General features: G+C 41.0%; 2 protein-coding genes across 3 annotated transcripts; one reads left to right on the top strand and one right to left on the bottom strand.

Annotated features, from left to right (window-relative positions):
* Nucleotides 1-63,998: 63,998 nt before the first annotated feature.
* On the bottom strand, nt 63,999-73,529 carry AKAP4 (A-kinase anchoring protein 4). The gene is made up of 6 exons (XM_014827165.3): nt 73,398-73,529; nt 71,782-71,877; nt 70,619-70,669; nt 69,976-70,077; nt 64,915-67,053; nt 63,999-64,323 (listed from the first exon to the last, which is right to left on the bottom strand). The coding sequence occupies exons 2-6, from the start codon at nt 71,875-71,877 to the stop codon at nt 64,168-64,170; spliced, it is 2,544 nt and encodes an 847-aa protein (XP_014682651.1). The 5' UTR covers nt 73,398-73,529; the 3' UTR covers nt 63,999-64,167.
* Nucleotides 73,530-94,327: 20,798 nt separating this feature from the next.
* CCNB3 (cyclin B3) lies at nt 94,328-143,596 on the top strand. Of its 2 annotated transcripts, none has more exons than XM_014827166.3 (12): nt 94,328-94,465; nt 98,122-98,253; nt 100,498-100,584; nt 105,723-105,853; nt 109,017-112,107; nt 112,954-113,049; nt 114,318-114,410; nt 132,645-132,782; nt 136,017-136,172; nt 136,968-137,117; nt 140,146-140,276; nt 140,496-143,596. In XM_014827166.3, exons 2-12 carry the CDS (start codon nt 98,158-98,160, stop codon nt 140,566-140,568), a joined length of 4,242 nt encoding a protein of 1,413 aa, XP_014682652.1. In that variant the 5' UTR covers nt 94,328-94,465; nt 98,122-98,157; the 3' UTR covers nt 140,569-143,596. The 2 variants fall into 2 exon arrangements, with proteins under 2 accessions (XP_014682652.1, XP_044619950.1); XM_044764015.2 differs by having other exon boundaries at nt 112,951-113,049.
* Nucleotides 143,597-144,179: the final 583 nt, after the last annotated feature.

The raw sequence follows: 144,179 nt of genomic DNA, 5'->3' as shown, positions 1-144,179 counted from the left end.
CATTTCTAGTATAAGGAGTAAATTGATTTTTGTTTGTTCACCTTGTTTCTTGTGACCTTGTTAAACTCACTTATTAGTTCATGGAGTTTTCTTGTAGATTACTTGGGGTTATTCACGTACAGAATCATGACATCTACAAATAAGGACAGTTTTATTTCTTCCTTTCCAATCTGTGTGCCTTATATTTCTTTTTCTTGCCTGTATCGCTGGCTAAAACTTCTAGTACCATGTTAAGAGAGATGAAAGTTGACTTCTTTGACTTGTTCCTGATCTTAGGTGAAAAGCATTCAGTATTTCATTATTAACTATGATATTAGCTGTAGGTTTTTTGTAGGTGCTCTTTATCAAGTCGAGGAAGTTCTCTCTTTTTTATTTTTGGAGAAGAAGATTGGCCCTCAGCTAACATCTGTTGTCAATCTTCCTCTTTTTGCTTGAGGGAAATTGTAGCTCAGCTAATCTCTGTGCCAATCTTCCTCTATTTTGTATGTGGGACACCTCCACAGCATGGCTTGATTAGCGGTGTGCAGGTCTGAGCCTGGGATCTGAACCTGTAAACCCTGGGCTGCCAAAGTGGAGCACACAAACTTAACCACTATGCCACCCAGTTGGCCCCCAGGAAGTTCTCTTTTATTCTGAGTTTGTTGAGAGTTTTTATCAGGAATGAATGGTAGATTTTGTCAAATGCTTTCTCTGCATCAATTGGTATAATTATGTGATTTCTTTTCCTTAGCCTGTAAATATGTGGATTACATTGAATGATTCTCAAATGTTGAATGAACCTTGTAAACCTGGCATAAACTATGCTTGATTATGGTGTACAATTATTTTCATATATTACTGAATTCTGATTGCTAATGATATGTTAAGGAGTCTTCTGTTTGTTCTGAGGGAAGCTGGTCTGCAGTTTCTTTCTTTTAAAATAATCATCTTTGGTTTTGGCATCAGAGTAATGCTGGTCTCATAAAATGAATTGGGAAGTGTTGCCTTCTCTTCTATTTTCTGCAAGTGGTTGTATAGAATTGACGTTAATTCTTCAATAAGCATTTGGTTAGATTCCCTAGAAAAACCATCTAGGCTTGGAGATTTCTTTTTCCAAAGCTTTTAAAATTACTGATTCAATTTCTTTAATCATTGTAGGACTATTAATTTTATCTATTTTATCTTGGGTGAGTTTTCCAGGAGCTGACCCATTCTGAAGTCTACATTATCTGATGTTAGTATAGCCATGACAGGTTTATTTAGATTGGTGTATCTTTTTCCATACATTTATTTTTAACCTACTTCTATCATTATATTTAAAATGACTTTCTCATAGACATAAAACAGTCTTAAAATAAATGACAAAATAGAAAGTCTCAAACAAAGAAATACAAGGTATAAAGAAAAGTCAATTTGAAATTTTAGAACTCAAAACTACAATAACTCCAAATTTTTAAACTCATCATAATGACTCAATAGCAGCATGCAGACAATAAAAGAAAGAATCAGTGATCTAGAGATCAATAGAAACATTCAGTCAAACCAAAAGAGATCAGACAGATTTTTTTTAAAAAAATGAACGGAGCCTAGAGATCTGTGGAACAATAATAAAAGATCCAACATTAATATCATTCGAGTCCCAAAAGGAGAAGCTAAAGATGGAGTTGAAAAAATATTAGAAGAAATGATGGCTGAATTTTCCCCAATTTTGTCAAAAGTCGTAATCTATAGATTCAAGAAGCTGAAAGAAAACGAAACAGGATAAACCCAAAGAAATTCATGCCCAGACATATCATAATAAGATGCCTGAAAACTAAAGACGAAAGAATCTTAATGGCAATCCCATATAAGAACACAGATTCAAATGACAGTGAAGTTCTCATCAGAAACCATGGAGGCCAAAAGGAAGTGGCATAACATTTTTCATGTGCTGAATAAAAAGGAACTCCAATTCAGAATTCCTTATCTATCAAAAATATTCTTCAGGAATGAAGGTGAAATAGAGACATTTTCAGATAAAGAAAATTAACAAAATTTGTCACCAACAGAAAGAATGACCTTAAGAATGACTTAAAAGAATGACCAAAGGAAGTTCCTCATATGGAAAGAAAATGACAAGGAAAGGAAACTTGAAACATTAAGAATGAAGAAAGACCAATGGAATAGGTAAAGATATATGTAAATATAATAGACTATCCATCTTCTTTTGAGTTTTAAAAATCATACTATTGGAAGCAAAATTATATTGTCTGATGTGGTTCACAATGTATGTAAAGAAAATATTTAGGATAAGTAAATTATAAAATGGGAGCATAAAAGGATGAAAATTGACTTACATTTCACTTGAAATAGTAACATGTCAATACTAGAAGGATGTGATAAGTTACATGTATATACTGTGATCCCTAGAGCAACAAGTAAAAACAAACAAAAATCAAAACAGAAAACTAGACAAAGACACCATTTATATCTGTCATTACAACTTTCCCTCCAATTTCAGACAACCTTCCTTCCACCACTTCACAGTAACTCACAAGATGCAACACTTTGACATTTGCTTCTGCAAGAAAAGTTCAGTTGTTTTCCAGGGTAAGTTACCATATTCATGTATTTCTGAAGATTTAACCTGTGTGAAACTAGACTATCATTTTTTATTTGACTCTAAGTCATATGCCTGTAACCTAGTGGCAAGGGAGGCTGGGAATGCAGATTTCTGGATTCTACTTTGAGAAAATGTGGACTCATAAGGTAGGGGGGTTCCCAAAGAAAGAGGGCTCAAAGTTGTCACAAAATAATAAATGTCCTCTTGACAGACCATATAATCCAACTTCCTGTTTTTTCAGATGAGGAATGACTTTCCTAATGTCACATAGCTGTTTCATTTGTGACAGAGCTGATCCTGGAAGCCACATGTGCCTTTAATGCTCTTTCTACAAACAGGCATTTTTTTCTGTGAGTCCAACTGTGTCACGTGGAATATCTAGACAGGATGTAGTCAGACAAAAAAGAAGCCAATCAGAAGCTGACATTTATTCCTTTATTCTCTTAACATGTATTTATGGAGAACCTGATGTGTGTTAGTCACTTCTAGTGATCCCCAGAGATGACAGTCCCGTGGGGGAAACAGGCAAGTAAGCAGACAATTTAAATATAGTGTTAGAAATTCTGTAACAGGGATGCACAGGTGGTTACGGGAGCATAGAGAAGGATCCTATGCAGTTAAATTCTTGTTAAGGGAGGCTTTATATCAGAAAAAGACTAAATGTCTCATTCCTGGGATTTTAAATGGGTCTTTAACTCAAGGAACTCAAGAGATCCAGAGATTACTCATAGGCATTTTTCATAAACTTAGATCCAAAAAGGTTCTGTGAACTGCCCACAGTTGCACAGCCTCCATTATGCATACCTCGCTGGAAACCATATGGTTGGAAACCTCGAGGGGTCCTCAGTTTCTTTATCTGTAGAGCCAACAATGAAATATCTTCATCAAGGCTCTTCTGGTTGCTAGAAACAAAAACCTAATTGAGCTAGCTTAGTTAAAAGGAGGGCTTATTATAGGATATAGGGAGTTTCATGGAACACAAGGTGAGTAAGTGTAGCCATGTTTCAGGAGGGACTCAAGCTGTGAACTAGAAAGTCATTAGGAATCAAGGTAATTCTGTTTCTTTTGATCATCCTCTCAGTCCATGTGGTCTTTTGTCTCTCCACATCCACTCCAGTCTTCACTTTGCAATCCCAACTTCTCTGCTTTTCCATGAACTTGACTAAATAGAGTTTCCCCACAGCTGTTGGGTTTACAAGTCCTAGGTTTAAGTGGCCAGCAGAGACTGACTAGCATCTCTGAATTCCAATTCCAAATTCTCAGGATGGAATCTGGTTGTCCCATCTTGGATGAGGGATCCCGTTTGGTTCAATCGGTTTGGCCCAGAAGTCAGGGTCACAACATGGCTGCCAGGATCCTATCCCTATGAGGGGGAGGGATCCAGTTACCAGAGAAAGGGGATTGTGGGTGGGGCAGACCCCTCAAAGAAGATAATGTATGAGAAATCATTGAAAAAATATAAATAGTGGATGATCCCAATAATAGCCATCTATTGTTTCTGTCTGTCTACTACCTTTTCTCTCTTTTTTTCTGGTAATAGATTCCATTCTTTGGGCCATACATATGGTGGGCACATGATCCAAGCTGGAACGATCATAGTACCTCATCTCCTAGCCAAGCTCACTATGCTCAGTTCTGCCATTTAGCATCTTTCTGGAGTCATTCTCCCCTTCCGTAATCTGTCCATTCAACCCCTCCCATCCTTTTCATCTTTTCTTTGGGCTTTAGTAGTATTTATATTCTGTCCTGCAAGCCTCAAGGATTTCATATTCTCTGTTGACTTTGAGTCTCATGTCCCTAGTGCTATACACAGGGGAATATCTGGGAGGCATCTGGGTCACCAGGACGGCATGTAAACCTTTCCCAGAAGTCCCCTAGCTGACCTCCTTTTACACTTCCCTGGTCAGAACTGGAGGGGAAGAGTGTTGCTGTAATTGTCATAAACTAATCATGGCTCATCTCCTACTGCTGGCCCACCTCCCTGAAATCAAGAGATCTCAGTTGGACGCTTGATCAATGTCGGGGTTCTGTTAACAAGAAGATAGGAGAATGCCTGCCAAAAGTATTTGCCATAGACAGTGAGCTCACGGAGGATAGGCTTCTTGTGGTTTACTTGGTCTGATCTTGGCTTCCTTCAACTTGCAGGCCATCTCATCCAACCCTTCATTTTCTTCCTCTGTTCTCCTCCTTGTTGCATGGTATGGGGCCACTTTGTGGCTTCTAGCCCATTTCGTAGAAGGAACAGCTCTGGTGAACAGGAAGGGATGTGGCATAGGAAAGATAAATGAAGTATCAAGTCACTTTTTGCATCATCTACCTGCCTTCTTGCAGGCAGCACTAGGTAGGAAATATCCAACATACAGGGCCACATAGCATAGCAGTAGAAGCTGGGCTCCAGAAGCAAATTTCCTGCATTCAAACTCCAGTGTCAATAGTTAATAGTTGTGGTAACTTTGGCCAAGAAACTTAAATTCTCTATGCCTCAGTTTATCAGCTTTAATAAGGGTAATAATACTATGCATGTACCTTATAGGGTTGTTGTGAACATTGAAATGAGATGATAAATATAAAACCCTTAGTACAGTGCTTTCACATAGTAAGTACTCACTAAATATTACCAGTTATTACTGTAACTGATGCAGGGTTGGCAAGCCAAAGAGTCAAAAGAAAGATTTCTTGGACTCTCAAGGTCTGGCAGTAGTGCTCTTTTATTTAGAGAATAGTGTGGAATAGCATGGGGACGGGACCCATGGGCAGTCAGAGCTGCTGCGTGGGGACAGGACCCATGGGCAGTCAGAGCTGCTGCATGGGGACAGGACCCACGGGAAGGAGGAGCTGCTGCTGCCATCACTGCTGCTCCTGCTGCTCTTTTATTTAGAGAATAGTATGGAATAGCATGGGGACAGGACCCATGGGCAGTCAGAGCTGCTGCTGCAAACATGGGTGGAGGGTAAGGCTAAATTTAAGGCATAGGTATGTGAGTTATCTCTTTACAAGACAAAAGAAAGAATATGTTAAAAAGTTGTTAAAATGGTACCAGTACCGGTAGAGTCTGGTTATTGGGTGGTCCTATAACTTTTAGATGAGAGACAAACCGGATTAAGTAAATGGCAGAAGCCACTGCTTAAATATTATCTTCAGCTAAAGACAAAGGAGGATGTTGTCGGGGGCTCAGTTACATGAGGTTGCCAGACAGTAAACAACTTAAGTCCTTGCCTTCCCCATTAAGAGTTTCCAGAGATAAGGCCATCCCGCCTTCCTCCTGGTGCAGAGAGGGAGACACCCCCCACAGATGGAGACTTCCTTCACAAATGCAAATGTCTCTCATCAAAGGACAAGCAAATTCCACTCCTCAGATCCTCCTTCTCATCTGCAGTTTTTAAAATTAACCAGCCTAAAATTCTCATCAGTAACTATTACTCACACTACTAGAAAGGTCTGGAAAGAAAGTGCTTGTGGCTGAATGGCAGATTCAGAAGTTTTCATTTTCTTCCTTACAATGTTCTATATTTTCCAAATATCCTACAATGATAATGTTTAGAATGTAATACAACATATTTCATTAAAAATAAAATCAGGGGCTGGCCCCGTGGCATAGTGGTTAAGTTTGGCGCACTCTGCTTTGGTGGCCTGGGTTCATGGGTTCAGATCCCAGGCATAGACCTACACCACTCATCAGCCACATTGTGGCAGCAACCCACATATAAAATCAAGGAAGATTGGGCCAATGCACAGATGTTAGCTCAGAGCTAATCTTCCTCAGCAAAAGTAAATAAATAAAATAAAATAAATATTCCTACTCTTAAGTAACCATGAAACTCAAGAATGGTCTTAAATGGAGACTTTTGAAACCATCAAAAAGAATACCTGCTACTGGCTCTCAGCATGACTACAGTGTGGACAGTCACTATACCTCTTAGACTCCACTCAAGCAGGAGAAATCCTGGGTTGGTATTTCACAGGATTCCTGGGACAAAGTGATAAAATTATGGATGACAAAATATTTTGCAAAACTGAAAGCACATATGGACGGATAAGATCATGATAATTAGCCTCAGATCCTTGGAGTTTAGCCAGGCCAGAGGGCTGCCAACAACTGAGCTTTCTGAATGGGCAGGACCCGGGCCCAGAGTTATTAGGTTGGAGGCTAGTTAGGTGCTTTGAGTGAGGCTGGGGCTTGGAGAGATGGTAGTACTCAGGGGGGCCTTCCCTGAGGGCATAGAGAAGATAGGAGGAAGGGAACCAGCATTTGTTAGGCACCTGGAATTGTTAGTTATTTTAAATACAATCTCAAGAAACTTAATCCTCTCCCACAATTCTGTGAAGTGGGTTTTTCTGTCCCAAATCAAAGATGTGTGAATTGAGTCTCAGAAAGGCAAAATAATTTGCCCAAGGACCCAGGAGACAAGAGCATGTATTCATGGATTTAAACCCATATCTTTACAATGTTGGGGCCTTTATCTTATATTATACCATCTTCCCTGTGGGTAGAGTGACTATACAGTCTTGGTTTGCCCTGGGCCACTCCCAGTTTATACCTGTATTCATGGTATAATTATGGTAAGCCCCTTTTCCTTTTCAAAAGTGTTCCAGCTTGGACGATACATTATATGGTTACCCTACCAATGGGGAACTGCAATGGGGGACAACCAGGTCACAAGTGTTCACTCTCTCATCCCTCCCTCTTCCTCAAAATGCCGTGTAACTTATATGCTTTCTCCTTCAATCAACAGACTCAGTTCAGCTTTGTGTTCTTGTTAAGAATAACAGCTACCCTTTTTGAATACTCATTTAATCCTTACAACGCTATCATTATTCCCAGTTTAAAGATGAAGAAACAGGTACCGAGGGGTAAATGACTTGCCTAGGGGTCCAAAGCTAGTAAGTGGTAGATGCAGGGCTCCAACACAGGTCTGTTTGACTCCATTGTCCAGGACCCACTGAAGAATCACCACGTGGCCTCCTCATACTGCAGGGCTCAGGATCTATGATAATGTCATACTAGGACACTGCCCAATACTCTGATTTCACTCCCTTTCCTATAGCAGAGACAGGAAAGGTTCATGGTATCCCTGTTCTCTTCCAGATGGTCTCAAAATCTCCCAATTGTCCATATGACAAATGTTTGAGAGATTTCCTATCATTGGAGCGTGGCCTTAAGACTTTGTGCCCAAGTCATCAACCATCTTTTCACTTTTTTACTCTCATATGTCTCTTACCATGGCTTTCTTACATGGTAATCCCGTGAAACAACTATCCTGATATTCATCCCATCTCCTTCCTAAATTAAGCAGGTAGTGGACTTGGGGCTTTGAATAATTTGTCCATTCACAGGAGAGCCCCAGGAAAATACAAGCAGGATTCCTCCCATTGGGGAAGAATTTGGTGAGAGTCAGGCAGAGGGTAAAGGACAAACTCAGAGGCCTGAGTGAAGTTCCAAGAGGGCCCCAATCCCAACAAATTTCTGGAGTATTGGCTGGAAAAACTGAGGCAAAAGACTGGGCCTTTGCAGCAAGTTAATACCCGGGTCCTGGAGAGAACTATAGAAGAAAGAAAGGAAGAAAGAAATGGGAATGGTTACAACTTGGAGGTCTGTCTCAGTTCTACTGGGAAAGACTAGAGTAAGGAGAGGAAGGCGAAGGATGAAAAAAAGCCTTTTTTAGTAGCCTTACATATTTATTTAATACAAATAATCAATAGGAACAGATCCAAACACAAGGGACTTCACAATTCTCAAGCTCAGAAACAGCAAGAACCTACTTCTCCCCTTCCTTCAGCAACAGCAGTTTTGTCCAGCATGTTAGCCTTCTCCACTCCCTTCATACCCGGAAGAAAAGGTAGGTGCTGCTTGTCCTAACACAGGCCAACAGGAAGTGCTCAGTGGAGTCACAGTCTCATAAGCTACTTCCCGAGAATGCAGCTCTCAGCCCCTGGCTATACTCCACCAGCCCTAGGGGTGATGGCATGGAGATGAGAACTGCTCTATGTAGGCAGATGGGATGATGTCAGGCCAAGGATCTTATGGACTAGGTTCTTGAGAGAGAGAAGGAGAAGGGGGTCCAAAAGCCAAGCTCCAGTTGTTTGCCCAGGGTGCTGGCATCTGAGCATCTGGATATCTTTTAGTTCTCATGCTGAGCGTTCACAGCTCAGGAAAAGTGTGTGATCAGTCTGGCTTCTCCCTGACTCCAGGCCATGAGAAGCCCCTAAATAACTGGGTGTCCTATCAGTGTAATCTACAGAGAGGGAGGAGACAGACACAGAGGGCTCTCCCTACTCCTGAACTCAAAGATGCCCAACAGGAGCAGAACATGTAGGCCGTACTTGACCTTGAGTGACCAGAACTTGGTGGCCATACCCTTGAGAAGCAGAATGGGATGGTGGTAATCAGTGCAGCAGTCGATACATTGTATCAGCTGCTGGCCCATCAGGAAGGGCTCCTTGTCCTCAGCTCTGCTATTGAAGCAAAGATAGACCTAGGAGTACACATAGTACTTGCCACCCTGGCTGACTCAAGGTGCCTCTGCATGACAGGTGAGGTTGTAGAGGTAACACAGCAGGTCTCGGGGCTTCCATTTGTGCAGGGGTGATGACTGGGGCAGCTTTTTGGCATGAACCAGAGTTTCTGGAGGGAAAGGAGGAGGAGCATTTGGCTCTTAAGGATGAGGGAGATCATCAGCCTAGAGTTCCGTCAGCTCTTCAGACTCAACTCAACTCTCTATCTCAGCCTTCCAAAGGTCCTAAAGGTTTTTAAGCAGGAGAGCCACTTGTTTAAATTGTAGCAAGAATGAGAGATCTAGGTTTGAGTCTGGGCTTTACCACTCACCAGCTAGGCACCCTTGAGAAAGGGACTTTTAACTTCTCTGGGCCTCAGGTTCCTCAAAATGTAAAACAGAGAAAACAATCTCTACTTTAAGTTGGAGATTACACGACACAATGGAAGAAAAGTGCCTGGGACACTTTGGCACATAGGACACATTCAACAAACAGAAATTATTGCTATTATTACTGAAAGGAAGCCCTAATGAATTAAAGTTTTCAAGCCCCTCTATTACATGGCGCTAACCTGTGTATTCAGCCTTGTCTCCCATTGCTTATCTATTGTGACTTTCAGCTTCAATCATGTGGGATAAATTCCTGTTTGCTCACCATGCCTATGCCTGGTTCCACTTCTGTGCCTTTGATCATGCTCTTCCCCAGCTTGGATTGTCATCCTTCTCCTTTCTGCCTAAGCAAATCCAGCCCATTCTTCACATTCCCACCTGCCCAGGAGGCAGAGCTCCAGGGTACCAGAGTGAAGTGAGCAGAGGTGAGTGAGGAAGGGGTGGTCAGCTGCCCCTCGGATGCACTGGCAGTGTCCATCCTGGCTCTTGCAAGGGGAATGGAAAAACAAGCCTCCATGGTGAAGGGCATGGGACGGAGGTGGGACATTGGTGCAGAAAAACACCATTTGGAATTCCTTTCTGAGAACTCTGTGTCCTTCGATTGGGACAAAGAGGGAAGGGATTGCAAGCCAGTCCAGTTAGTGGGCCCACACCCTCCCAATAAGAATCTAAGTTCTCAGTTGCAAAACTGCGACAGCACCAAGGTCCATAGACCAAGTGCTTCTGCGCCCTGAAGCTGAGGTCAACCAGAGTTGAATTTTCTGGCAATTTACTTTTAAATACTTCAACAAAGAGAATGGGATACATGTGTGTGTATCTGGTTAGTGTTAATCAACATCCTAGTATCTTAATCAGGAATACACACTCCACATGTTAGTTATCATTTGAAGAAGCCCACACTCCAGAGGGCTGTCACAAATAGTTGTTATCTCCAATTGACGCCAGAGACTGTGAAATAGCATAATGAAAATTAGAAGTGATTTTTCATTAGTGAAATGAATGCAATTCAAGACATGTGGACTGACAAGAAATACACAGGCACTCTCACCTTTATATGTATAGGCTGCAAGAATTTAACCAGCCCAGCAGCATAATTCTTGTGGAATGGCGCCTCTAGGCTTGGGATTCCCAACCAGTCCAGTGTTCAGAGACTTACTGCAGGACTTGTCACCTGAATCCTACCACTAAAATATGTCACATGCGAAGTGCTATCAGGTTACCTAAAGGGACCTGAAAATTCAGTGGACTTACAGAAGAAGCTGTATTTTTGTGCCTGCTTGCTCTTTCCCTTACACTCTACATCTGAGCTGTCAGGAAATCCTGATGGTTTGAACTTTAAAATATTTACCCAGAATGCGACCACTTTTCACCATGTCAATTGTTATCATTCTGGTACAAGCCACCATGAGTCACCTTTAACTGGATGATTGCAAGAGTCTGACAACTGGACTTCCTGTTTTTCCCTTGACTCCTTTCAGTCTTTTTTTTTTCTCCATAGAGCAGCCAGAATGTTCCTTTTAAAAATATATGTCAGAGGCCAGCCCTGTGGCCGAGTGGTTAAAGTTCCGCCTGCTTCACTTTGGCGGCCCAGGTTCACGGGTTTGGATCCCAGATATAGACCTACTCTGCTCATCAGACATGCTGTGGAGGCATCCTATGTAAAAAGTAGGTGAAGATTGGCACAGATGTTACCTCAGGGCTAATCTTCTTCAAGCAAAAAAAATAAAAAGAGGAGGATTGGCAACGGATGCTAGCCCAGGGCGAATCTTCCTCACAAAAAAACAAAAACAAAAACACAAAAACATATGTCACGTAAGTCAGATTATACCACTTCTCTGCTCAAAACCCTCCAATGGCTTCCAAACTCATTCAGAAGAAAAGCCAAAGTGCTAGCCATGGATCCTAAGACCCTAGCTGATCTGATGCTCCACCCACTCACCAATCCCTCATTGTTAGTCTTACTTTATCCATTACTATCCTTTTCCTTCATTCACTTCCCTCCAGCCACACTGGCCACCTCACTATTCCTCAAGCATTCCAGATACCAGATATCCTCGCTTCTCAGGTGCTTTACACTTGCTTTTTTCTATGCCTGGAATGTTTGCCCCAAGATAGATGAATGGCTAGTTCCTTCACTTGCTTCAGCTCTTTACCCAAAAGTCATCTTCTCAATAAGGCTTTCCCTAGCCACGCTATCTAGAATTTTAACCCTCCACTCCAGCACTTCTTATTCCCCTACCCTGCTTTATTTCTCTTCTTAAGACTTGCAATAACCCAACATACCATATATCTTACTTATTTGTCTCGTTTCTTGTCTGTCTCCCTTAGGAGGATGTAAGCTCCACAAGTGCAGGGGGTTTTGTCTGCTTTATTTCCCACTACTGTCTTTAATGACTAGAATATGCATGTAGTAGACATTCAATATTTATTTGTTGAATGAATAAATGAATGTTTCTATAAGGTTGCTGTGGCAAATTGAGGATAGTAGCAAATCTTTTGCTACCCTTCTTATTGAGAGGTAGAGTCTAAGTCCCCTTTCCTTGAATCTGGGCTAGACCTGGTGATTTGCTTGGCCAAAAGAACGCAGCAAAAGTGATATTCTGGAACTTTTGAGATTACGTCATAAGAAGACGTGTAGCTTTTGCCTGGCTACTTAAAACACTCACTCTGGAAGCCTTAAGCTGCCATGTAAGAAATTCAACTACCCTGAGGCCTCCGTGCTGCAGAGTTCACATGTGGGCACCTTAGTCAACAGTCTCAGCTCTCCAGTCATCCATAGTAAGGTACCAGACATGTGAGTGAAGCCATCTAGGATCCTCCAGACCAGTCCATCCACCAGCTGAGAGTAACTTCAGTCATGTGGGACAGAAGAATCATCCAGCCAAGCCCTGCCAGAATTCCTGACCCACAAAATTGTGAGATATAACAAAATAGTTGTTGTTTTAAGCCACTAAGTTCTGGGGAAGCTTGTTACACAGACGTAGATAATTAGAACACCCAGGAAATATTGACCCATCTTTCTCACAGGCCCTGCCTGGGTGCCTGGGGAAGCAACTCACCTTTCTGAAAACTCTGCTAGAGAATATTACCAGTCCCTTGAAGGAAAGCAAGACAACTCTGAGAGGACCAGCTTCTGGCTAGCTGTCCCCCTGCCCCCCGCCACATTTCCACATCAGGGTCAGAGGACATGGGATAGAAGGAATGGCACTGAACCTGAAGTGAGTTCACTCACCTGCTGTGCAGCAAGCAAATCTCTGACACTGGGTGTAGTGGAAGAAAGTAGGAATTTTATTATTGCACAGAGCTGAGCAAGGAGAGAGGGCAGCTAATGCTGAAATCCCAGACTCCCCCAAAAGCTAAAAGGAAGGGTTTTTATTTGGGGTTTTAGGTAGGGGAGAGGGAGCATATGGCCTTGCTGGTTAGAGCTTTCCCACCAGCCTGTCTTTGGCCTTGAGACTACTTGCAGAGAGGAGGGAGCCCATGACCTTACTGGTCAGCAGCTTTCCCATCAGCCTGTACCTCCTTGGCAGGGAGGAGAGAACAAATCCAGGTGCTTGTCCTTGGCGGTGTCTGTCTCCATGGAGGATAGTGGATTCTGGAGCCAGGAAGCCAGGGAGTAAGCAGGGAATGAGTGTCTTGGTTTTAACTCCATATATGCTGGGTTTAATGGGTAAACTGATATCAGGGCTGGTATCAATTCTCCCTTATTTTATGTCCATCCCTCAGTCTTAAGGGATTTGGGGTGGTGACAAATCTAGCTACTTCCTGCTGAATCAGGGCATAGGTTGTTCCGTATCATTGAACCAATCTTTTAACAAGGTGGTGATGCAGGTGGGTTCCCAAAGTTAGACCTATATCATGTAAGTCACCAGGTATTTAACAAGAAGGTTTCCAGGTCACTGGACCCATAAGCAAGGTACCAGGCCAATATTTCCAAGTGGCTTTATTCCAGAATGTCAACCTTCGTTCCTCAAAAGCCATCTTGTCATATCCAAGTCTGTATGTTTTTCTCAAATATGTTCCTGTCAAAGCCTTGGTATTATAACCAGTGTTTCCAATTGTGTCCTGTTATAAGAAGAACAGATTCTTATTGGATTTGTGCAAACAACCATATTGCCATAAGAATAAGAATACTTACTCATCGGGAGTTTTTACATTTTGGAGGGTTCAGATAGGGAGAAAAAATGTTTCAATTTTGTTTACAAATTGCTATAAGTCATAGTTCCTTAAGAGAATAGAGAAAAAGGTTTTCTTAAATCTGGAAAAAAACAAAACATCAAAAATCAGCAATATCTTAAGTAAAAAGCCATAAAAATTATAATCATCCCTATCAGTTTATTCTGTCCTGTGTAATTGGTTCTTGATCTTAATCTTCTGTCAGCAATTTGTGAGGTCATTAGTTTCTCTGTTAGAGTTCTGTAATCTCTACCCAGTTCAGTTTTACAATCTGAACGTTTATCAGAACCTGTACTCTAGAGTAAGCACCAGAGTCCTTTCCATGAATTTCTCTGAAGATGAAACACATTTTCAAAAACATCAGAGTAAAACAACTGTCGGTAAATAACAAAACATTTAAAAATGGTAATTGACAAAGACACTTGACCATTCTTGTGACATATAATACTTTGAGATAATAACCAGAATTATGGCTGACGATCAGATCAGAATTTTAGGTAATTTTTAAAATAGTTATATCAATAACATTCATTTACATAATATCATTTAAGAAAGTTTATCATTACCTATTTGACAACGCTTCCCATGTAATTTAACATACCAAACAAGCCTAATTAGTTTAGCATTTTTTCTTATAGAAAGAGAGAAAATTTCTCTGAGAAGTCTCAGTGACCCTCTGAAAATCCCCAGAGAAACTCTCTCTTTTTTTCCAGGTCAGAAGAAAGCTTTTATTTAGGACTTGAACATTTTTTGGGGAAGGGAAGCTTGTCAAAAATATTAAAATCTTTAAAACACTTTTTAGATAGGAAACAAAACTCACTGCAAAACCATGTTCAGGTATCTATTTAAAGTGACAACAGAAACAGTAAGGGGAAACAGAGTTAAAATAGTAGAAAAAAAAAACCTTTTTATAATCTTTTTTATCAAGAGCAGATTAAAAGTTTAGGAAAATTATCCTTTCAAGAAAGAGGAGACCAAGTTTTAATTTTTTACCAGTTTACTTTTGACATATAAATTTATTTTTAATTGGATTTACTTTAATCTTAGCCAACTTGACCATGCACAAAACTCTTTGGGGCTTTACTTTCACAAACCTTTGGTTACTTATCATTTACATTCAGAATTTGTCCCAGTACTTTAGGATGAATTTATCTTTCTTAACTCACGAAACAAAAATATTTTCATTTTTTATACCTTTTTACCGAAAACAAATATTTTACTTTCCTTGTATACAGACGCTTTAGAAATATGTTTTCTCATAGAAAATTTCTCAGCTTACACAAAACATGTTTATCAATAAGCCTAAGCACCTTTTAGTTTCTTTGATATAAGAAATCAAAGGCAGACAAATATACACTTAGTAGTTAACCTTTAATATTTTATCTTATGTGGAAATGACCTAGATACCCAATAAATTGTTATTATTTAACTTAGTAAAGCTATAAAGTTTAAGGTTCCAAAAACATTTTGGAAGCTGCTTTTTAAGTTTGCAGACTATAAACCATAATTATTGTACTTAAAACTCTTACCCAGTTTTAAAAATTGTTTAAATTACTCTTAAAAACTTTATGTGACATTAAAGCAGTTAACTATCATTTTAAATTGTTTTAAGCACATACATCATAAGACATATAATTATTGTTAAAAAGTTTTTCCAAAAACTTTTATCCTTTTACATTTATTTAGTTTACGTGTCTTTAGCAATTATATTTAGATCATCTACAAAAACCTCATGAGACATTAAACAAAATCAGCTATTATATTGAGTTATTAGTTTTGTTGATAAATTTTGTAGCAGACATAACATGAGATTGTTTGACCAGTAAACCCAGGCTGTATAGCTGTATCAAATCCAGTGCTGATAACTCTAAGGGCATATCCATTCTAAATCAAACCAGCAAACTTAGCCTCTTATTTACTCAAGTTCATTTTATATCATGTTAAATAACTTTGTCTTTTAGAAGTTTTGACATATTAATCAAAGACTACATTTCATTATGAGAGATTTGGAATCCTCTCTTTTCTGAAACAGAGGTTTCCCAGAATGGCCATTACAATTCCAAATTATGTCAAAAGTTTACTTGTTTTTACTTGTTTAATTTTAGATCAGGAATTTTAGGGGAGTTGAAGCTCAGCTCAGCTTGCTGGGAAGCTCAGCAAGAGAGTAGACAAAAGCAGCAGATTTGGGTTAGGCTGCTGGCATGTTTAATTATTTAATTATTTTCTCTTAAAGAGGCAGTAAAGTATTTCTGATTTTATAAAAGATTAAAACAGGCTTTCCATTGTTGTAGCTGGCTTTTTCTAATTGCATATGTAAATACACCAGTTTGGGTAAACCGAAACTGTCCCATTTAAGTATATCAATTTTTTTTTTAAAGATTTTATTATTTCCTTTTTCTCCCCAAAGCCCCCCGGTACATAGTTGTATATTCTTCGTTGTGGGTCCTTCTAGTTGTGGCATGTGGGACGCTGCCTCAGCGTGGTCTGACGAGCAGTGCCATGTCCGCGCCCAGGATTCGAGCCAACGAAACACTGGGCCGCCTGCAGCGGAGCGCGCGAACTTAACCACTCGGCCACGGGGCCAGCCCCTAAGTATATCAATTTTTACAAACTTTTATCTTAATGTATCAACTCTTATACTTTTAATTATAACTTACATTAGAATTCCATTAATAAGTTTTAGTATCACAATATTGTGTAGGGGAAGCATTCCCAGTTAGACAGAACATCCATTTCCAAAAAACACTCAGGCAAAGTTGACATAACCTCTTCATGTAACATTAGCTTAAATACTTTAATTTTTTAGTCTTATTAACATTAGCCTAACTGTTGCCCCAAAAAATTGCTGGTCAGGTTTTTCACTCTGATTTCTGCCCCCTGACCTTTTAAATTTTTTTCAAACTGGGGTGAATGGAACAGGTTTGTCTGATGTCCTTTAATGTTGGGAGGCCAATAGGGGGTCCCTTTAGCCCATACAACCTTAAGTGGTGTTTTATCAAAACTTTGTTTTAGTTTTATTTATATCTGTTCCATTTATCCTATTTTCCTTTTTAATAACTAGATAAATATTTCCATCTTGTTGGGATGAGTCCTGTGACTTTTTCCTTTCTGATTTCTCTGTTACCTTAATGTTTTCATTAGCATCTGTAAGACCAAAAGAAGCAGCTGAGACCCCAAGTTTGATTAAGTTCTTGAGACTAGTAATTGTATTTTCCTTTTAATTTGGTCTCTCATAGGTACCAATAAAACAGCTGTCTATGAAGGGAGCTCTCTAAAAAGTTTCCCAACTTAAGGACTCATTGTTTGGCCACTTTTTTTCTCTAGAGTCTAAAGAATACTGTGGCCACATGGTGTTACAAAGGAAATCATCCCTCTTTAGACATTGGCTTATAGCTATAGGTCGATCAGTCAGCCAAAGTTTTCCCCAAGGAGCTCTTAGGTGGAATAGATACGGCAACTCCAATGTTAACACTTTTAAAAGGAAAGACAAACAACAACAAATGCCAAACAAGTGCAGTTTCCCAAAAACCCTCAGCCACAAACAGAAGCCAAAACAAAGACCAAAACCAAAACCAAAACCAAAGTGCTTCCAGCCCCATCTTAGTCTGTGTCCTACACTTGGGGTTCGCCCAGCAAATGAAGATCCACTACACAGATCTTCCCAAATGAGCAAGGACAAGGGACCTCGACTGTGCATACCTGGGGAACTTACCAAAATCTGGCTGGGGCGTCGTGACTTCAAAACAAATGGAGCCCAGAGGGCTGCCAGGTACCCATTATTTCCAGCTGGTCCTGTTGGAAAAGGTTAACACAAAAACAAAAACAAAAACTACCAGCTACTCACGAGAGACGTCTTCCTAAGTCCTAAACCTAGTTTCTTCCACCACCAAAGCAAAAGCACCGTGGGCCAACAATGTCTGGCTAGCAGCCAGTCGGTTGGGGCTGTCCCTGAGACAAGGGGCTTAGGCAGCTGCAGGACAGCTTCCAAGAGAGGCTTTAGCCAGAGGCCAGTGTGCCACAGGTGAGACGTCCACTTGGGACATGGTCCCATCTAGGGTGCCAAATTGATACCGAACCTGAAGTGAGTTCGCTCACCCGCTGTGCAGCAAGCAAATCTCTGACACTGGGTGTAGTGGAAGAAAGTAGGAATTTTATTATTGCACAGAGCTGAGCAAGGAGAGAGGGCAGCTAATGCTGAAATCCCAAACTCCCCCAAAAGCTAAAAGGAAGGGTCTTTATTTGGGGTTTTAGGTAGGGGAGAGGGAGCATATGGCCTTGCTGGTTAGAGCTTTCCCACCAGCCTGTCTTTGGCCTTGAGACTACTTGCAGAGAGGACCTTACTGGTCAGCAGCTTTCCCATCAGCCTGTACCTCCTTGGCAGGGAGGAGAGAACAAATCCAGGTGCTTGTCCTTGGCGGTGTCTGTCTCCATGGAGGATAGTGGATTCTGGAGCCAGGAAGCCAGGGAGTAAGCAGGGAATAAGTGTCTTGGTTTTAACCCCATATATGCTGGGTTTAATGTACAGATACTGATATCAGAGCCGGTATCAGGAGGAGGCTGCCTTCACCAGTCTGCCAACCTTCTCAGGTCACTTGCTCACCGAAGACACATAGTTCTTAATGCTGCTAGCCAGCTTGAGGCACATCTGGTCAGAAGTCAGGGGACTCTGGCAGGCCCTTGAGCAACTATAAGCATTTCAACCCTTCAGGACTTCTAAGTGCTTGGCTCTTTAAGAAAAACATACCAACCCCATGACTTAACCTTCCAGATGGTAGGAAGCTGACCCTGAATTACAACAGTTATCTGTCCCTGACCTTGCCCTAAAGCAGCCTAAAGAGTAAAGAGCTTCCCATGAACTAGTAACACTTTCTAGTCAGGTCCCATTGGCTTTTATAAGTGCTCTAGTGAAAAGATCATCACTTTAGTCCCAGCTCAGCCATTAACCCACCGTGGGAACCCTCTTCAAGGCATTTCATCTCTCTGGGCCTCAGTTTTCTCATATGTAAAATAGAGATGTCTGTCAGCAGTAGCAAACATGTTAGAAGCTCTAGTAGTTTGAGCTTCAAGGGAGTGAAAGAAATAAAGGTATGAAGCAGTGTATAAAATGCTGTGACTTCAGCAAAAGTGCAATGGTAGTCCTAAGTCCCATGTGCTCAGGGTCGACAAGTCCTGGCCTCTTCTTCCAACCCCCTCTCCGTCTTCCCTTATGTTCCTGGTGTAAAGAACAGCTCCCAGGTTGTGTTTGGTTCTGAGACCTTCATTTCATCAACAAATACATATGAAGATGTAAGGCATTAAGTGAAGCCCCAAGATTCAGAATGCCTTATTTCCTATTCTCAAGTACCTCCCCGTAACCACAGCCCTCCACTTCTCATTCCCTTCCACTGCTTACTCTCACCTGCTCTCTCTTTGGTAAGTGGGTCTCACTGGGGGTGGGGGAGGCATATTGCTCCCTAGGGGGCATTTTCGGAAACATGCAGTGGTATTTTTGGTTGTCACAGTGATTGGGGGGTCCCAATGATTGGCAAACACGGTTCGGAGTTGCTAAAGTCCTTCAATGCACATGACAGTTCCCTTTCATATGACTTTTGAATGTCCTGCTGGACATTCATGTAGGTGAAAAGACTTTAAGATTATCTTAGCTTATAACCTAACTCTGTATTATATAAGAACAACAAGTATTTTTATATAGTTTAAATTAAAGCTGAATTCTTCCAAGAATGCAACTATCATATAAATAAAGGGAAGATTGTGCTTTTTTTGTTCAGAATTTTACCAAGAGTTATTCACTATTTGGAAAATCCCATCACTGTGGCAACACCGTTTGTGTTTGAGTGGCTGATACAACATACCTGTATCAGTTGGCATTTTCAGGTGGGGGCAACTGACCTCATTATGTCTTCCAGTATGATTGTGACTGAGTGTTTAGATATTGAAACATATTTTATTAATTAACTCATTTATTTTGCTGAGGAAGATTTGCCCTGAGTTAACATCTGTTGCCTCCCCTTTTGTAATGTGAGCCAGCATCACAGCATGGCCACTGACAGACGAGTGGTATAGGTCTGTGCCTGGGAACTAGACCCGGGCCGCCTAAGTGGAGCACATCAAACTTAACCACGAGGCCACTGGAACTGGCCTGAAATATATTTATTTTATTAAAAAATTATAATCTTTTATGTTCTTCATATTACAGTTAGGACCTTATATTCACATTTTCAAGTTATGTGTATAGGTAGGTTATCCACAAAATCCATTTCAGGGTAATAAAAGGGTGTCACAAAATATTTGTTACAAAAAGTCATTATTGAGTGTGATGGCTGAGAATTACTATCTTAGAGTCTCCTTCCTTTCTAGTCCTCCCTTTTTCATGAGCCTATGTCCTGGCCTCAACCTGTCTGCACTTTACCACTGACACTCTCTACTGTCATGGTTTACAATTCCCTCAAAATTCACATATAGTGTCTGTGTTAGCCAGCATCCAAGATGGCCCCCAATGACCCCTGCCTCCTGGTATTCATACCTTTGTGCAGTTCCCTCCCACACTGAATAAGGTTGACCTGTGTAACCAATAGTACGTTGTGGAAATTATGGTGTACTTTTAAGGCTAAGTCATAAATGATTATAGAGCTTCTGTGTGTCTCTCCCTCTTGGATCACTCTTCCTGGGAGAAGCCTCCTACCATGTGATGAGGACACTTAAGCAGCCCTATGGAGATGAGGAACTGAGGCCTCCTGCAAACAACTGGAATCAACTTGCCAGGCATGTAAGTGAGTTACCCTGGTAACAGATCCTCCAGCCCCAGTCAAGACTTTAGATGATGGGAAGCTCAGCTGAATCTTGACTATGATCTCATGAAAGTCAGAATCACCTAGTTAAGCTATTCTCAGATTCACAACCAGTATAAACTGTGTGAGATAAATATTTATTGTGGTTCTAAGCCACTAAGTTTGGGGATATTTTGCAAGTGGTGACTGACCTTTTTATGCCTTTCCTAGATTGTCAATTTCTCCTGAATAGAATATAAGCTCTTGAGGGCATAAACCTTGTTTGTTTCATCCATTACTGTGTCCCCAGAGTGTAAAACAATGCCTGGCACATTGCAGCTTCCCTGACACATAGCAGCTGCCAAATATTAGTTGAATGAATGAATTAGCTTTGGCAAAAGAGATATAAATACTAAAAAGAGAAATAAAAAACTATCATTATTTGTAAACAATATGATTGTCTAAATAAAAAATCCAAACAATCAACTGAGAAACCATTAGAACCAATAAAAATAATTCAGCAAAGTGGCAAAATACAAGAGCAACATACAAAAAGCATAATGTTTTTATACACCAGCAATAATCAACTAGAAAATGTGATAGATAAAAAAAAATCCCAGTCACAATAACTCCCAGAAATATAAATTAACTAGGAGAAAAAAGCCTAACAATAAATGTATAAAATCTGGATAAAGAAAAATATAAAACTTTACTGATGGACATAAAGAATAGCTGAATGAAATGATAGATATATTATATTTCAGTATGGTAAAACTCAATATTGTAAAGATGTCAAGTGCCGAAAAATTCCTCTAAATTTAATCCCAATCAAAATCCTAATACTTTTCACAGAACTCAACAACGCGATTCCAAAAATCACTTGAAAGAGAAGATGTGCAAGAGCAGCTGAGACAATTTTGAGAAAGAAGAGTGGGAGGAGATGTGCCCTACCAGACATCAAAACACACCACAGAGGCGTAGTAATTAAAATGATGTGGTGATGGAAATAAATTGACAAACAGATCAATGGATCAGAATAAAGGGGCCAATATAGAGCCAAGGATATATGAGAATTCAGTTTTTGACAAAGGAGAAAGGATGAAGTACTCAATAAAATGGTATTAAGGAAACTAGTTATCCATTTAGGAAGAATAAAGTTAGATTTTTACCTCACAACTTTCATAAAGTAAATTTCAGGTAGATTAAAGGCCTGAACATAAAATATAAAATTATTAAAGAAAAATATAGGAGAGTGTTTTAAATTTTGGGGTAGGGTAGGCATAAAACATAAAGATATAGGTAAATAAATTTGACTGTATCAAAAACATAAAACATCTCCAAGAGAAAAATATGAAAACAAAAGCACCTCATAGTGGCAAAGGACCATCAAATTACCTAATATTTGTTATTTTATGAGTTGAATATTAAAATGATTTTGTGTATGTGTATATGTGTGAGGAAGCTGGCCCTGAGCTAACATCGGTTACCAATCTTCCTCTTTTTGCTTGAGGAAGAGCTAACATCAGTGCCCATCTTCCTCTACTTTATATGTGGGACGCCTACCACAGCATGGCTTGACAAGTGGTGCCATGTCCACACCTGGGAGCCGAACCGGCAAACCCCGGGCCACCGAAGCAGAATGTGCAAACTTAACCACTGTGCCACTGGGCTGGCCCCTGAAAATGATTTTTTTTTCTTTTTTTTCTTAAAGATTGGCACCTGAGCTAACAACTGTTGCCAATCTTCTTTTTTTTTTTTCTGCCTTATCTCCTCAAACCCTCCTGTACATAGCTGTATATCCTAGTTGCAGGTCCTTCCAGTTGTGGGATGTGGGATGCCGCCTCAACGTGGCCTGACGAGTGGTGCCATGTCCCCGCCCAGGATCCGAACCCTGGGCCGCTGCAGCGGAACGCGCTAACTTAACCACTCGGCCACGGAGCTGGCCCCCTGAAAATGATTTTTATAGATTTTGTTTTGTTTTGTGCTTTTGGGCAATGAAGAAACAATCTTTGCCTTATGTTTTAAGAGAGTAATGCCTCTTTATTTTGGGGTTATTTGAAAATAGCAATGTCTATTTTCATGGATAGAGAATCTTGTACAACAATTAATAAACAATTGTGGAGACTTTTAGAAGGGTTAATTGAGGAGCTTGGAAAACACTCTCCCCCCAAAAAACAATGATAAAACTGGGAAAAATTATCAAAAACAATCTCTCAGGGACTCTAGAAATGTGACCAAAGGCATATAACAAACCAAGAAGCATTTACTCAAGGCAAACTATGGTGCCTTGGTTAGAACAATGGGAATCTGGCAAATATCACAGCTAATCTGAGGTCTCTATGCAGGTTGGAGGAAGCAACAGACTGACAGATCAACCAGAAATTTAACAGGGAGAGCTGAGGAACAAGACAGGCATAGCTCTGCTTTCACAGATTTCTGGTGGTCTGTAAGGCTGTGTGCTTGCACAAGGCTGCATACGTACTCAGGAGAGACCAGAGAGGGCTCTAGCTATCTATTTATCCCAGGATGAACATGAGGTCTTGCACACAAAGAAAATAAAAGCTCGGGCAGACTTGTAAACTGCCTGAACTTTGAATGTGTTCCTCGAACCACACAGATTGATTGGCAAAGAGTAGAAGTCTTACTGACTAAAAGTGTTTAAGCACAACTTCTGATCAATCATAGGCTGACCATTATGATTTGCTGACTCAGTGGCAACCCTTATGAAGCCAGGCTTAAAAATAAAAACAAGGGGGCCAGCCCCATGGCCCAGTGGTTAAGTTTGTGCGCTCCACTCCAGTGGTCCAGGGTTTCGCCAGTTCAGATCCTGGGCATGGACATGGCACCACTCGTCAGGCCACGCTGAGGCAGCGTCCCACATAGCACAACCAGAGGCACTCACAACTAGAATATACAACTATGTACTGGGGGGCTTTGGGGAGAAGAAGAAGAAAAAAAAGAAGATTGGCAACAGTTGTTAGCTCAGGTGCCAATCTTTAAAAAAATAAAAAAATAAAATAAAAACAAGAAGTAAAACAAAACCTGAGAAGTCATCAGCAACTATACACTACAGGAGAGATAGACTCTACAAAATGAGTCCAAGCAAGTCACTAAACAAATGAGCAAACAAACAGCGATGAAACAGCTGCTGGGGATGTGAATCAGAATCCAGATTTGGTACAATATATTGTCTAAAATATCCAGTATTGAGCAAATTTATGAGACATGTAATGAAACAGGAAAGTGTTAACCGTACACAGGGAAAAAAGCAGGCAACAGAAACTGCCTAGAGGAGGCCCAGATGTTGACTGAGCAAAGACTTCAAAGCAGCTATTTTAAATATGTTCAAAGAACTAGTAGAAATCATGGATAAAGAATTAAAGTATGATGACAATGTCTCATCAAATAGAGACTATCAATGAAGAGGTGGAAATTATATATATATAACATTATATATATATATAAATATCATATTTATATATAATTATATTTGTGTGTATGTATATATATATGAACCAAATGAAAATTCTGGAGCTGAAAAGTACAATACTTAAAATGGAAAGCTGACTAGAGGGGCTCAACAGTAGATTTAAGCTAGAAGAAGAAAGAATCAGTGAACTTGAAAGATTGATAGAGATTATGAAATCTGAAGAACAGAGAAGAGGGCCCCCAATATTCTCACCTCTGGTGTACACTCCTTGTATGATCCTCTTTCTTTGAGTGCAAGCAGAACCTGTGAACATGATGGGATATCACTCCTATAATTAGGTTACTCTATATGGTAAAGATGAAAGAGTTCTGTCACTGTAATTAAGGTCCCTATTTAGTCCCTATTTATTTATTGGGTTACTAAAAATGGAGATTATCCTAGGTGGGCCTGGTCTAATCAGGTGAATCCTTAAAAGAGAGAATCTACTGTTGGCCTTAAGGAAGTAAGCTAGTATGTTGTGAGAAGGCCTATGGAGGGGGATACATGGCAAGATGGCCTGTTAAGGATGGCCTCTAAGAATGGAGAGTAGTCCCTGGCAGATAACTAGCGAGAAAACAGGAATATCAGCCCTATAACGGCAAGGAAGCAAATTCTGCCAACAATCAGTGAGCTCAGAAGAAGACTCTGAGCCTTAGAGGAGATCACAGCCACAACCAATGTTTGATTTCAGCCTGGTGAGACCCTAAGCAGAGACCCAGCTAACCTGTGTCCAGAGTCTTGACCCACAGAAACTGTGAAATGATACGTGAGCGTCGTTTTGACTTGCTAAGCTTGTGGTAATTTGTTATGAAGCAATAGAAAACTAACACAATCTTAAACTTAGGTCTTTTTTTGCCCTTAGTCCACACACTTAACCACTGTGCTATAAAGCAAAGTTCAGAGACTGGCTGTTCATGCGCCACAAAGGGCTACAAACATTTCTCGTTTGGCTCAGAAAGTATTTTAAGACTTTTTAAAATTAGCTGCCAATGTTTAAAAATCAGAAGATTTCACATACAATTTCAAATTTCTGCCTTCCCTTGAAAAGCTGAAAGACATGGCATCATTGGGCCCATACTGCCACCTCCAAGAACCAGCTGGGGTGAAGCGCTCCCTCCTGCCTTGTTTAGACAGGGCCTGAACCCAGTAGTCCAGCACAGACCAGCTCTATCCATTTGGCTTCATTCTCTTAGGTTAGCCACATGACCTCAGTTAGGTATTTGAGTGTGTAAGTTCTGATACACAACTTGAAAGTTGATCATTGGCTGCCTCAGTTTTGTTTCTAGTGTAGTCACTTTTTCCATTTTTCTCCATCTGAAACAGTGCTACAAGAGTTTGGATTATGAATCCTTTAGGAATGAATGCCCAGGTCAGAATTATGTATGCATTATGGATTCAGTTAAGGTTGGTGGAGACTGGGAAACTCATCTTTTCACTAAACTTAATAATAGTGTAAGATTTCAATTTGAAAAAAATACATTCTTTTAGCCTTTGAGGAATATAAGGTGGAAACCAGCAGTATATTTTGTTTTGTTTTTCTTTTCTACTTTGGGACATGAGGGAGAAAACAAAAAGCTTGGGGGCCAGTAGAAAGGAAGGCTTCCTTATGATAGTGCAGTACAAAGAATGAATGGTTGTTAAGTTTTTGAGAATGGCGCAAATTAACACAAAATATAAAACACACTTTGGAAGATGACATAAGTAATGCCATTTGTGGCAACTCATGCTTTTATTTTTCCTTTATTTAAAGATTTCTATTCAGAATCAATACAAATGACTTGCATGAATTTTAACCCATGATCTTTGGACCTAGTTGTAAGTAAGTCTTTCAGAAAAAAAGTATAAGTGTATACGAAATATTTGTATGTGCATGCAATATAGCTAACTTAGAATAGAATTCTAGATGTAGTCAGTTTCAGAACTTGTTTTGAGTTTTAGAATTTGTAAAACGTTGAAAATGTTTCAGTCAATATTAAATATTTTACTATGCTAAAAAGAACTCCTATAAATCAATAAGGGAAAGACCAATATCCTAATGAACATATGAATGAAGGATATGAATAGGAAATTCACAAAGCGGAAAATAAAAAATGACCAAAAGGAATATGAAAAAATGTTCAATCTCAATACTAATCAGTGAAAGTCAAATCAGAACAATGAGATTCCCCATTAGGTTTTCAATAAGATTGCTAATATCAAGTACTGGTGAGGGCAAAGGGAAGCAAATCTCATACATCACTGGTGGGTGTGTAAATTAGAGCCACTCTGAAGTGCAACTTGGCAGGAACTATTAGATTTTCTGAGAATGTATTTATGCATTACATGTGGAAATAAGAACTTTTAAAATAAAGAACCGATTCCTCTGTTTCTTGAAACAGCCCCTCTGGCCACAGTGATAAGTTCAGGAGTTTGATCTTAGCCCTGGCTTAAGTCAATTAGCACCTAATAGTTACTTGCCACAGTAATTGATTCAGGAGTGGGAATATGACATAAACTGGTCATATTTTTTTTGCTGAGAATGCTGGGTGAGACACAGCCTCTTTTCTGGTCATGAAGGAAACATATAGCCTTGGGAGATGCTAATAACTATCTTAGGACCATTAGGTGACAGCTTGCCTGAGAATGGGGCCAACGCTACGGAAGCAATGACTTACCAAGCCTTGTCTGAAGCCAGCCCTACCTCTGGTCCTGTTAGGCACACGAGCCGTTCAAGTTCCTATTTTGTTTAAACCAGTTTGAGTTTTTCGGTTACTTGCAATTGGAAGCATCTTGACTGATAAGTAATCCTTGACCAATCTCAGTTATCAGGGTCTGTGACAGATCCTGTGGATTGACTCATTCAACATTTGTTCTAACTCCCTCATTGTGTGCTTTCCTGTATTTCAGAGGCTGCTGGGGTTCTGGATTTGACTGAGGATCTACTAATCAAAACTAGCTCAACTTGAATTTGGATATGAGTAAGTGGGAAGAGAGGCAGGACTCAAGGCCAAACATTTACTGGTGCGGATCACAACAGAGATGGTACGGTCTGGGAACCAGCTGCTATGGTGGTAGCTCCTCAGTTTGACAGGCAGCTTCCTGATCACAGTAGAAGTAGCACCTACCTAGGTGGCCCAGTTTTATGGTGCAAATTTGGGAGCACTCCTGGAAAACTCTACCTAGATCTTTTTTCTTCACCCCACCACTGATTCTGTAAGCCATTTAAATACCCTGTAATAAATCCCTTTATGCTGAAATTAGCTAGAGAAGATTCTGCTCTTTGTAAATAAGCTCAGATCACATAGGACCCTTCAAACCTTTGCTACTACTCTCAGGGCTGTGAAAACCAGACTAGGTAGCAGAAAGAAGCCAAAAAGCTAAAAATAAAAGTGTGCCTATTTCTAGACATTTGCAGTTATCTCTACCTCTACCACCTGAAGTAGGATTTTTTTTAATGTCCTGTCTAGGGAAGTCCTAAGCTGGTCTGGTATCCTAGGAATAGCCTCTGTGTAGTTCCAGTGTCCCCCTTCTTTTGCTTGTATTTTTACTTCAACCTCCAAGTTGAAGTGGATGGTATAAAAGGCTCCTTGATTGAGGAACACCCATTATACTTACCAGCAAAGAGAATTATTATAGAGGAAGGAGGACTCAGTAGGATGTCTCTGGAATCTTAATATTCTCAAGCATTGATCAGACTCACCAATGTCAGCTCTGTTTGGCTAGAAAAGATGATACCAAACAGTTATTTCCAGGAGCCATCAGTGTAGAAGGCTTAGTAAATGATTCACATAGACCAATTTTCCCCACCAGAGATTCAGCATTTGATTATGCTTTCAGTTTAGGTTTGCTTCTTTGTACTCCAGGCACAGGTCAGGGCATACAGTGGCCAGTCAAGAAATGTATTTTTAAAAAGTGAATTTTATACCAGCTCCACATGCTGGGATGATGGGGTTGCTCAGAAAACAAATGGTGTCAGTTGGACAGCGCCAGCCCAAGGATTTAGCCAACATAGCGTCAACTTCAAAAAGCAAATTCATGGCCAACAGGCACATGAAAAGATGCTCAACATCACTAATCATTAAGGAAATGCAAATCAAAACTACAATGAGATATCACCTTACACCAGTCAGAATGGCTGTAATTACCAAGATCAAAGACAACAAATGTTAGAGAGGATGTGGAAGAAAGAGAACCCTCATACACTGTTGGTGGGAATGCAAGCTGGTGCAGCCACTATGGAAAACAGTATGGAGATTCCTCAAAAAACTAAAAATAGAAATACCATATGACTCAGCTATCCCACTAATGGGCATCTACCCAAACAACTTGAAATCAACAATCCAAAGTAGCATATGCACCCCTATGTTCACTGCAGCACTATTCACAATAGCCAAGACATGGAAACAATCCAAGTGCCCATCGAGTGATGATTGGATAAAGAAGATGTGGTATATATATATACAGTGGAATACTACTCAGCCCTAAAAAAGGCAAAATCATCCCATTTGCAACAATATGGATGGAGCTGGAGGGTATTATGCTAAGCAAAATAAGCCAGACTGAGAAAGACAAACACCATATGATCTCATTCATATGTGGAATATGAACAAACACATGGATAAGGAAAATAGTTCAGTAGTTACCAGGGGAAGGGGGGTAGAGGCTGGGCACAGAGGGTGAAGGGGAGCACCTATGTGGTGACAGACAATAAATAATGTACAACTGAAATTTCACAATGATGCAAACTATTATGAATCTCAATTGAAAAAAAAAGTAAAAAAAAAGAAAAAGAAAATTCACCTCTTACTTTACCCTCAGAATGACTTTATTCGAAAATAGTCAAAAGAATTGCAGTTCAAGATGTGCATGGTATGGTGAACAATAGGCAAATCTGGAAAACAAAGGAGGGTAGCTACTTTCACAGAGAAAAAGGGGGAGTAGGGAGGGGCTGTTCTAAATGAAAGCCCATTGGGGGAAAGTAACAGTTCAAGGCGGCAACGGCTTCTCATTGGCTGAGCTGTGGCATTTTTCATTGGCTGGCTGTTGCCACATGGGGAAAGAAATCTCCCTTAAGCAGTACAGTAGTTTTACTTCCTGTTGAAGAGGCAAATGTATATCTCTTCCTGTTTGGAGTAATTCATGATGTATGATAGGGCATGAGAGCTCCCCCTAGAAGCCTTCCTAACTCCAATTTAGTTAAGGTTTCTTTCATTAATTTCCACATTTCCCCTTTTGATCAAGATCTTTCTCCAAAAGCATCGCTGATCAAGAGTCAGGTTCTCTGTGCATAGTGGTTTTGTGTCTTAGTGCCAGGAAGGACCCTTTCTGGTTGTCATGTCCCCCATTGGAGGGAAAGTGCATAGTGGTTGGAAACCGTTTAGGCCACATTTGAGTGACAAGGAAGGTTAGGAGGGAGAACTCTCAGGCATTTCTGTTTTGTTTTTCTTTTAAAGATTGCCACCTGGGCTAACAATTGCTGCCAATCTTTTTTTTTTTTTTCTGTTTTATCTCACCAACCCCCCCCCCCCCCCCCACCGTGCACAGTTGTATATCTTAGTTGCATGTCCCTCTAGTTGTGGGATGTGGGACGCCGCCTCAACGTGGCCTGACAAGCGGTGCCATGTCCACGCCCAGGATCCGAACCCTGGGCCACCGCAGCGGAGCGCACAAACTTAACCACTCAGCCACAGAGCCGGCCCCCATCTCAGGCATTTCTTATCCAAAGTCCGTAGTTGCCCAAGGTTGTCAGTGTCAGAAATCATTTCAAATTGTTGAGCTAACATCACCTTATTATGTACGTCATGTTTACAAAGGTTTGACAGGCAATAGGTACATAGCTTAACTACAAGTACACAGAGCAGGATTAAGAACAATACAACAGCCTAGTTTGTATGACAGTTCCGAACTGGGAGCCCAGACCTGAAGATAACCAGCTGAATAAATCGAAAGACAATGGACTGTTAAAGAAGTTTGTTGTAGCCAATGTACTTTCTCTCTAATCTTATGTAATTGGGTTTCTACTTCCCCAGAGGCATTGGAGGTGTTGGCCACTGCACAGATACCTCCCTGCTCAGCAAGTAGATAATCGAGGGCTACACAATTATCCAAAATTACCTTGGCCAGTGAGTTAAGTGACTGTTGTTGAGCTGAAATTGTTTTGGCTGTGGAATCGCCCAATTTTTCTAGTGTCAGGCAGAGATTTCTGATCATTTATTCATTGGCACTCACTCCAATCCACTGGAAGAAAGCTCTTCCCATGGAGGCAAACCCAGAGTCATACACACCTCCTGGAAGTTTTCAGTTAAAGCAGTTATTCTGGTTTAATGGAATGGACCAGTGAGAGGCCTCTGTTTGGTTATGTAGAGAAAATAGGAAGGTAAATAAAGCAAAGGCACATTGTCCTTGTATTCTCCTGCTGTCAAGGCAATGAGTTTCTCCAAGCATAAAGGCCATTACTGAAACCTCCTTAGATGAAGACATAACCAGGGGGTGAAAATAAGGCCCCACATAAGTGATATCATCTATAGACTCATTCATCAATATAGAGGTGTCAGCATTATACAACCAAAGCTCACATACTATGTTACATACCAAAAAGTTGACTAAATATATGGGTATATCAAGAAACTTACAGACGGCCTGGGTTACATTGGCCGCCCCACAGAATTTTTCATACAAATACTCAAAATATCTTGTTTTCCCCTCCCAAGTCTGAGTTAAATTAAAACAAGGAACAAGTTTAGGTGGGCTTAGCACCTTGACTCAGTAAAAGGGGCCAGCAGAGCAATTTCAGCATCAGCAATCCCAGTGAAATTACTTGTAGGGTGAACTAAGGGGTCATTACTGTCTTGGACAGACCAAGGTTTCTGAGGCATGTACAGCAATCAGAGGGGATTCCTCCTTTCATGAGGGATTGGGAAATTCGAACAAAGGCATTGCCTTTCCAGGAAAGAGAGGGAGAAACAAGGTAAGAGACAGGAGTAAAGGAGAGGTATACAGGCCTGGTCCAGTCATCTTGGGAAAGCTGTCTGGCTCAGATGTCAGCTGCTTCTTTTTCTAGTCAATCTGATTTGGAGATCCTCGGAATTTGTACAGGACCAGATGTCAGGTGGAGCCTTCTTTGGCTGTGAGTTGTGTACCCAAGGCTCAAGTCCCTGAAGTTTGACTGCCATCTAGGTAGTGAGGAGGGCCTAGTATAGTCCCTCCCAAGAGATTTCAAGGGCAGTAAAATTGGAAACATCAGTCTGGAGTATTGTATCCAGACATTTAAGGAAACTGGAAGAATTTAGGATCCAGTCCAGCTTTCAGGTATAACAAAAGCTTAAAGACAATTAATAGGACTGGAATTTAATATCTACAAAGGTGCGAACATAATTTCTCTCTCTACAATAACCCCCTTTTAAAAATAAAGATAATCATAGTACAACTAACTTGTTTTTATTAAACTTGGCCTGATTATTTATATAAATTCAGTAAGAATAGTGATAGACCCTATAAGCTCTTTTTTAAGATTGCTTTGCTGAAACCTTGTAAGCAGAGCACTAGGCCAATTTTTCAAGCAGTTCCTTAAAGCTGTCTGGTCATTTCTGAGTCTATGTACATCTTTCTTGAATATAACATTCTAGCAAAAGCCTTGGTAACAGCCAATATTTCCAATTGTGTCCTGTTAAAAGGAGAATGGATTTTCATTGAATTTATACAAATATATATATAGTTATGAAAAGAATACTTAATAGTTTCCGAATTCTGGAGGGATCATGTAGAGAGAAGAAGATAAACGTTTCAATCTTTGTTGAAAAGATACACTTTACCAAATTGCTGTAAGTTATAGGATAGCTTAAAAGAGAGGAGAAAAACGGGTCCTTTACATCTGGAAAACAAAACATTAATCAGTTTTCACTTGAGTTCCAGAAACTCCCACCCAGTTCAGTGTTATGATCTTAAAGTTATCAAAACCTGTGTTCCAGAGTACTTGTTAAAGTCTTTCCTGTGAATCTCTGAAAATGACATATATTTGTTTGTAAAAGCATATTTGTAAAACAATATTGAAACATATTTGTAAAAGCATCAAAGTAAAACAATAATTGTCTGTAACTGACAAAAGACCTTTTAAAAAAAGGCAATGGGTAAATACAATTGACAAGAAGATGTGGGCATTTTTGTGACATTCACTTTAGATAGTAACTGGAATTACATTATATTAGGACATATCGGATTTCTAGTAATTTTATATAATTTCTAGAACACTTTTTAGTAACTTCACCTATACAATATAACCTAAAAAGGTTTATTATAGCTTTTTTGACTATGCTTCTCATGTAATTTGACATGCCAAATAAGCCTAATTAATGTAATATCTTTTTATAAGGAGAGGGAGTAAATCTTTTGAGATGTCCAGGTGTTCTCTGGAAAATCCCAAAGTTACATCTAGGTCGAAAAGACATTATTTAGAATTTGAATATTTTGGTAAGCTTGTCAAAAATATCAAAAGGTTTGGACACTTGACCAAGTATGATCACAGATTATTATAAAATAATACTTAGTATCTATTTGACCAAAGTAACAATAACAGGTTTCAAAGGCAAATGCAGAAGATTACATAGTTGTAAGCAAAACTTAACTCCTTCAATACTAAGACTCAGTTTTCTTAAGTAAAGACCTGATAGAAACGACAAAGGAAGCTATTTTGACAAAACACAAAATCTCTGTTTTTTAGGCATACTGCTTAAAGGTAAAGAAGCTTTCACAGTCTATTTCACCAGCAGACCAACAGCCCAGGAAACCTTGTCCTTTCAACAGAAAAGAAAACCAAATTTTAATTTTGCATCATCTTATTTTGCTATTAAAACTCATTTTAATAAATTAATTTCAATCTTAGCCAGCTTGACCACACATGAAATTTCCTTTCCCAAGATTCCTTTCCATAAACCTTCTACAACTTTATTTTTCATTCAGATTTTGTCCCATGTTTTTTTTTTCATTCCAAAATAACCAGCCTCTCTTTAAGATAAAATTACTCTCTTTACCCTAAACAAAATGCATTTCCATTCTTATACCCTCTTTTATCAAAACGCACATCCTACTTTCCTTGCATATAGAGATGTTTTACATTTTGTTTCTAGTCACTTTAGTTACACATATTAGAATTCCTAACCCTTAGAATTCCCAATTCCTGGTAAAAACTAAGAAGTAAACAATTGTGAACTGTATGAGCATTTTGCAGCTTGGCAAACTTAAAATATCTTTTATAAATTTCTAGAAACGTGTCTTTTTTCATTGAAAATTTCTCAGCATAGCATAAAACATGTTCACTAATAGACTCAAATATCTTTAGTTTCTCTGAAATAGGAAGCCAAAAGTAGATAAATTTATATTCAGTAATTAATGTTTTACTATTTTATCTTGTTTGGAAAATGATTTAGGTATTCAAGGACTACTCATTATTTGGTTTAACTTAGTATAAACTTTCATCTTATTTACATTCATTTTTTTTTTTGAGGAAGATTACACCTGAGCTAACTACTGCCAATCCTCCTGTTTTTGCTGAGGAAGAGTGGCCCTGAGCTAACATCCGTGCCCATCTTCCTCTACTTTATATGTGGGACGCCTACTACAGCATGGCTTGCCAAGCAGCGCCATGTCCACACCCAGGATCCGAACTGGCGAACCCGGGGCCACCGGGAAGCGGAACATGCAAACTTAACCACTGCACCACCAGGCCAGCCCTACATTCATTTTAATAACTTGCTTTTAACAATCATGCTTAGATTAGACATTAAATAGCCAACCATCATCTTAAGTCACTTTCTTGCAGACAAATTTTGTAGCAGAGACAGCATGAGCTTACTTAGCTAGTAAACCCAGGCAGAGAAAAAAGTTGCACATTTGCATCACACACAATACTAACAACTCTGAAGACATATCTGTTTTCTCCATTTACACCAACAACCTTAAACCAGCTTTTATTTACTAAAGATTTGTCTAGATCATGTAAACTTGAAAAGCATTTGAGTTAGTTTCTATTATTTAAGAATACAATTTATAAATGCTTAATTTCAAGCCAATTAAATAGAGCTTTTTACAAGTCAATACTAGCAATACCATCTGGAGGTGTAAAAATATCATATCTCTATAATCTACACACATAGACACATAGACAGACATAAACAGAGATCCCGTAGCTTTCATTTAAAAACTTTTAGCCATGTCTCAGGTAGAAAATTCAAAAGAACAGTTGGATCCAAATTGTATTGCTGGGAGATGGACTAAGGTGAGGTTACTTGCTCCCATGGCCAAAGTCTTTTACTAAAGATTTTTATTTGCATGCTGTAAGGATCCTTGTAGAGCTGTTTTGTCTGTTATCATTTGTAGAGCCATTTTGTCTATTATCAAAAGTGTAGGGTCATTGCTATTGAAAATTTTCCTTCTGCTTGTTTATTTGCTCCAGTTAACTTAGAACTGGTAATTAGAGGGTTAGCATTTGAATCCTCAGAGGGTCTGATTTTAGAGGGGCAGCTTTTCACAGAGGGGAAGAGAGGAAGACGGCATCAAGGGCAGAGCCTGGGCACAGATGGATGCCAGAGTGGAGTCTGAGACAAAGGAGTCTGGGAAGACAAGATGGCACCTGAGACAAAGAAGAAGGAGGAGGGGAACATGAGGCTTCAGAAGCCATTTTGTTCTCCCTCAATTTTTTAGTTGTTGCAGCTAATTTAGACATGGTATCTTGCAGTGAGGCAATTTTAGAGCTTTGTGAATACCCAGAAGCCTCCAGGTACCAATGAAAATAGACCTACCATTTTGCTTAATTTTAGAGCTGTGATCTTCCAATTTGGCTTTAAGAAAAGCTAGTTTGGGGAGAGTAAAAGTTCCCCATAACAGCTGTTGCAATCCCAGACTGCTTTGGGTCTGTTTGGCCCACTTAGTTAAAAATGTGGATGTAAAGGGCCCAAAGTTCTTAAACATAAACCTGGCTGAGGTCCCTGAAGGAGGGTTTCCCTCAGAACATTTAGATGACTGGGATCCCATTTCTGAACTTTCCTCAGAAACCCAAGAAAGTTGCTAGAGTCCTATCCCTGATCCCCAAAGGAATCTAAAAACAAAAGAAAGTTGCTGCATTCCCAGCCCTGATTCCAAAAGAAATTGAAAACCAAAGAAAAACACCTGGATTTTTAGCAAGCCTGAGCCTCTAAAGGAACTGTGCTGCCTTTAGAAAACAACCGACTCCTCACCAAGGATGATGTCTTGAGCCTGAGGACAGAGCCTTGAACCGGAAGGACAAAGTTCCTTCTCCAAGAGGTCATAGTCTCTCCCAATCCCAAATAAAGTCTGAAAGCTCAGAACACAAGGAGAGCAGAGCTCAGAATCCAAAAGGAGACTCACCAAACCCAAAGCAGGTGGTAACTCCAGAAGTGACCGGCCCAAAGGGCTCACCTGTTAATTTACCCTCAGAATGAGTTTATTTGGGAATAGCCTAAAGAGTTGTAATTTGTGATGTGCATGCTATAGCAAACCATAGGCAAATCTGGAAAACAAAGGAGGGGAGCTTGCTTTTATAGAGAAAAAGGCGGAGTATGGAGGGCAGTTTTAAAGGAAAGCCCATTGGGAAAAGGTAACAGCACAGGGTAGCAACAACTTCTCATTGGCTGAGCTGCGGCATTTTTCATTGGCTGGGCTGTTGCCAGGTGGGAGGAGAAATCTTCCTTCAGTAGTGAAGTAGTTTTACTTCCTGTTGAAGATGCAGGTGTATGTCTCTTCTTGTTTGAAGTAATGGGGATGTATGATAGGGATAAGAGTTCTCCCTACAGGCCTTCCCAACTCCAATTTAGTTAAGATTTCTTTTATTAATTTCCACAATAGCCAGGCTTATAACACAATTGTAAGAACCAGGCCATGAGGGGGTATGACTTTGATAGCTGGCTCCAATGAAAGCCTATCATTTATTCAACAAACATTTACCAAGTGTCAACCACAAAGTGCTAATGATGCAGAAATGAACAAGGCACCATTCTTCTCACAAGAAGTTCAGTCCAAAGTTGGGAGACACACAGTAAACATGTAATTCCAATTCATTGTGATCAGCACTGGGACTCACAAAGTACAGTGGAAAGTGATGAGGATCAAGGCTGCCCCAGGGAGAGAAGCTCAAGGTGACCTGCCCTACATACTGAACTATATCATCCTTTAGGAAGCATAGGATGTCCTGATTTAATCCAATCTGATTCTTATCTAAAGTTATAGGACCACCCAATAACCAGGCCCCACCTTCACTGATACCATTTTAATGACTTTTGTTTTACATAATCTTTCCTTTGTCTCATAAAGAAATAACTCACGTATTTATGCCTTATAAATTTAGCCCTGCCCTCAACCCATTGCAGCTCTTACTGCCCATGGGTCCTGTCCCCATGCTACTCTGTGCTATTCTCTGAATAAAACAGCACTACTGCCAGACCTTGAGAGTCCAAGAAATCTTTCTTTTGACTCCTTGACTCACCGAGCCCGCATCAGAAAGGACCCATTAACTCTACATGAAAGAGTGATAAAAGGCAAGAGGTTACGTGGGGCTGGGGCCAGAAGGCCTGCCAATGTTGCATCTGGTAATATGATGTCATTCACTTAGGGCAATACCAGGTTATCTAAATAAACAGGTGTCTAGGGAACCAGCAAAGCAGGGGCATCACAAAAATTGAAATCAGTTTTACATTATATATAAAACATGGACAAATCAGAAATTGGTTAGAGTTTTTCCATTTATTTTATAGTTTAGTATCATTTTATCTTGAATTACATATGGGGTGGGAAGTGAGGGACATAAATTTTTCTAAAATACATATATTTTGAAAACTAATACACTAATGTAAAAATGAACATAACATAAATGTACAGCTGAAAGTCATTATAAAATAAACATCATGTGACTACCACCCAGGCAAGAAATAGAACACTGCCAGCAGCATTTCAGAGGCACCACCTTGGGTGGCCAACTGTCTTGGTTTGCCTTGGACTGTTCCAATTTTAGCACTAAAAGTCCTGAATTCCAGGAAACCCCTCAGTGGGATGTGAAAAGTCTGTTTTCAGTGATGAGTGCAGAAGATTGGGGGGAAAGTACAAAACCTGTATGCTGGCCCCCAAAATAGAGGGTGAAAACAACAGTTTCTAGTGTGAAATGGATATGGTGCAGATTATCTGTCTTCTGTAGCTGTTGTGGCTGTTTTTCCCTCTGACTGCTTATATTGACAACCATAGGGGAGGAAGACATTTCCTCTACCTGCTCTGGGTTCTTCTGGCTGGAGAACAAATTAAATTCACATGAGACTGAATAACAGGAGAAAATTGAACAAAGCTTTGTAAGACGTATACATGGGAGAGGCTCAGGCAAACTGAGCAACTTGCCAAAATGGCTGAAGCCACCACCTTAAATATCATCTTCAGCTGAAGACAAAGGAGCATGTTGGGGGTGGGGAGAGTCAGTTATGGGAGATTACTGGAAAAGCACAGTAAACAAGAGTAAGGTTATTATGCAGATTTAAGTCCTTGCCTTCCACATTGATAAGAGTTTTTAGAGATAAGGTCATCCCCCCTTCTTCCTGGTACAGAGAGGGAGACACCTTTACAGATGGAGATTTACTTTACAAATGTAAATGTCTCTTAACAAAGGCTAAGTAAATTCTACTTTTCAGAGTTTCTTTCCTGTCTGCAGGTTTTTTTTTAAAGTAACTAGCCCAAAATAATGCTCATGCCAAAGAGACATATCTTGGGGTGGCCAATTCCGGTCCCCCACACAACCAGGATTTTCAGTTCACAATAATGGACCGTTCATTGTTGCATCACTCTGAATGATGCCACTTGAGTGTGTAACTTAAGAGTTTTGTATCATGAACAGTCTTTGACTTTGCCTATGCATCAACTGTTGTGATATGTATCGAAATAGTGCTAGTTTAACCTTTAACATTGTGAATATTGTCACCATGTGTCTTAGTCTGCTTGGGCTGCCATAACAAAATACCGCAGACTAAGTGGCTTAAACAACAGACATCTATTTTCTCATAGTTCTGGAGGCTGGGAATTCCAAGATCAAGGTGAGGGCAGGTTTGATTTCTTCTGAGGCCCCTGTCTTTGGCTTATAGATTGTTACTTTCTCCCTGTGTCTTCACATGGTCTTTCCTCTGTGTGCAAGCATTCCTTGTGTCTCCCTGTGTGTCCAAATTTCCTCTTCTTATAAAGACACAGGCAAAGAGGATCAGGGCCCACCCTAACAGCCTCATTTTAACTTAATCACCTCTTTAAAGGCCCTATCTTCAAATATAGTCACATTCTTAGACACTGAGGATTGGGGCTTCAACATATGAGTTTTGGAGGGACACAATTTAGCCCATAACACCATGTTTTGTAAGAATGTAGACAATGAAAATGAGAACCATTAACATACCAATGCCAGAATCACAGAGAACGAAGGCTAAATTACTGTACTATTTTAATGACAGATGAAGACTACATACAACTGGATTAGGGAGGTAAATAACCCAAACAGAGCCTACTACACAATACAGAGAAAAGAATTTGGGATTGGGAATGGTGGAGAAGGATATGTGAACACATATAGAGACTGAATCTCACAAGTTCAGGATCAGACTGGCAAATCCTTCTAAATTAATCAAAAGTCTCCCCAAAAGACACCAATGTTCAGTTGAAAATAGCGGCTGCTGAATTAGTTTTGGCATACCATGCAAATGAACATGGATTATCGTGTTATTCCCTTGATGACTGTATGAAACCGGCTAAAGTTACTTTTCCTGATTTAGAGGTTGCAACTGAAATGTCCTATAGGCAAACAAAAGGGGAAATTTTAATAACAGATATGTTGGCCTCTTATAGCCTAGAGCTGATTTTGCCAGACCTTGCCAATGATCACGCTTTCTACAGTGTACCAAGTGATGTGTCTGATCACAGCAAGAAACAAATGTTCCCCTTAGCTATTAGGTACTTTGATTCAAGAAAGAATGGGCGCCGGCCCCATGGCCAAGTGGTTAAGTTCGTGCACTCCACTTCAGTGGCCCAGGGTTTTGCTGGTTTGGATCCTGGGCGTGGACATGGCACCACTCAACGGACCATGCTGAGGCAGCGTCCAACATGCCACAACTAGAAGGACCAACAACTAAAAACATACAACTATGTACCGGGGGACTTTGGGGAGACAAAGGAAAAATAAAATCTTTAAAAAAAAAAGAAAGAATGGAGTTTCACATTGTCTTCTTGACTTCTATGAAGATATTAACGAAACCACAGAAAACATGAAACAATACAAACTAAACTTTGCTCATCTATCTACATATTCAGCAGACAGTGCAAATGTAAATTTTGAAAATTCCATTCAGTCTATAAACTTCTTACTCAAAAAAATGAGATCTTACCTGTTAAATGTCCTGCATACCTTGTACACAATACTGCTTAAAAGGAGTGTGTTTTGCTTACCTGTGGAATTAAAGCTTTCATAATGAAAGTTTTGGATCACTTTCAATTTCTTCAAAACATGCTAAAGCACATAATGAGATTTGTTTCCTTTCTTTATTTAATTTATTTACTTAAGAGCAGCTACTTTCCATAGCAGTTGGGAGTTTTTGGTTTTTTTTTTTTAAAGATTGGCACCTGAGCTGACATCTGTTGCCAATCTTCTTTTATTTCTTCTTTTTCTTATTCTTCTTCTCCCAAAAGCCCCCCCAGTACATGGTTGTATATTCTAGTTGTAGGTCCTTCTGGTTGTGCTATGTGGGACACCGCCTCAATGTGGCCTGATGAGAGGTGCTATGTCCGTGCCCAGGATCTGAACCAGAGAAGCACTGGGCTGCCTAAGTGGAGCGTGTGAACTTAACCACTCGGCCACGGGGCCAGCCCCTGTTTACCTTATAGAAATGGAAGGAGATAGTCTCCTTAGATGTGTGCCTACAGGATGCCTATCATTGGTGCTGGCCATAGGAAAAATACTAAATTGTCAGCCTGTCATAAAATCATAATTTCAAAGTGTAGGACAAGAAGAATGCCCTCTAATTTGGAAATATATTGAGATTATGAGTGGAGAAAAGGATTGTAGTAAAATAGAAATTTATCTGCTCTTTCTCCAAAAGTGTTTGAAGAGGCCACATGAAGCCTAGAAAAGGATGAACTGACTACACCTGAACTATTCGACGTTAAGTGTACACTGCAATAAAAATCCACATGGCAAAAAGTGACTCATTTTTTTGAAAGAAGTCTACTTCAGAACTTTAAAAAATGTTACCAGGAAAGGGCAGCCACATTAAACAGGACTTTCTCAATTTCTTCAATAAAACTGTAATTTATTTGGAATCTAACTTCAATTTCACAAGTTCAAATTACCTCCTGCTTTAGAATCATTTTTCCTAAGAAAGAGAGTTGTAACTTACAACACCTAGTTTGCTTCAGAGTATTTAAAAATGATGGGCATGTTAAGACATGGATAAGGTGAATTTAAAGATGCACAAGACCCGATTGACAAATAGCTGGTTTACCAAAACAAACTTTTCACTCTTTGTGCTCCATAAGTCTTAATTCAGCTTTGACTTAGAGTGTGAGGGCGAAGGGTCAAGTGTGTATTGAAATTTGTCTGGCTGGTAATCTCAGAAGGCGAGTCTATACCTCTCTCTAGGGAGAGTCCTAGTTGTGAGAAGAAAACCAGGAGCTAAGAATCAATACTTGTAGCCTTGGGTTCTGCTACTCTCCATCTGAACTAATCTCTGAACTTTTGTGGACTCCATTTCTATATTAGTCAAAGGCAGATCCCTGCTTCCCTCTGAGAGTAATAGTGAGGGCTCAGGTGTAGAGGACTATGGGGATGGGGTAACAAGGTCACTACTCTTCCTTGCTCTTGATCTGTTCCTCTCTTCCTCCTGAATAATATTTCTTCTGCTTTGGGAATCACTAGATATTTATTCAACAAGTCTGGGGTGAGGTGAGAGATTTTTCACTCCTTAGAAATCAAAGTTCTCATTATACAAGGGCCTAAATGTCTGTGTGTGTTTGCTTGTAAGGGTGGGAGGGATGAGGTGGCTGGAGTTGGTGATTAATGAGGACCTAGTTTCTGTCTTCGGATAGTACTCAGGTTAGCTAATAGGAGAGTAGGTTAGTTTCCTGGGCTCTGACTAGAGGAGGGAAATGAATTTCAACTTCAGAGGAAACCCACAACCCCTTTGGAAGCAGGAGTCACAACGTGGCTCTAAGTCCAATCATGAAGCCCTTCCCTGTTGTTGGCAGTTCTTCCCTCCAAGCTGTTGTACTTTTTTTTTTTTTTAGATTGGCACCTGAGCTAACAACTGTTGCCAATCTTCTTTTTTTCTTTTCCTTTTTATTCTTTCTGCTTTTTCTCCCCAAATCCTCCCAGTACATAGTTGTATATTTTAGTTGTGGGTCCTTCTAGTTGTGGCACGTGGGACGCCGCCTCAACGTGGCCTGATGAGCAGAGCCATGTCCGCGCCTAGGATCTGAACCAGAGAAACACTGGGCTGCCTAAGCGGAGTGCGCGAATTTAACCACTCAGCCACGGGGCCGGCCCTAAAGCTGTTGTACTTTGACTCCGTAGAATACCTTTGATATCCTGCTGCCCAGGAATTGTTCTTTCCTCAGCTCTCTGTTGCAGTCTGTGAAGTGGAGAGGGCACTGGCAGGAAAGTCAGGAGAGTGAGCTTTTCACATGCTCACTCAATCCCCCACTTACCCCCACCCTACCCTTTTCCCTGTCTTGCTAAGAGAGATATCTGCAAAATGGGGCTGATAACACATACCTCACTGGGTTGTTGAGAGGATTAACTGTGAGTATAAATGAAGCGCCCACACACTAGATGCTCAATGCTTATTGGGTCTATGGAATCAACAGTTGCCAGTACCAGGCCCTTGAAAACCAAGACATTTTCCCTCCTTTCCATCCACAATGGAAACAACAGTAAACACTTATTACTTTACTTATTTCAACACATTTTAACCCTCCCAACAAGCTGATGAGTCAGGAACTATTATCTCCATTTATGGGGAACTTGTGATACGGAACTTGAGACAGAGAGGTGAAGTAACTTTCCTAGAGTCACACAACTAGTAAGTGATTCGAACCCAGGAAGTCTGGCTGCAGTGTCTGTTCTCTGAGAGGATCTCAGGCTGAATGCACCTCCTGTTCTCAACCATATCTGCAGAGTTCATTCCCAGGGTGTAGTAGTACATAATGTACTGACTGCCCAGAGACCTCACTTTGCCTGCTGGTCCTTTCTGGGAAAAACAAGCAAGCTTAGCCCCACTCCCACTGCCATCTATCCACTAGACCACAGTTAAGCCAAAGTTTGGAGCCCAAACCTACCCAAATTCACATTTGGGTCATAGGGAGGAAACATCAGAAACCCAGGTCCTTCAGGAGTAAAGTATGGAGGGAGTGAGGTTATGACTGGGGCTAATGAGCCCCAAGAATGCAAAGATTAACTCCTGCTGGTGCCAGACCCTCCCCAGGGGGGCCAGTGGCCACCCTCCAGGGTTCCCAGCTTCCTTCACCTGGGAAACAAACATTGCAAAATAGACAAAGAGGTGGGTGGTGGAGGCAACTTGCAGCACCAAAATGGCTTTGGTTGCTGTGGTGAACCCTAAGGAGTTGCATGACTTTGCTCATCCTCCCTGACAAGGCTTGAGCCGCCTCTTCCCGGCCCTTGGCAATGTCCAGCCTGCAGGCAGATGAGTCTTTGCTGTGGGACCTGTAATACTTCTGGCAGCCAGCCGCCATAGGGGAAGGTAAGGGCACCTTAGCCAGGGAGGGTATGGGGAGGCTAGAGACTGAAAGGTGCCCTGAGGGTTGCCTAGCAACCCTCAGACGACACAGTAGACCTGAGGAGTGTTTGTGCTCTCCTTTGGCCTACTACTCACATGGAAGTAGACGGAAAATGTAGGGTGGTGGGGTGGGGGACTGGTGTCAAAGAGTTTCTCTTTGACCAAACTTTAGTCAAGCTCCTCTCAATTATCTTCTCAACTAGGCCCTGCCTTTGGAGCTTCTGTTTTCCTCTCTGCACTTACCAATTTTGGTAAGAATCCTGCTAAATCCATTTGGCCAGACTCTCCTACCCTTACTATCTGATCACCCTCGACATCTGATCGGATTCTTCATTCTTTACCATCCCCCTGGTGATGTCTGATCACCCTGGGCTGTCTTCAGCAAGAATCCTGTTAGGTCAGTTTAGCCAGAACACTCTCTTACCCTTGATGTTTCCTCTTAGTAATTTTCCATCCATTGACCCCCACCCCCTAACCCTATTCCTTGGCAACAAATTCCCATTTTTCTTGCTGTATTCCAAGTTGAGCCCATTCTCTCTCTCCTACTATAAAACTCTATTATAGCAGTTCCCCTGAATAAAGTCTGCCTTACTGTCTTTAACAAGTGTCATGAATAATTTTTTCTTTAATACTAGCATGATTGTTTCAAGATGAGGAGCAGAAATTACCAAGCACAGAATGAGGCTTTCCTCAGAAAGAACACCATTTGATAAAGTTAGTATATGGTCAGATAATTTTTAACAACTACCTGGAATAACATTGCTAGCCAGCTAGCTGAATATAGCCAGCTTCCCTTGGCCCAGTAACCCCTCCACGGGCTGCCAGATTCCTTGAAAATCCAGAAACCAGGCTGGGTCCTTTGTCCACACGTCTAGCTCTCTATCTTTGAGGCTCTTTCCAGCCTTATTATCATCTTGACTATGAGGTCTGCCTTGTGCACTTTCCTACCAGGCATGGATCTCAGCCAAGTGAGAACTCTTACAATTCAACAATAAAAGATAAATAGCCCAATTAAAACATGGGCAAATAATTTTTTTAAAAGATTGGCACCTGAGCTAACATCTGTTGCCAATCTTCATTTTTTTTCTTCTCCCCAAAGTCCCCCAGTACATAGTTGTATACTCTAGCTCTGAGTGCCTCTGGTTGTGCTATGGGGTAATGCCACCTCAGCATGGCCTGATGAGCGGTGCCATGTTTGGTCCAGGGTCTGAACTGATGAAATCCTGGGCTGCTGAATCGGCGCCTGTGAACTTAATCGCTCAGCCATAGGGCTGGCTCCAGGGCAAAGAATTTGAATATACAATTATTTAAATGAGATAGACGAATGGCCAAAAATCAAATGAAAAGATGCTCAGACATCATTAGTCATCAAGGAAATGCTGCAAATCAAAATCATAATGAGATACTACTTCACATCTACAAGGATGATTAGAACCAAAAAGTCAGATAACAACTGTTGACGTGGAGGATGTGGAGAAATAGGAACCTTCATACACTGCAGGTGGGAACATAAAATGGTGCAGCCACTTTGGAAAATAGCCTAGTGGATCTTCAAATGATTAAACACAGAGTTGTTTATATGACCCAGCAATTCCACTCCTAGGTATATACCCAAAAGAAATGAAAACATATGTCCACACAGAAACTTGTACATGAATATTTATAACAGCATTATCCACAATAGCCAAAGGTGGAAACGACCTAAATATCCGCCAACAAACAAATGGATAAACAAAATGTGGTATCCATGCAATGGAATATTATTCATCTATGAAAAGAAATGAGGTACTGATAAATGCTGTGACATGGATGAACCTTGAAAACTTTATGCCAAGGAAGCCAGTCACAAAAGACCACACACTATATGATTCCATTTATATGAAAGTTCAGAATAGGGAAGTTATGTATAGGGACAGAAAATAAATTAGTAGTTTCTTAGGACTGGGAGGAGGGAAAGAGGGCATAGAGGGATGATAGCTAAATGGTTTCTTCTCGAGGTGATGAAAATGTTCTAAAATTGACTGTGATGGTTACACGTATCTGTGAATATACTAAAAACCATTGAACTGTATGTACCACTTTAAATGGGCAAATTGTATGATATGTGAATTATCAGTAAAGATGCTTTCTTTTTAAAAGAAAGAAGTCAGGGATAAAAGGAATGAGAAATACTTAATTTAATCCAAATAGGAATGAGCAATAGAAGGCCTTTCTTCACCTCCTAGACACACACACACACGCGCGCGCACACACACACACTGTCGTTCCAAGTCACCTGTGGCACCTAGAGCAGGTCCTGGCTTTCATAGTAGGTGCTCAAGAAATATTTGTTGAATTAAGGAATATAGTTTATATCTAAGAATGGATGTATTGGGGATGGACAAAAGCAGTAAGACAATAACTGAAGGCTGTCCACTGTGGGGAAGAACAGCGGCCAGATGGCCTGGGGTGTGAGGAGTGGTCACTACAAGTTCTCTCTGTGCATACACTTTGTCGGCTTGGTAGACAACTACTTCGCTAAAATCCAAACACACTAGTTATTAGCTGCCACACCCTAGACTTGGTCAGCACTTCCCCTCTAGTCAAATCCCTTTTCCTGCCAACTGTTCCATCATATTCTGCTCTTCCCAAGGCCCTCATTTCCCTTTTTCTCTTCCAAAACCACTACCTGGATGACTGCATTACCACTTGTAGTAAAGCAGACCCTACATCAAAAGAGCTGTCTTGTGAGGTGATGAGCTTCATGTCACAAGAGATGCTTGAGCAGAGCACGGAGATCTACCATTGGGATTTTGTAGAGACCATTCATTCCTGTATAAAGTTCCATCGCATAGTGTATAAGCATGGTCAACTCACTTAACATCTCTCATTTTAATTTCCTCATCTGTAAAATGGGTGTATGCATGTACGCACATACCTCTCAAATTTTCTACCAGAACTTAATTCAGATAGTCCCTACTTTAAACAAACCCACAATAAGGGATTCTGGATTTTTAAACCAATAATCTTTCAAACATACAGGAAGGACATGGATTTTAAAAAGGAACACTCTGTAATAAGTAACGTAGTATTGGGTTATAACTTAAAGTATAAAATACATGAGTCCATACTGATATAAACAAATGATTGAACAAAGAAATAAATAGGGGAGAAGGAAAAATCTTCCTTACAGAATGATTCTAAATAATATATGTAGATATGCTCTTCCTTCAGGTGGTGGAGCTTACTCCTTTCCCCCTTGAGTGTGGGCTGGACTTAATACTCACTTATAACCAATATATATATAGAATAGAAATGTAAAAATAGTAACTTTATGGTGAGAAACCTGGCAGACACTACCTTAGGCAGGTGATAAAGGTTCACATCACAGTGATGTCATGTGGATGTCATGTACCCCCCTGATACCATGTGATGAGAAGGGCACTTCACCTCTGTGGTATTCTTCTCCAAAACCTATAACCACAGTGTAGTTATGAGGAAAACAACAGACAAACCCAAACTGAGGGACATTCTACAAAATACCTGGCCAGTACTCTTCAAAACTGTCAAGGTCATGAGAACCAAGGAAAGACTGATAAACTGACAGACAAGAAGAGACTAAGGAGACACGATGACTCAGTGCAATGTGGTAGCCTGGATTGAATCCTGGAACAGAAAAAGAACATTAGTGGAAAAACTGGTGTAACACGAATAGAACCTGTGTTTAGTTTACAGTAATGTACCAATGTTGATTCCTCAATTTTGACAAAAGAATTATGGTTATGTAACATAAGGGGAAACTGGATGAAGGGTATACCTGAATTCCCAGTACTATCTTTGCAACTTCTATGTAAACCTAAAATTATTCCAAAATAAAGAGTTTATTAAAAAAAGAAGGGACTGTCTCAAGACTCCTTTAACAGGATTTAAAGGACCTTAAACCATCCATCCAGGATGTTTGTAGAGAGAGGCATTAGAGCATAATGGTTAAGAGTTGACTGAGTCCCAGCTCCGCTGCTTATTAGTTATGTGACCATGAGTGAGGGACTTCATCCCTCTGTGCCTCAGTTTACTCATCTCTAAAATTAGGATAATAATAGCACCTACCTCATTGGTCATTTGTTATTGAGGTTGGTATCTGTTAATGAGTTAATATTTTAAAGTGCTTAGAACAATGTCTAGCATTAGTAAATGCTAAATAGGTATTTGTTAAATAATGTACAAAGTAATACTGCTATAAAAACTTCTGGATAGGCCCTACCTATGCAGCAGCCCATCATATACCACATCCACTGGATTTATACAACATATCCAAAATATAATTTAGGGCTATTTATGAAACTAGCAACCTGTGAAGTAGCCTTCATAATCTCAAAAAAGGTGATAAGAGAAGCTACTTTAGAATAACAGGCTGTCTTGGGGACCCCAGACGTAGACTGGCAGCTAATTGTAGATAACAGTATGTCAGACGCTGGTGTGCCCAGGCAAGTATTTGTATTCCTTTCTCCACAGATTTTCTTGGATTGCTTTATTTTTCCAATGCTCTCCCCACTTACTCTCTGATTAATTAAGACCTTTCTTTCCTTTAACACCCAACTTAAATTCTATGTCAGCTATGAGGCCTCCTGCGCCTGCTTCAGTCTTTCCTCTGAACTACAACAGTGCTAACTGGTTCCTTTATTTGGCCCGGACAACATGCTGTCTTACATGCATTTCTTTCACTCTTCAGATCATAAGTACCTCAAGGGCAGGCACTGCCCTTGTATCCGTCACAGGACAGCTGCCCCTTTCATGGGAAGTGAGTCAATAATTAGTGTTCAAGACAAAACAGAAAGTCTACTCCTCCTCTCATTCAACAAATACCTATTGAGCCCTGTGCTTGGGGCAAAGGATCTGGAGGATGAAAGAATGGAATCATTATCCTCAGGAAGTCCACAATCTTGGATCGAAACTTTACATACCAAATTCATAATACCATTTGCCCCTGTTGGGGGTAGGGAAAATGGGGCTGGGGAAGCAACAAAGGAGGCTTTGTTTGACCTTCTCAATGATGTTCTTCTATACACAATTTAATTATCTGGAGCAAAAGAAAAGAAAAGGCTCCTGAGGGCATAAAACTGAGGCAAAGGTGGGGGGAGAGGGCAATTCTGATAGGAGAGAGAGAGGAATTTGGAGTGTGGGGAGAGCGGAGGACAGGGCTTGGGAGAGAGGCAGTAAGGGAGAGACAGGAAAGTATGACCCTTCCCCTAGTCTCTCCACCTCTTCAGCAGATTCTACTCCCCACCTCCAAGTTTTTATAAATAAAAGCTTTGATGCAATTGGATTGCTTGTGGGGATCAGAGAAAGCACATATAACACAAAATAGATGTGCCCCCCACCCCTGGGTTCAGGCATAGCAGCTTTGCATCAATGAATACCATCTCTCTATAGGTGCCCAGGCAAGGAACAAGGCATACAGCGCCAACTTTCCAGAGGCTCCCAGTCTAGGGATGAGACAGATGATAAACAAGCAAACAAGGGGCTGGCCCCGTGGCCGAGTGGTTAAGTTCGCGCGCTCCGCTGCAGGCGGCCCAGTGTTTCGTTGGTTCGAATCCTGGGCGCGGACATGGCACTGCTCATCAGACCACGCTGAGGCGGCGTCCCACATGCCACAACTAGAAGAACCCACAACGAAGAATACACAACTATGTACCGGGGGGCTTTGGGGAGAAAAAGGAAAAAATAAAATCTTTAAAAAAAAAAAAATAAATAAACAAACAAAAAACAAAAAAACAAGCAAACAAGTAAATACATAATTGCAGATTGTGATAACTGGTAGGAAGAAGAAATGCCAAGAGAAAGTAACAGGGCAGAGGGCTTGCTTTAGACTTGGCACACAGAGAAGGTCTCTCTCAGGAGGGGATCCTTAAGCTGATACCTAAAGACTAAGAGGCCAGCAGTGCAAAGGCTGAGTGGGAGTTGGGGAGAGTGCTCCAGGGGAGGGGAACAATGAAACAGAGAAAGATAAAGAAGAATAAGAAGAAAGCATGAGGGGTAATAGGTAGTAGGAGCTACTATGTCCATTGAGCCTTAGGGTAAATGACCTGCTCAAGATTATATAGCTACTCAGAGACAAATGAGAGGATTAACGAGCTCCATCCCGAGAGGTAAAATTTAGCAGAAGGCTTCTGGGGCCTCAAAGTAGCATTTAGCAAGAGACCCAGGGACAAAACAACAGGGACAGGGACTCGGAGAACTTTCTAAGATTCTGGAAATTTTATCAATATTCCAGTGTTAGTGATTTTTGTTAATCCTTCTCTGTTTCCCTGAAGGGGCTGACAGCAAAACCTTTTAGTGAAAATCATGATTACTAGATTAATAAAAATTTTCCAGGTACCAGGCCATGGCCTCTTGTCTTTGGGGTCAGCGAAGAAGGGGGATCTGCAGGCTTGGATCCCATACCTCAGTCAGTCTTGGGAAAGCTGAACCTCGAGGCAAAGAGCAAAGGGTGACAGCTCCTGAAGAGGAGAAAAGCAAGCTCAATGCCTGCATTTGTAGAAGAATCCAAAGCAGGAGGGCTAGATGGTTGGATACATAGTGGGGAAGTGAAGGGATGTAGGGGCCTTAACAGTTTATCAGAAGGCTCAGGCAGAGAGGTTATCTTGCTCAAGATCACATAGCAAAGCCAGGAGTGGAAGCCAGGTCTGACAGATTGCACGGCCTGTCTATCAAATCACCTAAGATGATTTTCCCCACAGCTCTTTAATGTTGCTGTTATGTTGTTTTTAGAATGATTTTTTTAAAAGTATGAGTGCGTGTGTGAGAAGAGTGTGAGTGTGTGTTGAGGAGAGACCTAATTAGCATGGATGTGCTTCTGCTCTTTTATTTGCATATTTCCTCCATGTTTACCTATGACTTGGTGGGATTATTAGACGAATACATTTCTTGTGGTGAGGCAACCTAATTCCAGAGAATTCAAGGAAATCCCCAAACCTGAAGAGAGAGGTCTGAAAAATATTGCTAATCCCCTTCTGGCCAGACTCTCTGGACTCTTGGGACAGCTGAGCAGCAGTGGAGAGGAAGTGTCCAATGGTGTCCACAGGCAGCCGCCCTGAGCTGTAAGCTGAGCCTCCATGACTGAGCTTTGATGGGAGTACAAACCTGGAAGGAAGGTCAGACAGTGACAGAGGGAGAGACAGCTGTCTTCCAGTGTTGGAGAGAGACAAGGCAGCTGAATGTTAAAAGAGCAAGGACAGGATAAGAGATCTGGGCAGCTTGCCATCTTTTCTTGAGTTATTCTTTCACTGTGTGGATTCCTTCAATTGAAAGTGCTATCAATTCCAAGCTTTTCAAACACAGTATAGATGTTAAGAGCATGAGCTCTGAAGTCTCTGGTAACCTTGGAAAATCACTTAACCTCTCTGAACCTAGGTTTCTCCATTTGTAAAACAGGGATAATGACAGTACTCACCTCCTAGGATTGCTGATGAGATTAAGTGGTATGGAAAGCAACTGGAACAGAGCCTGGCACACAGTAGGCCACCAGTGCATAGTATATGTTCTTTTCTCACATTGAATGCAAATGTAAATGACTGTTGGATTATCCATGCCACTGTGTACTTCTTTGAGGCCAAATTATAGATCTACTGGCCTGGAAGGAATGCTAGAGATTATCTATTGGTCTTTCTTAATTTGACACACGAGGAACCTAAAATCCAAAGGAGACAAGTGCATTTGAGGAAAAGGAAAAAGCTTGTGCAAAAGCGAAGAAATGAAAGAGAAAGAAAAGGGATTTAGAGTGGCTGCAATGCCAGGTGAATGAGTGTATGTATGCATGTGTTGGAGGGGTGGGGAGAAAGGAGGAAGACTGGAGGTTAGATAAGGCTATAGAAGAAGCAAAGACAAGAATACAACGTGCTTTTGTGTCAAAGTTGGGAGCTTGGACTTTACCTAGACCAGTATCATCCATTAAAAAAATAATGCAAGCCACATACACAATTTTAAATTGTCTAGTGGCCACATTAAACAAAGGAAAAAGAAATAGGTAACATCAACTTTAATATTATATTTTACTTAACTCGATATATCAAAATAGAATCATTTTAACATGTAATCAATATAAACAATTATTAATGAAATATTTTACATTCTTTTTTGAATACAAAGTCATCGAAATCTGGTATGTATTTTACATTTACAACTCATCTCAACTCGAACTAGCCACATGCCAAATGCTCGAGAGCCGCGTGTGACTAGCAGCTAGTGTATTTGTCAGTGCAGGTCTAGGTAATGGGGAGCCATGGAAGGGTTTAAGCAGGGGGGTGCCATGGTCTGATGTGTGCTTCAGAGCAAGAACTCTGGTGATGATGGGAAGGGTAGATTGGGACAGGGGCCACTCAGGATTGCTGTGTATGGTTGTGCAGGTTGTATGGTACAAGGAGCAAGAATGGGGGCTGAAATCCAGTCCACATTCCACTTATCAAGCTAAGCACCCTGGCCCAACACTGCCAGCTCAGAGGAAAGTGAGCCTTTCCCTAACTGGTCAGCCCAGAGGCAGTGCCTGTTTTCTAATTTTCACAAAGATGCTGCATGTGCTAGCAGTAGCCCTGGGGAATACCAGACCAGTGTAGGAGGTACGCACCTCAGTCCACAACTCAGATGGATAAGAAATATCACATCTCTTTACAAATCAGAGTTAATAATTCTATTTTGAGCTCCCAATCCCATAAGTCTAGGGGGAAACTCAACTTTAGTACTTCTTGGGACCCTTCATGCAGAGTTGTGCCTTAGCTCTGGGATTTTATATGCATCAGGACATCGGGTATGGCCCTTTAGTCATCAAGTCATCTGTGCAGGCTGGTTCATGCTGAAATATCCATCGGCCCCTGCGCAAGGCCCTTCAGGTCCAGCAGCACTCTGATGCATTTGTGAAAGAGCTTTGCTTACAGTCTTACCATCCTAGATTCCCACTTCACCACTTCTCTCTGGGACCTTCCCCACACACTACCCAGAAGCCAGGCCAGGCTCTGTCACTCTGGAATACATAGAGCTCTTTCTCTTCTCCCCTTATGTTGGGGGAATCTCTTTTTCAACCTGGGAAAATCCTTCTCCCTTTCAGTTTCTTCCAAGATGTTATTTTCCTTACTGGCAATCTTTTTCCTCCCTCTGGGGCTCAACGGTGTTGTGAACAAAAGCCAGAAAGTGTTATGGGAAATTATGGGAAATGTCAGCTTTCTGCCCTGGTACAAACCTCGTGGTGTCCAAGAGGGCCAGAACCAGCCACCTGCTTGAGGGAAGAAAAGAAAAACAGGAATGTACAGGGAGAAAAAATATATTAATCTCTAAAAATATTATCCAGCTACAGAGCAACAGAACTGTCATATACTACTGGTGGAAGTACAAATTGGTACAACCACTCTGGTAAAGAGTTTATCAGTATCTATTAAAGTTGAACGTAATTATGTTAGAAATATCATCTGTAGGTATATGTCCAGTATAAATGAGTGTTTATGGCCACCAAAAGACATGTATAGGAGCATTCATAGTGGCACTATTCTTTTTATTTTTTTAAGATTTTACTTTTTTCCTTTTTCTCCCCAAAGCCCCCCGGTACATAGTTGTATATTCTTCGTTGTGGGTCCTTCTAGTTGTGGCATGTGGGACACTGCCTCAGTGTGGTCTGATGAGCAGTGCCATGTCCGTGCCCAGGATTCGAACCAACGAAACACTGGACCGCCTGCAGCGGAGTGCACGAACTTAACCACTCGGCCACGGGGCCAGCCCCCATAGTGGCACTATTCTTAATAGGTCCAAACTGGAAACAACCCAAACGTCCATCAACCATAAAATGGACGATTTAACATACAATGGAATATTATGCAACAGGAAGAATAAAACAACCAGCAACAACATAATTGAATCTCACAAACATAATATTAAGCTAAGGAAACTAGGCACAAAAAAATCATACAGTATGATTCTATTTATACATAAAGTTTTTAAAATGGCAGAACCAAGCTGTGGTGTTGAAAAGCAGTATAGTGGTCACCTATAGAGAGAAGGAAATGGGTAGTGTTTGAGAGGGAGCACAAGAGGGGCTTTTGAATTCTGGTGATGTTCTGCTCCTTGATCATGGGCAGGTTCGGTTTGTGATAATTTCTGATAATATATCAAGTTTATAAACTTGTGTGCTTTTCTCTATATATCCAATATAAAGTTTAAAAAGTAGAAAGTTAAAAAAATAGCCAATTATACCAATTAGCTCACTGTAGCAATAATCCAGATGGTAAAGAATAAAGGCCTGAATAATTTAACATAGTGGAAATAGGGAGAAGCAAAGATCAATGAGTGATTGGATGTGGACATCATGGAGAGGGGCGAGTCAGACACGCCCAGGATTCTGGCTTGCACAACTGGGTGAACGATGGTGAGGTTGGTTGAGAAGGGATAACTGGAAGAAGTAAGACCAGTGAATAGGTAAGGAAATCCGATTGGCACATGATGATCTCATGATGTCTATGGAACATTTATGTGGAGAGGCACTAGGGCATGGGATTTAAAAGTGAGGGTTGATTTTTTGATTCTGGGTATGATGGAGTAAACACACCTCTCTTTCTCTCTCACTGAGTTTGACTATAAAACTTGTACAGAATGCATGAGTAACTATTTGAGAACTCTGAAAAGTAAATATCAGCAGGTAGATCAGAGAACATGAGAATTAAAAGTACCACCAAACTGGTGGTAAGTTTAACATCTTTGTTCGTCCAGCATCTCTGAGCATGAACTCAAATTCTGAAAACCGGAAGTGAGCACTGTGGTGCAGACAGAGATCTAGGAGAAAGCCTCTATTCTGGCAGCAGAGGGAAATCCTAAAGCCCAAATCCTAAAGCCCAGAGAGAGTGGAGGAAATAGCCAGGTGCTTTTTTTTCCCCCTCTTTTTTCGTTCCCTCGCGCCTCAGTCACCAGGTCGTCCAACAGTAGAGGTCACAGCAGTGGCAAAGAGCAGCCTGGAACGGAAATTGGCAGCAGCCAAAACTCCTAAGGGGAACCTTCCTCTCTGTTCAATGGACCTGCAGCTCTAAGGGAAAGGGGCCAAAACCCATTGCTTTCTTTTTGTCTCTGTCTCCCCTCTCCTTGTCCCCTTCCACTTGGCCCTAGTCACAGCGCAACCCGGACATGGTTTACTTCTAGCCTAGAGGACCCAAAATGGCAGTCCAGGGAACCAGAAAATACGGGAAAGATAATGGAGAGTGAGGACCTCAGGAAAGCGGCCCGGTAAAACTGTTTATGAACTCTTCGGTTTACCCTAGACCTCTGCGTGCGTTAAACTGATCCCAACTAGCATAACGGAGACTGAGAACTGAACTAAACGGTCCTCCCCGAGGATCCAACTGACTATCTGCGTGCAACTGATCCCAACTAGCATAACGGAGACTGAGAACTGAACTAAACGGTCCTCCCCGAGGATCCAACTGACTGCGTGCGTTAAACTGATCCCAACTAGCATAACGGAGACTGAGAACTGAACTAAACGGTCCTCCCCGAGGATCCAACTGACTGCGTGCGTTAAACTGATCCCAACTAGCATAACGGAGACTGAGAACTGAACTAAACGGTCCTCCCCGAGGATCCAACTGACTGCGTGCGTTAAACTGATCCCAACTAGCATAACGGAGACTGAGAACTGAACTAAACGGTCCTCCCCGAGGATCCAACTGACTGCGTGCGTTAAACTGATCCCAACTAGCATAACGGAGACTGAGAACTGAACTAAACGGTCCTCCCCGAGGATCCAACTGACTATCTGCGTGCGTTAAACTGATCCCAACTAGCATAACGGAGACTGAGAACTGAACTAAACGGTCCTCCCCGAGGATCCAACTGACTGCGTGCGTTAAACTGATCCCAACTAGCATAACGGAGACTGAGAACTGAACTAAACGGTCCTCCCCGAGGATCCAACTGACTACTGGTTGGCAAATACAAGGGAAAAAACAGTTAACTGCAAAACTTAAAGAACCCAAATGACAAACTGACTTTGGGAATGGCCTGCAGAAGGAACGAAACAAAAATAGCAACATTCTCCACTGGTGGTGGGGGCGGGGGCGGGGAGGGGTGTCGGTGGGCGGGGGCGGGGGCGGGGTGCTGCCTCTTAAAGGGATAGCAGGAAGGAAGTTTATTGGAGTGATGGAATTGTTCTGTATCCTGAGTGTGGCGGTGGTTGCATGAGTCTATACATGTGTCAAAATTCATAGAACTGTAAACCAAAAGAAAAAAAGTCAATTTTATTGAATAATAATTTAAAAAATAAAAAAAGACTGAGAGCTCTGGAGCTAGAACTGCCTGGGTTCAAATTCTGGTACCCCTCTTACTAGCTGTGTGACCCTGAGCAAGTTACCACCTCTCTGTACTTCACTTTGCTCACCCATCAAACAGGGACAATCATAATTCCTGCCTCCTGGAGAGTTTGTTGTGGTAAAGGTTAAATTAGGTAATACATGTAATGTACTTAGAACAGTGCCTGACACATAGCATATGTTCAATAAATGTTCGTGTCCCAAAGACAGTTCAAAATAAGCACCTGGGGCGCAGGAGACAGGTGAGAAGACAGAAGAAATCACCGTGGAATCACTGCTGGGTGTATTTGAGTATTTGTAACCATAGGAAGAATAGCTGTTGTGACCTTATATTTTTCAGCCATCCAACCTGCCCAGCCACCACCCTTCCTCACTTCACTCCTGACCTCCTTCTAGTTTTCATGCAGTTCCTAACCCTCCATTTTGGCCTTAGGCCTGCCTTTTAGTTCATTGACTGGTTATGATCTCTCCAAAGTAAAGTACTCTTTAAGCTGTTCCCAGCCTTGGCTATGGATCAAAATCTCTCAGGTATTCTGCAAAACTGCTGGCCTGGGCTCAAAAAATGTCGGTGTCATGAAAGACCAGCAGAAAGGCTGGGGAACTATTCTAGATTACAGAAGACTAAAGGATAACTAAATGCAATATATGAATTTTGGATGGGGTAGGGAGGAATGGCTATAGAGGCCATTATTGGGATATTTAAGAAAAAATGAATATGAATTGTATGTGGAAGAATGTCCTTGTTCCTAGGAGATACACACTGAGGTATTTAGGGTTAAATATCATGATGTTTGCAATTACTTTTCAAATGGTTTAGCAAAATAATTATTATTTTAATAATTATTATATATACAAAATTTTAGTCAGTTGTGTACTAGATGGATAGATAAAGGTAGATGGCAGAGTATTAATAACTGGTGAGACTTCATAAAGGGTATATGGATATTCATTGTACTAATCTTACAATTTTATGTAGGTTTTAATTTTTTCAAAATATAAAGGGGTAATAGAATATCACTTGGAGAAGATTTTTCGAAATACATGTGCCTGTGCTGCAGCCCAAAACTAAGGAATGCAGACTTTCCTTAGGTAGGGCCTGGTAATCTGCAATGTAAAAAGTTCCAGGACCTTCAGTGAAGAAGCACCACTGTGAGAACTTCATCTCAGACCCAGCTCTGCCTCCTCTGGTTCTTTGTTTCCTTCAGGACCCAAACTCTGGCACTAGTTCTCTTTGGCAATGTTTCAGCTGGGCCTTCCTCCAACCCTTTGCAAAGCAGGTGCAGCTAGGGAGTGGGGGTGGTGAGAAGAGCAGTGAGCTGAGGCTAGATCCTGGGGTACTCTAAAATTTGTCACGTGGGCAGAGAAAGGGGATTTTGTTACAGAATGAGAAGGAAGGGCCAGGGAAGTAGGATGGAAACCTCAAGAGTATATTTGAAGGAGGATAGAGATACATGACGAAAGTCATTCTAGGTGTGCTCGGTCTAGAGGTTGCATCAGGATGAGGAGAACCAAGTTACCATGTCAGTTTGAAAGTGGACCATTTGGTGCCAGAAGAGATTTTCCTGGTAAGCCTCTTCTTCCCTTCAGCCGACAGTCTGTACCACAGGGCTGAGTGACAAAGGCACCTGAAATCTCAGACAGGAGAAATTTCTTTTCCAAAAGCAAGGTCTCTAGGAGACAGATGCTATCAGACTCCCAAGAGGCAGTTTAGCAGGTCTGGGTGTTTGCCTTTGCTTCTCCCTCCTGCCAAGTTCTGGGACAGGATTTATAGTTTCTGGGAGCTGTCGTGTGAAACCACTTCAGGGTCAGAGAAAATATACCTATTTGTCATTTGGGCGTGGGGGGAGCACAGGATCTGGAGTCTACTACTCCTAGCATCTGGTGGGAGTGAGAGTGCCAAATACAGGCTGTGAGACAAAGTGCAGCGTCAGGAAAGGAAGGGGAAAACCTACTACTCTCCCCTTCACCAGTTGGCTCCTGGGGATTTCCAGCCAGTCATAAGGGGCACCCTTTACCTCCCCCACCTGCCCCTCAAGAGATGTGTTGGCCCAGATGTGGATAAATCCTCTTAACCTTCAGTAAAGTCCAGTGAGACTGGCATTTTAAAATGAAAAATGAAGGGAAGGAAAGGAACAAAAATAAACAAAGGAAGTAAATAACAGTTGAGCGGCACAACGCTGCCTCCAATCCATCCTTCCCACAGCAGACCGAGCGTGCGTTCCAGAACACAAATCTCACCCTGAAACTGCTGGGCTCAAATGGTTTTTCACTGACCTTAGAAGTGAGTCCAAAATTTTAACTATGATATACAAGGTCCTTCACAATCTGATGGCAGCTGACTTTTCTAGCTTTGTCACCCATTACTTCCCCTTCACACTCTCTACACTCCAGCTATTGTATGTCTCTCCAGTTCTTAAACAGGCCATGCTTTATTCATCTCTGAACTTTTGTACATGTATGAGCACCCCCAGCCACCAGATCAAGCATAGTAGTTAAGAGTACAGACTCCAGAATCAGGTTGCCAAGGCTTAATCCCAGATATTGGCGAGTTTCTGATCCTCTCTGCCTTCATTTCTTCAGTTGCAAAATGGGGCTACCAACAGGCGTGCTGTGAGGACCGGATGAGAGGCCTGGCACAAAGTCAGCACACTATACATGTTAGCTGTTATTCAGCAAACATTGATTGATGGGCTGCCCAGTAGGTGGGAGGCCCTTCATATCCATTTATTCCATGCTACTTATAGTCCACAGGAAAGACAGACATGTAAACAGGACATTATAATACAGTGTGATCAAAGCTAGGATAGAGTTGTGTGAGTCAGAAGGAGCAACTTATGGGTTCCCTCCCTCCCACCCTTCCCTCAGCTGGATTCACCTCAGATGTTACCTCGAATTCAGGTTTTAGCCAGACCCTGAGGCTTGAGGAACATGGGAGAAAGTAACGAATTTCCAACCTAGGGCTGGCATTCCAGCTTTAGACACTGGTATAGCCCTACTGGCTGTTAAAATATCCAAATACTTTCATAGTGATTGGTAAATGCCCTGAGCACCCCAAGTGTCTCATAACTCTTTTCTCCCCCTGCCTCATGCAGTCTGGCTCTCAGGAGCACTAATTGGACACCATCATGGACCGCCCTTATTCCCTACCAGGGAGCACATGTGCCAGCTTGTCTGACATTGTTCTTTCTCTCTGATTGCCTGGCATCCCCCAGCAGTAGTGGCCCTGGGCACTGTGAGCAAATGCAAATTACCAGTTTGTTCTTCTAGGATGCCTTTTGACCATCAATTATGCTTGCACTTGGGGATATTGCCTGCTCCGTGAATCCCAGGAGCTGTCTCTGCTTGCTTATTGAGATGCCTGCTGCTTGGGGCAGCTTTCGGCTCTTCCGGCCCTTGGCCTATGCCTGCAATACCCTTTGGAAATCTCTGCCTATCCACCAGCCAGGATTCCTCCCAGTCAACTATCCACCCCACTCCCAAGGTTCCTGTCACATCTTATATGTGCCTACTTCCTTCTGTCAGTATTACCTGCGCTGTGCCAGGACTCATCCTGACATATGACATTATGGACAAGGTCCTTATATTCTATGAAGCAGTAGTATGAAACTTTGGAGCCAGGACTGTGTTTGAATCCCAACTTTACCACTTCCTAACTATATGAACTTGAGCAAGTTACTCAGCACCCGTGGGCCTCAGTTGCCTCATCTGCAAAATGGGATGATAATAGTACCTGCCTCATAGGGTTGTTGGGAGGATTAAGGACCTAATAGTAGAAAGCATTAGAAGACACATAGTAAAAGCTCAGTAAATGTTAGACTTTATTATTATTATTATTATTTTGCATTGAAGCTTTAATGGGCACATTTAGGCACATTTCAAACATTTTCACCTTGCTTGCCTCTTTGATCTGCATAGCACCTCCAGAGAGGTAGATATGAAAGGTCTTGATTAGCTTTTTGAGGTGAGGAAACTGAAAGTTGGCTATATTGAGTGGCCATGGTTAGTGATGAATTTTCTGTTTCCCCATTTAATGTTATTTTTCCCCACCAGGGAACACTGAAATAGGTGAATCGTTATTCATTAGATAAACATTTATTTAATGGCTACTATGCACAGGCGCTGTGCTGGGCACCAAGATACAGTAGGGAACAAGACAGGTCCCTGTGCTCCTGGAGTTACCATTCTAGTGGGAGGAGACAGTCAATAAGCAAGTAAATAATAATAAAAATGCTATATCCGTGTGATGAAAATAAAACAGGGTGGTGTAATGAAAAGTAACTGTAGGAGATAGGATAGGGAAGGAAGGCTTTCCTGAGGAGGAGACTTTCATGACAAGAAGGAGTTGAGCTGGAAACCTCACTTTGGATTTGTAGCTGGGATCTGGGAGGGAAGTTCTCATAAAGAGGGAGCTTCCCAGGGCCTGTCCTGGGCCACTCCAGACAAGTAGAAGGAGCAGGAGGGAGGGCCACAAGTTAAGGGTGGCTCAGAGCCCGAAATCAGAAAGACTTGCTAAATTGGAGATTTTCTGGAAAGAGGCAGAATAGCAAAGAAACTTGTCAACAGTGGGAGGGGAATTTTTTTTCCTACAGGTATTAAGTTTAAATATATTTTAAGATGAACTTTATTGAGATATAATTTAGATAGAATAATATTCACTAATCAGAAGTGTACAGTTTGATGAGTCTTGAGAAATGTCTACACATATATTAAATGCCTCCCCTATCAAGATACACAGTCAACATTTCATAACTCTAAAATGTTCCCTTAGAACTTTGGTCAGGTATTTTGTGCAATGTCTGTCAGTTTAGGTTTATCTAATAGTTTCTCATGATTAGACTGGGATTATGGATTTTTGGCAAGAATGCCACAGAGGTGATGTGCCCTTCTCTTGACATCACATCAGGAGGTACATGACACCAATATGTCTATACTGATGATAACCCTGATGACATAATTAAGGTGTGACTGATGGGCTTATCCATTGTAAAGTTACTATTTTTCTCTTTGCATTTAATAAATATCTTGGGGGAGATACTTTGAGACTATCCCATAAAGATTTAAATTGGCGTTAGATGAGACCTACATGTTGAATTAGTTATTTTATATAGTTTTATTAGTCAGGAGCATGGTCTATTTTTCTATTTATGTTTTCCTTTATTTTTCTATTCATGTTTTATAGTTTTTTTTTAATAAACACAGATTCTCAATTAATAAGAAGACACTGTGATAGAATGGAAAGAGCATCGTATTTGACGTGAGGCAAACCTGGATTTGAATCCCAACTGTCCCACTTACTGATCTTATGACCTTGAAAAGTTCTTTATACCCGAGCCTCTAATTTCTCATCTGTAAAAACAGCTAATAACAAACCATCTCATGAGGTTTTTGAAAGAATTAAAGTACCTAGTAGTTTCTGGCACTCAGTAAGTGCTCTATAAATGTCATTTCTTGCCTTCCTTAATACCCAAGTGTTAAATATTATTGTCACGATGGTAATTAGACTCTCCTCTTTCTGGCTGGGTGGCTCTGGGGTATAGAAATTCAACAGATTCTCTTAGATTTTACTTCATGTTCTGACACCACAGAGATTTTAGTGCAGGGGAACTGCTGGGCTTTTTACGTGTCTTTGAGTCACTGGAGAGAAAGGAGCTGGAACTGTTTTAGTTGATGGCAAATTCTTACAGCTCATAAGTATCTTCTATACCGTTGCAAAACTCATTCATCACCTCTGGTATTTGGGGATTTGACTTTCATGGATGTACAAATATATCATTTGCAAAAGTGGCATTTTTATTTCTACTTCTATATTTCTACTTTTTACTTCCTTCTCTTCTTTCATTATTGGAACTATTTTAAAGAAGAATTTTAACAGGGGCAATCCTGTGTGGTTCCTGTTTTTAGCCAGAATTAGCCTAATATGAGCTTTTGTTTGGAAAGATGTACTCTTATGTTAAGAGAGAAAATATTGAAACATCCCTCTCCTCATCCCTGATTTTTTTTAAGTTTAAGTGAAATTTCATTTTCTGTTTTTTTTTCCTTGTTCCAAATTTGATTTCCCCTTTCTTAAACTTGTTTGATTGGTGATTTGTTCCCTTCCTAAGTTCTTTAGGTAGGGACTTAATTCACTGTTATTTTTTTGTCCTGATATAGGCTTTCAGGGCAATACATTCTCTAAATGCTGCCTTGGCAATCTCCCATAAAGTGTTACTCCCGTAAAACCAGTCTTACCAATTTTTCCTTTGCCTCACGCTCCATTATGGTTTGGCATGGCACTGTTACTGATCATTTGTAATAGAATCTTTGATATTTTGTTCATCATGGATTTTTTGGTATTAATATTCGGGGTTTTTTCAATAGTGCATTAAAATACTATTTACCTTGGTTACTGAGTTTTTTGGTGCCCCCTTAAATTTTGCCCCTGAGGCAAGTGCCTCTCGCCTCAGCCTAGCCCTGGTCCTGCAGTAATCTGCCGGAGGAGTTCTGCTCACAGCTTTCTTTTGAAATGGAGGCCTAAAGTTCAGAGAGACTAAAACTCTCAGAGACATCAAACCAATTACATCGTCTGCCAGGAGATAATCATGTTTTCCTTCTCCTTCTACTCCTGTCATCCCTTTCCTACTACATATAGGGCTCTAAGCTCAGCAAAAGTCCTTGTCCATTTCCAGCTGCTGGCACTGAGCATGGCCACATTGCTAATAGGATGCCTGGGATCACTTCTTCATTTAGAGAGATGAAAGGCCAGGGTCTCACCCTCCAGGAATAAACCCCAAGGACTGTTGAGCTCCTCCAGATCCTTGTCAGGGCCCTTCGTGGCCCAAAGCATTCCTTTCTCTGCTGGAGTCTGTCAGTTAGCTCTGGCAAAAATCAAGTTTCCTCACCCTGAGCTTACCTCATCCACACAAGTTTCCCTGAGAAATTATGGAAAAGAAACTCTTTCTTAGACTCAAATGTCAGAACTGGAAAGGCTCTTAGAGACCATTTTGCCCCAACCCCTTCATTTAACACAACATATAACTTCCTTTGCTCTATTTCCACATTCCAAGGAATCCCCAAGGCGGCCTCATAATAAAAATCAGGAGCAAGTCAAGAGCCAATTTAATCAAGGAAGTAAACTACTATGGGACCCAGCTGTGCTCAGAGAGGAGTGAGTCATCAGAAATGCAGCCCTGGTCCCAGGATTTGTTTATTAAGGATTTTCTTCAAGGACAAAAAGAAGGATCTGTGGTGGCTCAGCTCCAAAGATTTTCTTGGGGTGGGGTGTGACTGGAAAAGGTTTGATTAGCTTTCCTCTGGGCTGGGAGTTTTAAAGGCCCTGCTTTGAAGAGCCCTGCCTTCTGACTGGTCCAGGCATTGTGGAGAAGTTGGCAAAGTTTGCCTCTGTACCTCTTACCTCCTGCCAAAAGTGCCTCTCTGGGTCCCATACTCAGAGAATCTTGCTTTCAGTTTGGAAATGTATCAAGAACACTTGCAACTGTATTAGGATGGGCTTTGAGAAGTACAACTTCTTTCACATATTTACATTTATAACAAGATTCACCTTGTGCAAAGCATTGTGGCATCCATTCCTCTAACCTCTAAACAGTAAAAGTAATTTTTGGCTACATTTTACAGATAAAGAAACTGGCTCAGAGTCTAGGTGACTTCATAAGGCCATGCAACTAGTAAGAGGCAGAAGTTTTGACTTTTGAGTCCGGAAGAATGCCACATCCTGTGCTTGTTCTACTAAGCCATGGGCACCTCAAAGGTGCTAGGGTACGCCACAGCAAACTAACTAAAAGAGAACCACATGGTTGAAACCACTACCTTGATCTGATTGGCAATGAATTCTAGCATTGTGATTGACTTTTGAGAAGCATATAACAAATCTCAGAACTTAGTGAAAGTCTTAAAGGAGACATTGGGATTCATATACAGCAACCATGAGGAATTTACCATTCTTGGAAAATTTTTGTCTCAGACTGATGGAAGACAAGGAAATATCAATTGAAGGAAATGACTTTTTTTTTTTTTTGAGGAAGATTATCCCCGAGCTAACTGCTGCCAGTCCTCCTCTTTTTGCTGAGGAAGACTGGTCCTGAGCTAACATCCGTGCGCATCTTCCTCTACTTTATATGTGGGACGCCTGCCACAGCATGGCTTGCCAAGCGGTACCATGTCCGCACCTGGGATCCGAATCGCGAACCCCAGGCCACCGAAGCAGAACGTGTGAACTTAACCTCTGTGCCACCTGGCTGGCCCCGCAAATGACTTTTAAGGGAGTTTTATTCACACATGGGGGAGGATCAGATCCCACTGTAGTTCTGGATACTATTTAGCCATGTGCAGTGAACACTAGGGGTGTGTATGTGGCAAGAGGGGGCAATGTCCACGGATAGCATACTTTCTTCAGTTTGTTTTTCCTCTAAGCCAGCCCATCTGAAAACTCTTTTTTTTCTTTTAAAGATTGGCACCTGAGCTAACAACTGTTGCCAATCTTTTTTTTTCTTTTTCTCCCCCAATCCCCCCAGTACATAGTTGTATATTTTAGTTGTGGGTCCTTCTGGTTGTGGCATGTGGGACACCGCCTCAACGTGGCCTGACGAGCGGTGCCATGTTCGCACCCAGGATCCCAACCGGCGAAACCCTGGGCTGCTGCAGCGGAGCGCGCGCACTTAACCACTCAGCCACGGGGCCGGGCCCCTGAAAACTCTTAACAGAGACCAAGAAAGCGGCATCCTTGGGATTAGAAGAGGGATTATCAAGTTAGGTGGGCAATTCTGGGAGAAACAGGGAGGCCACTGGTGGCAAAACTCGAAATAGATTGTGAACTGAGATTATTTGGGCAAATCAGGTTATTTAGGGACCTGGACATGGGTTATATCCCTGTCTCTTGGGTACTCAGCAAAAACCCAGGGTAAGATCTGAACACAAGTCTGACATTGTATCACCAGTCCTTGGAATTGGACAAGTTCCTCTCCTTTGACTCAGATATGTCTGATCAAGAAAACAGTCACATTTTTTTCATTTTTTTATTCATGCTTTTGCCCAGCTCATTGGACACCCTGTATTTGCACAGCCCAACTGCTCAGATGTATTGGGAAACACAGTCGTGTAGCACGCAGTTCACTGGCCTCATGGTAGGGGTGCTCCGGCTGGGAGGGAATGCTGCTGGGGGTAGTAAATTAAGAGGAGTGGAAGGAGTTGTTAGCTCACAGGTTAGTGAGCAGCCAGTCTAGCAGTTGTTTTTTGGCCACGTTTCCCACGGCTTCATCCAGTTGTTGTTCCTTGGCAAACTTCATGACCTCCTGAAGAAGATCTCCCACGCTGTAGCCCTTCTCTGCTGCCTTAGCCGAAACTTCGGGAAGCTGTGGCGAGAGCAGAAATAGCTTGAGTCACATGATGCTTTTAGAGAAGGGACCCAGATGGATAAAGTGAACTACCCCTCACCCACCTTCCTATCCATGATTCTAGGATTAGAGTAAAGCCTGCCGCAGATCCAGGACTGGAGACTGCTGACATGGCTTTCCTTTTTCCTTGACCCTCCTCTAATGACATAGATCAAAATGCCAAAGTTACTTTCTTTTTGAGCTTCAAAAAACAAACTCTGGAATCAATTGTGTTCACTAAGTACTTCTCACCAGGTGCTGGATCCTTCAGTTAGTCTGTGCCGATTACTAGGTCAAGGTTAGGGGTTGCTGTTCTCCTGTCTCCCTAAAAAACTATGAGACTGGAAGTAGGGAGGATTGCCTGGCTCAGGTCCTGAACTGAAAATAGTTTGGTTCAGTATTTTATTTATTTATTTCTCTGGAATTCATCTAATGTAGGAAATGCAGCTGTGGGTTGTGTGTGTGTGTATGTGTGTGTGTGGACTGCTCTTGGGCTCTAAGTACAGTTCTGCCTCACTGTCCCTCCCCATTCCAACCCTCTTTCTTCTTATGTCTTGTGGCATTGCTTACCTTCTCCAGTTGTCCATCATCATCTCCCATGAAGTAGAGCGTAGGGATGTTAAATTGGGAGGCCGCAATCCACTGAAGGACCGCCTGGAGCTGCTTCTGCAAGCTACTTGTTGAGCAATGATTATTGACGATGACTTGGGGCCCAGAAGAGTCTTGATAGTTCTGTGGCATCACACCACTCTGACTACGTCTGGAGCCACTGGCCTGGTAATTGGCGTTGTTCACCGAGGCTGCTTGTTCTTCCAACTCAGCAAGGGCTGCCCCATTGTTGCCGTACTTAGCCATGATAAGGCACAGCTTCATCACCGATTCCACAAGTTGATCTATAAATTGCCGGTTCACTTGCTTCAGCCCACTGGCAAAGTCAAGTTCTTGATTCTCCTGGCATTGTTCTTCCCCTCTGTCAGGCCTCTTGAACATGGAAGTTCCTTTGCTTGTACTGGGCTCAGAATGCTTGTTCTCACCTTCAGATATATCATCACAGTTGAACGAGCTCTCACCAAGCAGTTTCTGGATCAGCGTCAGAACAATGTTTGACATATCCAGCTTCTGGCAGTTCACATGTTGATTCTCCTTTAGAGAGGTGGAGGGTCCAGGAGCTCCACGAGACTCTAGATGTTTCATTGAAAGAGCCTTGGCAGTTTGGCCACTTCCACACTTTTCGTATTGGGCACTCCGAGCTGTGTAGCTTGTGGAAGAACCAGGACAGTCTTCTTCATATAGATCTTTGCCCTTGGCCTGCTGGGTCAAATGGTACTGGATCAGCATAAGAGCGGAGACAATCAAGTCCTTCGCGAGTGAATCTGTGGAAGGGCTGATCTTTTCTCTTTTTTCCTCCCTATTGGCACATGGTTTGCTAGTCATCTTGCCTTGGTTTCCCTGCTTTTGATTCCACATGGTCAGGCTCTCCTTAAGGATGTGTTCACCGACTTTCTCAGCACTGGTCAAGGACTTGCACTGCTCTGGTCTCATTTTGCCCTGGTCCTTCCCCTTCATTTCAGCTTTCATGGCTGAGAATTCGAGACTTTGGTTCTTGCACTTGGGATCTTGGGACCCAGCTTTCAAGGATGCATACGAGACACTCTGTGATTTAGTCTCCTTCTTCTCGCCAAGTAGGGCACCGACCAGGCGCTTCAGCATGGCCTCCATGATATCTGCCGCATTTTGTTTCCCGTGGTTGAAAAGATTTCTCTTGACAGCTGAGACAAAGTCTGAGTCAGTCATCAGGACCCCAGTGATGTTATGTAGGTTCTTCATGCAGGAATCAATCAAATCGGACACAATTTCCTTGGTGTGTTTTAACAACACTCTCTTCAGCACCACACAGGCTGGGATCGGCTTCCCAGAGCTATGCACTTTCAAGGTCTTCATAACGGAGAACATCATGTCAGAAGCCACTTGATTTGCGTAAACCATGAGTCCTTTGCTAATGGAGTCTGCGAATTCCTTGCTATCTCTTTGGAACATCTGTTTGTCTCCGCTCTTGCTCTTGTTGGATAACTCACTATACATAAAGGTTTTCCGCCCGCCATCTCTGCTGTCCTCCCCAGTGCCCCGCATTTCTGCAGAGGTCACTTCTACAGCATCATGGGCCATTTCAGAAGCGATCTTGCTCAAAGCACTGCGGAGGCTGTTCTTCCCTTTGTCCCCAGGAGGTGGATAGATTGAATGATGAAAGCATTTGTTTCTACCTTCCAACTTCTCCTTGATTTCTTTACGGGCCATCTGGATTACCAAAGAAGATAGTCGGTTGATATAGAATGAAAGGTCGTCCACGGAACATTCGCCACCAGGAGAGATAACTGCCCTCTGAGTGTTAGGAGATTTGGGTGAGGGAGTGGAAGGGCTCTGGTTATTGTTGGTGTTTTTGGCTGCTGTCATTTCTAGATGTCGGCTTTGAGGTCCGTTGGTCACATAATCCATGTTCAGCTGATCAGCATAGACTCTGTAGCAGTTCCCAGAGGGTAATTTATGGAATTTACCCTCTGTTTCTCCTACTTTATGCTTACAGCTAGAGGCTGAGGGGCTCAGTGCGTGTTGGAAACCCAAAGCATACTTCTGGAGATCACTGAGAAGCCAGTTGAAGACACATATGTGATCAGAGGGAGTTTGTTTGAAAAGGCACACAGATCCCTCCGTCTAGAAAAAGAAGAACACCTATCCATAAGAGTCTGGGTAGGCTACTTCTTTTCCTTATTTTATTTAGAAGATACATCTTCTAAATAGCACAGATTAGGGATTTGACCTTTAGGATTTTCATGGGAACATAACACACAATTATACCCATTAATACACTTTCAAGCACAAGTGGCAGCAACAAAAGCTCAGAATATATATATTTGTACACTTTACACACGTGTTATCAATATATTTGTCAGTTTTATCTGAGTATTTGTGCTTATCTCAATATGTGTCAAAAATGTGTCAGAGTCTGTTGTGTGTGTATATGCACACCAATATAGCAATTCATGAGTGTGAACATCTCAATAGTTGTGAGAATGTCAGTCTGTATTGTTAGTATGTGAAAATGTGCCTGTGTGTATGTGCATGCATATATGTATGTCAATGCACATGTGTGACTGACTATGTGGAAGCCTGTGTAATAATGTGTTGACATCAATACCCATTGTATATGTCTACTGTACAGGCCAACATGCATGTTAGTGTGTATATTTTATACACATGTGAATGTAAAACTGAGTGTGTATGTCAGTGTGTCTCTGAATATATAAATGAGCAAGTATTGATTTGAGTGATCTGCATATATGTTTATGATATAAATCCAATATCATGTATCATGCAGCTATAAATATATTTATATATGTTAAAGCATAAATTAACATACATACTTATTAATATATTAATGTCTAATTAATGTATAATGTATAATATATTTATAAGTGTGTATGTTAAAATATGAACATGTACAAATAGGTGATTGTATAAAGACTGTGTATGTCAATAGATAGGGTATCAATTTATGCTATATTTATAAGATGCTATGTCACTGCTTGAGAATGTGTGTCAGTGTTGCACACACGCTGACATTTGAGTATGTGTGTGAATACATGAGAGGGGATGTCATTGCATTTATCTCATTGTGTGTATCAATACATACAAACATGAGTTAATGAATATCTGTCACTTTGAGTTTGTATGCGTGTTATCGACATGAGGTATATTTATAAATGTGTATTCCAAAACCTGAGTCTGTATGGTCACTATGTTTTGATTAAGGCTTGTGTGTGTTAACATGTGTGAGATTATGTTTATACATGGTGTGCATGGATTTATATATCCACGTTTATGTGTGTCACATGTGGGCATGTCAATGCATCTGACTCTGTATAACTGTATATCTTTGTATACATGTGTAAGTCATTATTTATGAATAGGTCAATATATATGTTTGTTATATCCATGCTTGTATGTATTTGTCAGTGTCACATGTAGCCAGGCCTGTGTGTGTCATTGCTTGTATAAGTCATTTTGTTTTTAAAGATTGGCACCTGAGCTAACAACTGTTGCCAATCTTTTTTTTCCCCCCTGCTTTTTCTCCCCCTATCCCCCCAGTACGTAGTTGTATATTTCAGTTGTGGGTCCTTCTAGTTGTGGCATGTGGGACACCGCCTCAACATGGCTTGATGAGTGGTGCCATGTCCACACCCAGGATCCAAACCGGTGAAACTCCAGGCCGCTGAAGGCGGAGCGTGCAAACTTAACCACTCAGCCATGGGGCCAGCCCCATAAATCATTTTTTTAACGTATATAAATGTATATATCAATGTGTGTGTCACTTTGTGTAAATTTATATGTGTGTGTACACACACATATTATATATGTATATATAATGTATATGTACATATGTACATATGTGTACATATACATACATACATATACATTGTATATAATATATATGTATATATATCATATATAGAGAGAATATACATGCTTGTGACTGTGTATGCCCATGTCTAGATATGTGTATTTGTGTCGTGCACATCTTCCACATCTTCCACTCAGTGCTAAGTACCATTGCCCTCTTTGCCCCTTCCATTGCTTCATCTCTTCTCTTTTCGCTGAATTCCTGGAAATGTGAGGTCATGATAAAGTCAACTTTTTGCAAATGGGCTTAAGTTACAATCAAGGAGATCTGCATTGTGTGTAGGAAATATGGGCTGCTCTTTAAAAATAAACACAAGGTGTAATTTATCCCTTTCTTAAGACTCCAAAATGGAGTTGGCTACCCCCAACTGAACCCAAAACCCTTTGGAGAATATTTTGTAACTGGTTTTTCCTTCCTCAGAGGCCGCTCTCATCACTCCAAAGGTGTCTGGGGCCAGAAATGATGTTTCTGGTTATAACGTGAGCCTAGGGACACAGAACAAGAAATAGTTGACTCCTTTGTGCTAAAGCTGAATATACTGTTCCAATACCGGCCACTCTAGGCTTATAGGGCTGTGAGGGTGACTTGACATGTGCTCTAATGCCCGCCCCAAACTAGAGGCCTAACAGATATAATTTAGGATATTTACACAAAAGCAAAAAGATTCTGTATGTGACAGTGGTGTGCAAGTCTAATTGCTTCTAACTTTATGCTACCCGACAGCCTGGGTAATCTCTTAGACAACAGGGTGGGGACCAGGCAACCACAGCTCTTGGTCATCGTGGATCCTCTCTGCTCCATATCTTCGTTCTTCATTGTCGAACGCTGGGCAATGTAGGGCACAGAAATCGACTACAAGCCAGCAAAGAACATTGCACAGGATCTTGCTTATAAGCCCATATGTTTGCTAGGATGAGAATAGCAAGATTCTGTTTGAAGTAGGTACCTGAAATCAAGAAAGGCATCCGAGCCTCTGTGATTAGTGCCGTTGTTAGATACCTGGGCATTGAACTTACCGTGACTCTGAACTTAAGCTTGTGTTCTCTAGAATGTCATAATATTCAAATTTATGGGCCTGTTTGACAGTAGTTCTCTTACTATCTCTGTACCAGAGTCCTCAGACTCAGCATTGGGCTCTGAGAATTAGAAACGGTGGACTCAGAGGCTAAGTATACCTTAGACTGGTCTTGCTTTTCAGTATCCTTGATCACAATAATCTCTTTTTCTTCCAGATTCTCCAGGTTTAAGCCACCGTCTGAATTGGAACCACCAGCATCCTATGGAATTAAGGGGTGAGATTCTTATGAACAGTTGCTTTTTGAGACATCCCCAAGCTGCCCCGTAGGCTACTACTTCAAAGCATAAGTGTCATGTCTCTTATTGTCACTTTTCTTTCTGAAGGAGAAGTAGGCTTGTAGTGCTAGCTAATCTCTGAAGAATGAGATAAAGTTCCTCCCATAAATTACTACTCCCCCCACCCCTGGGAGGTATTCACAAAGCCATCAGTCTTAGGAACCATATCCATTAATCATCAACCTTTTGAACAGGGTTTTTTTTTCACTTTTCTGACATGCTATCTTCCATTCTTTCAGCCCTACCAGCAACTTAAACAGAGTTTAAAATGAGATTTCGTATCTAGAGTGACAGTAAATTCTGAACCAGGGATCCTGGGCTCATGAGAATGATGGCTTTCCACCTGAGTCCCCTCCATCTTTCTATCCTCTGCCACAACCTTTCCCTTTCCTCATGCTGTCACTGATAAGCCTTCTCAGCGGTTTCCCACCCATCCCAATTCTGAGAGGAGCAGAGAATACCCACCTTGGAATCTTTATCTTCTGCTGTCAAGGTGGACACATCGACAAAGCATATCTGCATCGAATTAGGGGGGTGAATTTAGAAAAACTCTAGAGAAAAGGCTGTAATTTCCCTTTCTGGGAGAAGATAATAGCACCTACCTTACAGTGTTCTCCTGAGGATTGAGTGAGATAGTACATGTGAAGCTTTTAGCAGAGCGTCTATACATAGCAAGCACTCAATCAACGTTAATATAATGATTATCATTAGGCAGACAGAATCTTTGCATTACTACGTTTCCTAAATGAGGATACCTACCTGTTAGGGAGAGGCTCAAAACACAATGTCTACATTTATTGAGAAGGCTGACACAAACTCAAAAGTGAAATGTATTAGAACTTGATTCTCCTGGCTCCCAGTTTAGAACATTTTCAACTACACTAGTGTTCCCCAAATGTGGTATTTTACTATTGATGCTATAGAAGATTTTAGGTGGTACATGGATAAGCATTTCTGTGTTTAATAGGTGCATTTTTTGTTGTGTATTAGGAAAAATACATATTAGAACATCAAACCTGTGATATTATGGATAATATTGCTTAGGGTGACGGCAATTTTTAAATGTAAGTCAATTTTAAAGACATTGCAGAAATACATATTGAGTAAATAATAGTATAAGTGGCATTGAACATGATAAAAGTGTGAAATACTAGGCAAATCACTTGAAATTTGGGAAACAGCATGAAGTATTTTGCCCTCCTAAGGGAGCCCCACTTTAGTGTAACTTACCGGTAGCTAGGCAACATTATTATGACTTCAGAGGTGTTAGGTAATAGGGCCTGGTAGCTCAGCAACCACCACTCCTCCCTCCCCTCAGGTCCCCGCCCCCCCCCGCCCCGCCCCCCCCCACCCCGCCGCCCCCTCATCCCCCTCCCCCCCACCCCCCCCACGTTCCTCCTCCAAACCCCGCCCCCCTCCCCCAGCTGCTGTACATCACTCCCCATCCTGCCCCTTTGATTTGTCCCATTGTGACGTATAAACCCGCTGGTCCCCCACAGACCTTACTGAGCTTGGTTTCCTGCAGAAGTCACAGTATCACCCTCCGTTAGTCTATCCTGGGCTCTGGGATATCTATACCCATACCCCAATCCTTTCTACTCCTTAGTAGGAATCATTTTATATCATACCACTTTCCGGCTCTGATCTTGCTGTCCCGTTTGGCTGTAGAGATCTACCTTGCACACGTCCCTATGGCTGTGTAACCAGTCAATATGATCAGACATCTGAAAGAGAAAGAAAAGAAATCTGAAAGACTTATGTATGGTTTCTAGAAACTGGCTCAGTTTGGATAAGAATCTCTGGCGGGCTTCCTGAAACCCGTCTTCGTGTTTCATATAGGTTTAGGCTAGGAACTGCTGGGGTGCGCAGTGGCGGAAGGACACTCTGAAGCGTTTGAACTTGATGATCGGGATCATCATCTTTTAGCACAATATAGTCTCCTTTAATTTAGACTTCCCACACCAAGTATTTGGAACCATGGGAGTATCATATTGACTTGGGAGAACACCAGTCAGGAAAAATGGCAGGCTGGGAAGTAAATTTAAAAGGATATCTAGAAACTGTGGGGATTAAATTTAGTGATTTACTTCTACCCAACGGCACTAACTAAATCTCACCTGTCTCCGCTTTTCTTTACTCACTTTTGGGAATCAAGTTCACCTTATCCCCTTTAACTGAATTTTAGCTCAACCACAGGCTTTCTCATTACATTAAAGAAAGTGAAATTAGGTAAATAGCCGTAATACTTACCACGTAGGGCTATTGGAAAAGACTAAGGTCAATACCGGTAGAGTGAATAAATAGTCCTTTTTATTAAAACAACATATACGATTCCAACATGTAGAACAAGTCTCTGAATGTTGAGAAAACTCAGTCTAAAAGCCATTGATATAACCAAGAGACAAATGTCTGAGGGAAGACCAGACCCTGATCCCGTCAGACCAAGTTTAATTTTATTTTTAAAAGGAAACATAATCTCTGCCAACTTCCTTCAACCCCCCTTACCATCTCTGACCCCAGTCCGGAACTAAAGGGAAAGAGGAAATGGCAGAAGGCACTATTTTTTGCTGTGTAAGACACAGTTGTTTTGGTATCTTGGGCTTGAATTTGATTTCTTTTTAAAATTTAGTAAGAGAAACCTGTTTTCGCCAAGTATTAGAGAGTTATTGAATTCCTTTCCCCCAACTTCCTTCGAAATTTAGACCTCTTTAATCTCTAGCTCCCTCCCTCCCCCTCCTTCCCCCTTCTCTTCTCCTCCCTGCCTCCTTCCCTCCCTCCTTTCCTCCTCCTCCCTCTCTCACTTCCTCCCTTCCTCCTTCCCTCCCTTCCTCCCTCTCCCTCTCTCTTCCCTCCCTTTTTTTCTCCCTTCCTCCCTCTCTCATTCCTCCATTCTCCCTCCCACTCTCTCCCTCCCTCTTTCCATGTCTCTCTCTCTCAACATTTTTATAACAGCTATCCTCTGAGGCTATCCTTTCACATGAGAAATAATACTACATCCCTATACTTTACCATTCTCCCAAGATCTTCTTGAGTTCTCCCGGCAAGAATCTCTGCAAATCCCTGAAAAAGATTTAGGAAAAGGCTTCCCACACCCTCAGAAGAGGGAGTTTCTTTTTTTCAAGAGCTAGAGACCACTAGTCTAGAAAAAAAGAGGGGGAGGCACAGAAGTCCCTCATGTGATTTGGATATAGTCTCAGTCAAAATCCTAAAGAACTGTAAAAAAAAAAATATATGAACTTATTACCTTGATGATGAAGTTGTTTTAGACTTTTGGCTGAAAGCGTCCACCCAGAAGGGAGATGTGCCCCTTTAGATGGAACTGGGCTGTGCCAAGTTTTTGGGCACTTGGAGCTGGCTGCCACCCCCGTCAGCTGTTGGACGAGACTGATGGGCCAGGCTTTTCCCTGCTGTCTTTAACCCTGGGGTGTGACAGCAGAGTTTATTGGGTCACAATGCCTGAAACCATAGCAACCTCAGCAAAGGCGTGGCAGGCTGGCACATCAGTAGCCCCTCACGTCAAAAGCACATCAGGCTGTCTGCCGTGTGGCAAACTTTTTCTGTTCTGTCTAGGAGAGTACACATATTTCTTTCACATTTTGTCCAGCTCACAACCCCTTGAGACCTCCTTTCTCTTCCCTCTTCTTCCTAGACTTTCAGAACAATCTAATCATATTAGTTACCAGTTTAGTGGAGGTCTGTAATTTTCATGTACAGAATTACCACCAGCCTTTGTGAATGAAACAGTATTAATTTTCACATCTTAGCTTATTTCTCTTTGGATTTGGCACTTGGGATTCAGAGTTACGTAGCAAGAGATCCTTAGATTTCTGTGTAGAAACAGAGAAATGTATGTCAAAGTCCTTTCTAGGCATCCTGAATAAAATTATGAAAATACAGAGTTGGAGGCTGCCTTAGCAGCTTCTGTGGTTTCACCTCATAATCAAGACACCCCCTTAGCTAGTCAAAACGAAATCAGAAGATGCCCCTACCTTTGTAGTTATCAGAGTAGGCTATTTCGTAGGACCTTGGAATAACTTTTTCTTGTCAATTTGGATGCTGTGATGACCCTTCCAATCTGACCCAAGATGTTGCTTCTTTTCCTCAACCCTCCATACTTTCCTAAAGCCTGACCACCAGTTGGTACCAGAACTTCTACTTGATGGCATTGCTGTTTCTATAGAGAACAGTGACAGCACAAAATTGGGGGCTCCATTTTAGGATTCTGAGTGTCTAAGTGGTCCAGCAAGCTCTAACCTTCATCAGGAGATATAATTAGCCCAGAAAAAAGCCAGTCCTCTTGGGACAGGGTCAGCCTTTCATAGACTCCTCAAGCCATGAAAGATCTTCAGCCCCACTTCTTCTTCATTATGGCCAGTGCTGGCTTGCTGGCTACAGTGTTCTTTAGAGGATTATGCATTACACTTGGAGATGCCTTCAGTTTAGCCCCAGTTTGGAAACATTAGCCCACGACAAAATGGTTCTCACTGTGCCCAGGTTCATCTTGTCTTCTCCTTGTCCTTTCTCCACATGCCTCCACTTTATCCTCATGCATGTGAATAAATGCAGCTGAATTAAAAATCAGTTGAGATGACCCCCTAAATAATAAAGTTTCATATTCTTGGTTCTACCTCCATTCTTCTTTTCCTTGTTACCCCTGAGATTGTTTGTCTTAGCCCTGCTGTACAATTTTGATCTTGTTTGTTCATGGCATCAAAGAGAAAGAGAGCTGGACATTTCTTAAAAGGTGGCAAGACAGATTCTACTCAGGCTACTACAGTAGGGGAGAGAGACTTCAGAAGAATAGAGCTCATCTCCACTGACACAAAAGGCAGGAGGCTTTATAAATGCAGAGGTGTGCTAAAGGAAAAGTGTTGAGGGAAATTTGTGTGTGGGGGGAGGTTGATCAAGGTGATTAGGCTATCTGTATTTACTAACTGTTACTTATCAAAATTAGGCTCCTACCCTTGAATAGAGACTGGGAGAAGAGGGCCCTATCTTTCTTGATGATTATACATTTCAAAGGGATGGCTCCCAAGTCCTTGTGACAGACACTCTTGAGTTGTAGAAGATACATCTCAAAGGGACAGACAAAGGATTTACAATCGCAAGTTTTCTAAAGTAAATGTTCTAAGAAAAGGGAGGTCAGGGGCTTCTACTCAGGTTTTACTTTAGGGAGGCTAGGGTCATCATCCTAGGGACATGCCCTAGAGCTGATAGAAACTATGCTAGTGTTTCTTCAAGTCTCTTAATGTAGGGAGAGGATAAAATTGTTTGTGCTGAAAGTTGCCATTCTTATAGGCCAAGGTTGAGGCCTGGTTGGGAAGAGGTCTCAGAGGAGCCTGACTATGTCAAATCATCATGCTGTGTAACTTAAATATATATAATTTTTACTAAAAAATAAATTTTGGTCAAGGAGGCAGTCTGTCAGTGGTGATAAGCTAAAATCCACAGTACAGAACCTGGTTTTCCTATATCACCCTTTTATCAAGGGAAAATTTAGATGATTAAAGAAAAAGTTAGACCTCCTATATCTGGCTCATATCTGTGGAATAAGAAGCAAAGCAAAGAAATGTTTATTTATTCTCCAAGCACAAGAATGTATATCCCTAAAATTAAAAAACCAAAAAATCCTCTATGTTCTCCCAGCCCAGAAGGGAACAACCATGATCTGGGCCTGGAAAATGTCTTACCAAATCCCCTAAATGACAAAGAGAACTATTACGGATGATTAGAGCCCTGTCCCATGGCACCCCAATCCTGTCATCCTGGAGGCTAACCAGGAGCAAACAAGAGCAACATTTGCATGGGAAACCAATTAACAAAAATGTAAGGAGGCACAGTCATAGGTAATAGTATATCCACTGCCTCTTCTTTCTCTCAAGAGGCTGAGGCTCTCAAACTGGCCTGTACTTGATGTGGGGTCGGTGAGCGGAGGAGTCAAAAGAAAGATTTCTTGGACTCTCAAGATCTGGCAGTAGTGCTCTTTTATTTAGAGAATAGTGTGGAATAGCATGGGGACAGGACCCATGGGCAGTCAGAGCTGCTGCTGCTGGCATGGGGACAGGACCCATGGGCAGTCAGGCTGCTGCATGGGGACAGGGCCCACGGGCAGGAGGAGCCACTGCTGCTGCCCCCACTACTGCTACCAACATGGGTGGAGAGTAAGGCCAAACCTAAGGCACAGGTATGTGAGCCATCTCTCCACAAGACAAAGGAAAGAACATGCAAAAAAGTTAAAATGGTATCAGTGCAGGTGGGGTCTGGCCATTAGGTGGTCCCACAACTTTTAGATAAGAATCAAATCGGATTAAGTAAAGGCCAGAAGCCACCACCCTAAATACTATCTTCAGCTAAAGACAAAGGAGGATGTTGGGGGGGGGGTCAGTTACATGAGGTTGCCAGATAGTAACCAACTTAAGTCCTTGCCTTCCCCATTAAGAGTTTCCAGAGATAATACCATCCTGCCTTCTTCCTGTCACAGAGAGGGAGGCATCTTTACAGACGGAGGTTTCCCTTACAAATGTAAATATTTCCCAACAAAGGGCAAGCAAACTCCGCTCCGGGGAGCCTGCTTCTCATCTACAGTTTTAAAATTAACCAGCCTAAAATCCTCATCATAAACCCGCCCTGAACCCATTTGGCCCTGAAATCTTTTGGGGATATGGACGATGGTCAGTCTTCTGTAACTACTTCCGGCTGTGCAAGGTCGTAGAGCTGTCCCTAAATGGGGCCGTAGGTACAGGTAGGAGGTTCAGCGGACCAGAAGGTTGCGCCTGTGGAGTCCAAGGCTGACAAGGTGTACAGATCCTCTGGAGATGAGAGAATCATTTGATGAGAGGTGGTCCAGGAGATGAAACTTTGTTGACATGCAGAAGATAAACAATGAAATAGACAACAAATTATAATAAGAAATAACCCAATGAATAAGGTTTTGATAGTAGTCCAGAAACCTGGACTGACCAAGAGTTCAACCAATCATTTAGAGATAGGGTAGAGTCAGACATGGGCTTAATTTGGTGGTTCATATCAGAGAGGAAGCCAGAGATATTTTGATGGTAGTCAGGAATATAAACACAACGTTCAGTTTTTATAATGGCACAAGTGCCCCCCTGTGCTGCTGTCAAGACATCCAGTGCCATTCGGTTTTGGATGGCTGCCTTACGCATTTGGGATACTTCTAAATCAAGCAGCAAAAGGCTATGTTGTGTGTCATTTAATGCTTTCATAGTAAATTTGTTTAGAGCTTCCATGTGCCAGATGACACTTTCGATTCCTAACTGGGGAAGGAAAATTGAGGCAACATGGTCATACCAGTGGAAGACAGAGCGTGTCCACCGCTGTTGCAGGTTTGGCAGGTTAGCAGGAGGAGATATAGCAAATGTAGTTCTACCTTGCATCCAGATGAAGCCTAGGGTGCATCGTCCAATCCATCCAGGTGGCAGCCAGGGCCATAAGCTGGAGCCACATAACCACTGAGTGCCATTAGGGGCTAACCAATGTACGCTGGGCCATCTATCTCAGTCAGTCCCAAACCAATCAGTATTTCTTAAGGCTATGGTATGAGAACACATATAACGGGGAATTTTTCCCATAGGTCGGGTGCTATTAGGCCATGTGTCACAGGTGTGATTGGTTTGTTCCCAACATAGAGTGGCCTTTTGACTGAGTTGACCACTAGTAGGAGTGAGCCAAATATATTCGTCCCAAATTTGATATAGTCCATCCTGTGTGTATCGATAAGTTGGGGACTTTACCTTTGGAACTTGTTGTTTATGATCCACCTGTGACAAGGCAAATCTAGTTAGTATTTGGGCAGTAGTATTGAAGGAAAAGGTTTGATTGTGGCTAGGGAACTCCCTGATATCAGAGATGGATGGCCACAAGGAGACATTATGATTAGTAATAGATGAATCTTGTAGAAGAAAAGAGATAGAATCTAATATCCATGAATGCATACTAAGCTTCTACTGAAACATAATTTTTCTCTCTAAAATCACCCTCATTTTTACAAGATAGCCAAATTAAGATTAACTGGTTTGCAAAATAAGTGTAGTTTCAATAAAACTTGGTTCAATTATTTACATAAGTGCAGCAAGTATAGCAATTGATTATACAGGCTCTTTTAAATCTGCTTTGCGGGAATTTTTGAGGAATCTCAGATTGAACTGTAAAGTCCTCTTGAGGCCAGAAAAGCCAAGCCAAGGACTTGCCATCAGATTTTGCCTGCAGTACCTACAGGTTTGGGTGGCCTCCTCTCTTCTTGAGGTCCCCAAAATATTCTGAGGTTCCTTGAACCTGCCAGACAAGCAAGCTTCCTTACTTACCGGGTAAGTTTGCCAGAATCTCTGTAAACAACGTACCAGGCCCATATTTCCAAGTGGCTTTATTACCAGAAAGTCCAATCTTTGTTCCTGAAAGGCAGTATTGTCATATCCGAGCCTGTATGTTTCTCTCAAATATGACATTCCAGTCAAAGCCTTGGTAATATAACCAATGTGTCCTGTTATACGGAGAACAGATTCTTATTGAACTTATGCAAATATTGCCACAACATAACCATACTCACTCACAAAGAGTTTCCAAATTCTGGAGGGATCAGGTAGGGAGAAAAAGATAAATGTTTCAGTTTTGCTCATAAAGGTATAATTTCACCGAATTGCTATAAGTCATAGTTAGCATAAGAGAAAAGATTTCCTTAAATCTGAGAAAACAAAACACATCAAAAACAATATTTCAAAGTCATAAAAAATTATAATCATCCTCATCAGTTCATACAGTCCTGTATAATTGATTATTGAGTTTAATCTTCTGTTAGCAGATCTATGAGCTTAGTTTCTGTTAGAATTCTGTAATTTCTTACCCAGCTCAGTTTTACAATCTGAAAATTTATCAGAAACCTGTAGTTTAGAATCTCATGTCATAATCCTTTCCAGGAATTTCTCTGAAGATGAAACATATTCGCAAAAGCAAAAGGCATCACAGTAAAAACAGCAACTATCTGCAAATGGACAAAAGACTCAAAAGGGCAATTGACAAAGAAACTTGGCTACTTCTGTGACATATAACACTTTAAGATAATAACTGGAGTTATGACTGATAACCAGGACAGATCAAAATGTTAGGAATGCTATATAATTTTAAGACATTTATATCAATAGCATTTACCCACATAATACCACATAAGAAAGTTTATCATCGCTTATTTGACAATGCTTCCCATGTAGTTTAATAGACCAAATAAGCCTAATTAGTTTAGTATCCTTCAAAAGAAACCCTTCTATTCAGGACTTGAATATTTTTGACAAGAAGCTTGTCAAAAATACCAAAAGACTTTAAAACACTTGTTCAAACAAGTGTTTGAACTTACTGTGAGAGAATGCTCAGGTATCCATTCAAAGTGACAACAGAAACAGTCAAGAGCAAACAACAGTCAAAAAATTTTTAGAACAGACCTCTTTCTCTCTGAACATAGGAAATTAACAAAACATAGATTTTCTGTCTTTAAGGTAGAGTTAGAGCAGGCCAAAAGTTCAAGAAAGTTATCCTTTGAGAGAAAACCAAATTTTAATTTCTGCACCAGCTTATTTTTAACATTAAAACTCATTCACTTAATTGGATTTAGTTTAGTCTACTTGACCAGGCATAAAACTCCTTTCAGAATTTCTCCTTCACAAACCTTCTACAACTTTCTTTTTGCCTTCAGAATTTGTCCCAAAGTCTTTCTTTTTTCCTTTCTAGTACATTAGGACAAATTTATCTTTCTTAACCCAACAAAAATACTTCCATTCTTTATACCCTCTTTACTGAAAACATACATTTCAACTTTCCTTGAATACAGAGCTGTTTTCCTTATTAATTTCCAGTAGCTTTAATTAGATATGTTAATTAGAACTTTTAACCCTTAACAGGCCATAGTAAACACTAAAAGGTAAGCAATTACGAATTGTCTTTTATATCAGCATTTTAAACACTTCACAATTTCTAGAAACATGCCACTTCACAATAAAACACAAGGCATGCTTTTTAATAGTCCCAAATGCTTTTAGCATCTTTACAATAAGAAGCCAAAAGTAAATAACTTCAATATGTTTAGCAATAGTGTTTGTGTTCTAGTCAATCCAAAAATGACCCAGATACTCAGATTTTTATCATTTAACTTAACTTGGCAAAACTCTAAAGTTTGAAGTTACCAAAAAGAATTTGGAAGCTGTTTTTCTCCAAGTATACAGACCATAAAAGTTATTGTACCCACTTTTACCTATTTAAACCGTTTGTTTCCAACAATTATGTTCAGATTACCCACGAAAATCTCATGAGACATTAGACAAAACTGGTCATCATTTAAAGCTATTATTTTGCTGTTGAATTTAGCAGACAACGTGAACTTATTTGACTAGTAAACACAGGCTGCATGCCTGCATCATGTGCAAATGCCGACAACTCTGACAACAAGACTATTTTCAATCAAACCAACAAACTTGAACAAGCTTTCATTTACCAAAGATTAATTCACTTCACGTTAACTGTGAAAGACACTGGGTTAATTTCTGCTACATTTAGAATTTATGTAAGCACTTACTTTAAGCCAATTAAACAGAGCTCTTGATTTCTCAGAAACTGGGTTGTAACTCAAATGACATCATAGGTTGATCTACCTGTCTGACTGCATCACAAAGGCACAGAGAAACCCCTCAAATTTTCTCCAAGATGGAGTTTCTGGGGCATAACCCATCCAATTGCAAGTGTTTCCAATTGGTTAGAATGTACCCCAGCAGTGAGTCTCTGGGGATGCTTAGGGCATTCCCCATGGCAGTAAAGCTGGTGTCTGACTGACTGCAGCCTGGAGAAAGGGTTCAGAGGCCGAGTGTGGGTGTTGACATAGTTATAAGATTTAGTCAAGTCCCGCTCAGCCTGGGCACTTTGTCTCCGAGCCAGCACAGTTCAGGCAGGGAAGCAGGAGACAAAGGCCTGGAACTGGCTGGAGGCTGGGGCTCCCAGCGCCAGCGCTGAGAGTTAAGTCCCTGGCAAAAGCGTTTCAAGTTTTCAATTTTACAGACGGTCTAGGTTCTGCTCAGATCCAGCCTGAACTTAACCTCGACTTGGTGACAGCAGAGAAGGTGATGAACAAGACAAAGAAAGGAAAAGAAAAGATCAGACCTCGCCCTCCTGGCCTCTTCCAGAGGGTTATCAAGATAAGAGTCACACAGCAGTTCCCGTGCTGGGGCACACTATCCTAGCACAACAGTTCATAGAATAAATCACAGGTGTCCTACCCTCATAATTGACTCAGTAGGTGACTAAAGTACTCAATGAGTCAACCGTCAAGAGAGGGCACCCCACTTAGGGTTGCTGGGGTGATCAGGCCCAGAAACCCAAAGTTGGGGCTCCCAGGGGTGGAGCCTTTTACTCTATAAAGATTTCTTTGTTTCTCAGTTGCAAAGCTCAAAAGGAGACGAAAATGGCCATTGTAACTCTAAGAGAGATGAAAGAAACGGGTCCATTACCTTGAAAAATCCCCCCTGAACCTAGGGCAGCATTCTGCCATTGTTCCTATTGTGGGGTTCCTATAGCAAGGGGTGATGGGGGCATCCCCCGGCATTGCATCCCTTGTATACCTTCCCTGTTATGCCTGGCAGTAACAGGTGCCTGGTGAATGGTCCCCGAGAGAAAAGGAGAACTTTAAGAGAGATGAAAGAAAAGGAGCCATTACCTTGAAAATCCCCCCATTGGGGTTCCTGTAGCAAAGGATGATGGGGGCATCCCTTGAACATCTTCCCTATTCTGCCTGGCAGTAATAGGTGCCTGGTGAATGGTCCCCAGGATAAAAGGATAGAGAAAAACAGTGAGGAATTTTCCGCCAGTCTGGGGGACATTCTACCCAATCGCATCCTGGAGCCATTCTCCCAAGAAGGGGTACCCATACTCAACCGAAGGTTAGAGTTTGGTACTTTCCCTGAACTGGAGTCCCAATTGGGACTTTCCTGCAGTTCAGAGCATGGTCAGGTGCCATAGGGAGGGATTCCAATCCAGCCTTAGGAAAAGAAACCTTCCACGGGAGTCTTGGAGATTGGCAACCGTCCTAATGACTTAAGTGGTTGACCCGTGCCCAGGTAAAATTTATATATTAGAGATAGAGTCAGGAAGGAATGGATTAATTCATTCTACATCACCCTGAGGCTTAAGGTACTGATTCTCTTCAAGCTGAATGCCATGATTTGCCCCATGGAGTAGCCATGGGCAGCAAACATGGATTCATACAGCCGTCCAAGAAAGTTCCCGATGGAGAAATGAATTTAGATCCATCCTCGAAAAAGAGAAAGGCACAAGGAAAAAGGGCACTTACCAGAACTTGAGCTCACAAGCTGATGAAGCAAGTTTCCCGTACGGGCCACCAGAAATGATGCGGGGTCGGTGAGCAGAGGAGTCGAAAGAAAGATTTCTTGGGCTCTCAAGATCTGGCAGTAGTGCTCTTTTATTTAGAGAATAGTGTGGAATAGCATGGGGACAGGACCCATGGGCAGTCAGAGCTGCTGCTGCTGGCATGGGGACAGGACCCATGGGCAGTCAGGCTGCTGCATGGGGACAGGGCCCACGGGCAGGAGGAGCCACTGCTGCTGCCCCCACTACTGCTACCAACATGGGTGGAGAGTAAGGCCAAACCTAAGGCACAGGTATGTGAGCCATCTCTCCACAAGACAAAGGAAAGAACATGCAAAAAAGTTAAAGTGGTATCACTGCAGGTGGGGTCTGGCCATTGGGTGGTCCCACCACTTTTAGATAGGAATCAAATCAGATTAAGTAAAGGCCAGAAGCCACCACCCTAAATACTATCTTCAGCTAAAGAGAATACTGACTAGAGGCGGGGATAGATGGGGAAGGGACATTCAAAGAGTCAAAAGAAGAAATATGCTACGTTAGTGTGTGAATATGTGTGAAGCACTATGCAATTAGGTTAGCCTTTAAGAGCCAAATATAGAGATGTTAAACACAGAAACTTTGGTCATTGTTTTTTTTTCTAAGCAGCATCATCATCCACTTTGTAACCTTGTTTATCCTACCCAAACATCTTCTCTTTCACACAAACTTGTGAATAATTGTACAAATCAACATTTTAAATACACTTTCAGTTTGCATTTGGTTTGAAAGGGCAGTTAAGATAACAAAAATGGGACCTGTGTAATGCAATTGTTATGAATAATGGCAAAATGAAATTTAAATGAACTGAACTATTGGCCTTCATCAAATCACTGTCTGTCTGTTAGTCCCAATAAGTATCTTCCAGCCTCTGATATAGCCTACCTAATTTAGTTTAAGCAATAACTATGACCATTTAGAAAATGGGCAGTGATACCAATGATTATTGGACATTATTTACTATGGACCAATACATATGAGAATTCCATTTCTTTTTCTTGTGAATTGCTTTCCAGCCAAGAGAATGAACAATATCATTTAGAGCAGCTTTATGCAACCATACTAAAGAGAAAAATTAGATAGCTATTCTGAACATCTCTGCAATGGTGCTGCATAGTTACTTCTGTCAAGTATTTATGTTATGTCTGTATTGTGCATATCTGTCTGTCCTTTCCTGTGAGTGATTGAAGCAGTGGAGGGAGAAAATAAAAGACTTTTAAAAGCTATAAACATTCTCTCTTTTTTTTTTTTATTTCAAAGGGCAGCTGTTGAAGGAAAGTGGACTCAGATATGTTGCAGTTTCCTTTTAGGCAGCGGCTAATTAGGCAGCTAAGGTCTGTTCTATTGCCTTGCTGTAGCAAATGACTTACAGCTATTTTTGAGGAGTGGGCTTAGCTTGGCAGGGGCAGGCTCCGCCCTCTTATAATTATGAAATTCCCCTCTTCTGATTTCCTAGAATATTTGCTTACTGTCTGTATAATTCATCTGACATTTACTAGATGTGGTCTTGCAGGGTTAATTAACTTTTCCTGTTCCTGGGTCACCTACGTTGAAAGCCTGGAGGGCAGGTTCTCTCTCCTTTTCTTTGTATCTGCCACGATACTGGGCACACAGCTGAGCTCAAGAAACAAATGATGGTTTTGGAATTTCAGGCAGGAAATATAATTCAGAAGCCACAGAATCATGGACTCTGTAATAATGACAAAAAACTTGCTTAGCTATTTGAGTGTGCAGCCTTCTGGGATCAATAATTGTCACACTTTAGTGTGCCTCAGAATCACCTAGAGGGCTTATTAAAACAGATAGTTGGGCCCCATCCCAGAGTTTCTAATTCCCTGGGTCTGCAGTGATGTGGGGTCAGTGAGCTGAGGAGTCGAAAGAAAGATTTCTTGGACTCTCAAGATCTGGCAGTAGTGCTCTTTTATTTAGAGACTAGTGTGGAATAGCATGGGGACAGGACCCATGGGCAGTCAGAGCTGCTGCTGGCATGGGGAGCTGCTGCCGCCAGGGCTGCTGCTGCAAACATAAGTGGAGAGTAAGGCTAAATTTAAGGCATAGGTATGTGAGTTATCTCTTTACAAGACAAAGGGAAGAATATGTAAAAAGAGTTGTTAAAATGACATCAGTGCCGGTAGGGTCTGGTTATTGGGTGGTCCTATCACTTTTAGATAAGAATCAAACTGGATTGAGTAAATGGCAGAAGTCACTGCTTAAATATTATCCTCAGCCAAAGACAAAAGAGGATTTTGGGGGAGGGGGTCAGTTACATGAGGTTGCCAGACAGTAACCAACTTAAGTTCTTGCCTTTGGCATTGATTAAGAGTTTCTAGAGATAAGGTCATTTCTCTGCTTCCTGGCACAGAGAGGGAGGCATCTTTACAGATGGAGGTTTCCTTTACAAATGTAAATGTTTCCCAACAAAGGGCAAGCAAACTCGCTCCTGGGAGCCTGCTTCTCATCTACAGTTTTAAAATTAACCAGCCTAAAATCCTCATCATGCAGTGGGGCCCGAAAATTTGCCAGGTACTGTTTTTTGCATGCATTATCTCATTTAATTCTCACACAGCCTTATGAAATGCGTACTATTTTAATCCCAATTTTATTAATGGGGAGCTGGAGCACAGAGAGGCCATTTGTGTGGTGGTATGAATAGATCAGGCGCTAGCCGCTTCCATCATCTTGGTGTGTGTGTGTGGCGGGGGGGGGGGGTATGTGTGTGTGCGAAGTGATTAGGCTGCCTTTTCTTTCTTCTAGGGTCCGAAGACGCGGAAGAGAAATTCTCTGAGAAAAAGAAAAGTATAAAGGATACCTTCTCTGATCTTTTGGCCCCATCTGGTGGTTTGGAGTGTGACTGAACAAAGTGTTGAGCTGTTGTCTCCCCCTGCTGGTGAGAATGGTGGGGTCGGTCCCGCCGCCTCTGAGATCGTTTTTCTGAGGCGGTTTTGTGTGGAGGCGGTTTTGTGTGGAGGCGGTTACCCGGAGGCGGTTAGTACCCTTTCCGTCTGCTCTTCTCCGTGTTTTGTTTTGTTTTATTTCCGTTTCCGACTGGTGGGGAGCTCCTTTCCAATGCGTAGCTTTTGTCCCAATCCATCTATGGCTTGTTAAAGGTTCAACTTATTTTCTAGGTATTAAAAGAGCCTTTGCCTTACACATACAAATATATGAATATATCCTGTGTCAGAGCTGGAGATGTGGCTGAGGGAACTTGTTAATCAGAATTTTTTTTTCCTGTTAAACCAAGAAACTTGTCTCAAACATCTAACAAAAAACATACTTAAACATAGTATTAATTGGTGACAAAACTTTTATCCTTCCTTCCCTCTAGATAGTATCTTTATCAGTGAATTAATGTTTCAAAGAAGGACCATGATGGAGAGGAAGGGGATCTGGAAGCATGAAGCCTTTCAGATTTCCTCCTGGCACTTGTAGGCATCCTCCCCAAAACACACATCCTTAAGGATCCCCTTAGTTTTAGGGACGTTAAAATGGGATGAAGACTGGCCTAGTCTTCAGCTTTGTCCTGTAGTTGCCCCCATGGGGATGTCAGGCTTAGACCTTCTGTGCCTGTTGCTCTCAAATCCAGATGGTAAATGAGGGTATTAAGTTCATGTGGCTGCTAGGATGTCACAGCTGCTTGGAAAATGTGCTTCCACACAGTACAAGATCGCCCAATGCAAAAGCCTATTTTGCCAAGGCATTCCTCAAATTAAAAGGGAAATTGGTGATTCCTCCCTGTTAGGGTCACTCCGCATCCTAAAAGTAGCATATTTGTGTATGTTATATTTATTGATGCATTTCTTTAATAGCCCCATCATAAAGGTGTGCCTAATTTCAAGGAAAGCAGTGACTATCCAACTCTGTATAGAACCGAACAGTGGCTCATGTACTTAGCCACCCAGTAAGTACTCTTGGTGAGATTATGACAATACTGGTTGTGTTGACAAGAATAACATGTTCAACCACATGTGTGCTCTGAAATCCTTAGCAGTTTTATATTCACCTTACTTTGGCGCTTAGCACATTCTGTCTTGTAATTATTTCATTATGAGCTTTATCTTTCCAAATGCGGAAATGCTTGGGGAGAATGACTGTGTTTTACTCATTTACCCTGCAAGGGATATCACTAGGCTCATATATATTAGTAAGTGCTTAAGGATATTTACATAATTGAAAATTAGTGTGTACACCTGAAACTAATATAATATGTCAATTATATCTCAATTTAAAAAAGAAAGAAAGAAAATTAGTGGTAATGGTTGTTCAACTGCTATTCCCAGAGCCATATAGAAAGTGCGTGGCCTCCGCCAAGAACATTGGACTTCCTTGGTCCAAACTGCCTGGCTTACTGCAGTAACTTCCTAACTGGTTCCACTGAGTCTTTTCTTGCCATTCTTCAACAGATTTTTTAAAAAAGAACCAATATATTTTATCAGCCATAGCTAGTTTTTTACAACAGCTTTATTGAAATACAATCCAAATACCATATAAGTCGCCCATTTAAAGTGTACAATTCAGTGATTTTTAGTATATTCATAGAGTTGTGCAACCATCACCACAATCAATTTTAGAACATTTTCATCACTATTAAGAACGCTCATACCCTTTAGCTGTCACAGCCCAACTCCCCCAACCCTATACCTCCCCAGCTTTAGGCAACCACTAATCTTCTTTGTCTCTATAGATTTGCCTATTCTGGACATTTAATATAAGTGGAATCACACAATATGGTCTTTTGTGACTGACTTCTTTCACTTAGCATAACTTTTCCCAGTAGAGAGTTGTGACAACATGTGTAAAATGTTGTTTATGAGGGAAGCTGATTAGAGACTCAGTGCCAAGCCTTTTTATTGGGGGCTGGTCAGGCAGGCACCCTCTGCCTAGCACATACCAAAACTCTGAAGTCTCAGGAGGAAAGCTGGTGTCACCATAAACCATGTTGTTTGCACAGTCAAGGTATAGTGAGCTACTCTTATTAGTTAGGGTGGTGGTCAGGTGGTCCAACTCCCCAAATCCAACTTCTGCAGATCCTAGCCAAGGGCCAACATTGTCAGTAGGATTTTCAAATAATAGCATTCTCAGGCATGCTATGCTAACTCTTTTCTACACAGATTTTGATAGGGATTGCATTGACTCTGTAGGTCAATTTGAGGAGGATTGCCATCTTAACAATATTAAGTATTTCAATTGATGAACATGGGATGTCTTTACATTTATTTAGGTCTAATTTCTCTCAGTGATGTTTTGTGGCTTTCAGTGTACGTCTTTACCTCATTTGTTAAATTTATTTCTAAGTATTTTATTCTTTTTGATGCCATTGTAAGTGGAATTGTTTTCCTTTTTCCTTTTTTTTGTGAGGAAGATTGGCCCTGAGCTAATGCCTGTTGCCAGTCTTCCTCTGTTTTTCTGTGTGTGAGCTGCCGCTATAGCATGGCCACTGATAAGTAGTGTAGGTCCGCACCCAGACTTGAACCCGGGCTGCCGAAGCTGAGCACACCGAAATTAATCACTAGGCCGCTGGGGCTGGCCTGGTGTTAATTATTCTTTAAATGTTTTGTTTATTTCTCCAGTGAAATCATCTGGATCTGGAGAGTTCTTTTTTTTTATTTTAAAATTACAAATTGAATTTCTTTAAAAGTATGGAGCTACTCAATATTTAATTGATGTATTTTATATTGAGTGTATTGTGGAAGTTTGTAATTTCCAAGGAATTTGTCCATTTCAACTAAATTGGCAAATTTATGTGTGGAGAGCTCATAGTATTCCCTTAATATCCTTTGGATGTCAGTAGGGTCTGTAGTGATGTCCTTTGTTTCATTTCTGATATTATTAATTTGTCTTTCTTCTTTGTCAGTCTTGCTAGAGGTTTGTCAATTTTATTGATCTTTTCAAAGAACCAGTTTTTTGTTTCATCGATTTTCACTATTGGTTTTTCTCTTTTAAATTTCATAAATTTCTGCTTTTATCTTACTTTCTACCTTATGCTTCTTTGGATTTATTTTCCTCTTCTTTTTATAGTCTTGAAATGGAGCTTAGATTATTGACTTTTAAGACTTTTCTTCTTTTCTAATGTAAGCAGTTAGTGCTATAAATTTTCCTTTCAGTACTGCTTTAGCTGTGTCCCACAAATTTTGATACATTATATTTTCATTCTCATTCAGTTCAATGTATTTCTTGATTTGCCTTAAGACTTCCTCTTTGATTGATGAGGTGTGTTGTTTACTTTCTTAGTGTTTGGGGATTTCCTGTTATTTTTGTTATTGATTCCATTGTGGTCAGAGAACACACTCAGTTATGATTTTAAATTTGCTGAGGTTTGCTTTCTGATTGAGGGTATGGTCTATTTTGGTGAGTGTTCCATGGGAGCTTGAAAGGAATGTGTATTCTGCTGTTATTGGGTGGGGTGCTCTATAAGGGTTGATTAGATTCTCATATTGATGGTTTTGTTAAGTTCTTTTATATTCTTGCCAATTTTTTAATCTAGTTGTTCTATCAATTATCGAGATGAGGTTTTGAAGTCTCCAACTATAAATGTGGATTAGTCTATTTCTTCCTTGAGTTCTCTCAGATTTTGCTTCATGTATTTTGCAGCTCTGTTGGTTGGTGCATACACCTTTAGGATTTCTGTGTCTTCTTGGAGGATTGATGCTTTTACCATTATATAATATTCTTCTCTGTCCCTGGTAGTTTACTTTGCTCTGAAGTTTACCTTATCTGATATTAATATAGCTGCTCCTGCTTTTTAAAAATTAATGTATGTGTGATATATCTTTTTTCCACTTTTTAATTTTCAACCTACTTATACCATTATATTTGAAGTGGGTTTCTTTTTGGCAATATATCATTGGATCATATTTTTTTAATCCACTCTGCCAATCTCTGTCTTGTAATTCCTCTACTTAAATGATTTACATTTCATGTGATTATTGATCTGTTAGGGCTTCAGGCCACCATTTTATCTTTTTATTTTCTTATTTTTCCCTCTGTTTCTCATTTATATGTTTTCTTTTTCCTGCCTTCCAGTTACTTGAACATTCTTTTGAATTCCATTTTGGTGTATCTATAGTATTTTTGAGTGTATCTCTTTGCGTAGCTTTTTTAGTGAATACTTGAGGTTTTACATTATATACAACTTATCACAGCCTACTGGAGTTGACATGTTACCTGTCTGAGGGAAGTGTAGAAACCTTTACTTTACCCTCCTCCATCTATATTATTGTTTTAAACATTTCCTCTACATACATTGAGAACCACATCAAACAGTTATAATTTTTGCTATAACTGTCAAACAAAATTAAGAAAAAAGCACCAGAAGGAAGATCTATTGTATCTACCTGTATTTTTGCTCTTTCCACTGTTCTTTCTTCCTGATGTTGCAAGATTCCTCCTATTACCACTTTTTCTACTTTGTGAACTTTCTATTCTTTTAAGGTGGGCATGTGAGAATGACTTGATTTCCCTTTCACTCCTGAAGGATATTTTCCTTGCATAGAGAATTCTGAGTTGACAGTTCTTTTCTTTTAGTGCTTTGAAAATATTGTGTCACCTCCTTCTGGCCTGCATGGTTTCTGATGAGAAATCCATTGCCATTCCAAAAAAAATCTGCCCCTATTAGAAAGGTGTCTTTTCTATTTTGCTGATTTCAAGGTTTTTTCCTTTGTGTTTAGTTTTCAGAAGTTTAGTTATGATGTGTCTTTGTTTGAATTTCTTTGGGTTTATCCTGTTTGGAATTCGTTTAGCTTCTTGAAGCTGCGAGTTTATGTCTTTCTCAAATTTGGGAAATTTTCAGCCTTATTTCTTGGAATGAATATTTTTGTAGAAAGATTGCCAGAAGTAGAATCTCTGGGTAAAAGAGTTTAAACATTTAAAATTCAATAGGTATTTTCAAATAATCCTCCCAAAGTTTATGGCAGTTTTTACTCCTATTAACAGTGAGTAAAAGTGCCTGTTTACCCACCGCTTTACCAACAGAAGTTATTATTAATCTATTAAACCTTTGCCAATGTCCCAAATAAAAACAATGAATTGCTGTTTTAATCTGCATTTACTTTTAGTGAAATTGAGCATATTTTAATGTTTATTTGCCACTTGTATTTCTTCTCCCATTTTTCATTTTCTTGCCAATTTTCTCAAGGGATGGTTCATCTTTTTCTTGTTGGTTGTGAAGTAATTTTTGTACATTTTGGAAATTATTCCTTTGTCATTTGTGTTGCCAATGTTTTTGCAGGTTGTTGTTAGATTTTTTAACCTTGTTTTTTGTTTGTTTTGCCAAAAAGAAATTTTAAATTTTTAGCTACTAAAATTGAGTCTTTTGCCTTCTCTAGATTTTTTTTGTCTTGTTTAGAAAGGTTTTTCCATCTGCAAGATTATAAAAATATTCTTTTATATTTTGTCTAGTATTTCCATGGTTTCAATTTCTCAGTTAAATCTTGGATCTACCTGAAATATATTTTCATGTGAAAGTGAGGTAGATAACAGCAGATCTTTTCCATTAGGATTTATTTTTTTAAAGATTCGCCCTGAGCTAACATCCTTTGCCAATCTTCCTCTTTTTTTGTTTCCTCCCCAAAGCCCCGGTACATAGTTGTATATTCTAGTTGTAAGTCTCTTTAGTTCTTCTATGTGAGCTGCTGCCACAGCATGGCCACTGAGAGACAAATGGTGTGGTTCTCTGCCTGGGAACCCCACCTGGGCCGCCAAAGTGGAGCATGCTGAACTTTAACCATTAGGCCATCAGGACTGGCTCTCTATTAGGTTTTAATACAGGGATGTAGAGGGGAGGAAAAATGAGAGTTTATGAGAATGTTGTATGCCTGGGAGGAGGGAAATACTGGAAAATGGTAGAGACAAAGGGCTGTCTCCTCTTTTCTCAGTGTTCTCTCTAAGTGCTACCCAAAGGAAAGATTAAGTCAACTGGAGGTGTGAAAGTTGAGAGAAAAACAAATTTAAAAAATTTTGGAAAAATAGTAACTTTACCCAATGACTTTTTTGTTTTTGTGAAAAGCTGGGAAGAAATAGGAAAAATGAAATTGCTTGTTTTGTGATTTTTGCATTGCTGTTGTTTTGGTGGATGGACCTTTTCCTCTCATGACTAAAGAAGACTTACAGTAATTTGTGTTAATACTATATTTCCTTTATATTGCATCCCAGCAGGACACTTGTCTACAGTGATGACCTTAAAGGAAGATCCTCATTTACTTAGTTAACGGATATTTTTCAATCATCTGTCAAGGAGGCAGGTATGGGCTAATGCTTACGTGTTTGGTCTTTGGAATCAGACTGCTTGGGTTTAAATCCCAGTCTGACAGCTTACCAGCTGTGTGATCTAGGGCAAATGACTAAACTTCCCTGTGCTTCAAGATCTACTTCTGCAAAATGGGGATATTAGCACGTCATTATATTGTTGTGAGTGTCAGAACAGTGTCAAACATATAGTAAGCAATCAATAAATGTAAACTATTATTAATGCTAACCATTGGAGTTAGGACACAATAGATATGGTCCTTGTAGTTATGGATCTTGTATTCTTGAATGGGGAGGTAGGTTACAAAATTACAAATAGCAATAATTACTCTAAAAGAAATGTAAGGGGCTGAGATAGAGTATAATGGAGTGGGTGGAGAATCCTACTTTAGATAACATGGTCAGGGAAGGCCTCTCTGAAGAGGAGACATTTAAGCTGAGACTTGAAGCATGAGGAAAAAAAACAAGAATGGTGGGAAGATTGTTTCAGATAGCGGGAACACCACGTGCAAAGTTCCCGTAAGGCGAGAGATTCTGGTACAGTCAAAGCTTTGAAAGAAGACGATTATGGCTGGAATGGAGTGAATGAGAAAGAGAGTGTTATGAGACGAGGTTGATGAGATAGGGAGGACTTGCAGACCAGAGTAAGGAGTTTGGATTTTATTTTAAGTTCTGTAGTAAACCACTAAAGCAGGAGAGGGACATGATAGAATTTTTCTTTTTTTTAAAAAAGATTGCTCTTGCTGTTGTGTTGTATTTGCATTAGAGAAGGGCAAGATTAGAAAGGGGGAGAGCAGCTTGGAGGCTCTTGACAATGGTTCAAATGAGAGACTGTGGTGGCAGTGGAGATAGACAAAACTAGATGGAAATAAGATATATTTTTGAGGTAGAATCAACAGGATTTGCTGAAGGATTGGATATGGGAGGGAAAGGTGATGGAAAAGAGTTTGAATCAAGGATGATACCGGGTTTCTGACTTGATTAACAGGCTGCTTATTGTTAGTGCCATTGAATCAATTCTGACTCCTAGTAACCATGTGTACAGCAGGGTGGAACCCTGCCTGGTCTTTTTGTGCCATCCTCCCATCTTCCACTGCTCTAACAGACAATACTCCACTGCTATTCATAGGGTTTTCATGGACAATTTTTTCAGAAGTGAGTGGCCAGATCCTTCTTCCTAGTCTGTCTTAGTCCGGAAGCTCTACTGAAACCTGTCCACCACGGCTGACCCTGCTGGTATTTGAGATACCGGTGGCATAGCTTTCAGCATCACAGCAACACGCAGCCACCACAGTATGAAAACTGACAGATGGGTGGTATGGTTCCCTGACTGAGAAACAACCCTGGGCCATGGTGACGAGAGGCAGACTCTTAACCACTAGACCACCACGGCTGGCTAACAGGCTTGATGTAGTACCACTTTCTGAAATGGGGAACATTGGAGGAAGGATCAGGTTTGGTGAGGGTTGTGAACATGTTGAGTCTGAGGTGTCTATTAGACATCCAAATGGAGAAGTGGAGTAGCCAGTTGGATTTATGAATCTGGAGTTCAGGGCCAGCTTTTAGAGATATTTAAAGTCATGAATCTGGATGAAATAACCTAGGGAGATTACAAAGAGAAGAGGGCCTGGGATGATGTGAATATTTTACCTTTAATGTAGAAGCAATGAGATACTAAAAGGAGAATGGGCTAATAATAAAGGTAGGGATGTAGTTTAGTAGTAGAGTATCTGCTGTATATGCAAGAAGTCCTAGATTTTCTTTCTAGCATCTCCATTTTCTCTTTGCCTCCTCAGAGCACAGGGCAGGGCTATAAATTTTTCAAGTTTTTTGTCAATTACTCATATGTATTTTTTCTAGTTCTTGGAACAAAGCAGGTGCTCAGTAAATATTTGTTGAATGAGAATATCTGGGTTAGAGTACCTGCTTTGTTACAATGAAGATTTGCGATATTGGGCAGCTAGCAAGTTATAATTTTGTTATCTGTAAAATGGCAGTAATAAAAGCACCTATCTTTCTGGACAGGATTTAAGACAATAAAAATTTATAGCAATTAGCACAGAATTAGTGCTGAATTAATGTTAGCTACTATTAGCTGTCAGCACTTCAGGTGCTTATCCATAAAATAGGGGCAATAATTTCTGTCCTGCTTCCCTCACAAAGCCATTTGTGAAGCTGCAGAAGTTAATGTTTGACTCTACAAAGGGTTATTAAAATTAATGTTTTAATTTACATTATACAGCCGATCTCCCCTCTCCTCCATCAAGATTATTTAAATGAAAACGCATCTTTAAAGAGACCCAGTACTCCCGCCTGTCAGCCCACCCGGACCCAACCAATTGTACTCGAAACCACGCCCACTGCGGAGTCTATTAGCCGCAGAATTCCGTTTAAAAACACCCAGTCCCGCCCCTCCTTGCTAAGCAGCGCACGTCGCAACTCTGCACGCTGATTGGCTCCTGCTGGCCAATCACCACTGTGCTTCCTGTTGGGGTTGTAATTTTCAAAATTCGCCGCTGGGCCGATTGCTGGGAGCACAGGCTAGGTTGAGACGGACACCGGTCGCTACGACACGGAGCTGTGTTTATTTCCTGGGCCTCTCCTGGTCTAGGAGTGCGTTCATGGTCTTTCCTGTTCTGCTCTCAATCTCGATGTGAGGTAGGCGCTTTTGGGCTTGTACTGCTCGCAAAAATGCCCAGCTCTGTTGCACGTGGGTCGGTCTCCGAGCGTCGCTCCAGCCCCTTGTTACACGCTGCCTTCACTTGCGGCGTTGCACGGCGTCCCTGCTAGAAACTTTTGTTTCGTTCTGCTGTCGGTCAGCAGTCTGTGGAATGAGCCCTGTAGGAGGTTGGGCAGGGAGTGTGTATTAGAGGGTGAGATGGCAAAGACTGGGTCCCAGCTTTTAGATGGAGAGACCAGTACACGTGCCTGAATCGGAGTACGTTTACAAAACGTCTTTTCACAAGTGAAAGTGTGCAGGGTCAATTTAATGAACAAGGCGTATTTAAGTCAGAGAATGCTACTTGAGGGATGTCTTGTGAACTACAGGTTGAAGGATATGATACGAAGGAGGATGAAAACACGTGTCCCCTCTCCCCTGTTATCCCCATTATCTCCACTGGCTCTCTTCTATCCCCGCCTCCAATGCCCTCACCTCGGGCTTTCCCACTGCTCTCAGCTATGATCCACCTAGAATGTCAGAGGTCTAAGGGATCCTAGAACAGTGCTTCTTAAACTTTAAAGTGCATACAAGTCACCTGGGGATATTGTTAATTTTCACTTTGTGATTTAGTAGGGCTAAAGCGCTAACAAGCTCCCAGGTGGTGATAATATTGCTGGTCCATTGACCATGGTTTGAGTAGTGAAGAGGCTCTGGTCCCATTACCTCATTTTATTAGGTGGGGAGATGAGGCCTAGAGAGGGAACAGGGACTTGCTCAGTGACACCCAGACAGCTGGGGGCAGGGTCAGAACTCGACTTCAGGCATCTTTACAAGCCCAGCGCTGCTTTGACTCACACCGTGCTGCTCTCTCTCCCCAGTGTCTTGGTGTCTGTAACCAGCCTTTATCTATAAAATGAAGTCGCCACTCTTCCCTGTAGACTGTCTCGACAGTTTTGGAGTCTGAGCAGTTGGGCTTCTAAACAAGCCAACTTGCCCCTGTGTGGGTTTCAGCACCATCCCTGGGAGGCACAATGGGGTCTCCGACACTTATCAGTATGTATGTAGGGGACATGGAAAGTGGAAAGGATTCTAATTTTCTTGTCCAAGTGAGGCTCAGGGTTCTGTCGGTGGTAGAAGTTGGGAGTGCTCTGCAGAGTGTCCTTTTATGAAAGTGTGTTTTTGGTGGTGTCAATCCACCAAATGTGGGCTAGGAGGGGGCCACATAGAGAGCGGTTGGGGTGCGAAGAGCCCAGGGACCATCTCAGACCCCAGCTCCAGCCCTCTCCTAGTGGCAGGGAAATCAGTTACTTAAAGCAGTGTGTGTCCCCCAAAGCAAGTGATTAGTGTTCAGGATAATGAAGGTGGTATTGACCATCATCTGAATAACCTTATTTTCTCTGAGGTTTTAGTTAACCTGTGATGTTATCAGCTGACAGTTTTCTAGCCTGTTGACTCCAGCCTGATTTTTTCTTTTTCCTTGAAAGATAAAGGTTTCAGAACGTGAGTCGTTGGTCATCCATTAAAAAAATCGCATGGGGTGTGAATAATAATAGTGGAGTAAGTGGTTTTCATACAGTGCAGTTAAGGGTGGGTGCATCCAATTTAGCTTTGTTGCTGCTTGGCTGAGTTTTGAGGGGTGAGAGGGAAAATAGGTTTGGATTTGGGGGAAGAGGAGGAGAGTAAGACACACCATTTATTCTGAGTGCCTACCGTGTGTTAGGCTTCGCACATACGAATTTAAATTTGAGCCACATGATACCTCTGCAAGTAAGTGCTGGTATATCTCTTTTGCAAAAGAGGTTCAGAGATGCTAAGTTGGCTGGTTTAGAAGCCCAGTTGCTTCTTTAAAAAGCCTGTGCTCATTCTACCTCCTCACACAACCACACTATGGCCTTTCTCTGTGGACCGTGGACTTTTTTGAAATGTTTTTGAGTGTGATGAGAGAGACTTTGTGGTATTATAGAAAGAGCCCTGGGAAGAACTGGGCGATCTATGTTGCTTAATAGTTTGTCCTGGGTAGTAAGTCACTTAACTCATCTGGGACTATGAAATGGAAAGAATTGTACCTGCCCTGCTTACCCTCTGTTTTATTGTGAAGATCAACTGAGGTAATAAATGTGGAGGCATGTACTTGTGCTGACCTTTCCTCACCGACAAAATGTTTAATACTTCTCCATCCAAAGGAAAACCCAAATCAGCCTTTCTCCTTTCTTAAACCTTCCCCTGAAGGTGCAGTCTTCTCTGCTTCTTTTTCTTACCTACCAGCGTGGTCCCAGCCTAGCCTTCAGCCCCCTTCTAACTCCTCCCCAACACATTCTTTATACTCCACATTCCAGACAACTGGGACATCCCTGAACCTGCCGTGCTTTACATGTTCAAGCCTCTGCCTGGGCTCAGGTTTTCTTTGCCTGGAAAACTCCCGAGTCTACTTGGGAACTTGTTTGTCGTTTGAGTCCAGATCAAATCAAATAGAACATCCTCTGTGAAGTCTTCCTCCACTCCCTGTCTCCCACAAGATTGCTCACTTTCTATTATGTTTCTATAGTACTTTGTATCTACCTTTATTAAATCATTTGTCACGTTTTTCTGTTACTGTTAGAGCTGTGCGTGTGAATACTTCTAGGATAAGATCCGTGATTTATTTGTGTTTGTATCTCCATTGCCTGAAGTATCTGGTACATGGTGGTAAGTTTGTTGCATTGCCTTTAGGATCTCTCTTAGGGAAGCGTGTGTTTTGTCAAATTTAGTTAATTTGGGGATTGAATGTGGGTGTAGCTGGAAGGGCAGTTGTATGTAAGTGGGCAGGGTCTCTGGTGTATCCAAATATCCTCCTAATAATGTATTTGCTTGTAAGACACATTAAGTGTATCCTAACTATTGAGGAATCACAAACTAAAAGAACCTTAAGGAATATAAAATGAGGTCCCACACTGAGATGGGGTGAAGATAGGACTCTCCCAAGGGCTGTAATAACTGTTAAATTTTTATGTCAAATGTTTTCAATAAATTAGTTCTTTCTGCTATCTCATCTTTTTAATTTTTTTTTCTCTAGCAGGTGTCTGGAACTGGATTACAGTTTCTTCTGACTGAACGCAGCCTTCAAATACTCTCTGGCATATCATGCGTACATGTGTGTGTGCAATGCATCCTTTTATCTTCTCTGTAGCATCATTATAATTGCCATGGCCAGGACCCCATGCCTTTTAAAGAACATTAACCCTACCAGCTAGCCTTCATACTGTGTTATCTGTCATGTTCTTGATTGTTTTCAATGTAAAACTTTCATGTAATTTGTCCTCAGTGTTCCTAGGCCTAAACTAGGGACTAGGCCAAAGTCCCACTGCCCACAGAGGATGGCAGGCACTGTATTGGGCTTTTACATAGAGTATCTCATTTAATTTGAGCAGTGCCCTTTAAGAGTTAGGTATACTTATCCCTCGTTTACAGATGAGATAACTGAAGCCCAAGGACTTTAAGCCACTTGCCCCAGGTTAAGTCTGGTAGGACCCAGGTTTGAACCCAGATGTGCCTAACTCAAAGTCTGTTTCCTCCTAGGGATGCTATAGAGAGACTGGGTTTTCTGAAGAATTTCCAGAGAATTCTGTGATGTTTCTGGTGAATGGTGTTTTAAAGAGTTGCTTTTTCATTGTAGCCGTGCATTGGATAGACGCTGCTGAATCTGTAAGAGATGCCACTGTCACTACCACCCCGAAGCTCTGAACCTGAGACTAAGAAATCTCAGTCCAGCAAAATTGTGCCCAGTGGTCATGGCCGACCTGAAAAGGTTAGAGCAAGCTGTCTCTTCCAACAGTGTCCTGAGTAGCCTCCTCATGTGTTTGCTTAGTCCCTATACTCACCCCTACATCTTTCAGAATATGTGTGGTTTAATCTGAGAAAATGGGAAGGAGTGGCAGCTCTTGTAGTTGGAGAAGACCAGAAAATTAGAACTTGGAGAGAAAGTGTGAACTCTTCTTCCCCATAAATGCGTGGCTGAAATGAAGGCCACCCTCTCCAACCTTCAAAAGCAAACAACACTTAGATTTCATTAAGGATCATGTCTCTACTCTTACTTTCTCTGAGATGCTCAAAGAACCTTGCCAGGAGGGTGCTTGATACATCCTGGGGAGAGTATGAAGATTAGGTCAACAAACGTAATTTCATGCTTTTTACAGCTATTAAATTTGAAGAATGGGTACATTTTGACTCTGCTGTTTTGACCTTGTGGATAGTCAGACATTGTCATTCCGACCCAGGGATGTTCTATGTTCATCATCATACATATTTTAATCAGAATTTTACTAACACTGATGAATTGTCGTTAAGAGAGTATTTCATGGAACAAACATCATTAGGTCCATTTAATTTCCTTGATTGGCTTTCTCTTAGCACAGATAAACATTTTCTAATCATTTTCATTTTGCTAAAATAATTTTCATGGATGGGCCAAATGTTTTTTTTCTATGTAAATTTGGCAAGAAAGATTTGATACGTTGATCAGATATTTGTCCATATCAAATTTTCTGATTAGAGTTCTGCCATTGTAAGTTTTCTTTGGTGGCATTATTTTTCCAAATCCAACTTTCTTGGGGCACATTTTGCAAATCTAAATTTTATTGAATTCAGTTTCACCTGTGAATTTTATTTGGGGCTGATTGTTTCTACCAGTAATATTAAGTAGGAATTGGATAACAAACCGATAGTTTATTTCTTAGCTAATTTGTAAGAAAATAATATCTTTTGCTAATTATTTCCACTAGGATTATTTATCATGAACTAGATAAAAGACTAGTAGTTTACTTATTTCTTAGCTTAATCATTTAGAGAACAGAAGTAATTTTTCTCAGCTCTTTCAGGATTGCTCTACTCTTCTGGATTGGTCTATTGTATTAGGAATCCAAGTCTCTAAATTTCTGATCACTTACTGTGTCGTGTACTAACTCTTCATGGTATAGATGGAGAACAGAGCAAATAAATGATCTGACCCTGAAGTTCTGCTTCACATAGCAACTCTCTGATATAGGTAGGGCAGAGTTTGTTCTCATTTCATAAAGGAAATCTGATACTAAGGAAAGTTTTACCAAATAAAGAACTGTTAGGGAGTAGAAGAACCCTGCAATGTGATTGACCTGAACACTTAACCCCGTAGAGATGGTCTTACTTGTTTGGGAGTGGGATCAGGCATGTACAGATATACAATACCTAGAAAGCAAACCCCCTTTGCTCCAAAATATTCACCCTTCCTCCCTTCCCCCATCCCTCCCTTGTATACACTAACAATTATGGATTACTATGAATTAACAAATTCCTTTCTTAAAATTTTTCCCTGTGAAATTTAAAATCCTATTGGACTATATACTTTTAAAATACTATTTCTGTCCATTTACAGTTTATACAGACATTTTTTTGCTTGTATTCTCTTATTTGGTCCTCAAATAAGGTAGGTTATCATTCCAATTTTACTGATAAGAAAATTGTGGCTCAGAGTTTAAGTGACTTATCCAAAGTCAACAGCTAGTGAAGAGCTGATCTTGGACTAGTATCTAGGAGTGTGTGTTATTGTCCTTACTGGGAATGTCTTAAATCAACTACTTAACATAAGAGACACTTAAATATTTGTTAAATGATTAAGTTAATTTACATGCCAGCATCCATATTAAAGGGATGACCAGGAGTGGCAGGGGGTGGTGCTGATGGTTAATCGTGGATAGGATAACCATAAATATGGGAGGAGTAAGAGGGAAAATTAGCTTCACCAAGCTGTTTAACTCATTCTGAGAGTTACACTGGAGGTCATCTTGTCTCCTCATAGACTTGTCCCCAACATCAATGATTCTTCTTCAGGGACTCTCTAAGCAGCAGTGAGTGCTGAAATTTCCTTTTGTTGTAGTTTATTGGGGTTTATTATATGCATCCCCCAGTATATGCTTGGAGATTCTGGAGTTTCCCCCTGAACCCCAAAGATGACCTGAAGTCCCTGAAAAGGCTGTTCACAATTGGATATGCTCATTTACCTCTTTTCCTTTTTTAGAGAGGGGAGAATTACCAAGCAAAGATATCTCCATCTTCACCTCAGGGACCATTCAAAAAGAGATCAGCTTTTGAAGATCTCACCAACGTGAGTATGCTAGTCCAATCCTCTGCCATGATGTTGCATAAGGTTTAGACAACCTCTTCCTTAAGGGGCCTTTCCAGTTTACCAGACCCTGACCCTCTGGAATGTTGACGGCTGACTTTATTTGGAATCAATGACCCAATTTCAGAAACTGCAGGGGCTTTTTTGCTGGCACATACCATCTGGATTAATTGGTAGAGTTTTCTAGAAGCAGCAGAGTGATTATCAGATATGAAATTGTAGATAAATATGAAGACTATGGGATCTTGCATTTAGATAAAGTCCAGAGGTGGCTCAGCGGGCTGCCTAGGCCTTGGAGGTAAGTACTTTGATAGATTCATTGTAGTCTAGGGCAGTGTTTATCAGTTTAAGCACTATGGGCATTTGGGGCAGGGAAGTTTTTCTATTGTGTAGGACTGACCTCAGCCAACATCCGTCTCCCCCAGGCCTTAAGTTTTAGCAGCATCCCAGCCATAGTGCCCCCTGATGTTCAGAACCATTGAGGACTTCAGCTTCACGATCTAGTCCTCAATTATGGGGATCTAGAAGCTCAATTTTGATCATAATTCTTTTTTTTTTTTAAAGATTGGCACCTGAGCTAACAACTGTTGCCAATCTTCTTCTTTTTTTTCTTTTTTCCTGCTTTTTTTCTCCCCAAATTCCCCCAGTACATAGTTGTATATTCTAGTTGTGGGTCCTTCTAGTTGTGGCATGTGGGACGCCACCTCAACGTGGCCTAATGAGCGGTGCCATGTCCGCACCCAGCATCCGAACCCTGGGCCGCTGAAGCGGAATGCGCGAACTTAACCACTCGGCCATGGGGCCAGCCCCTTGATCAGAATTCTTGAGTTCACTTCCAAGTTATCCCCTTTCTGGTATTATTAAGGTATAAGCAAAAATCAGAATTAATAGTTAGAATGATATTAATTGAATATAGTGTAGAATCAGGCCAAAGGTAATCTTTGGTCTTAGAAAATAATAATAAATGATGTCTACTGAGTGCTTACCATGTGCCAGGCTCTATTCTAAACACTTTTTCCTATATCAATTCACTTACTCCTCCTATAATCCTATAAAGTAGATACTATAATTATCTCCACTTTATAGATGAGGACTTACCCAATGTTGGTTTTGAAGTCTGCTTCATCTAGGATACAGAGAACCCTGGTGAACTATTCTTGCCCTCCATAGTAGTGTCCTTCTGTGGCTACCAGAATACTTGCATCTACTAGATAATATTTTACCCCCTTGGACAGGATTGGATAAGCATTGACAAAGTTCTCTCCTTTGGATCTCAGGTCTTCTGATGCTATGCGACCACCTTTGTGCTAACACAGTCTCTTCCCCACGCAGATTACAACATGTATGACTAGGTTACAGCTTTCCACATAATGTCAGATTTACCGTAGATTGGTTGAAAGAGACCCCTCCCACACAGACCTATAAAATTTGATTCATTTCCTGACTTATTTAGCCATAGATCTAGAAACTTGGCTGACATAAGGTAGTCACATAAATCAGGAGTGGATGCCACCCATCTTACTGTAGCTTCCCTTGGCCCCCAAAGTCCCTGATGGGAGTGTGGTGACACTGTGCAAAGCAAGGTCTCAGAGCATATGAGAAACTTTCTTGCTATGTTTCAGTCCTTTTTTAAATGAAGTTTATATCACCCTTTATAAAGAACAAACACAAATAAACCAATAGGAAATACATGCAGATATCCAGGACCCTCCTGGTATTTTAATTGAATTCAACTTCTGTTGGGTCACATCCTCATCCAGGGTGGGAATGGGGAAAGCAAGGTATCCTTGAGCAGTATCTGTCTCTAACTTTCCAGAATCTCAGAAAGCTCACTTCCCTTTTGCATTCAAGTTCTGAAGGTTCACTTTGGTCGCCTTGAATGGTCTTCGGTGCTTTCCAGAGACAGTTCCATCATTACAATGTATCTAAGCCATTCCTAGGGTTGGACATTTCTGCAGATGTCTGAGCTCATCTGTTTGAGAGTAGAGGGCTCTTTTCTGTCTGAATTTTGGGAATTCCCTGTATGATGATTTGCTTCTTCCTGTCAGTATTACTAGGCCTCCATGTCAGCCTATCTGTCTTCTCCTCAACATTCACCACAGTGAGGTCCTGGCCTGCCAAAACAGTTGATCTGTTTTAATTAGTTAATCTTCTCTGAGTGTTTTTCTTTCCCTCTCCTTTATCATTCTAGCATGGGAGGGACTTTTGATATGTAAGAGCTGGTCCTAAGCCAGTAGACAAGGAGATAAGGTCTATATTCATGTTTACCTAAATGATTTTTGTGTCAATAGGACTTTCATCTCTATTTTCTTATTTCTTGGTGAAAGAATTATGGGAAAGGACAGATAAAGGTCCCCCTGAGCTTAGATCTGAAAACAGTGCTTTGAACCTTGACATACGGCAAATAGAGAGTTTCACCCTGGGGGTTAGGGTCTTCACCTCTCTCCTGCCAAGAACCTACTTCTTTTCCAATTCTGAGTCTCAATTGCACATATAGGGAGTTGTAAAACTTTGGGTGAAGTTAAAATGGAAACTGTAGCAAACTCTCTGAAGAGCAGAGGTGGACGACTTGAGAGCCTAAGAAATAATTCCCTATTGGATTGTAGTTGCTTATTATGATCTGATGATACAAGGCCGTAATTTGTTTTTTATATTTCATTTGGAAATAATTTCAAATTTACAAAACGTTGCAAAAATAAAAAAATAGTACAAAGAACACACATGTACCCTTTACCTAGATTTCACCTACTGTTAACATTTTATGCCATTTGCTTACATATGTCCTGGTCCTTTACCCTTAGTACTTCAGAGTTTATTTCTTCAGAGAAATTGTCTTATATAACCACAGTACAGTTAACAACTGTATAAATTTACATCGATACAATATTTTTATGTAATCATCCATATTCCAGTTTTTTCAGTTGATTTTATAAGGTCAATGTTATGCACATTTTTTCCCCTCCCATAAAGGATCCAGTCTATGGTCATTTGCTTGTCATGTCTCTGGCTTCTTTTAATCTGGAACATTTCCATAGCCTTTCTTTGCTTTTTATGACATTAACACTTTTGAATAATACAGTCCCACCCAAATCCCCCCCCCCCCGCCTTTTATTTTTTTAAGGATTGGCACCTGGGCTAACAACTGTTGCCAATCTTCTTTTTGTTTTTTTCTGCTTTATTTCCCAAACCCCCCTGGTACATAGTTGTATATCTTAGTTGCAGGTCCTTCTAGTTGTGGGATGTGGGATGCCGCCTCAACGTGGCCTGTCGAGCAGTGCCATGTCCACGCCCAGGATCCCCAAATCCCCCTTTTAAAGATAGGATATTATACTGATGTTATACGTTCTTGGCTGGAATACTGTGTAGGTGATGTTCTGTCCTTCTTAGGGTGTCACATCTGGAGATACATGATGTTCCTGTGCCCCTCATTGATGATGTTATAATTTTGATCACCCAGTCAAGATGTTGTTTGGTTTCTTCACTGTGTAATTACTGTTTATTTTTTTTCTTGCAACTAATAGCAGTCTGTGGGACACACTCTTAAGAGCCTGCAAATATCCTGCTCTTCATCAATATGTCCTAGATTTAGCAGCCATTGGTAATTTTTGCCTAAACCAGTCTTTATGGTTATTTTTCCAACTCTAGCACTTGCTCCCCATTTACCAGTCTGCCCTTGGCGTTCTAACACAAGCATGAGCCTTCCCTTCTTCCCTGTTTATTTATTATTGGTATGGACTTGTGAATTCCTATTTTTTCATTAGTTTATTATTCATTATTGTAGTTAATTATTTTGGTGCTCAAATTGTCCCAGATTTGGCCAGTATGGTCACCTTCAGTCTGACTACTGTGAACTTGTGACACACTCTCATAATTTTTTTGAGCATTTTCTTTCTATCATAACAGGATGTTCTAGGTTCATCTTGTGCCGATTTTATCTCAGCCGTGGAATGGTATTAGAGACCAAGATCTCAGTGCTAGCTGTTACTGGAGTGTCTGCTTTTTCTGCCCTTTCAGCAAACAACTTGGCAATATCTGCACGTATATACACATATACATACACACATATATGTACGTAAACATATGTGTACATTTATCTATATACACAGATATACGCACAGACCTATATACTCAGATGTATATATACATATACCTATTTAAGAAATGATGAGTTCTCACAGCTCCCATTCCAATACACAGTGTTCTTTCTTGCATTCCCCAATCCATATTTGTATGTTCCTTCTTTGGTGAGAACCCTGGTGCCGAAGAACATCAACACTTACTCAATACTGTAATACATCTAAAAAAGTTTCAAAATTACTTCATCCATACCAACATAATAAACAAACTTACGAACTAGAGTTCCAGATTTGTTTTCAATATTCTCCACCACTCCACAAACCCATCCTGACTGAGGATGTGTGCGTTGAAGGTATAAAGTCTAATACTGTGTTTACTTGGATTAGTTGTTTCTTGTCTTATGTTTTTTTCTGTTTTCTTTTTTCCTTTAGTGCGATTATAGTATTTATTTGGAATATAATTAGGTTCAGTTTGTTTCATGTTAAAGGCATAACTTTTAAATTTACTCGTACTGACATTATTCACAGTCCCATGATCTCCTACTATTTAGTAGAATTCGTCATAATTAGAATTTGTGGTGGGGCTCCCCAGGGCCCCATGTTAAATAAATATCCCCTCAGTGAGATGTAGTACGCGTATCACAGGTAGTGTTGTGTGAGAGGTCTACCCTGAAAAGCTAGTATAACAAAGCCAGTTATATTGCCCCTTTTTTCAAAACACTCTGACCATCTTATGGGGTCAAAGTGGAATGTGATGTTAACAAAACATCTTTTTTTGATTTTGCCAGCGAGTATGCCTGACATGGAGATCAGATCTACACCCTGTGTACCTTGGAAACACTTAGGGCTGCTCTTTAGCTAGTATGTACCAGTACTACTGTACGATTAGCTTCTACTGTGATAGTCGGCACCAGTGCCGTACTGGTTGTGAGAGGTTTTGATTATCGTTCCTGGGGACACCCAAACGAGGTGTCCAGGGTAGGGATGTGAGTCAGGACTTTCCGGTAAGAGTCACCTATTTCTCCCTCACTCCTTTTTTTGCAGGCTTCTCAAAGTCAACCTACCCAGCCCAAGAAGGAAGCCAATAAGGAGTTTGTTAAAGATGTTTCCAAGAAGATAAACAAGAATACACCTGCTCTTGGGTTGGCCAAAAACAATGAGATGAATGTGAAAAGGTGAGTAAGAAGGGGCTCAGATGGCATTGTTTTATACGGTAAAGGAGAGCACGATACCATCCTTTGGATGGTAAAGGATGCATGACATCCTTTTGACTCCCTTTTGTCTCCATTGAGAACATGTTTAGTGAGCCACAGTGGTGATTACTACATTAACCCTGGTTGCTGAGGTGGGCCCAGCTGTGGTTGCTGAAGTGTTACAGGCCTCCCCTCTCTCTCTTTTTCTATAGTGTGTGTTGTCATTGAAGAATTTGCCAAAAGATCTTGTGCTCATCTTTTCTTTCTTTTAGTAGTAATTGTCTCTGTTTGAGCTATCTGTGCTTGAGAGTGTGGGGGCAACTTAACTTTTCTGGGGGATTCTCAGCGCTGGTTGATAGCTTGTCAATCTGCTTATTCCGTTAGAAGCTTTAGGGGAGATTTGTTCCTTGTTACTGGAGAGGATTACTATCTCCCTAGGCCAAAGACATGTGTTTTCCAGCTGTTGCAGGAAACTGTTCACAGGTTCTGCAAGCAGATATGAGTATTCTCATCTAGGATTGGAAAAAGGATTTACCCCTAGGAAAACTTTTGTTGGAAGAAGAGTTAGAAAGTGGAGTGAGACCTTTATATATCCTCTCTTTATTCCAGTGGGAATTACTTCTTCATGGAAGAATAAAATAGACTGGATAGGTAGCTATAGCAGGGCTAAGCATGGGTTCCAAAGGGTAAGGGGAAAAAGTTGGAGGACTCCAGAAAATTTACATGCCAGATCCACAAGATATTTTGCTAATTACCCAGCAGAAAGAAATCAAAACAGAAGATTAGCATTTAACCCTACTTGATTTCTAGCTGAAATGGAATTCCTGGGATTTGCATGTATATTTTAACCTTAATTCCATGCATTATTTTCATTTGAATTTCTTTCATCATTTTGACTTTAGCAGGGAAATCCTCACAAAATGCCATAAACATTCTTGCCTTCATTCAGGGTTCAGTGGAATGAACCCTAATAATAGCACTAGAACTAGTAGCTAACATTTATTTAGAGCTCACTATAATCACACATTATTCTAAGTGAGTTTTTCGGTAACAGCTTTATTGAGATATAATTCACATACGATACAATTCACCCATTTAAAGTGTACAATTCAATGGCTTTTAGTGTATTTGCAGAGTTATGTAGCCATCGCTACGATCAATTTTAGAACATCTTCATCAACCCCAAAAGAAACCCTGTACCTTTAGCTATCACCTCTCAACTCCCTCATCCTCTTCAGCTCGAGGCAACCAGTAATATGCCTTCTGTCTCTCTAGATTTGCCTATTCTGGACATTTCATATAAATGGAATTATACAATGTGTGGTCTTTTGTATCTTCACTTAGCATAATGTTTTCAAGGTTCATCCATGTTGTAAGTAGATATCAATACTTCATTCCTTTTTATTGCCAAATAATATTCTGTTGTGTGGATATATGATGCTTTGTTTATCCATTCATCAGTTGATAGACATTTGGGTGGTTTCCACCTTTTGGTTATTGTGAATAGTGCTGCTATGAACATCTGTGTACAAGTTTTTGTTTGAGCACCTATTTTCAATTCTTTTGCATATATACCTAGCAATGTAATTGCTGGGTCACATGGTAATTTTATGTTGAACTCATTGAGAAACTGCCAAACTGTGTTCCACAGTGGTTGTGTTATTTTACGTTCCTACCAGTAATGTATTAGAGTTTCCAATTTTCCACATCCTTGGCCACTCTGGCTATTTTCTTTTTTTGTGCTGGCTATCCTAGGGGGTGTGACATCCTTGTCCTCCAAGAATTGAGTGACCAACTTATTCTTGTTTCCTAGTACTTACCCAGTTTTAATACTGAAAGTCTTACATCCCAGGAGCCCTCTCAGTCTCAGACAAATAAGGACAGTTGGTCACTTTATCAAGGAAGCCTACTCTGATCACCTCAGGCTTATAAGAAGCACAGAGAGTTAACTTGCCCAAGGTCACCCAGCCAGTAAGTGGAGGAGCCAGGATTTGAATCCAGGTAGTCTAGCTCTAGAATGCATGCCATTTATCATAACTAGACTATCTTTATCATAACTAGACAATCTAAAAGTTCTCATCAGGAGGGACCTGGAACCTATCTGGTCAGGAGGACTCTTTTGAGGCACTTCCTTTTTTTTTTCAACCATTCATTGGGTTTTAAAATTATATTCATAGAGTTGTACAGCCATCACCACTACCTAGTTTTAGATTAGATACCCCTCACAGAGAAACTTGTACCCACCAGCAGTCCCTTACCTTTCCCAGTCCCCCTTTTTACCCTCCTCCTTGCCCCTCCCCAGCCCACCACCAATCTACTTTCTGTTATGGATGTACCTCTATTCATATGTCTATTCTGGATGTTTCACATAAGTGGAATAATGTGATATCCAGTCTTCTGGAGGCACGTACTCTGTTCAGACTGATGATTGTATTTGCCTTCAGTCTTCTCTCTCTTCTTATTCTGATTTTTAGTTTTCCAGTGATTTAGTCACACTAGGTTAGTTGCTCTACTTGGACATGAAATCCCATTCAAAACAAAGCTTGCATCTGATGCATGTGAACAAATGTCTGTTTTAGTCTTTTCTTTACCTTCACCAGGAAAGTATCTCATGAATAGCCTGGGTAAAGGGAATGTGGTTAGATATCACCAATATTAAGTACTAGCTCACCTTTCTTTTATAAGCCTCTTATAAGCCTTTCTTATAATCCTCTCTCATAAGCCTTCAAACAGTATTAATTTAAACCTGCATTTTACCAGATGCCTGGTTCTGATAGACAAAGACGAATAAATGCATCTAGTGAGGGAGACTGATATATAAGCAGATAACTTATACAATGTGGTAAGTATTATAATAAAAGCCTTTGTATATAAATAAAGGTAATAAGTCATATATGAGAAAGCATATCATGAATTTCAGGGGAAATTTTTCAGAAAAGTATTGGAACCTAGGCCATAGAAACCATATAGTGTGCTACTTAGTTGATTCACTATGGTACCCATTGATTTTTACCCTCTAATCTGTCTCCTGGGGTTGAAGCCCCTTTCACTTCCAAGCCTTTGGTAAATATAGCAACAAGGTGAGATGGTAGGTGAGGATTCTAGGAACTACATTCTTCTTACTCAGACATTGTTTCCTTTACAGGTATAAGCTGGAACCCTCACCACTAGTCATCTCTACTACCTTGGTACCAAACGTTATGCAGAAACAGCTCATTCTGGAAACATCCACCATCTCCAAAACACCCACTACTGAAGAGGCATCTCTTTTCAAAAAGCCATTTGTTGTAAAAGAGGAACCCACTACTGAGGATACAGCCCTCATCAAGAGGTCATTATCTTTAAAAAAGTGCACAAATGAGGGGGAGGTGTCTCTCTTGGAGAAGCCACTATCCTTGCAGGAGGAGACTGACAGTGATGATGAGTTTGTTTTAGAGCCAAAGACTTTTGGGAAAAAGCATAAAACTGAAGAGGCAGCCATCACCAAAAGGACATTATCCTTAAAGAAGATGCGCACATATCAGAAGGAGGAGTTGGTCTCGCAGGACATCAGCGTTGAAGAGGATTCCTCTGTGGAGCTGATGAACTTTAGGAAGAAGCCAAAACTGGAGGAGGCAACCTCCACCAAGAAGCTGTTATCTTTAAAGAAGAAGTGTACCACTCAGGGGAAAGTGTCCCATATGAAGAAACCACTAGTATTGCAGAAGACCACCTCTGAAGAGAAGTCAGTCATTAAGGAGCTGTTGTCCTTTAAGAGAAAGCCTACCAGTGAGAAGGAGCCCCTTTTCCAGGAGCCATCTGCATTGCAAGAGAAGCACACCACTGAGCAAGAAGTATCCATCTTGCGGAAATCATTGGCCTGGCAGGAGAAGATGGACACTGAAGAAGAGCCCCTCTTTACGGAGCCATTGGCTTTCAAGAAACCTACCACTGAGGAGCCAAACCTCATCAAGAGGCTATTATCTTTAAAAAATAAGTGCACTAGTCAGGGGAAGATGGCCTACTTGAAGAAGCCATTGGTATTGCAGAACACCGCCTCTGGAGAGAAAGCACTCATTAAGGAGTCATTGTCTTTTAAAAAAAAGGCTACCACTAAGGAGGAGTCCCTCTTCCAGGAGCGGTTTGTGTTGCAAGAGAAACACACCACAGATGGGGGGATGGCCCTGTTGATGAAGCCATCGGCATTGCAGGAGAAAAACGACAGTGAAGAGGCATTTCTTATGGAGCCAATTTCCCTTAGGAAGAAGCATACTACCAAGGGGACAACCCCCACCAAAAAGCCATTACCTTTAAAGAAGAAGTGTGCCATTCAGGGGAAGATGTACCACTTGAAGAAGCCACTAGTATTGCAGAAGACCACCTCTGGAGAGAAGTCTTTCATTAAGGAGCCATTGTCCTTTAAGAAGAAGCCTACCACTAAGGAGTCCCTTTTCCAAGAGCCATCTGTATTGCAAGAGAAGTGCACCTCTCCAGAGGAGGTGTCCATCTTGAAGAAGCCCTTGGCCTTGCAAAAGACTCCAGCTGAGGAAGAGTCACTTTTTAAGGAGCCTTTGGCTTTGAAGAAGAAGCATACCATTGAGGAGGGAACCCCAACCAAGAAAATATTATCTTTAAAAAAGAAATGTACCACTCAGGGTAAGATGTCCTGCTTGAGGAGGAGGAGTCCACTTCAGGGCACCAGTGAAGAGGAGATCCTCTTCCAGGAATCATCTGTGTTGCAAGAGAAGCACACCACTCAGGGGGAGGTGGCCCTCTTGAAGAGGCCATGGGCATGGCAGGAGAATATTGACAGTGAAGATGAATTTCTTATGAAGCCGGTTTCCTTTAGGAAGAAACATACCACAAATGAGGCAACCTCTACCAAGGAGCTGTTATCTTTAAAGAAAAAATGCACCACTCAAACAGTCTGCCAAGAACTGCTGGACTTGCAGGATATGACTGGCAAAAATAAGGATTCTTTCTTTATGGAGGCAATGTCATTTAGGAAGGAGTCTTCAACTGCGGAGGCTGTCCTCACCAAGACACCATTATCTTTAATGAAGAAGCAAATTACTCAGGGGAAGATGTTCCCTTTAAAGAAGCCCCTGGTCTTGGAGAAGACCACCTCTGAAGAGGAGTCACTCTTTGAGAAGCTGTTACCTTTTAAGAAAAAGCCTACAACTGAGGAGGAATTCCTCTTCCAGGATCCATCTGTATTGAAAGAGAAGCACATTACCCTTCAGGAGGTGTCCCTCTCGAAGAAGCCATTGGCCTTGCAGGAGAAGACCACCACTGAAGAAGAATCATATATTAAAGAACCATTGACCTTGGAGGAGAAGCCTACCACTGAGGAGGAATTCCTCTTCCAGGAGCCATTTTCATTGCGTATAAAACCTTCCAACAAAGATGAGTCCCTCTTCTGGAAGGCTTTGGCCTTGCAGAAGAAGACTGATACCAAAGAGGACTCAGTGAAGAACCTGTTGGCTTTGCAGGAGAAATGCACCACTGAAGAGGAATTGCTTTTCAAGAAACCGTTGATTCTGAAGGAGCTCCCCACTGAGGCAGCAACAAGCATGGAGAGAGAATTATCTTTAAAGAAGAAGCCCACTGCTCAGGGGGAGGTGTTCCTCTTTGAGAAGCAGTTGGCCTTGCGAGAGAACATTTCCAATGAAGAGGAATCCCTTATTAAACAGCCACTGACCTTGCAGGAGAAGCCTAGCTTTGAAAAGGAGACCATCCTGAGGGAGTCCTTGGCCTTGCAGGAGAATCCCACAATTGAGGAGGAGGCTATGCTGAAGGAGCCCTTGGCCTTGCAGGAGAATCCCAGCAGTGAGAAGGGGACTCTCTTCAGGGGGTCCTTGGCCTTGCAGGAGAAACCCAGCAGTGAGATGGAGGCCCTTTTCAAGGAGCCAGTAGCCTTTCAGGAGAAGCCTACCATCAATGAGACATCCAATTTCAGGGAGATATTTTCCTTGAATGAAACACTCACCACTGGAAAGGAGTTGTCTTTCAAAGAGCCATTGGCCTTGCAAGAGAATCCCACCCACAAGGAAGACGCCTTTCTCAAAGATTTCCCGATCCTTCAAGTTGAGACCAGCCCACATGTGTCCAGCACTGCCCCTGAAACCAGACTAGGCATGTCCAGCACTGCCACTATGTCTAGTGTGGGCAAGTTCAGTAGCACAAGCAAGTCCAGTGCTTGTGAATCCAGTTCCAATAAACCTTTCTCATCTCAGGGCAAGAGATCACAGAAGGAGGTATTCTGCTCTCTTTTTTCTTACATTAGATGATGTATTCTTTGTTGTCCTGGAGGTGGCTGCTAGCAAAGAGATTTATTTTGCCTTCCTAAGCAACTGAGCTAAACATAGTAAGCTACAGTAAATCAAATTGGCCTTGTAGAATATCTTGACTTCCTGATAGGCATAGTGATACATCCAAGCAATGAGAAAGTATTTATTCCAGGAATACCCGCAAGAGTCTGGAATACTGTATACATATATTTGGGCTTTGCAGTAATGGTTAGACAATGTCTTTCAGGAAACTGCCTTTCTTAGTAATTGCAATCTGTATTACAGTAGGCTTCAATCAATAAAGCTCACAGAGATATCTCCCAAGGAAGATGGTCTTTAAGTTGTAAATTGGAAGGACAAAGGAATGAGATTTGGCAGGAAGGAGGAGAAATACCCTCTTGTAGGCAAAACAACCTGGGTAATGAGGTAGAAGGGAGGAAAAGGCTACCAAGAAGATGAATTGGGCCAGATCAAAGCATTGGGACAGAACAAGGGACCAAAGAAGACAGGTGATATGTGCTGAAATAGTAAAATAAGATTTTCTTGGAGAGTCTTTAGGTTACCTGTAAAAATGGTGCCTGTTTCCTAGGGCAGAGCAGGAGTACGAGGACTAAGCATTTCTTGGCCACTCAGCAGTATGAGGATTGCAGGGCCAAGGGGTGCTCTGTTGTGACCTAGGATATATGAAGCTCGAGGAACCTTAGCAGAAGACGACAGTCAGAAGAAAGGAATCATCCTTTATGTGAATGTGCTAATAAGCTTTCCTTGGAATCTTTCTCCTCCTAATGTGTCTTTTTGGTGATTTCCAAGCAGATGACCCCAGTGGAAGATATTGACAAGGACCACAATGATCCATTTTTCAACTCAATATATGCCAAGGATATCTTCAGTTACATGAAGGAGAGAGAGGTATGTAGGTGGCTGGGAGTGGGCAATGATTTCTAGTTCTCATTTCTTCGTCACTCCATCCTACAAATGCAAGTTGAAAGGGGAGGTAATAACGATGATGAAAATAATAGCAGCAACAACTGATGTCTACTGGTAGCTTACTGTGAGTTATACATTGTGCTAAGAGATTAATAGACATTATCTTAATTCTCCCAATAACTTCATGATGGTAGGTATTATTATCTCCTTTGAATAGTTGGAGGAAACTGCTCAGAGTCACACAACTAGTGTGTGGTAGAACTGAGATCTGGACTACAGTCTGATTACCTTGAAGACCATAAGCCTGCTGCACCTCTAATTGCTGAGGAGACAGTCTCAGACGCAAAAATGATCAAGTAGTCTCTTTCTGAGTGGCTACTCTTAGAGATCTTTTCCCTTCTCTATGTAAGTTTCTGGCACCGTATGTAGAATCACACCCTTTCTTTCAGCTCTCCAACCTGGCGAAATTTTCTTGCTCCTTTGAAATCTGCTAGTCTCCTTTACCAGTAATATTCATCATTCCAAAATTTCTGTCTCTTTCAATGGAACAGATGGGACCAAGATTATCTAACAACTAGAATTTTAGCAGGCCATGTTTAGTGGAGAGAATATCTCATCTTCTCTCTAGAGACATAGCATTTGATTAGCTGACTCCAGAGCCCATACTCTCTCTAGTATACTTTGGAGGAAGTAAGAGAGAACTTTGATGTAGTAAAAGTGTGGGCCTTGGCTCCGCAGTATCAGATTCACTTGGGATCCTGTTAGAAATACAGAAATGTAGCCTTACCCCAGACCTTCTAAATTAGATTGTGAATTTTAAAGACCTCCAAGTAGTGCATATGCATGTTAAAGTTTGAGAAGCACTGCTCTACATAGCATGGTATTGTGCTTTAGATGGAATTGTAAAGGAGGGGCAGAACCTCTTTGGTATTCGGCTATAGTCATATGTATGTTCCTGCCCATATTCCGTATTCCCCCTGGACTCCTCAGCATCCACCCTGACACTTGAATATCATGTGTGTCCATTTCCCAAGAATAACTGGAACTTGTCCGGAAAAGGATAAGGATACTTTGATCTGCTCCTATCTGATACTATTGTCTGAAAATAATGAGTTAGAACTGTTAAGAAGTTAATTATGTCGTTACATTTTTTTTTCTGAGATATTAGTTGCAAATAGTTTTTCTTAAGTTACAGCTTTTGAACTACAAGGAGAGTTTATTTGTTAACATTTCTTTCTTATTACTGCCAGGAAAAGTTCATACTTAAAAAATACATGAATAGGCAGACTGACATCAGCAGTGACATGAGGGCCATTCTTGTGGACTGGTTGGTGGAGGTACAGGTAAGCCCGGCAACTGCAGCTTTAAGGAGCTGCTGTTCTCTCTTGATTATTCACAGAGCATCTCCGGGTGCCAAACATGGTAAAAATTTACTGGGTCTACAGAACTGAATAAACCATGTTCCTGCTTTCAGGGAGCTTGTGATCTAGGGGGCAAGATAAGACATACAGACAGATAAGTACGATACAAAGTAGAATACACTAAGTGCCATAAAAATGATATAAATAAGATACTGTGAGAACCCAGTGGAAAGAGAGATTATTTCTAGAAAAGGCAGTGATGGTATGGTAGTTTAATCATTTTCAAAATCTTCTAAAAGTCTACCTACTGATTTGGATAGGGGCCAGTGACAGTCTTCCAAGCTTTGGGTGGGATGGGTAATAAGAAGGACAGTGTGGCACCAGATATGGCAGTGGCTATTTGTCCAGAGTTGGATGTTGAGGGAATACTGCTATGAATACTTAATTATCACTTTACACTAAGGAAAGATAGCCCAAAATAGTACCTGGCACATAGTAGGGAGTCAGTGGATATTTGTCGAATGAATGGAATTGAATGGATTGCTATGGAGTTAGCAAGGAAATACAAGGCATAGTCTATGTCCAGCAGAGTCTTACTATATAATTGGGAAGAAAAGGTAATCTAGTTTAATATCCTTTAGGTACCAGAGGAGTGGTTCAGGCCCACTTTGGAGTGACAGACCAGAGAAATGTCATAGAAGTGGTATATCTGGATATCAGCAAAGCATGAAAATGTCCCTCATCTTATGGAAATGATGAGGAATAGTAAATTAGATAAGAGTAGAATTTGGCTAGATCTTAAGTAAGTGAAACTGATCCCAAAGATTGCTGATCATTACCAAGCTAGAAGGAGATTTCTAGTGGACTACCAGCAGACTTTGTCCTGATCAATGTTTTTATTAGTCATGTAGATGAGAACAGAGAAGATCTACTCATCAAATTCACAGATGGCATGAAACTGGGAGTAGGGATAGGAAATAAATGGATAACAGAGATGAAATATTTCTACCAGCTGGAATGATGAACGAATCTTTTTGAAAAAAGCTTTTGTTATTTTTGTTGCACAAAAATTCACATTTATTTATTTATTAAAAAAAATTTTTTTTTTGAGGAAGATTAGCCCTGAGCTAACATCTGCTGCCAATCCTCCTCTTTTTGCTGAGGAAGACTGGCCCTGAGCTAACATCCGTGCCCATCTTCCTTCACTTTATATGTGGGACGCCTACCACAGCATGGCTTGCCAAGCAGTGCCATGTCCACACCCGGCATCCAAACCGGCGAACCCCGGGCCGCTGAGAAGTGGAACATGCGCACTTAACTGCTGTGCCACTGGGCCTGTCCCAAATTCACATTTATTACAGTAAAGTAAGAAATTATAGTTACCCATGATCCCACAACCCACAACCACTGTTAACATTTGTGTGTGTATATGATCTCCCTGCTTTTAAAGTGGTGGTTATCTACCAGGGGTACAATTCTAAAGCAAAGATGACACAATCACAGATGCCCAAGTCCCATCCCAGACTTATCAAATCAGAATGTGGGGTTGTGGCCCTGGCACACATATTTTTATAAAGCTCCACAAGCCATGCTAATGTATACCTTTTGATAAAGAATCACAGTTCTAGAAAATATATATAGTGTTGTTACAGCTTTAATTTTTAAATAATCAGACAGTAAAATTGACTTTTGATATACAGTTTTATGAAATTTTAACATTTGTTTTGAAAAATACGTTCACAAGAAGTTGCCAAAAATAGTATAGAGAGGTCCTGTGTACCCTTCACCTAGTTTCTCCCAATGGTAACATTTTGCATAATTGTAATATATCACAATCAAGGTCCATAGACCTTATTTAAATTTCCCCAGTTTTAAATGCACTTACTTGTGTATGCATTTAGTCTGTATAATTTTATCACACATGTAAGTTTTGTAAGCACCGCCACCACCACCACAGTTACGACACAGAACTGTTCCATCCCCAGAAGGATCCCTCGTGTTACCCTTTTATAGCCATAGCCATCCCCCCTCACCTCACCTTCCTGTCTCTGGAAACTCCTAATTCTCCATCTCTATAATTTGGTAATTTCACAAATGTTATATAAATGGAATCATATAGTATGTAAGCTTTTGAGATTGACTTTCATCACTCATCATCATTCCCTTGCGATCTATCCAAGTTGTTGCTTGTGTCAATAGTTCATTCTTTTTAATTGCTGAGTAGTATCCCATCGTATGGATGTGCCACATTTGTTTAACCATTCACCCACTGGAGGACATCTGGATTGTTTCCAGTATTTTTTTTTTGAGGTAGCATTGTTTTATAACATTATATAAATTTCAGGTGTACATCATTATGTTTCAACTTCTGTGTAGATTACATCCTATTCACCACTGAAAGTCTAGTTTCCATCTGTCACTGTACAAATATCCCCCTTTATTGCTTGCACACTCCCCCCACCCACATTCCTCTCTGGTAACCACCAATCTGTTCTCTTCTGTCTATGTGTATGGTTGTTGTTGTTTTATCTTCCACATATGAGTGAGATCATATGGTATTTGTCTCTCTTCGTCTGACTTATTTCACTTAGCATAATACCCTCGAGGTCCAACTGTGTTGTTGTAAATGGCAAGATTTTGTCTTTTTTATGACTGAGCAGTATGCCATTGCCTATATATATTCACACATACCACATCTTCTTTATCTATTGATCCCTTTAGAGGCACTTAGGTTGTTTCCAGGTCTTGGCTATTGTGAATAATGCTACAGTGAACATAGGGGTGCATATATCTTTTTGAATTAGTGTTTTCGTGTTATTTGGATAAATACCCAGAAGTAGAATAGCTAGATCATATGGTCGCTCTATTTTTAATTTTTTGAGGACTCTCCATACTGTTTACCGTAGCGGCTGCACCAATTTGCATTCCCACCAGCGGTGTATGAGGGTTCCTTTTCCTCCACATCCTTTCTAACACTTGTTATTTCTTGTCTTTTTAACATTAGCCATTCTGACGGGCATAAGGTGATATCTCATTGTAGTTTTGATTTGCATTTCCCTAATAATTAGTGATGTTGAACATCTTTTCATATGCATGTTGGCCATCTGTATATCTTTGGAAAAATGTCTGTTCATATCCTCTTCTTTTTTTGACCGAGTTGTGTTTTTCTTGTTGAGTTGTATGAATTCTTTACATATTTTGCATATTAACCCCTTATCAGATATATGATTTCCAAATATCTTCTCCCAATCAGTAGATTGTCAGTTGGGATGTCAGAGTTGTGTTCATGCTTTTGCTGCTGCTACCAGGCTCTGAGCCATGGCCGGGTGCCCAGGATCATGGGGCTCTACCTCTGCTGCTGCTCTGCTCCCCATGGCCACAGGTGCTGCCATGGCTGGCTGGCTGGAGTTGCACATGCACCTCTTCTGCTACCCACTGGGTTCTCTGGGACTGGCAGCAGCTAGCTCACCGTGGCCTGGGGTCCAGAGTCCTGGGCACTGCCTCTACTGTTCCCCTATTTTGCCTCCTCTTGTGCTCCAATCCACCCATCTTCGTATGTACCAATGTGTGGATCTCTCTGGAGTCCTGATGCCTTGGGCAGTGTAGCCTTTGTTTGGTTATGGATGTTTTATTCTCTGTAGATTGAAGAGGAGAGACAAAAGGATCCTCTCATGCCACCATGATAATGATGTCACCATTTCTAGTGTTTGAGGCTGTGAAAAGAACTGCTATAAACACTCATGGACAGGTTTTTATGTAAATACAGTAGTCCCCCCCTTATCCACGGTTTCGCTTCCTGTGGTTTCAGTTATCCAACAATATTCAGTTATTCAGTTGGTCAGCCATGGTCCAAAAATATTAAATTGAAGATTTCAGAAATAAACAATTCATAAGTTTTAAACTGTACACTGTTATGAGTAGTGTGATGAAATTTCACACTGTCCTACTTCATCCCACCTGGGACATGAAACATCTTTTTATCCAGCATATCCACGCTATATATGCTGCCTGCCCATTAGTCACTTAGTAGCTGTCTTGGTTATCAGATGGACTGTCATGATATTGCAGTGCTTGTGTTAAAGTAACCTTTATTTTACTTAATAATGGCCCCAAAGCACAAGAATAGTGATGCTGGTGATTGAGATATGCCAAAAAGAAGCCATAAAGTGCTTTCTTTAAGTGAAAAGGTAAAAGTTCTCAATAAGGAAAGAAAAAAAATTATATGCTAAGGTTGCTAAGATCCATGGTAAGAACAAATCTTCCTTCTGTGAAATTGTGAAGAAAGAAAAAGAAATTTGTGCTAGTTTTGCTGTTGCACCTCAAATATGTATATAGGAAAAAAACATGGTATCCATAGTGTTCAGTACTATCTGTGGTTTCAGGCATCCACTGGGAGTCTTGGAACATATCCCCTGTGGATAAGGGGGGACTACTGTATAAGTTTGCGTTTCTAACATCAATACCCAGGAGCGGGCTTGCTGGGTTATGATAAATGTATGTTTAACTTAATGAGAAACTGCTACAGAGTGACTTACCATCTTGTGTTCTCACCTGGAATGTATGAGAGCTTCAGTTTCTCTGCATCTTTGCCAGCACTTGGTATTGTTAGTATTTTTTGTTTATTTTAGCCATCTAATAGGTGTGAAGAGGAATGTCACCATAGTTTTAATTTGCATTTCCTCCAGGGCTAATAATGTTGGACATCATACTTATTTGTCATTTATAAATCCTCTTTGGTGAAGTTTCTGTTTAAGTCTTCTGCCCAATTTTAAATTGAGTAGTTTATTTTCTAAGTGTCAAGTTATGAGAGTTCTTCATATGTTCTGGGTAAAAATCCTTTATTGGATGTGTGATTTACAAGTATGTCCTACCAGTTTGTAACTTTTTTATTCTAACCTGTGTCTTTCAAAATCTTTTTAATTTTGATAAAGTCCAGTTTTTCAGTGTTTTCTTTGTGCATTATGTGTTTTGTGTCATGTCGAAGAACTTTGCCTAAACCTAGGTCATGAATATTTTCTACTGTATACATATTTTTAAAGATTTCTCTTTTAATTTTTTGGGGGGAAGATGAGCCCTGAGCTAACATCTGCTGCCAACCCTCCTCTTTTTGCTGAGGAAGACTGGCCCTGAGCTAACATCTGTGCCCATCTTCCTCTACTTTATATGTGGGATGCCTGCCACAGCATGGCTTAACAAGCAGTGTGTAGGTCCATACCTGGAACCCGAACTGGCGAACCCCAGGCCACCGAAGCAGAACATGTGAACTTAACTGCTGCACCACTGGGCCGGCCCCTATTTTCTACTACATTTTATCTACAAGTTTTATAGTTTTAACATTAAATTCATAATCCATTATGAGTTAATTTTTGTACAACTGGTGAGGTTTTTCAAGTCACAGCTCATTTTTCTGCATATGAATGTCTAACTGTTCTGACCCCAATTTGTGGAAAAATATACTTTCTCCACTAAGTTGCTTTTGCACCTTTGCCAAAAATCATCTGGTCTTATTCGTGTGGGTCTATTTCTCTATATTCTGTTTTGTTCTGTGTCTATCCCTTTGCCAATATTGCACTGTCTTTATTTCTATCGTTTTATGGTAAGTCTTAAAACTAGGTACCATGATTCTCCCAACTCTGTTCTGTCTTTTCTTTTTCAAAATTGTTTTAGCTATTCTAGTTCCCTTGCCTTTCTATATAAATTTTAGAATCGATTTGTCTATATCTACAAAAAACTCCTGCTGGGAGTTTGATTGGGATTGAGTTACATTTTGTGCAGAAAAAAGTTAACATAACAAGCCTCAGACTGCTATCCTTAGACAGACCTGTTTGCAAGGCTGGCCCTTGGCTGGCATCTGGGAACTTGACTGGTAAACAGTTCCCTAAACTGCTGTAAAACCCTCCCTAAGTGATAACTGTGCCTCAACTCTTAGTGCAAACGATGTGGTTTATCCTGAACACCTGCTTTCCTTCTGGGAGTCTGGAAGGTTGGTACACACTAGGCAGAGAGTGTTTACATGACCAACCTTGGGCACCAAGTCATTTAATGAGCTTCCCTGGTAGACAACACTTTACCTGTGTTGTCACAACTCATTGTGGGAGGAATTAAGTGCATCCTGAGGACTCTACTGGGATAGGACTCTTCGAAGCTTGCTTCTGGTTTTCTTCAAACTTTGCCCATGCTTGTTTTCCCTTCACTGATTTTGCTTTATATCGTCTGCTCTAATACAATAATACAGGGGCTGTTCTAAAGGAGAGTCCATTGGGGGAAAATAACAGTTCAGGTTGGCAACGGCTTCTCATTGGCTGAGCTGCAGCATTTCTCATTGGCTGGGCTGTCACCAGGTAGGCAACATCATAGCCATGAGTATGACTATATGCTGAGTCTTGTGAGTCCTCCTAGGAATCACTATACGTGGAGGTAGTCTTGGGGACCCCCAAAACACATCTATAGGTGAATTTGAATAGAATTGACATCTCTTCTGTGTTGAGTCTTCCAACTCCTGAATGTGGTATGTCTCTCCATTTATTTAGGTTTTCTTCGATTTCTTTCTTTTACTATATGGATCCTGTATATATTTTGTTAGGTTGATACCAAAATACTTTCTTTTTTTGGAGCTATTGTAAATGGTATTTTTTTTTAATTTAGGTTTCCATTTTTACATTGCTACTATGAAATATTGGTATTTGTGTGTTGACCTTGTATTCTATGAACTTGCTAAAACTCACTTATTCTTAGGAGTTCTTTTTTTTTTGGTAGATTTCTTGGTGTTACCTACATAGACAATTATGTCATTGTGCATTTATTTTTTCCTTTCAAATCTGTTTGCCTTTAATTTCATTTTCATGTTTTATTGTACTGCCTAGGACTTCCATTATGATGTTGAATAGAAGCAGTATGAGTGGACAGCCTTGCCTTGTTCCTGATCTTAGGAAGAAAGCAGTTAGTCTTTCACTATTAGTATGATTTTAACTGTAGAGTTTTTGTAGACACCCTTGTCAACTTAAAAAGCAAATTCGCCTATTTTACCCTCAAAGTGAGTTTGTTCAGGAATAGCCAAAAGAATTGCAATTCAGGATGTACACCCTATGGTGAACCATAGGCAAATCTGGAACTCAAAGTAGGGGAGCTTGCTTTTATAGAGAAAAGGGGGAAGTGGGGAGGGGCTGTTCTAAAGGAAAGTCCATTAGGGGAAAGTAACACTTCAGGGTGGCAACGGCTTCTCATTGGCTGAGCTGCAGCACTTCTCATTGGCTGGGCTGTTACCAGGAAATCTTCCCTCAGTAGTAAAGTAGTTGTACTTCCCATAAAAGATGCAAGTGTACATCTCTTCCTGTTTGGTGTAATTGACAATGTATGATAAGGCATGAGAGCTCCCCCTATAGGCCTTCCCAATTCCAATTTAGTTAAGATTTCTTTTGTTAATTTCCACATTTTCCCCATTGATCAAGATCTTTCTCCAAAAGCATCTCTGATCAATAGGCAGGTTCTCTGTGCATAGTGGTCTTGTCCCTAAGTGCCAGGAAGGATCTTTCCTGGTTGAAATGTTTCACATTGGAAGGGAATTACATAATGATTGGAAACTATATAGGCCACATTTTGGTAACAAGGAAGGTTAGGAAGGAGAACTCTCAGGCATTTTCCATCTAAAGTCTATATTTCTCCAAGGTTGTAGGCATTGGAGATCATCTCAAAGTGCTGAGCCAGCATCACCTTATTGGGCATGTCATTTTTACAGAGGTTCAACAGGCAATAGGCACAGAACTTCACAGCGAGTATACAGAATAAGATTAAAAGTAATACTATAAGCCCAGTTTGCAGGATGGTTCTAAACCAGGAACCCAGACCTGAAGGTAACCAGATGAACAAATCAAAAGACAGTGGATTGTTAGATGCAATTTGTTGTAGCCAATGTGCTTTCTCTCTAATCTTATGTAATTGGGTTTCTACTTCCCCAGAGGCATTTATCCATGTGCCACAGGAGGTGTTTGCCACTGCACAGACACCTCCTTGTTCAGCAAGTATATAATCAAGGGCTATATGACTATTCAAGACACCCTGATAAATGAGTTAAGTGACCATTGCTAAGCTGAAATTGCTTTGGCTGTGGAGTTGGCCAACTCTTCTAGAATCAGGGAGAGATTCCTGATTATTTGTTTGTTGGCACTCACTCCAATCCATGGGAAGAAAGCTCTTCCCATGGAGGCAAACCCAGAGTCATGTATGCCTCCTGGAAGTTCTTGTTTGGAGTGACTGCAGGGATTCAGTGGGAGAGACCAGTGAGAGGTAGATTCTTGTTTATACAGAGACAGTGAGTACAGCAAGGGCACACTGTCCTTGTATTCTCCAGCTATCAAGGCAATGAGTTGCCCAAGCATAAAGGCCATTACTGAAACCTCCACAAATGAAAATGTAATCAAGGTTGTACATAAGGCTCCTGCATAAGTGATACAATCGATGGACTTGTTCATCGGAATAGAGGCATTAGCATTATATAACCAAAGCTCACATACTATGTTGTTACATACCAAGAGGTTGCCTAAATATATGGGTATATGGAGAAATTTACAGATGGCCTGGGTTATGTTGGCTGCCCCACAGAATTTTTCATACAAATATTCAAAAGATCTTATTTTCCCCTCCCAAGGCTGGGTTAAATTAAAACAAGAAATGAGTTTAGGTGGACTTAGCACCCTGAGTTGGTAAAATGGGCCCAGCAGAGCAATTTAGACAAAACAGCATCTGGAATCCCAGTGAAACTACTTATAGGGTTAACTAAGGGATCATTACTGTCTTTGACAGATGGAGGTTTCTGATAGCAAATCCAGTAATCAGAGGGGTTTCCCCCTTATGCAAGGGACTGGGAAATCTGGACAAGGGCATTGTCCTTCCAGGAAAGAGAGGGAGAAAATAAAGTAAGAAACAACAGTGGGAAGAGGGTGTACAGGCCTGGTCCAGTCATCTTGGGAAAGCTGTCTGCCTCAGAGGTCAGCTGCTTCTCTTCCTAGTCAATTTGGTTTGGAGGTCTCCAGCATTTGTTCAGGACCAGATGTCAGATGGAGCCTTCTTTGCCCGTGAGAGGTGTACCCAAGGCTCGAATCCCTGAAGTTTGACTGCCATCTAGGTAGTGAGGAGGGCCTAGTATAGTCCCTTCCAAGAGATTTCAAGGGCAGTAAAATTGGAAACATCAGTTTGGAGTATTGTATTCAGACATTTAAGGAAACTGGAAGAATTTAGGATCCAGTCCAGCTTTCAGGTATAACAAAAGCTTAAAGACAATTAATGGATTAGAATTTAATATCTACAAAGGTGCAAACATAATTTCTCTCTCTACAATAACCCCCTTTTTAAAATAAAGATAATCATAGTAAAACTAATTTGTTTTTATTAAACTTGGCCTGATTATTTATATACATCCAGCCAGAATAGTGATTGACCATATAAGCTCTTTTAAAAGATTCCTTTGCTGAAACCTTGTAAACAGGGCACTAGGCCAGTTTTTCAAGCAGTTCCTTAAAGCTGTCTGGTCATTTCTGAGTCTATGTACATCTTTCATGAATATAACATTCTAGCCAAAGCCTTGGTAATGTAGCCAATATTTCCAATTGTGTCCTGCTACAAGGAGAACAGACCCTCACTGAACCCATGCAAATACATACAAATGTTATCATGAAAAGAATACTTAGGAGTTGCTGAATTCCGAAGGGGTCAGGCAAAGAGAAAAAGATAAATGTTTCAACCCTTATTGCAAAGATACACTTTAAAAAATTGCTGTAAATTATAGAATAGCTTAAAGGGGAGGAGATAAAGGGGTCCTTTACATCTGGAAAACAAAACATTGAAGGAATGAGTCCTTCATTTGAGTTCCCAAAACTCCCACCCAGTTCAGTGTTATGATCTTAAAGTTATCAAACCTGTGTTCCAGAGTACTTGTCAAAGTCTTTTTCATGAATCTCTTTGAAAAAGAAACATATTTTTAAAAGCATCAGAGTAAAACAATAACTGTCTGTAACTGACAAAAGGCTTTTTTTTTAAAAAGGCAATGGGTAGGGGCCAAGTGGCTAAGTTCGCACCCTCCACTTCTGCTACCCAGGGTTTTGCTGGTTTGGATCCTGGGCGTGGGCATGGTGCCTCTCCTCAAGCCATGCTGAGGCAGCATCCCACATGGCACAACCAGAAGGACCTACAACTAGAGTGTACAACTATCTACTGGGGGACTTTGGGGAGAAGAAGAAGAAAAAACAAAAGATTGGTAACAGATGTTAGTTCAGGTGCCAATCTTTTTTTTAAAAAAGGCAATGGGTAAATACAATTGACAAGAAGAATTTGGGTATTTTTGTGACACATTTTAGACAGTAACTGGAATCACAGGTTATAAAATTATATTAGGACATACCAGATTTTTAGGAATTTAATACAATTTCTAGAACACATGTTAGTAACATTCACCCGTACAGTATAACCTAAAAAGGTTTATCACTTATTCAACCAAGCTTCTTATGTAATTTGACATACCAAATAAGCCTAATTAATGTAATATCTCTTTTTTTATAAGGAGAGGGAGTAAATCTTTTGAAATGTCCAGGTGCCCTCTGGAAAATCCCAAAGTTACATCCAGGTCGAAAAGATGTCATTTAGAATTTGAATATTTTAGGAAGCTTGTCAAAAATATCAAAAGGTTTAGACACTTGACCAAATAGGATCACAGAGCATTAGGAAATAATACTTAGGTATCTACTTAACCAAAGTAACGATAACAGGTTTCAAAGGCAAATACAAAAGGTTACATAGTTGTAAGCAAAACTTAACTCCTTCAATACGAAGATGATTGCATTTTCCTGGGTAATTAAAGACCTGGTAAAGTTATAAAAAACAACACAGGAAATTATTTTGATAAAACATAAAATCTCTGTTTTCTAGGTGTATTGCTTAAAGGCAAAGAAGCTTTCACAGTCTGTTTTACCAGCAGACTGATAGCCCAGGAAACCTTGTCCTTTCTTCAGAGAAGAAAGCTAGATTTTAATTTTGCATTGGCTTATTTTGATATTAAAATTTATTCATTCCAATCTTAGCCAGAACTGACCACTCATAAAATTCTTTTCCTAAGATTCTTTTCTTCTACAACTTTCTTTTTACAACCAGATTTTGTCCTATGTTTTCTTCTTTCCTATTTTGAAATAACCAGCCTCCCTTTAGGGCAACTGTCCCTCTGAAGTGTTATGCCCATTTGTACTTTTACCATACTGAATGAAAGTGATTATCTTCTATAATCTTAGCAGCATAGTATGTTATATTTTTTGCCATCTGATAATTGAAAATTTTTACTGTGTTATTTTAGGTTGATGTACAGGAACATTTGCATTTAAGTGGTCAGGTCTATCTATTCTTTCCTTTATGGTTTTAAGATTTGTTTCTTGCTTAGAAAAGTCTTCTCCAGTCATAATTATATAAATGTTCCTCTGAACTTTTTTCCTAGAACATTTATAGTTTCGTGTTCACATTTAAATCTTTATCTGGAATTTGTTTTGGTGTCAGCAACAATACACCTTCCCCCAATCATTATCCGCTTATTCTAATACCATTTATTGGTTTTCATTATCCACTGGTTTGAAATGATATCTTTAATCACATATACTTGGGTTTGTTTATGGTCTTTCGAATTCTATTCTTCGGTGTGTTTGTCTATTTTTAACATCGGTAGTATGCTGTTTTTATTATTATGGCTTTGTAATACATTTATTGCCTCTTTTTACAAAATATTTATGATTGTCCTTACACATTAATTCTTCCAGGTGAGCTGTAGAATAATTTTGTCAAGTTTTCAAAAATAGCCCAGTGGGATTAGTTCAGGGAGAACTCATGGATTTCGCAGTGTTAAACTTTTCAAGCCAGTTGTATTGTGTTTGTGTAGTTACTACATCTTCTTTTATAATTTTAAGTTTTAAAAGATTCTCTTTATATTGGTCTGACTGACTTAAAAAGGTTTTTCTTGAGGATTGAAGAAATTTTTTTAATGTTATAGGTGTTATCCTTTTTCCTTTAATTTTTAATTTATTGCTGATATATTGGGAAAGCAATTAATTTTTTTTTCTGTATTTACTTTGTATTCATCTACTTTGCTGAACTTAGTTATGGTTTATTTAATTTACTCTTGAATTTGATGTGCTTATACTTTATTTAGAATTTTTGCTTCTGTATTCATAAGTAAGGTTCCTTTCTAAGTCTTTGGTGAAGGGTGCTGTCTTTATTAAGTTGTGGTACCAGGGTTACCCTAGCTTATTGATATAATTAGGGAAATTTTCCTACAGTACTAAGTTTAACACAGGAATTATATTTTCCTTGAAGAACTTGCCTATGAACCCATAGATGCCATTTATATGTGTCATTCTTTGATAACTTTTCTAATAACATTGATGGCTATTGGTCTACTAAGGTTTGAGTCATTTTTATAGTTATATTTTTCTAAAAAATTATCCATTTCATGGATATTTTCATAATTATTGTACATTTTACATGATATTCGGTTATGATCCTTTGTAATTATTTCTTTTCTCATTCATAGTGTTGTGTGTGATGTGTTACCTTGCTCCCGTGTGCTTGAGTGCATGTACATGCTCTCTTTTCCTCAATTTTACTTGCAAAAGATTCTTTCAGTCCTCTGGTCAAAGAACCAACCCATGGAAAAATGTGTAACTTTTTCTTTTTAAAAAATTCATCAACATCTGCTTTCATCGTTATTATTTTACTAAGATTTATTTTGTTATCTTTCTTTAGCTTCTTGAAATGAATGCTTAGTCTATTCTAATTGTTTCTGACTTCATAATAAAAGTTCCAAAGCTATAAATATTCTTCTAAGTAAAAGTTCTGACCTTATCCCATTAGTTTTGAAAATTGTGTTGTAGTTATTTTTTCTCAATAATCTGTAATTGCAATTTTTATTTCCTCTTTGACCTAGGTTTTATTTTTTTCTTTAAGAATAGTGCTTAGTATGTTTTTCAAATGCTTTGCTTTTCTTTAGTTGTTTGGTTTATCCTTTTATTGCCAACTTCTAGATTTATTGTATTGTGTATGAAGAATGTGACCTGAAAGATAATTTCTGCTTTTCTTAAATTAATGAGATTTTCTTCATGGGTTCAGATATAATGGGTTTTTATAGATGATTCACTCGTGTTTGAAGAAAATATGTATTCTCTATAGGGCACAAAGATCATTATAGCAATTAATTTTGTCTTAATAATTATATAATTTATATGCTAATTTATTTTTTCTGCTTAACTTATCAAAGTCTAAGCAGTGTGGTAACCATTCACAATCATTGTTATTTAGTTAATTTCTCCTGCCATTTTTTCACCCCCTCCATCCCGACTTAACATCTCTGCCCCATACAATTTTTTTGAACTACAAAATTAATATGTTTATAATATGTGTGTATGTATTCATATATATTTGTGTATGTGTGTTTGTGTATGTATATGTATAAAATCAATAACTCTTTTCCTCTATTCTTATTGTTCAGAAGTAACAACTACAAATAGTTTAGGATATATCCTTCCTGGTCTTTTTGTGTGTGTCTTATCACTTTTATTAAGTTTTTGACTATCATTTAAAAAAAATCTTAAATTATATGAGTAATATATGAATGCAGACACATACATGCATATATTCACATATAAAAATACAGCTTTATAATGAGTGTGGGCTTTATGATACTTTTGTTATATGAATAGGTCATGCTGTACACACTGTGGTGCAACATGCTCTTTTCTCTTAAGTCTTAGTAATCTTTCTATATAAGTATAGACCTACCTCATTCTTTTAGACTGCTGCATAATATTCTGTTATATGGATATAGTTATTATTTAATTACCCATCCCCTTTGGTGGACCTGATCTACTAATTGCCCCTCAAATAAGATAACTTGTATACTTTTAGTTTATTTCTTCCTCTATTTTTAGTCAAATAATCTAAACTTTTAGATCCAGATTATTATTGTTTAATATATTTTGTTGTTAGTGCTGTTGAGTCAATTCTGACTCCTGGTGACTCTGTGTACAACAGGGCCTGGTCTTTTTGCTCCATCCTCTCACCTTCCCATGTTATATCAGATAATGCTCCACTGCTGTTCATAGGGTTTTCATGGCCAATTTTTTCAGAAGTAGGGGGCCAGATCCTTCTTCATAGTCTGTCTTAGTCTGGAAGCTCCACTGAAACCTGTCCACAATGGGTGACCCTGCTGGTGTTTGAAATATCGATGACATAGCTTTCAGCATCACAGCAACCTGCAGCCGCCACAGTATGAAAACTGACAGACAGGTGGTGTGGTTTCCTGACTGGAAAATGAACCCAGGCCGTGGCAGTGAGAGCACTGAATCTTAACGACTAGACCACCAGGGCTGGTCATTTAGTACGTTATGTTCCCTATGAATAACTATTTTTTACATTTCTTGATGTAGCTCTGTTTTCCTTAATTTGGTCCAGTATATTGTGGGTCCTTTCAGTCTGAAGGTTCAATCTTTCCTTGCCTCAGAGAAATTTTTATCTATTATTTCTTTATTATTTCTCTTCTGCCTTCTTTCATTTAGATTGCCTGTGTGTGTGTGTGTGTGTGTGTGTGTGTGTGTATCTCCAGAATCTATTCTCCTTGTGTCTCAAGTTTTATATTCAACTCTCTTTTACCTCTCAGTTCTGGGAGAATTTCTTAAAGTAGCCTTTGGAATCATTGGTTTTTATCACAATCTGATATACTGTTCACTGCCTCTATTACTTTTTTAATTAAGTAATTGCTTTTTCATCAGAAACCAATCTTTCTGGATCCCAAAGTGTTCTCTTTTCATAGATTCAGTGTCCTCTCAGATCTTGTTGAGAGTATACTTTTTGAAAAGTTTATTCCAGTTCTTTGGAGTGAAAAGGTTTCATAAGTAGGCGCTTGCTCTGGTCCCTCGGAACATTTCTCCTTGAAAAATCACTTGTTCTTTTTCATACATCTGGTTGATTTTCTGTTTATTCATCTTTGTGGAGGGTGGTCTTTGAGTTTTGGACTTTGAGATGGGTTTTGTCAGATTTGTCTCTTAGTCTGAAAATAAGAGTAATCTTTATGTTTTCTTTATTTTTGACTTATTTATCACTTTCCTTTTGTTTATTCTTACCCACCTCCAGATAAGGAGAATAGTTGTTATGATGAATTGGAAGAGCGTACTAGCCAAAGGCAGTCATGATGGAGAGAACTTTGCTACTATACTGAAAAGCCTCTTGTCCACATTTGGTCTAACTGCTTAAAGTCACCTGGAGCGCTGCCACTCTTCTCTAACTGGCACAAAGATAGGCTCTTCATTTGGTGCCTGATGGACAGAAAACCATATCATAAGAAGAACAGTTAGAGGAAGTCAAGATATTTGTTCTAGAATGGAGATTTATAGGAGACATAATAACTGTCTTCAGTGGCTGAAGGGCTGTCACAAGAAGGATTAAACTTGTTCCAAATAGTCCCAAGTGGTGAATTCTGTTGGAAGAGTACTGTCTTAAATTCAAGGAAAGAGGATTGCTATAACTGACACAGCTGCTGATTTAAACATTTATTGACTCCATATGTCAACCATTCATTCAGATATTACCCGCACTTTTAGATGTTACCGTTTGATAATAATGTGCTGCGTGGGTGGCCGAGTGCCTATGGGAGATTCTGGAAGGAGGCTGTACAAGCACTGGCTTTGTCATTTGCTCACAGAGGCATCATCCTCAGAGAACTGCTGCTTTCCCTTCCTAGCCTCATGTTTTTTGGTAATTATTTGCCCTCAATTTCTTGATACTTAAGGTGGTAGTCATTACCTTTCATCTGCGTGAACTCTCCCCATCCGTTTCTTGTGACATTCCTTTGGAAAATCTAGTAGGCAGAATAGAATGTCCATATCCTAATCCCCAGAACCTGTGAATATATTACCTTACATGGCAAAGGGAAATTAGACTATGGAATTAAGATTGCAATCAGCTGAATCTAAGATAGGGCGATTATCCTGGATTATCTAAGTGGGCCCAATTTAATCACAAGGGTCCTTAAATGTGGAAGAGTGAGGAAGATAGTAATACAATGTGAGAAAGGCTCGGCTGGCCCTTGCTGGCTTTGAAGATGGAAGGGACCGCAAACCAAGGAATGGAGGCAGCTTCTAAAAGCTAAAATCACAATTCTCCACTAGAAACTCCAGAAAGAAACACAGCCGTGCTAACACCTTGATTTTTTTTTAGCCCAGTGAGTACTATTTTGGACTTCTGACCTCCAGATCTGTAAGATAATATGTGTTGTTTTAAGCCTCTAAGTGTGTTGTAATTTATTACAGCAGCAATAGGAAACAAATAAAGACAGATTTGTAAGATCCAAGGCCGTATCCCAGGAACAGGAAGAACAGCTTCTTGATATTTCTGTTATTCAGAAACTTAATGTATTTATGCTGAACCAATATCTTCAACCATCTTTTGATAATAATTTGCCTATGCAAATATACATCCATTTCTCTAATGCTCCTTATTGATCTACTTTTTGGTCATCTAGGCTCCAGTCAGTAAAATTAGCCTTATTGTAGGAGTAGCCTTCTATACACAGGGAGGCCCAATGAAGTAAGTGGAGCTTACAGGGAGCATGATTCCCACTCATTAGGGAAGAATTTTCTGTTAAAACCACTCAAAGAGAGACTGGGCTGGCTGTATTTGAAGGTTGTGTGTCAGAAATCGAACAACTATGTGGTGGAGACATTAAAGGGGGGATTCGTGCGTTTGTTGAGGTGTTGAACTAGAATCCTAAGAACCTAAGGGGCTGTGAGGAAGAAGCATCACTGAGGACTGGGTAGGACCTCTGTGTACAGTGCAAATTGTGCCTACACTCAGCCTCCAGCCAAGGCAAAACCAGGCAATGGAATCCAGTTCATAGTCTGTTTGCCAAGCTGTGCATTCTGGCTATGAGGCTGCTATGCCCTGAGGCAGGGGCACCTTTTGCTAGTTCATATAAAGGTATTGTCCACTTGATAAGATGTGTGCTTGTAACACTGCATTCACCCGAAGAAGGCAACTTTTTTCTTATTTACACCAAGATGCTATATGGGCCAGCACTAACTCTGGGACTAGGGCTATAGGAGATGGTTTCTTGGAGTTGGTGAAGGCAAGACAAGGATAAATAAGAGAGAGAAGGGAAGAAGAGTTATACTACTAATGCTTTAATCTCATTCTGGCTTCTCTAACCCCTCAGCTCACTTCCAAATAGTGCTATTGGTACTTGATTCCAGTCCATATATTCTAATAGCATATCTAGTTGGGAAGATAAACTAATGAATGAATAAACTAATAAGCAAGTCTCTGTATAAGGTAGTAGTGTTTTGTGCCAGTCTCAGCCTACTGATAACCAACGTTGTGGCTGGACCGGCCCTTGTGGTTCTCATTATGATTGCAAGACACCCTTCAGCAATAACCATCTGGAAACTTTGAAAAAATAAAGGTTTGTTACTTACAGGACATGGAAATTACACAGCACACTTGAGGCCACACAGTGAGGTTGCAGGTACAGAGAGAGAGAGAGAGAGAACGAGCTTGGGCTTTTGCTTTTATTGGGGTCAAGGGTGAGGGCCTAGGGTTTCATGGGCTCACTCTTTATTGATAAATTTAAGGCATAAGAGTGGGAATTTAAAGCCTGGAAAGAGAAAAAACAATATACCCAAATGATCAGTTATGAAAACCGACCAAGATCTCTAGAACAAAGGAGCTTCATTGGTGGGAGTTGGCCTAGCTCTTTACCTAGTTGTGTGGCTGGCAACGTGTTTACTTGAGATAGCCATGTTTGAAGTGGATGCCCTGGCAATCAAAGCTTAAGTCAGGCACTTGTGTTACAAAAAGAAAAAAGCCAGCTGTCAGGGTTTACACTACAAGTAGCAAATGGGGAAAGCAAGAATCTAAGTATTGGAGATCAAAGTGAGAGGGTGTGTTTACTCAAGGTACTCACAGAGAAGCTGGAGAATCTCTCTCTGGTTTCTAAGACTGGTTACCCATGGAAATATGTAGGGCTAGATAATACCAGGGTCTTAGCTGAAGCAGTTCCCGTATTCATGGAAGAGTCCCAGCTGTCCAGGTCTGGTAGCTCCTCTGTCCTCAATGTCACAGACCAGGTAGTTAGATCTATCTGGATGTGGCTTTGGAGCTGAACAATGTGTAGATTCCTTTCTTGTTTGTGTATTCTTCCAGATGACCTTTGAGATGAGTCATGAGACCCTGTACTTGGCAGTGAAGCTGGTGGATCACTACCTTATGGAGGTGATGTGCAAGAAAGACAAACTACAACTCCTTGGTTCCACTGCTTTTCTGATTGCAGCAAAATTTGAGGTGAGCCTGAGACCATGGGACCTGGAGAGAACTAACCAATCAGGTTTCTAGCTAAGCTGGATATATATGTGTATGTATATCTGTGTGCGTATATGTATGCAGGTATATATGCATGCATGTACACAAATATATGTATATAAACGCATATACACATACATGTGTATATACGTTTGCGTATATGTGTACCTATGTGTGTGTATACAATTACATACGTACATGCGCACAAATAATTTTTCCTACCAATTGTTGGTCTTCCCCAGCAAGAAAGTTGGTGTTGGGTGGCAGTGGTGGTGTATTTGTTTCCTGGCATCAACAAGGTTCTTCCCTTTCCTCTTTGAAGATGTGTGTATGTGGGCATGTGCCTAATTAAATGGGTCGTTCTTTTTAAAGCTTCCTTCTGGTCCATAATTCTTTGTCTTGGCCCCCTTTTTTTGTCCACTAGCTCCATCTGGTGGTCTTGAACTACATATATAAGAAAGCATCTCCAAACCTGGGCACTGGAGACATTTAAGAGAAACTGGCCAGGTGTAGATGGTAGTGAGTTCAGGTGAAATAGTTATTTCTGCAGTATCAGTATAAAAGCAGGTAGCTGGCCTTTCCTTCCTAACTATAATCCATCTAATTTCTCTTATTCTTTCCTCTTGCTTAGATGTTAAATGATCTTGTTCAACTCTCATTTTTCCTTCTGATAGGCTAGCTGTATGAAACTTTAGGGTTTAGGAGCAGAGAAGTAGCAACTTTTACTGAGTTCAAAGAGATTTAGAACTGTGGGTTTGTTCTGTGCTCCCTCGTTAGCTCCCTCCCCAGCTCCCAGCTCTATCCCTACATCGCATTTGGCCTCTGTCCCTCCTTCACTCACTTGGCGCCTACCGCGGTCCTGAACCTCTCTCCCTAACTCCAACTCTCCCTCCTTTGGTCCCTATTTGCCTCCCTCTCTCCCTCCCTCTCCTGCTGCCCTTGCTTCACTTTCACAAATTGCTCCCTAGCTCCTCTTTTCCCTCCAGCCTTCTCTCATCCCTCCCTCCATCTTCCATCCTTGCTTTGTTCACTCGCTCACTCCATGCTGGGCTCCCTCCCTTTCTCACTCCTTCTCTCCCTCCCTCCCTTCTTCACTTGCTCTCTCGTTCATTCCCCTGCTCAATCCCTTCCTCCTTCACTCACTGGTACCCTTCCTCCCTCCTTTCCACCTTTGTTCCATCCCTCGCTCCTTCTGTGCCTCCCTTCCTCATGATCCCGACCCCCCTCCCCTTGCTCCTGTCTGTCCCACTCCATCCTCCTCCTTCCCACCTTCCCTCCTTTTCTCCCTCCCTCACTTTCTCTCCCCTTCCCTTGCTTACTCTCTTTTTTCCTTCTCTTCTTAACTCTTTTCCCTCTGTCCCTCTGTCCTACCGTTTCTCCCTCTCTCCTTTACTCTTCCCTCCCTCCTCCCCTTGCTCTTCTCATGCTGTGCTCCTTCCCTCCTCCTTTGCTTCTCCCTACCCACCCTCTGTCCCTCCCTGCCCTTTTATGCTCATTCCTTCTCTCCCCTTCTTCTTGTTCCTTCCCTCCCTCCCTCCCATCCTGGCTTCCTGGTACCCTGGCATCTATGACTCCCTCCCACCCTAGCTCCCTCCCACCCTCCTTCCCTCATCTCCTTTTTCCCTTGCTCCCTCTCTCTCCTACCTCCCTCCCTCTCCTGCCCTCTCCCTCACTGTTTTCCTCTCTGGCTCACTTCCTTTCCTACTCACTTGCTCCCTGGTTCCCTTGCTCCCCTCCCTCCCTCTCTTGAGAGACCCCTCTCTTGCTCGCTCCCTCCCACCCACTCTTGCTGGCTCCCTTCCATCCTTCCTTGCTCCCTCTCTTCCTGGCTCTCTCCCTCCTTCTCACCCTCCCTCCTTCCCTTCCACGCTCCCTAGCCTCCTCCTTCCCTTTCTCCCTCTCTCCGTTCTTCTTCCCTCCCTCCCTCCCTCCCTCACTCCCTCTGTCCCTGGCTTATTTCCTTCCCTGCTCACTTGCTACCTGGTTCATTCTCTTGCTTTCATTCCCTCTCTCTTCTTCCCTCTCTCTTCCCCCAGCTCCTCCCTCCGCTTACCTAGGACCATCCTTGTAGCTTGAGCAAGTAATCCATGCCTCAGCCTCAAGGGGGCTTAAAAAGCAGCTGGGGGGCCCCTGGACAACGGAGAGCAGGAGGGAGGAGAAGAATGTGAGGGGCACTTCTTAGCAAATCTTGGAACAGGGAGCACCTCTCCTCTAGTTGCCAGGACACTAAGCTTTTTGGAGAAGGGGTGTCTTCCCCTCACAGGATTAAGAAGTATAGAAAGACTTTGCAAGGGGAAGTGTCGGGGTGGTATGAGAAGAGGAGAAAGGAAGGAGCCTCTGGTGAGTAGAGCAATGGAAGGGAGAGTTTCTTGCCCTGGTGTTGCCACTAGGTTGCTGTGTGAACTTGAACAAGTTACTTCCTCTCTCTGAGCCTCAATTTCCTTGCCTGCAAACCAGAGGGTTTTCCAGTCTGTGATCTGAAAAGAGAGAGAGAGAGAGAAAGGTGTGGGAAGAAGGCTGAGGTGGGCAGTTAGATGCAGCTAGAGACAAGATTTAGGGGTCTTCCTGCCTCCTTGTCCTCTTCCCAAAACCAAGGTTTAACCTGCAGAGGGCAGGACATGAGAAGATGCTTCCAAAGAGGGGTTCTTCTCACCCTTGGCCTGGCCTGGATCTTCCTAGTCTAGCCCCCATGCACATTCACCCACCCCCTGCAGTCCTCTTTCTCTGCTTGAGTTCCCTCTGTGCCTGTCTGCTTCTCTCTCACTGCCTGTTACCCCAGCAGTGCCCCCACCCAAACATTCTCCTTCATTCCATTGACTAGGACACAAAGTATAGGCTTATTTTCTATCTCTACTCCCCTTTCCGTGGTCTCCTTCCCTCCTTTCCCCTAGAGCAGACCTTAGATTTCCCCACTGCTCCCAGTGCCTGTGCCACTTATGCTGCTTTCAATGCTGTAAGAATCCACCCCGAGAGGCTGTATCCTCTCTCCAGTGGTGCAGTTTTTAGACAGATCTTTCCTGTCTTTCTGATTTTGTTTTCCAGATGGGCCACTCAAATCAACGAGAAGCCAGCTCTCAGAGCTACTCTGAAGGTTTATGCCAGGAAATGTTATTGCCTCCTAACCTTCACCCCTCTCTCCCTCTGCCTTTCGTCTCTAAGCAGAGAGGAGTGGGCTGTCTTTGCCTGGTTTTCACTGCCTTTCCTCTCCACCCATAGGAGCCCTGTCCACCTTGTGTGGATGACTTCCTGTATATCTGCGATGATATTTATCAGCGAAATGAGATGCTCACCATGGAAATCAGCATCCTGCAAACCCTCAAATTTGATATCAACATTCCTATCGCCTATCATTTTCTGCGCAGATATGCTAGGGTAAGAGGGAGGAGGTGTATCTTCATTCTCCCACTGCTGGGTTAGTCCCTTCCATCCCCAGAGTAGCTGCCTGAGTGGTGGGAAAAGGGAAAGCAACAGCTGGGCACAGGGGAATTTCTTTTTCAATCCACCCTCCTATATTGGCAATCTTTCTGAAGCATGGAGGGAAGAAAATTGCAGATTTCCATGGTGTATCTATGAAGTTTTGAGGTGAGGGCAGAGTAGGGGAGGGGAAGAAGATTCTTTGATTAGGAAGGACAGTTGGGAAGTTTGAGAGGGATGCTGGCAAAGTTCTCTTCCTTCGCCTGAGTATTGGTTACAGGGGAGGTTCCTTTATAATTATTCATTGTGTTCTACAAGTGTGTGTTGTGTACTTTTCTCTATGTGTGTGTTATAGGTTATAATTTAAAAAAAGATTCAAATCAGAAAAGGGAAGGAGTTCTTTTGGAGCATGAAACACCTCCTAGGGCAGAACCAGGTGCAAAGTTAACAGTTGCAGGGCTGTGGCTCTTCAAAGAAAGGGGAGATGGGAGGGTACCATAAGCATACTTGATACCTTGGTTAAAAACCCTAAAGGTGGCAAATCCCATTGCCAATTTCAGAATGCCCCCTAAAGATTCTGTGCTTTTGTGGGTAGGGTCCTTAGTGTGAGTCATGGTGGCAGGAGAGGTTCATTGTTCAGGGACAGAGTCATTTAAGCCTGAGGTGAGATAACTGGAGAGAGTGGGTGCAGGGGATCTTCTGCTTAATGCCGGTTTTCTGAATTGATTGCTGAGCCAGTCTTGCTGCCTTTAGTGTGTCCGTACCAGCATGAAGACACTGACCTTGTCCCGCTTCATCTGCGAGATGACCCTGCAGGAGTACGACTATATCCAGGAGAGGGCTTCCAAGCTAGCTGCTGGCTCCTTCCTCCTGGCCCTCTACATGAAGAAGCTCGGACACTTGGTAAACACTTGCTGAGGGCATGGGGCAGGGATTTAAAAGCACAGGGTTGACTCAGGAGGAAGGTGTAAATTACAGCCATGCGAAACTTAGTAACAAAACTGCCTGTACCCACAGTTATGAATTCTTTGACATCTTGACATCTTAGGGGCCTGGCTGCCAAAAGAGTTTCTACAGCAATGGTTTTGAAGTATTTTATTTCATTTTTCTTAGTCACATTACCCTTTATTCCAAAGAAAGCTTACCTGAAAGACCAATGTTACAAAACAGACTAATGTAGAATTATTCTGGTTGCAGCAGGGAGTCGGGTAGGCCCACTTCTTACCTGACCCCATGTCACTCCGGCCCCTTGCAGTCCCCTCAGCAAGATTGCCCCCTGAGGGAGCTCATTGGAACAGCGTTTGAAAAGCACTGACCCAGAGAACAGAGTAGTGGAAACAACTGTCCACGTATATAATGGGGGACTCAGAGGTATACTGTAGTGCTCTTCTCTGAAGAGAAAGGCTCCCAAAGCCCCCTTCCCCAATACAAATAAAACTCCTATTTGATGCCTTTTCAATTTTATGAAAAATTGTGAATAAAAGCAACTTTAGAGAACTATGAATTTTTACTGATGTGTAACATGCAATCCAAGAAGAAAAAGTATGCTCACAAATGAGCATATTCTTTCCAACTGCTCCTAAGCCCCTCCAGTGTAGAAATCTCATAGACCCACTATTGATGGGGAAACCTCTGTGTGCTGAGAAAGAATCCTATAAACAGTTGTGTGAACTTGAACAAGTCATACTGAAATTTCTTGGAGAAGAGAAAGCATTCAGTAAATGGCAGTGGTGATGATGAAAAAGAATAAATAATAATAATGGCTAGCATTTATTGAGTGCTTCGACAGTGGCCTAAGCACTTTGTGTATTAACTCGTTTAATCTTCACAACATCCCTACAAGATCAGTACTATTATCCCTATTTTACAGATGAGAAATAACTGCCCATATTTTGCTAATGAGAGACAGGGCTAGTCTTTGGGAACTAGGAGTGGTGGTCAAAGTATGTACTTACTATATAATCAGAATCGATGCGGGCCATAGCTCTGAAGCCATGGTTTTGGAGGCCCCATGCTGAGTCAAGTTTTGACCCTTGGATCCTGGAAGAGTCTTTTTAGGTTCTGAGGGGGACAATTGAGAGGCTTGGGGCAGCAAACTGCTTGCTAACCAGTATAGAAATATTTCAATGTTTTAACACTTGGCATGGCTGTACCAGTGAGTATCGGCTAAATATTGGCCCTGATCTGAACCCAAGTTCTGGCTCTACAGTCCTCTATGCTATATATACTGCTTCTATAGAGAAGAAAGTCTTCACAGAGGAGGTGACTTTTGAGTTGGGTCTTAAAAGATGAATAGGAACCTGTGAGAGGAGACATTCTAGGTAGAGGCAACGATAATTGAAAAGACGTGAAGGCAATAAGTAAAGAATGTGATGTATTTGGGGCAGAATAAGGCATTTCCTGTAGTAAAGCAGAGGATATATTAATGGAGAGTGATGAGAGATGAGACTAGAATGGAAGGGTATGGTCAGATTGTGAGAGACCTTTGATGCCAGGCTAAGGGACCCACTTTATACTAAGGCATTGGAAGTTTTTTAGGCATTGGAAGTATACTAAAGCATTGGAAGTCTTTTAGGAAACCCACAAACATACTCCTGTTTGTGGGTTTTGGAAACAGTATTGGTATAGCGGTATAGAAGGTGTATTAGATGAAAGAGAGTGTTAAGGTGGGAACACCAGCAAGTAGGCTTTCATAACAGTCAATGTGAAGCATTGAGGCCTGAACCTATGCAGTGACAATGGGGCTGTTAATCTTATTTAATGCACTCAATATAACGTGTTACCCCACGTGATACTCCCCTGCTCAGCATGCCAATGACAGCCCTTTGCCTGTGGCAGTAGTTTCCAGTTTTCGTTAGAGCCCTGGGATTCCTGCAAAAGTATTTCAGAGGCCTTGTAAAAGGTAAAGGGATCCAAATTGATGGGCTTCTAGCCACTACCCTCAATTCCAGGTAAGATATTTGAAAAAAAGGTGTTCAGGGAAAATAAGACATCTTTAGAAAACCACTGCCTTATAGAATAAATCTCCCTTTGTCTACCTGTGGAGCTCCCACTTGACTTTCTCCACCCATTTCAGATGTTCCCTCCTCTACGAAGCTTTCTGTGACTCTCCGAACCAAACGTCATGGGTCCTGCTGCTCTGTTTCTCCAGTGTCCCATGCTGTCTTCCATCATAGCACTTTCCACACATTTTTTTAGTTATCTCTGTGTATGTCTGTCTCCCCCAACTAGACTAAAGACTCCTCAAGGGCGGGAGACTTAGCCTTCTTTGTATTCCCAGCATCCTACACAGGGCTAACTCATTTAATCCTATCATGTAATTACTGTAATGATCCACATTTGGCAGATTGTGAAACTAAGGCACCAAGAGATTAAATAACTCGCTCAAGGCTGGAATTTGAACCCAAGCAGTTTGCTTCCAGAACCGTTGCTCTTAAACATGCTGCTCTATTGCTTCTGCTATATAACAGGCATCCTTAAAGTCGAATGAAAAAATAAATGTATGGAATGATAGCTGTTAGAGCCAGAGAGGAGGAGCAGTCTTAAGTCCCTGTTGGCTGTTGAGTTGGGACCTCAAGTTTGGTCTGATGTTTGCCTGGACATTGGCGCTTGACCTGAGAGTGAGTAAATTACAAAGTCAGTCCTGTTCCTTAGATTTTTTGGTGGACTTCAGCTTATGTGAATACCTACAGCCAGGGCTAATATCCAACTGGTACATATAGATATAGCCATACCACTAGTTTGCAGCTGGAACCTAATCTAGGTAGTACCCTATAATCATTTGTCAGTGTCTATGCTGTCTAAGTCTTTAAAATGTTTGACTACCTGCCCTACCTATACCATGGGTACGAAGTTTGGATATAGGATGGTAGAGACAGAAGAAGGGTCTGCTTTCTGTTGTAAAAGTCACTGTTAATGTTACTTCTTCCAGGCTCCTACCCTGGAGTATTACAGTGGCTACAAGACCTCTGATCTTCACCCTTTGGTCAAGCAGCTCAACACTCTGCTGACTTTCCGTTCTTGTGATAGACTCAAGACTGTGCATTCCAAGTATTCTCATCAGTAAGTACCAAGCTCCAGGTGAGGCTGGGTTTGTTCTCAGTCATGGGGAAGTGCAGACTAGCCTCACTTAACAGAAAAGGAAGATTCAGGTACTTTTCACCTTACTTTCTGCTCCAGGGTTAAAACAAGATAGGGCACCAAGAGCTCTACGTCCCACTTGCATGGAGCCTGCTTGCTTTAGCCTATTTTACACTGAGCAGACGCCTCTTCTTTTTACAGGGTCTTCTTTGAAGTCACCAAAATTCCCCCCTTGGACATATTGAAGCTGGAGGAGATTTTGAACTACTGCTAATTCTGAGGCTGAGGGCCTGGCACTCTGGCAGCAACCACCAGAGCCAGGCAGGCATGTAAATAGACTGTATTTATTCTGTCCTTGAATTTGCCTTTTAATCACTTTTCTTCATTTTTACTCTCTGTTTGTCTTTTCCTAAACCATAATGTTGTAAATATTTGGTTTTTTATGAAAGAGAAAAAAATTATTGTATTTAATTAGAAATTTAATAAAAATGTAATGTTTATTGTTAAAATGGCTCACCTCCCCTCTAATTGCTCAGGATCCCCATGCATAGCCCAAAGATGTTTTTTCCTGCCTAGTAAAGGCTGTGCCTCAGAGTCTAGCTTATCCAATTTCCTCTTTGTTTGGAGGCTTTCTCTTCACAGAAGAGGAATAGGGCTAGGTATGAATTGATGGATGAGTCTGTACAAGGAGCATCGTTGCAGGGGGTGGGGTGCCTACTCCAAGGAGAGAGAGCCCTACTTGACAGACAGGCCTCACTGTTCAGATCTGGGGCAGCTGGGAGCGTGGGCCAATACCCTTTAGTCCCCATCTCAGGTTGCTTGCTTTCTTTGCCTTTTCCTAGATGGCGAATAGGTGGGGATGAGGATTTTTAAAAATTAAAAAAAATTTTTTAATGGTTTTTTGGTGAGGAAGATTGGCTCTGAGCTAACATCTGTTGCCAATCTTCTTCTTTTTTTTTTCTCTCCAAAGCCCCAGTACATAGTTGTATATCCGAGTTGTAAGCCCGTCTAGTTCTTCTGTGTGGGATGCCACCACAGCATGGCTTGATGAATAATGTTTAGGTCCACACTCAGGATCCGAACCAGCGAACCCTGGGCTGCCGAAGCAGAGCACACAAACTTAACTACTATGACCCTGGGCCAGCTCCCAGGGATCGGGAATTTAACCCAAATGTAGCCCTACTTTCATAGTTACTTGGTTGTGTAGAATCTAAATTTGAAAAAACTGCTTGGAGTGGTGTGCTGAAATCTCCTTTGGCACTTATCTTCTGTCAAGAGGAGAAATTTCCATCTGTGAAATCAGTGACATGTCCCATGAGTGCAAGCATCAATCACTTGCCCACTCTTTCATTCATAAAGCCTTAAGGAGGTTCTACTCTCTCTCTCTATCCTATCATTGGGATGATGTGTACTAGTACAGCTATCTCAATTGTTAACAGAGGGCTTGAACATCCTCTGTGCCAGTTGATGAAGAGCCACTGCCTTAATCTTGCTTCTAGGACCTCCCCACAATCTAGCAACTGAAGCAAGTAATGTCTGTCACAGCAGACCTCTAGGACTTTAGTCTAGTACTGGGGCTGGCAACTGTTCTGATTGGTCACTGGCCTTTTGTTACCACTTGTCAAATATTTTGAATATCAGTCCTGAGGGTGGATATCTGGTGGAAGGGACAGTCAATGGAGAAGTTATGGGGAAAATACCTCCCCAATTCTGGCCCGAGACTCTCCATGCTAGTCTGGTCACATCACCTTTTCTGACTGGGGACAGGAGGGAGAGTATGCCAAGGCTTTAGATTTCTTAGTGCTTTCTTTCTCTTTGTGTCAGTTTCCCATTCCCCCCTCCCAACTTGCTTTGCCTTGACAACCAGACATCAATGGGTTCCTTCCTGCCCCATTCCACTGCTTTGCAAGATGACTAAAAGGTACAGCCAGCGAGGTCCAAGCTGCTTGGCAGTGTTTTGGCTGGCACAGCCAACTTTGCATAAACATGCTAAAAGCACTGGGCTGGAATCCCTCTTGCTGAAAGGAAGTGTCCTGTACCTGCTTTTTAATTCTGGAGCTTCATCAGGGGAAAAAAGTAACTAGTTTGATAATCCGCCACCCCCTCTTTTCCAACCCTGTTGTTCTTTAGAGATGCTAACGGAATTGTCAATCATTTTTGTTATTGTTGCATATGTCTAAAAATTTATTTTACACTCATCATTACTTCAAAATTGATAGCTATTAGACGTGGATCTTGTTATTTAGTGCCTTATTAAGGAAGCACCTCTATTTCTATCAAGAATTTATATTTTGATGACTCTAGTTCAAAATAACTGGGTTTCTTTGTAACCTTATGCGTTTTTAACAGTTTTATTGAGATATAATTCACATACCATACAATGCATGCATTCAATTGAATTGCACACTTTGAATGGGTGCCTTGTTTGGTATGTGCATATATGTTCACAGAGTTGTACATCTATCACCACAATCTACTTTTGTAACATTTTCATCACCCCAAAAAGAAAACCCATACCCGTTAGCAGTCAGTCCCAGTCTCACCCACCCCCTCAGCCCTAGGCAACCACTAATTTACTTTCTGTCAGTATAGACTTGCCTATTCTGGACATTTCATGTAAATTAAATCATACAATATAGAGGCTTTTGTGTCTGGCTTCTTTCTCTTTCAAGGTTCGTCCATATTGTAGTATGTGTCATTACTTCATTTCGTTTTATTGCTGAATAATATTCTATTGTATGGATATACCACATTTTGTTTATCCAATCATCAGTTGATGAAAATCTGGGTTGTTTCCTCTTCTCTGCTATTATGAATAGTTCTGCTATGAACATTTATGTATAAGTTTTTGTGTGGACATATGTTTTCATTTCTCTTGTATATATCCTTAGGAGTAGAATTGCTGGATCATGCCCTATTTTACATTCCCACCAGTATATGAGGGTTCCAGTTTCTCTACATTCTCTCTAACACTTATCATCATCTGTCTTTTTAATTAGAGCCATCCTAGTGGGTGTGAAGTTATATCATGTTGTGGTTTTGATTTGCATTTGCCTGATGGCTAATGATGTTGAGCATTTTTTTCATGTGCTTTTTCACCATTTGTGTATCCTCTTTAGAGAGATGTCTATTCAGATTCTTTGCCCATTTTTAATTGGGTTGTCTTTTTATTATTGGTTGGTAAGAGCTCTTTATATATTCTGGATCATATATATGATTTGCAAATATTTTCTCTGATTTTATGGATTGTCTTTTCACTTTCTTGATAGTGTTATTTGAAGCATAAAAGTTTTTAATTTTGATGAAGTCTAATTTATCTATTTTTTGGATACTTTTTTCTGTCATATCTAAGAAACCAATGCCTAATCCAAGGTCATGAAGATTTACCCTCATGTTTTCTTCTAGAAATTTTATAGTTTTAGCTCTTACATTTAGGTTTTAAATCTATTTTGAATTAATTTTTGTATGTGATGTGATGTGGTGGTCTAACTTTATTTTCTTGACTGTGGATATCCAATTGCCCCAGCAGCATTTGTTGAAAAAAAGTTTACTTTCTTGGGGCCGGCCCCGTGGCTGAATGGTTAAGTTTGCACCCTCTGCTTTGGTGGCCCAGGGTTTCGCTGGTTCAGATCCTGGGTGCAGACCTGGCACCACTCATCAGGCCATGCTGAGGTGGCATCCCACATGCCACAACCAGAAGGACCCACAACTAGAATATACAACTATGTACTGGGGACTTTGGGGAGAAGAAGAAAAGAGAAAAGGGAAAGATTGGCAACAGATGTTAGCTCAGGTGCCAATCTTTAAAAAAGAAAATCTTTTAATTAAAAAAAAACTATACTTTCTCCACTTAATTGTCTTGGCACCCTTGTTGACGATTAATTA

The sequence above is a fragment of the Equus asinus genome, chromosome X (genome assembly GCF_041296235.1).
Source record: "Equus asinus isolate D_3611 breed Donkey chromosome X, EquAss-T2T_v2, whole genome shotgun sequence".
Lineage (NCBI taxonomy): Eukaryota > Metazoa > Chordata > Mammalia > Perissodactyla > Equidae > Equus > Equus asinus.
Note: the sequence above shows the minus strand (reverse complement) of the source record. Positions and strands in the feature narration are given on the sequence as shown.

Excerpts from the sequence above, each read along its gene's own strand:
- CCNB3 (XM_044764015.2), top strand. The coding sequence starts at position 98,158 with ATGCCACTGTCACTACCACCCCGAAGCTCTGAACCTGAGACTAAGAAA. Across the intron at positions 98,254-100,497 it reads GTCATGGCCGACCTGAAAAG|AGAGGGGAGAATTACCAAGC; the intron begins GTTAGAGCAAGC and ends TTCCTTTTTTAG. Across the intron at positions 137,118-140,145 it reads TGAAGAAGCTCGGACACTTG|GCTCCTACCCTGGAGTATTA; the intron begins GTAAACACTTGC and ends TACTTCTTCCAG.
- AKAP4 (XM_014827165.3), bottom strand. The coding sequence starts at position 71,877 with ATGTCTGATCATATTGACTGGTTACACAGCCATAGGGACGTGTGCAAG. Across the intron at positions 70,670-71,781 it reads AAGATCAGAGCCGGAAAGTG|ATATGCTTTGTCGATGTGTC; the intron begins GTATGATATAAA and ends AATTCGATGCAG. Across the intron at positions 64,324-64,914 it reads ATGATGGACAACTGGAGAAG|CTTCCCGAAGTTTCGGCTAA; the intron begins GTAAGCAATGCC and ends CTCTCGCCACAG.